Source organism: Dunckerocampus dactyliophorus, chromosome 18 (genome assembly GCF_027744805.1).
Source record: "Dunckerocampus dactyliophorus isolate RoL2022-P2 chromosome 18, RoL_Ddac_1.1, whole genome shotgun sequence".
Classification (NCBI taxonomy): domain Eukaryota; kingdom Metazoa; phylum Chordata; class Actinopteri; order Syngnathiformes; family Syngnathidae; genus Dunckerocampus; species Dunckerocampus dactyliophorus.
Genome location: NC_072836.1, coordinates 11,904,202 through 12,048,380, shown reverse-complemented (window position 1 = coordinate 12,048,380; position 144,179 = coordinate 11,904,202). Strand labels below are relative to the sequence as shown.

At 41.8% G+C, this 144,179-nt stretch overlaps 4 protein-coding genes across 16 annotated transcripts; 2 read left to right on the top strand and 2 right to left on the bottom strand.

Annotated features, from left to right (window-relative positions):
• The first annotated feature begins 23,066 nt into the window (after nucleotides 1–23,066).
• Nucleotides 23,067–53,599, top strand: LOC129171431 (medium-chain acyl-CoA ligase ACSF2, mitochondrial-like). The gene is made up of 18 exons (XM_054760074.1): nucleotides 23,067–23,196; nucleotides 23,364–23,495; nucleotides 29,604–29,649; nucleotides 29,724–29,919; nucleotides 29,992–30,120; nucleotides 40,188–40,241; nucleotides 40,301–40,419; nucleotides 40,602–40,764; nucleotides 40,845–40,940; nucleotides 41,578–41,729; nucleotides 43,865–43,956; nucleotides 44,033–44,109; nucleotides 44,213–44,320; nucleotides 44,392–44,543; nucleotides 48,223–48,364; nucleotides 48,459–48,569; nucleotides 53,283–53,351; nucleotides 53,411–53,599. Exons 1-18 carry the CDS (start codon nucleotides 23,067–23,069, stop codon nucleotides 53,465–53,467), a joined length of 2,025 nt encoding a protein of 674 aa, XP_054616049.1. The 3' UTR covers nucleotides 53,468–53,599.
• Nucleotides 53,580–86,951, bottom strand: ndel1b (nudE neurodevelopment protein 1-like 1b). 7 transcript variants are annotated; one of them, XM_054759601.1, is made up of 13 exons: nucleotides 86,404–86,951; nucleotides 83,703–85,707; nucleotides 82,679–82,873; nucleotides 81,648–81,680; nucleotides 81,395–81,536; nucleotides 81,102–81,208; nucleotides 69,102–69,198; nucleotides 66,291–66,444; nucleotides 55,738–55,886; nucleotides 55,373–55,509; nucleotides 54,970–55,298; nucleotides 54,783–54,898; nucleotides 53,580–54,678 (listed from the first exon to the last, which is right to left on the bottom strand). In XM_054759601.1, exons 6-13 carry the CDS (start codon nucleotides 81,115–81,117, stop codon nucleotides 54,591–54,593), a joined length of 1,086 nt encoding a protein of 361 aa, XP_054615576.1. In that variant the 5' UTR covers nucleotides 81,118–81,208; nucleotides 81,395–81,536; nucleotides 81,648–81,680; nucleotides 82,679–82,873; nucleotides 83,703–85,707; nucleotides 86,404–86,951; the 3' UTR covers nucleotides 53,580–54,590. The 7 variants fall into 7 exon arrangements, with proteins under 7 accessions (XP_054615576.1, XP_054615578.1, XP_054615577.1 ...); XM_054759603.1 differs by lacking the exons at nucleotides 81,102–81,208; nucleotides 81,395–81,536; nucleotides 81,648–81,680; ... (1 more) ...; nucleotides 83,703–85,707; nucleotides 86,404–86,951 and adding an exon at nucleotides 70,447–71,586 and having other exon boundaries at nucleotides 69,102–69,225; XM_054759602.1 differs by lacking the exons at nucleotides 81,102–81,208; nucleotides 81,395–81,536; nucleotides 81,648–81,680; ... (1 more) ...; nucleotides 83,703–85,707; nucleotides 86,404–86,951 and adding an exon at nucleotides 70,447–71,582.
• On the top strand, nucleotides 86,029–88,050 carry LOC129171185 (RING finger protein 222). The gene has a single exon (XM_054759607.1). It carries the CDS (start codon nucleotides 86,174–86,176, stop codon nucleotides 86,804–86,806), a length of 633 nt encoding a protein of 210 aa, XP_054615582.1. The 5' UTR covers nucleotides 86,029–86,173; the 3' UTR covers nucleotides 86,807–88,050.
• A 1,608-nt stretch (nucleotides 88,051–89,658) lies between these two features.
• On the bottom strand, nucleotides 89,659–131,639 carry arhgap44a (Rho GTPase activating protein 44a). Of its 7 annotated transcripts, none has more exons than XM_054759244.1 (23): nucleotides 131,284–131,639; nucleotides 114,225–114,264; nucleotides 114,019–114,138; nucleotides 113,851–113,927; nucleotides 111,933–112,044; nucleotides 111,212–111,288; nucleotides 110,329–110,443; nucleotides 108,775–108,843; nucleotides 108,559–108,640; nucleotides 106,641–106,768; nucleotides 105,875–105,986; nucleotides 105,566–105,647; nucleotides 105,296–105,376; nucleotides 105,105–105,218; nucleotides 104,929–105,020; nucleotides 103,568–103,757; nucleotides 102,100–102,117; nucleotides 101,819–102,007; nucleotides 100,577–101,089; nucleotides 98,226–98,371; nucleotides 97,740–98,147; nucleotides 96,287–96,338; nucleotides 93,029–93,648 (listed from the first exon to the last, which is right to left on the bottom strand). In XM_054759244.1, exons 1-22 carry the CDS (start codon nucleotides 131,334–131,336, stop codon nucleotides 96,331–96,333), a joined length of 2,826 nt encoding a protein of 941 aa, XP_054615219.1. In that variant the 5' UTR covers nucleotides 131,337–131,639; the 3' UTR covers nucleotides 93,029–93,648; nucleotides 96,287–96,330. The 7 variants fall into 7 exon arrangements, 6 of the variants coding, with proteins under 6 accessions (XP_054615216.1, XP_054615221.1, XP_054615222.1 ...); XM_054759245.1 differs by having other exon boundaries at nucleotides 93,033–93,180; XM_054759241.1 differs by lacking the exon at nucleotides 96,287–96,338 and having other exon boundaries at nucleotides 89,659–93,180.
• Between the last annotated feature and the right edge of the window lie 12,540 nt (nucleotides 131,640–144,179).

The window sequence follows — 144,179 nt, the reverse complement described above, 5'->3', positions numbered from 1 at the left end:
TATATGAGATTTAGGCCTATAGCACGTTCTGCTGACTTGCAGTCACTAAAACTAACAGTTATTGCTTAAAAACTTCTTTCAGACAGAATAGAGTGCATTTATGAACATAGGCCAGAACTGCCCAACAATGAACCACATATGCACCAAACCACCTAAAAAGTGCTTTAAACACCTGCTGAGGCCGAATGAATTACTTTTTTCATTTTGCCTGTAACTGCCCAGCAGTCCATTCCAGCAGCACCAAACCACATTGACCCTACAGGGGGTAAAAAGCTCCACCACATATATGAGATTTAGGCCTATAGAACCTTCTGCTGGCTTGCAGTCACTAAAACTAACAGTGATTGCTTAAAAACGCGTTTCAGACTCTATAGACTGCATTTATGAACATTGGCCCAAACTGCCCTACAATGAACCAAATATGCACCAAACCACCTAAAAAGTGCTATAAACAGCTGCTCAGGCCGAATGAGTTACTTTTTCTCATTTTGCCTGTAACTGCCCAGCAGTACATCCCAGCAGCACCAAATCACATTGACCATGCAGGGGGTAAGAAGCTACACCACATATATGAGATTTACACATGTAGCACCTTCTGCTGGCTTGCAGTCACTAAAACTAACAGTGATTACTTAAAAACATGTTTCAGACTGTATAGAGTGCATTTATGAACATTGGCCCAAACTGCCCTACAATGAACCAAATATGCACCAAACCACCTACAAAGTGCTATAAACAGCTGCTCAGGCCAAATGAGTTACTTTTTCTCATTTTGCTTGTAACTGCCCAGCAGTACATCCCAGCAGCACCAAATCACATTGACCATGCAGGGGGTAAGAAGCTACACCACATATATGAGATTTACACATGTAGCACCTTCTGCTGGCTTGCAGTCACTAAAACTAACAGTGATTGCTTAAAAACGCGTTACAGACTGTATAGAGTGCATTTATGAACATTGGCCCAAACTGCCCTACAATGAACCAAATATGCACCAAACCACCTAAAAAGTGCTATAAACAGCTGCTCAGGCCGAATGAGTTACTTTTTCTCATTTTGCCTGTAACTGCCCAGCAGTAGATCCCAGCAGCACCAAACCACATTGACCCTGAAGGGGGTAAGAAGCTACACATCATATATGACATTTAGGCCTATAGCACCTTCTGCTGGCTTGCAGTCACTAAAACTAACAGTGATTGCTTAAAAACAAGTTTCAGACTCTATAGACTGCATTTATGAACATTGGCCCAAACTGCCCTACAATGAACCAAATATGCACCAAACCACCTAAAAAGTGCTATAAACAGCTGCTCAGGCCGAATGAGTTACTTTTTCTCATTTTGCCTGTAACTGCCCAGCAGTACATCCCAGCAGCACCAAACCACATTGACCATGCAGGGGGTAAGAAGCTACACCACATATATGAGATTTAGGCCTATAGAAAGTTCTAATGGCTTGCAGTCACTAAAACTAACAGTGATTGCTTAAAAACGCGTTTCAGACTGTATAGAGTGCATTTATGAACATTGGCCCAAACTGCCCTATAATGAACCAAATATGCACCAAACCACCTAAAAAGTGCTATAAACACCTGCTCAGGCCGAATGAGTTACTTTTTCTCATTTTGCCTGTAACTGCCCAGCAGTACATCCCAGCAGCACCAAACCACATTGACCATGCAGGGGGTAAGAAACTACACCACATATATGAGATTTAGGCCTATAGCACGTTCTGCTGGCTTGCAGTCACTAAAACTAACAGTGATTACTTAAAAACATGTTTCAGACTGTATAGAGTGCATTTATGAACATTGGCCCAAACTGCCCTACAATGAACCAAATATGCACCAAACCACCTACAAAGTGCTATAAACAGCTGCTCAGGCCAAATGAGTTACTTTTTCTCATTTTGCTTGTAACTGCCCAGCAGTACATCCCAGCAGCACCAAATCACATTGACCATGCAGGGGGTAAGAAGCTACACCACATATATGAGATTTACACATGTAGCACCTTCTGCTGGCTTGCAGTCACTAAAACTAACAGTGATTGCTTAAAAACGCGTTACAGACTGTATAGAGTGCATTTATGAACATTGGCCCAAACTGCCCTATAATGAACCAAATATGCACCAAACCACCTAAAAAGTGCTATAAACACCTGCTCAGGCCGAATGAGTTACTTTTTCTCATTTTGCCTGTAACTGCCCAGCAGTACATCCCAGCAGCACCAAACCACATTGACCATGCAGGGGGTAAGAAACTACACCACATATATGACATTTAGGCCTATAGCACCTTCTGCTGGCTTGCAGTCACTAAACCTAACAGTGATTGCTTAAAAACACGTTTCAGACTCTATAGACTGCATTTATGAACATTGGCCCAAACTGCCCTACAATGAACCAAATATGCACCAAACCACCTAAAAAGTGCTATAAACAGCTGCTCAGGCCGAATGAGTTACTTTTTCTCATTTTGCCTGTAACTGCCCAGCAGTACATCCCAGCAGCACCAAACCACATTGACCATGCAGGGGGTAAGAAGCTACACCACATATATGAGATTTAGGCCTATAGAAAGTTCTAATGGCTTGCAGTCACTAAAACTAACAGTGATTGCTTAAAAACGCGTTTCAGACTGTATAGAGTGCATTTATGAACATTGGCCCAAACTGCCCTATAATGAACCAAATATGCACCAAACCACCTAAAAAGTGCTATAAACACCTGCTCAGGCCGAATGAGTTACTTTTTCTCATTTTGCCTGTAACTGCCCAGCAGTACATCCCAGCAGCACCAAACCACATTGACCATGCAGGGGGTAAGAAACTACACCACATATATGAGATTTTGGCCTATAGCACGTTCTGCTGGCTTGCAGTCACTAAAACTAACAGTGATTACTTAAAAACATGTTTCAGACTGTATAGAGTGCATTTATGAACATTGGCCCAAACTGCCCTACAATGAACCAAATATGCACCAAACCACCTACAGAGTGCTATAAACAGCTGCTCAGGCCAAATGAGTTACTTTTTCTCATTTTGCTTGTAACTGCCCAGCAGTACATCCCAGCAGCACCAAATCACATTGACCATGCAGGGGGTAAGAAGCTACACCACATATATGAGATTTACACATGTAGCACCTTCTGCTGGCTTGCAGTCACTAAAACTAACAGTGATTGCTTAAAAACGCGTTTCAGACTGTATAGAGTGCATTTATGAATATTGGCCAAAACTGCCCTACAATGAACCAAATATGCACCAAACCACCTACAAAGTGCTATAAACAGCTGCTCAGGCCAAATGAGTTACTTTTTCTCATTTTGCTTGTAACTGCCCAGCAGTACATCCCAGCAGCACCAAATCACATTGACCATGCAGGGGGTAAGAAGCTACACCACATATATGAGATTTAGGCCTATAGCACGTTCTGCTGACTTGCAGTCACTAAAACTAACAGTGATTGCTTAAAAACATGTTTCAGACTGTATAGAGTGCATTTATGAACATTGGCCCAAACTGCCCTACAATGAACCAAATATGCACCAAACCACCTACAAAGTGCTATAAACAGCTGCTCAGGCCAAATGAGTTACTTTTTCTCATTTTGCTTGTAACTGCCCAGCAGTACATCCCAGCAGCACCAAATCACATTGACCATGCAGGGGGTAAGAAGCTACACCACATATATGAGATTTAGGCCTACAGCACATTCTGCTGACTTGCAGTCACTAAAACTAACAGTGATTGCTTAAAAACATGTTTCAGACTGTATAGAGTGCATTTATGAACATTGACCCAAACTGCCCTACAATGAACCAAATATGCACCAAACCACCTACAAAGTGCTATAAACAGCTGCTCAGGCCAAATGAGTTACTTTTTCTCATTTTGCTTGTAACTGCCCAGCAGTACATCCCAGCAGCACCAAATCACATTGACCATGCAGGGGGTAAGAAGCTACACCACATATATGAGATTTACACATGTAGCACCTTCTGCTGGCTTGCAGTCACTAAAACTAACAGTGATTGCTTAAAAACAAGTTTCAGACTCTATAGACTGCATTTATGAACATTGGCCCAAACTGCCCTACAATGAACCAAATATGCACCAAACCACCTAAAAAGTGCTATAAACAGCTGCTCAGGCCGAATGAGTTACTTTTTCTCATTTTGCCTGTAACTGCCCAGCAGTACATCCCAACAGCACCAAACCACATTGACCATGCAGGGGGTAAGAAGCTCCACCACATATATGAGATTTAGGCCTATAGCACCCTCTGCTGGCTTGCAGTGACTAAATCTAACAGTTATTGCTTAAAAACTTCTTTCAGACAGAATAGAGTGCATTTATGAACATAGGCCAGAACTGCCCAACAATGAACCACATATGCACCAAACCACCTAAAAAGTGCTTTAAACACCTGCTGAGGCCGAATGAATTACTTTTTTCATTTTGCCTGTAACTGCCCAGCAGTCCATTCCAGCAGCACCAAACCACATTGACCCTACAGGGGGTAAAAAGCTCCACCACATATATGAGATTTAGGCCTATAGAACCTTCTGCTGGCTTGCAGTCACTAAAACTAACAGTGATTGCTTAAAAACGCGTTTCAGACTGTATAGAGTGCATTTATGAACATTGGCCCAAACTGCCCTACAATGAACCAAATATGCACCAAACCACATAAAAAGTGCTATAAACAGCTGCTCAGGCCGAATGAGTTACTTTTTCTCATTTTGCCTGTAACTGCCCAGCAGTACATCTCAGCAGCACCAAACCACATTGACCATGCAGGGGGTAAGAAGCTACACCACATATATGAGATTTAGGCCTATAGAAAGTTCTGCTGGCTTGCAGTCACTAAAACTAACAGTGATTGCTTAAAAACAAGTTTCAGACTCTATAGACTGCATTTATGAACATTGGCCCAAACTGCCCTACAATGAACCAAATATGCACCAAACCACCTAAAAAGTGCTATAAACAGCTGCTCAGGCCGAATGAGTTACTTTTTCTCATTTTGCCTGTAACTGCCCAGCAGTACATCCCAGCAGCACCAAACCACATTGACCATGCAGGGGGTAAGAAGCTACACCACATATATGAGATTTAGGCCTATAGCACCTTCTCCTGGCTTGCAGTCACTAAAACTAACAGTGATTGCTTAAAAACGCGTTTCAGATTGTATAGAGTGCATTTATGAACATTGGCCCAAACTGCCCTATAATGAACCAAATATGCACCAAACCACCTAAAAAGTGCTATAAACACTCAGGCCGAATGAGTTACTTTTTCTCATTTTGCCTGTAACTGCCCAGCAGTACATCCCAGCAGCACCAAACCACATTGACCCTGCAGGGGGTAAGAAGCTACACCACATATATGAGATTTAGGCTTATAGAAAGTTCTAATGGCTTGCAGTCACTAAAACTAACAGTGATTGCTTAAAAACGCGTTTCAGACTGTATAGAGTGCATTTATGAACATTGGCCCAAACTGCCCTATAATGAACCAAATATGCACCAAACCACCTAAAAAGTGCTATAAACACCTGCTCAGGCCGAATGAGTTACTTTTTCTCATTTTGCCTGTAACTGCCCAGCAGTCCATCTCAGCAGCACCAAACCACATTGACCATGCAGGGGGTAAGAAGCTACACCACATATATGAGATTTAGGCCTATAGCACGTTCTGCTGGCTTGCAGTCACTAAAACTAACAGTGATTGCTTAAAAACGCGTTTCAGACTGTATAGAGTGCATTTATGAACATTGGCCAAAACTGCCCTACAATGAACCAAATATGCACCAAACCACCTACAAAGTGCTATAAACAGCTGCTCAGGCCAAATGAGTTACTTTTTCTCATTTTGCTTGTAACTGCCCAGCAGTACATCCCAGCAGCACCAAATCACATTGACCATGCAGGGGGTAAGAAGCTACACCACATATATGAGATTTACACATGTAGCACCTTCTGCTGGCTTGCAGTCACTAAAACTAACAGTGATTGCTTAAAAACAAGTTTCAGACTCTATAGACTGCATTTATGAACATTGGCCCAAACTGCCCTACAATGAATCAAATATGCACCAAACCACCTAAAAAGTGCTATAAACAGCTGCTCAGGCCGAATGAGTTACTTTTTCTCATTTTGCCTGTAACTGCCCAGCAGTACATCCCAACAGCACCAAACCACATTGACCATGCAGGGGGTAAGAAGCTCCACCACATATATGAGATTTAGGCCTATAGCACCCTCTGCTGGCTTGCAGTGACTAAATCTAACAGTTATTGCTTAAAAACTTCTTTCAGACAGAATAGAGTGCATTTATGAACATAGGCCAGAACTGCCCAACAATGAACCACATATGCACCAAACCACCTAAAAAGTGCTTTAAACACCTGCTGAGGCCGAATGAATTACTTTTTTCATTTTGCCTGTAACTGCCCAGCAGTCCATTCCAGCAGCACCAAACCACATTGACCCTCCAGGGGGTAAAAAGCTCCACCACATATATGAGATTTAGGCCTATAGAACCTTCTGCTGGCTTGCAGTCACTAAAACTAACAGTGATTGCTTAAAAACGCGTTTCAGACTGTATAGAGTGCATTTATGAACATTGGCCCAAACTGCCCTACAATGAACCAAATATGCACCAAACCACCTAAAAAGTGCTATAAACAGCTGCTCAGGCCGAATGAGTTACTTTTTCTCATTTTGCAGCAGTACATCCCAGCAGCACCAAACCACATTGACCATGCAGGGGGTAAGAAGCTACACCACATATATGAGATTTAGGCCTATAGAAAGTTCTAATGGCTTGCAGTCACTAAAACTAACAGTGATTGCTTAAAAACGCGTTTCAGACTGTATAGAGTGCATTTATGAACATTGGCCCAAACTGCCCTACAATGAACCAAATATGCACCAAACCAACTAAAAAGTGCTATAAACACCTGCTCAGGCCGAATGAGTTACTTTTTCTCCTTTTGCATGCAACTGCACAGCAATTCACACGAAGTGGGGTCCTCTTTCACTTTGCTGGCCTTTATCGCCATCTTTTGGTCATTTTCTGTAACTACAGTTTTAAAGTAATGTGTTCTGCTCACTGCAAACTTTTCAATGCCTCCTTTTCAGTGCAGCGCCAGAGTACGAAAAGGGAGATGCACCTAACTTTGTAAAGAACTTAGTGTAAATCAATACTTAAATTATTGTAAGTATCGTATGATTAGGCATCTGTGACCTTTGTTGTCATAATTTTATGTTTTGTTAGCTTGCAGTGGCCAAATATAAATTGTATTGCTTTAAAATGATTTTCAGTCAAAGTGGGATTCATTTATGCATTTTGCCCACAAACTGCCCTACAATGAACCACAGATGCACCAAACCACATAAAACGTGCTTTAAACGGCTTTTCACACCGAGTCGGACACCTTTTCTCACTTTGCTGGGCTTTGTCCCCATTTTTTGGTCTTTCCATGTAACTATAGTTTTAAATGTAACTTATTCTGCTCCCTGCATCCTTCAGATTAGATGGACATCACTTTAAAAACCTCTGATTCCGTGTAAATCAATAGTAACTACTGAACACACCGTATGATCAGACATCTGTGACCTTTGGTGTCCTTTGTATGACTAATGGCATGACAATTTTCAATTCAAATTACAAAGAAAAGCAGATTTGCTCCAACATGATATTTCTATTAACATCAATCCTACCATTACATGTACATATTTATCAGTAAACACCTGACAATTTTGTTTCACAACGATCGACATCAAAGAATCAAAAAGCGATGATGCTCTCTGAATGCTTGGCCCCATGTACCCCAAGCAGCTGCCCTACCTTTAATGGTGTTTCGTTCTCAGCTGCCATGTCTTTGGGTTGGTTTTGGACCAATGCATGTTGTCAGCAACTACAAGGGGAAATAAAACAGATGTAACTACTAAAAAGCTGATTTTCATTCAAACATTTGTAGATTTTTGCCCTGTAACAAACCAGCTTCACCAAACCACATAATACATCCAACTACACCAAACACACTTTGAATCCATTGGCTTGCAGTGGCTGAATGTAACTTTTTGGGCCAAGTTCAGAACATCATATTGAAAACATCCATACATGCTAAATTTCCTGAAAATTCTGTCATCGCCAAATCACTTTTCAAACGCAACATTAAGAAAGATAAGATATCATTCAATCAATATCATGAATGGTTGCCCGTGAATGCAAAAAATGCTGGGCTTTGTTGCCATCTTGTGGTATTTCCGTGTAACTACAGTTTTAGTGCACTGTAACATTCAGTGTTTGAATACTGTGTAAAATTGACAAAAAAGCATATGAAAATGATTCAGCCCTTTATATTATAAATTATATTTAAACTTGTAGTAGTTGCAGAAATCCAACAAAACAAAACCTATTGCAATCGCACAACCCATTTAATTTCACAAACAGTCATTATTTTTATCACTGACTATCTATTGAACGTTTGTGCATTTGGAAAATACATATAATTTGCAATGGACCTGCATGATTTCAAGTGCAGCGGCATTTATTTATAGTTTTTACTGTTTTAGACATTCCTAATCTGCAATGTGCCACAAAAAATAATAATTTTCCATCCGACCACCTTAAATTATGGAGCCCTTCATGTTAGATTGTAACCCAAAACCTGATTCAGGTCATAGTCCTCCCTTAATCATATGAAAATACTGTATTTAGTACTTGCCTGGGGTTGTAGAATTAGCATAGAAATAAGAACAATCATTTAAAAACACATCAAATATGAAATATAATTAGCATTTTTACATGGCAATATATTGCAGCCTACTTTTTGTTGTACAAAATATTCTTATTAACTACTTGATTAAATACTTTGTACTTTACATAGTTTAATGTGCTGACAACAAGTCACACAAAATGTTATTTATTCATTATTCTATTTATTATTTTTTTTAATTTATGTATTGGTGCTGTCTGCTGTCCACCTGTTGTCTACATTCCATTTGCACAACAGCATGTGAACTTGTCAATCTATGATGCTTCCTAAGTAGCCAGTATATACAAGTAGATATATATACAGTATATATACACACTTTTCTCATCTGTCTATATTATTATGCTATATTATACAATATGATTTATCTCAGAAAAATTGGTAAACTGTTAAACACAGGAAGTGAATAATTACCACTAATAGCTGAGTAACAACAAGTTGACAGTTAAAACTGCTTATTAATGTTTCAAACAAATGTTTTTTTGTTTTTTTTCCGTCTACCTGCTTATAATTTGGCTGGTGATATAAAGTTGGAAAACTTTGCTTGCAGTACTGAACGCGCTGATTTTGAGAACGCTACAGTGAACAAGGCTGACAGATTATTTCCCTGTTTGCCATCAATGGAGGTTTTTGCATGAATCACCAACTTGACACAGATCATTAAAAAGTCATTAAATAATAGAGTCTAGATCACTTACACACATACACACATACTGTATAGCTGAATAAACAATAAATATAGCAACTTCTGATCAATCCATGTCAATTTCAGACTTAAATAATGTACTAAATAATGTACCGATTTTCAGCCCCGCCAGTTTCCGGTTAAACCACGCCCAGTACAGATACGGATACGGATCATTTAGATGGGTGCAGAGAGAGATACCGATAGTGGTGTACTTGCTCATCCCTAGTAATATGGTAATGGTAATATATTTTGAGCCAATTTAATCTAATATATATATATATTATATCATGATATAAAATATGCCCCAACAAATGAGTCATGTTCAACACAATGAAAAACAATAGATTGTAGCTTCCTGATCACGTGTGGAATGCCTGACCACTTTGTCAGCCCCCTGGTGGCCAATTAAAGGGATAGTTCGTTTTTTTTTACATGAAGTTTTATGACATCCCCATCAGCAGTGGACTAGTTCAACAGTGAAGCCGGGGGAGGTGGGGGCTTAAGTCACTGTTTAAATAGTCCACCGCTGATGGGGATGTCATACAACTTCATGTAAAAAAAACGAACTCTCCCTTTAAGTCCTCATTGCTCACTTTTTGAGGGCTTCTCCTATGGAAAATTACTTTCTTTAATGATGATAGAATATGTTTTATGTATCTCTCCTGTGCATGTGCTTTCCTTTCATTAAAATCACCCAGATTAAATTTTATACCACCGTGCCCCCCCCCCAACCCACAAAAAACTGCATAACTTTTATTTTGAATACATTCTAAATGACCCACAGTCATTTAGAATGAAATAACCGGTAATCTTACTTGTATTTAAGTAACATTTCATCAAAGGAGCAGTACTTTTATATATCATATATTAATATTAATTAATATAATAATTAATATAATATTTCAGTCCTCTTTCGACACTACTATGCTAAACCGTGTTTAATCATAATTCATCAGCATCATAATTTGGTGTGTGAAAAAACAATACCTTGGTAGGAAGGTAAAATCGGGAACCGTCTGACTTCACACGTCTCCTTGTCCTGCTCTATTAACACTGCGTAGTTAGTTTATCATGGCGTCTTATCAAGATGGCGCGTTCAAGTAGGCTGGTTACGTTGAGCTTTAATTATATCAAATCTTTATATTTACACTATTTATATTTATTTCTAGGATCGATATTATATACAACAGTGGATCCCAAACTTTTTACAGTCGCGTTCAAACATTTGACTTGAAGCCATGATGTGAATTTCTTATAGATGAATAAACTACCAAGTATATTCGTCCTACATTATTTCAGGACGATGTTGGGACCCTTCGACGGGTTGATTTTAAGATGAACTTTAGTCCACTTGCAATCGCTATTATTTAAATCTGCATATTAATTTGAAAGGGAAAGTTGATCAAACATGATAAAGCAGAGATAAAACCTCATTTTCAGGGGAATCTCCACTCTCATCCTGACACGCACATACATTTACAAGTTTTCACCGTACAGGAATTGGAACATCAATATAAATTAAACCTTCAAGATTAAACACTCTCAATACACAACATAATCATCAAACTTACCTACTTATTCATATAACTCACACAGAGCAATGAAGAACTTCATTCCATGTCTCCTTCCTTCTTTCTGCTACGACCGTGCGCTCCTGCTATGAGGCGTTCGGGTGCACTCGTAATTGTGAGTGTTAGGAGCTAATTGTTTTTCATTTTTATTCACTTACCCCGGATGACAATTACGCGTACCCCACTTTGGGAACCAAGGATATACAAGCCAAAAATATGAAACTAATAATAGTACAGCTTGTTAGCTGTATCACGGTTTTTATTTTATTTTTTCCCTTGTCCTGTTCAGCCAATGGGGCAAATAGTATTGTTGATCTAGATGCCCTTACATGCTTAACACATTTGCTCTTCCAGGGAAAAGTGTAAGATACTCTTCTCCTGATTTTATTTGACTTTATATGATGTGTATTGTTTATTGTTAAAATTTGGAGTGGCCGTACCAGAGTAGGAGGTACAGTGGCCAAGAAGTGCAAAACACTTTAACAAAAAGCAAAACAAATTACAATTACACCACTCGAAAAGGCAATATACCAAGTCCCAGAGTTATACAACGTGATAACTTTTGGACATATCAGCAGCTGACATATTCCTTTTCCAGCCAAGAAGTGCAAAACACAAAAAAAAACCCAAAACAAATTACAATTTCGCCACCTGGAAGGGGATTGGTATTGTAATTGTTGCCTGTTATACCCTCATTAAAATATTTGATGGACTCCTGTATTACATCTGTTCGTTACATCTGGTAAGTACCATTTAACAATTCCATTTAACATGCACAACATGTGCAACAAAATCACAGCTGCTATCTGTGCAGCTGTTACAGCTTCCTGTCTGATTTGTGTGGTACAGTCCTCTTCCAGGTGGTGTAATTGTAATTTGTTTTACTTTTTGTTATGTTTTGCACTTCTCGGCCACCGTAAGGAGGGGATAGAGAAGAAGAGAAAGGAGACAGAGGGGGGCGTGTGGGGACAAGAGAGGAGACAACAACAATTGCAACAACAAAGGCAACAATAATAACATCAGCAGGACTACATCAGCAAATGTCTATGACCGCCATAAAGTCCATAATACAAAAAATAAATAAAATGGTAAATAAGCAGAGTGAGAAAAAGTGCCCCATTCACGGTGAGCAGGCCTTTAAAGATTGTTTTTGGTGGTTTGGTGCAGCTGTGGGTCATTGCTGGGCGGTTGTGGGCAATTCCATTTGGTCTGAAACGCATTTTAAAGAAAAAAAAGTTATATTCAGCCACTGCAAGCCAAGGAAGGTGGTAGACGCTCCATTCAAAGTGCGTTTTGTGTAGGTTCTCACCTTCTGCATGGTGAATGTGGTTTGGTGCATTTGGTCATTTTATATTCATTTAGAGTTATAGGCTTAAAGGTGCTACACGCTCCATTCAAAGTATGTTTTGTGTAGGTTCACACCCACTGCGTGGTGAATGTGGTTTGGTGCATGGGCTGCATTGCTGGGCATTTATAGTCAAAGTGAGAAAAACTGTCCCATTCGGCGCAAGCTGGGCAGTTGTGGGAGACGTGCATAAATGCACTCATTCGGTCTGAAACAAATTTTAAAGATATAAAATGTTTATATTCAGCAACCGCAAGCCAACGGAAGGTGCCAGACGCTCCATTCAAAGTGTGTTTTGTGTAGGTTCGCACCCTCTGCATGGTGAATGTGGTTTGATGCAGCTGTGCTGCATTGCTGGGCAAAGTGAAGAGTCCCCCATTTGGTGTGAGCAGGTGTTTAAAGCATGTTTTAGGTGGTTTGGTGCAGCTGTGGTTCATTGCTGGGCAGTTGTGGGCAACGTGCATAAATGCTCTCCATTCGGTCCGACACGCATTTTTTAGCAATGAAAGTTGCATTCAGCCAATGCAAGCCAACGGAAGGTGTTAGACACTCCATTCAAAGTGAGTTTTTTATTGGTTCACAATCATCGAAAATGTTAGACATCTCTCTGTGGAGTTTTCATGCTGTCCACGTGTGTGCTTAGGTTTTCTCTCCGGTTTTATCTTACATTCCAAAAACATGCATTTTAGTTTAATTGGCGACTCTAAATTTTCCATACTTATGAATGTGAGTATGAATGGTTGTTTGTGCTCTGGGAATGACTGGCACCCAGTCCAGGTTGTACCCTGCCTCTCACCCAACATCAACTATTGAGGACAAGCGGCATAGAAAAATGAAGGACTGAATATTTGTATTTTTCTTAATTTACCCATTTTTATATTTTAAATGAGGCCGCACAGTGGTCTAGTGGTTAGCACGTTGGCCACACAGTCACAGTCTGGAGATCGGGAAGACTTGGGTTCGATTCTCCCCTGGGGCATCTCTGTGTGGAGTTTGCATGTTCTCCCCGTGCGTGCGTGGGTTTTCTCCATCATGCATGTTAGGTTAATTGGTGACTCTAAATTGTCCATAGGTATGAATGTGAGTGTGAATGGTTGTTTGTCTATATGTGCCCTGCGATTGGCTGGCGACCAGTGCAGGGTGTACCCCACCTCTCGCCCGAAGCCAGCATACCCCCGCAAACCTAATGAAGAGAAGCGGTATAGAAAATGGATGGATGGATATATTTTAAATGCTTTGTTTCATCAGAAAAAGATGTACAATTAAAGCATCTTTTTTTTTTTTTTTTTTTTTTTTACTAAAAACAGGCTGTATTCAACCATGAGCCACCATAATTTAGTTTTGGGAAAACTGTGAAATTGGAAGCGTAAAGTGGTGAAGTGTTTGTTTTGATGCTCTTAGCATCCCAGTGAGAATTGCCTTCACTCTTGTGGTTATTTGTTTTCCACCTTCCTTGGTGAGCTTCACAACACAAGCTAGCCAACTTTTGCCTTGGCGTGTTTTTCTTTGTCTTTTCACTCTAATTCACTTCACTTATATATAGTTTGAAAATGGTTTGACTTGATTAATTAAGAGAATGTTGAACCCTCCAGTTCAGATATAAATAAAGAATATCGGAAAAAGCATAACTTGTAGATATCCAAACAACAGCTAAATCTATCTTCAATGGCAATTTTAATAAATAAAGTAGTTAATAATATTATGGTTGAAAATAAAAGTTTTATTATGGTTAAAAATAAAAGTTTTTTCTCCGAATTTGAGATCAATCTGCCAACAGATGGCTGCTCTTCTTTTTCCAGAAACATCATTCCGAAATAAAGCTTCTTTGGCTTCATTATTTCATATTTTGTTCGGTCAGTCCACCTTTTTTTTTAAATTTGTGGACTTGACTGCACCGCAAGAAGCGAGCAGGAGTGTACACGTGACACAACCAGGAAGTGTTACAAAGGCTAGATCGTCCCATTTCTAGCCGAGCTGTAGGACTCTCATAAGTCCTTCGTCAACCGCATAGGCTGGCTCCTTGTAGGGTGCAGATCTCGAAATGGACACAGCTAATGTTTTATGACATTACTGCCACCTAGTGACCAGAATACTACATCTAACTTGTATTTCAGTTTCTGCATTGTTTTTTCAGCTCAATTTGGATGCGTATTGTTACTTTATCAGCAAATACAGGCATTGGTCAGCCAACCTCACCAAGCTACATGTGAGAGGTTTGGCACCTCTGGCACCTTTGGGGATGGTCTGACGAACACCAAAAAGAGTTGCAGCAGCTGGTGTATCATATGTGGCCCCTTTAAACTGGCTTAGTGTCCCTATCCTTATGGCCGTGTTTTCAGCTTGGGTGTGTATTGTCAAATTGGTTAACTTCTTTTTCCACTTCTATCACAGTTAGAAATGTTAAAAGTGCCATGGTTGCAAAACTTACATTTAAGAAGTAGAACACACACAAGTACAGAAATTAGAAATTTGCCATTTTACAAAAAGCTCCTCTGCCCCTGGCATGCCTCAGACTCAAGCACCCCTCAGTTTCCTTCGCTGGGCTGTTTCCCGCGTCTTTGCCTTTCCTCTATCTGGTGCGGGCCTGTTGGGGATGTCATTCTGGTGGGTGGGCAGTGCGCAGTTGGTTTTGGGGGTGGGGGTGTGGTCTGGCTCCCTGTGACTGGTGGGCCCGGCAGCTGGTCAGCTGCTGGTCTTGTCTTTCAGCTCTTGTACTCTGCTGGGGCTGGGTGCTCAGCCTCGCTGCAGCTTATGGGCGCGGGGCTACCTCTCCAAGGGTGGACTTTTTTCCTGTTGGTGGGGGCGGTGGCTCTCCGGTGGTGGGGGCCCGTGCTGTGTGAGGTACAGGGACTTGCTGGGTGGTAGAAAGCAGACCCTTACCTTTCATACATTTCAGTGACAATTACACGTAGATACATGCACACACATATATGCACCTAATATACACTGCTCAAAAAAATTAGAGGAACACTTCGAAAACACATCAGATTTAAACTGGGGGAAAAATGATCTTGAATATCTTTCCTGATAATAAGTGGGTGATAGTAAGTATAAGTGGGGTATTAGTAAAAAAATGATGCCACATAATTTGATAGAAATGAAAATGATCACCCTATAGAGGGGGGAAATCAAAGACATTTGAAAGTGAAAAAATGATGCCACACACTGGTCCATTTTGCTAAAATGTCATTGTAGCAACTCAAAATGATTCTCAGTAGTTTGTGTGGCCCCAACGTGGGGAATGCTCATCATGAGACTACGGATGGTGTCCTGGGGGATCTCCTCCCAGATCTGGACCAGGGCATCACTGCGGTACCTGGAAGCATGGAGGAGATTCCAGGAGACTGGTAGTTACTCCAGGAGAGCTGGACAGAACCGTAGAAGGTCCTTCAATCCTCAGCAGGATCGGTATCTGCTCCTTTGTGCAAGGAGGAACAGGATGAGCACTGCCAGAGCCCTACAAAATGACCTCCAGCAGGCCACTGGTGTGAATGTTTCTGACCAAACAATCAGAAACAGGCTCCATGAGGGCGGCCTGAGGGCCCGACGTCCTGTAGTGGGCCCTGTGGTCACTGCCCAGCACCGTAGAGCTCGATTGGCATTTGCCATAGACCACCAGAATTGGCAACTACACCACTGGCGCCCTGTGCTCTTCACTGATGAGAGCAAGTTCAACCTGAGCACATGCGACAGACGTGAAAGGGTCTGGAGATGCCGTGGAGAACGTTATGCTGCCTGCAACATCATTCAGCATGACCGGTTTGGTGGTGGGTCAGTGATGGTCTGGGGAGGCATATCCCGGGAAGGACGTACAGACCTCTACAGGTTAGATAATGGCACCCTGACTGCTATTAAGTATCGGGATGAAATCCTTGGACCCATTGTCAGAACCTACGCTGGTGCAGTGGGACCTGGGTTCCTCCTGGTCCACGACAATGCCCGACCTCATGTGGCTAGTTTATGCAGGTAGTTCCTGGAGGATGAAGGAATTGATACCATTGACTGGCCCCCACGTTCACCTGACCTAAACCCAATAGAACACCTCTGGGACATTATGTTTAGGTCCAGGTCAGGTCCGCCAGGTTGCTCCTCAGACTGTCCAGGAGCTCATTGATGCCCTGGTTCAGATCTGGGAGGAGATCCCCCAGGACACCATCCGTAGTCTCATTAGGAGCATGCCCCGACGTTGTCAGGCATGCGTACAAGCACGTGGGGGCCACACAAACTACTGAGAATCATTTTGAGTTGCTGCAAAGACATTTTAGCTAAATGGACCAGTCTGCTGCATCATTTTTTCACTTTCATTTTTGAGGTGTCTTTGATTTCCCCCCTCTATAGGGTGATCATTTTCATTTCTATCAAATTATGTGGCATCATTTTGTTACTAATACATCACCCACTTATTATCAGGAAAGATAATCAAGATCATTTTTCCCCCAGTTTAGATCTGATGTGTTTTCAAAGTGTTCCTCTAATTTTTTTGAGCAGTATACATACATACCTACAGAGATACCTGTACATACGTACTTCCCTACATAACTCACTGATTTATTCATGGTATTATGTTATTTTTATTACAGTGATGGTGATGTCGCCAAATTCAAATTCAAATAAAATTCCCAGAGTCTGGAAATTGGCCTTTGCGCTTCCGCTTCTGAATGGTGGTGATCCTTCAGAAGTGAATAACTACAGACCACTTTGTGTCCAGGCTAAATGTTTGAAAACATTGTTAGTGAACAATTAAAAGTATTTTTAGATGCTAATGGCATTTTAACAAATTTCCAATTTGGTTTTCGAAAGCAGAAATACTGTTACTGCTGCGTTAAAAGTTTTATAACATTTTATTCAGGTTTTAGATTGTAAAAAAATATCGTGTGGCACTATTTATTGATTTGTTTAAGGCATTTGATACGGTCAATCACAAACATTTAATCAATACACTGCTAAAGATTGGTATCTCAAGCCAGGCTTTCACTTGGTTTGCAGACTATCTAACAAACAGATCAGTGTGTCCAACTGGCTGGTTCCTCTTCATGTTTTCTGAACATCCCTAAAGGAGTACCTCAAAGTTCAATCTGGGGACTAATTTTATTTACTATTTATATCATTAACTTGTGTGATAACTTATCAAATGCCTTGTATCACCTTTATGCCGATGACACAGTCATTTTTTGCTGCTCTTCCCACCTGCCCAGACTTTAGAATTTTTACAGATAGCTTTTAATACAATTCAGATTCGTTTACAATTTTTGAAACTGGTTTTAAGTGCAGAGAAAACAAAAAATATGGTTTCCTCTCATAAACAAAGTTACAGAGCCTGTGAAGACCATTACCACTAGCAATGGCAAACAGATAGAGATGGTCACTTGGTCAAGCTTTTTGCTTGCCCAAGAACTCTCCTTCCAGTCCCACATTGCCAGTGTAATTTGTAAATTAAGGGTGAAACTTGGGTTTTATTACAGCAATAAATCCCGTTTTTCCCTCATATATTTCCCACATATCTTGTCTCTACAACGTTTCTGTCGTTGATTTAGGTGATGTTTTGTACATGAATGCATCGTTAAAATGTCTTCGGGCGCTGGACACAGTTTTATAATGATAAAACAGTGTCCAGCTCTCAAATGCATTATGTCATGGTTGCCTGACTCATCACTGTGAGTGCTATGCAAAATCACAGTGGATCTCCTTGAGCTCCCGGAGGTCTACACATTGGATGATGATTTATAAGTGTCTCCTTGGATTAGTCTACCTATGCTCTCTGCTTCAGAAATCTAGGATTCAAGATTCAAGAGTTTTATTGTCATATGCTCAATAAAACACAATAAAACAATAAAACTTCTGTTCATTCTCCCAAAAAAAGAAAGAAAACACAAGAAAATGAATAAGAACATAAGAAACATTAATACCAATAAGTTAAGTAACAGAAAAGAAGTGACATAAATACCAGTAAATACATAAATAAATAAAGTGTTATGAATGTGTGCGAGAAAAGAAAACAGGGGGGGTAAGAGGGGGACAAAAAAAAGAGACAGGAGTCAAGGACAACAGCAGCAACAACAACAATTGTGACAACAAGAACAGAACAACAGAAACATACAGAACTACATCAGCAAATAAATGTCAACTATAAATGACAACTATAAAGACGAACAAGGACATAAGGACAAAGGACAAAATAATATAAACAACCACAATGACAATACTGCATTGAGACAATCACACATAATAGTAGTCATGAAATGATGAACTATGATAGTGATCACAATGACAATACTGCATTGAAACAGTCACACATAATAGTAGGAATGAAATGATTATCTATGATAGTGAACAGAATAATTACTGTAATGTACATCATTGTAAAAAAAAAAAAGGGTGGCTGGACATGGGGAACACACAGAACTCACCTCTCATGGTGACATCAGCTGATGTGCGCAGGGTTCTGAACAAAACAAACCCACAAAAAGCAGCAGGCCCAGACAACATCTCAGGCCGTGCACTTCGGGTTTGCTCATCAGAGCGAGCTGATGTGCTTGCTGACATATTTAACCTGTCGCTTGCACAAGCATCTGTACCGACCTCCTTTAAGTCCACCACCATAGTGCCCGTACCCAAGAGGAGCAATGTGACCTGCTTAAATGACTATCACCCTATAGCACTCACTCCTATTGTAAAGAAGTGCTTTGAAAGAATAGTCATGACCCACATCAAAAAGAGCATCCCGGCCACTGTGGACCCTCTACAGTTTGTATACCGCCAGAACCGGTCCACTGATGGTCCAGTCAACACTGCCATCCACACAACCTTTCGCACCTACAGGGCCAGTACACATATGTCAGAATGCTATTTATAGACTATAGCTCTGCTTTTAATACAGTCAGCCGACACAAACTCACAAGTAAGCTCCTCGCACTTGGCCTCTCACCCACACTCTGTAAGTGGGTGTTTAACTTTATAACAGGCAGGCCCCAGTCAGTCAGAGTCCACAATCGCACATCCAGCTCAAGAATTGTGAGCACTGGGACCCCACAGGGGTGTGTGCTGAGTCCGCTCCTCTACACGCTCTTCACCTACGATTGCGTGGCCTCCCAGAACAACACCAGCATCATTAAATTTGCGGATGACACTACAGTCATCGGCCTGATCACTGGTGGTGTTGAAACATCATACAGAAGAGAGGTGGCGGACCTCATAGCTTGGTGTCATGATAACAATCTCCTCCTCAATACAGATAAGACTAAAGAGATGATCATCGACCCAAGAACAAGGGAAAAGGAGCTGCATAGACCTCTGTTTATTGATGAGACTGAGGTGGAGAGGGTGAAAACTTTCAAGTTCCTTGGCACACACATCAGCGAGGACCTCACCTGGTCTCACAACACCCAACAAATTATGAAGTCCCAAAGGAGACTGTACTTCCTGAGGAGACTGAGGAAATTTGGCATGCCCACCAAAATCCTTAGTTGCTTCTACAGATGCACTATCGAAAGTGTCCTTACAGCCTCCATCACTGTTTGGTACGGTAACTGTACAACACGTGATAGGAAGGCACTCCAGCCTTCCTATCAAGACCTCACAGAACATTGTTGGGGCAGCCCTCCCCTCACTGCAAGACATTTATAAATCTAGAGTCCTACGAAGAACAAACAACCTCATCAAGGACAGCATACATCCACAACACTCATTATTCAGACTCCTACCGTCAGGCAGACACTACAGGAGTTTGAAGTCCAGGACCACAAGGCTGGCAAACAGCTTTTACCCACAGGCCATCAGACTGCTCAACGAAGCACTCACACACGCCGCACGCAACACACACACACACTCATAGCACTTTATTTATTTATTTTTATTATTTATCTGTATTAATGTCTCTTCTGTTGTTGTTGCTTAATTTATTGGTACATATGTTTCTTATGTTCTTATTCTTTTTCTTGTGTTTTCTTTCTTTTCTTGGGAGAATGAACAGAATAAGAATTTCATTGCATAGTATAACTGCCTGTTTTACTGTGCATATGACAATAAAACTCTTGAATCTTGATACAAAGGTGCAAGAATGTGTGGGCGTGTAATTGTCACTGAGAATGCATGAAAGGAAAGGGGCCGCCCTCCACCTCCCAGAGAGCCCCGCCCCAAATAGCCAGGCCGAGCCCCCTGCGCCAGAAGGCCACCAGGCCCACAGGGGCAGGAAGCACAAAGATCAGCGCCCCAAGAGCCAGCCCAGAGAGCCCTCCCCCCGGGAAGACCAGCAAGGGGCCGCAGAGAGGTAATCCCAGCGAAAGACAGGGCGCCGGCGGGCCGGAGAACAGCCAACCCCTGAGACCAGCGAGAGATCACACCCCACAAAGGCAGACGAGTACCGGGGGCCACAAACCGGCAGGCCCAGAGACACCCCCCACAACCGGAAAGAAGCCCGCCCACCGCCACCGCCACCCCCACCCCCACCCCCAGGGAGCGGAGCCCGGCCGCCCCGGGCTAACCCCCGCCCGACCCCTGACACAGGACCGCCCCGCCCAGGGATGCAGGAGGCACACCCTCCAGAGATGTATCACCCAGCCCCCCTTTCCCCAAAATAAATAACAAAAATAAATAAATAAATAAAAGCACACACACACTCCTACGCACCCACGCGCGCACACACACACGCACACACGGACACACACATGCGCGTGGGCGCGCACACACACACGCCCACACACACGCACACGCGCACACACACAGTGGTCGACTGCCCGACACCCGGAAGCCTCGGACCGCCGGGGAGCAGGAAGACACCAGGCCACACCCTCCCAACGGAAGGACGCCGCCAGCAAGGCAGACAGAGGAGTCCGCGAGGAGGAAAGCGGGAAAATGAGCAAGCGGGTGGGCAAACGGGCGAGCAGCCAGGCGAACCACCACACAGCGCCAACCGACACCCAGCAAACCCCGGAGAGGAAGCGGGAGCACCACACCCCAAGCCGCAGGGAGGCCAAGGTGAGGACACAGACAGCGGCCCAGCAGTGCACAAAGAGCAGCGGCGACAAACGCCCAAGCGCCCGGCAGAGCACAACCCCCCCAGGGGGCCCGGCCCAAGGGCACACGTCCCCCACCCCACCCCGCCACCCAGGCCCACAGTACCCGCAAGCATGACCAATCCCCAACCCACTAGTCGGCCCGGCGCCCCAGCAGCCGCTGCAGCGCAGCAACCACAAGCCCCCGCGGCAGCACGCGGGCCCTTCCGCAGCACCGTCACCGCCCCCCAGAAACTGCCGAACCCGCCCCAAGAGCGCAGAGGCGCACGCGGCACGTGTCAGTCCAGGGGAAGCACCGCAAGCCGCCCCCCCGGCGCAAGCCCCGGCATCAACAGGCCCCAGAGGGCCAACCCAGGGAAAGGCAGGCGAACCAGACAAAGGCATCCCACAAGCCAGGCCACCCCGGTCGAGCCACCGCGACGGCCAGGTCCCCGGCCACACCCCCGACCCTGGCGGGCAGGCGCCGTGGAACAGGCACGAGGCACCCCAATCCAGCCCGCCCCACCCGTGTATGTGATAAGGTGTGATTGTGTCTATTATGCAATTATAAATTATAAATAAATTATAAATAAATAACATAAAATAAAAGAGGACACAGGTCTCTATGTCCTTCAGGGGTGTATCTGTGTACATGTATATGATAGGGGTGTATGTGGATGATAGCTAATGATGCAATTAAAATCGGGGGACAGCTGCCGCTCGGAGGGCCCCTCACCTGACCAGCCCCCCCAAACTCTAAGTGTCTACTGTGTGATTAAAATTGGGGGGCAACAGGTCAGTGGCACGACAGGGGCAAAGGAGCCCCGCAAGGCAGCTCCCCTCCCCAACCACGCCCGACCGTAAGCCACCCCCCAAAGTCCTATATGTATGTGAGGTGGTGCAGTGGAACAGGAAGGACGGGGGCCCCATACCCCAACACCACCCAAACCGAGCAGGGGGGACCAAGGACACATGACCGACCGGCCACCCACCACAGCCCAGGCTCGGGCGAGCCACAGGCCGCAGGACACACCACAGGCCCTACCCAGCCCGCCAGGATGCCCAGTCCGGCCCACCCAACCCCCCAGAGGCGATACCCCCAGTGCCCCCCAACACCAGAGCCCCACCGGAGGTAGCGTCCACAGGGCCACCCCCAAACCGCCAAACATCACGGACCAGCCACACGCCCCAAGGCAGATCCGGCGCCACCAGAACAGCGGGAACTGCGCCCACGCGGCCCCGCATACCACCACGGCCAGCAAGGGACCGACACTACGGCGACCACAAGAGAGAATTGGGGCTCTCTGTCGGAGACGACGTCACAAGGAATACCATGAATGCAGAAGACAGGTATCACCAGTAAGCGTGCCATTTCCAGGGACGACGGCAGTTTTGGTAGTGCAATAAAGTTGACCATTTTGGAGAACCGAACCACAATAATGAGGATCACTGTGTTGCCATTGGAAGAGGGCAATCCCGTAACAAAGTCTGGAGCGATTTAAGACGAGTAAAGGTTGCAGCAGGCCAGCAGGAGGACGGTGGGAGATCTTGTTTCTGGCGCAACAGCAGGCCGCGACAAACTCCTTTACATCTGCCCCCATGGAAGGCCACCAAAATCTCTGTGCTGCCAACAGTGTGTGTCTGATCCCTGGGTGACAGGCCACCTTGGAGGAGTGGCCCCAATGCAGTACTACCGACCTCAACTCCTCAACTTCTCCGGGGGACACCCCTCCAATAACTCCATCCAATCAGCTGCTTCCAAAACCCTCTTCTCCACCTCCCACTGGACGGCCCCCAACACCCAGGCTACAGGTATGATAGTCTCCGTTTCCTCCTCCGCGGGACCAAAGATCCTGGATAGGGCGTCAGGCTTGGTGTTGCGTGAACCGGGTCTATATGTGATTGAGAAATTGAATCTGGTGAGAAACAGTGACCAACATGCCTGGCAGACATTGAGTGTTTGTGCAGTTTTGATGTAGGGGAGGTTCTTGTGGTCCGTGACGACCACAAAGGAAAGGGCCACGCCCTCCAGCCAGTGCCGCCAGTCTCACAGCTCGACAACAATGGCCAGCAGCTCCCTATTACCCACATCATAGTTACCCTCTGCCTGTGTGAGGTGACGCGAGAAGAATACACACGGGTGAAGTCTCTGGTCGACAGGGACTGCTGGGACAGGACAGTTCCCACTCCTGTATCCGATGCATTGACCTATATAAAATTGCAACGCAGGGTCAGGATGAGTTAACACAGAAGCGGAAGTGAATAATGATGCTGCTAAAATTGCAAATAAATCGCCTGTAAAAATTAGCAAAGCCCAGGAACCTCTGCAGACGCTTCCTTGATTTCAGAGACGGCCATTCGACCAGCAGCCTGAATCTTAGCGGGATCGGCACGCAGTTGGCCCTTCTCCATAATGTACCCGAGGAATGATACGGAGGTCGAGTGGAAATCACACTTCTCGGCCTTGACACACATTCTGTTCTCTAATAGGCACTGGAGTACTAGACGGACGTGGTTGATATTCTTGCTGGTTCCTGGAAAAAATGAGAATGTCATCAAGATATAGACGAAACAGAACTTGTGAATCATATCTCTCAGCATGTCATTGATAAGGTTCTGGAATACCAATGGAGCATTAGTAAGCTCAAAGGGCATCACCAGATATTCAAAGTGCCCCAGAAGGGTATTAAAAGCTGTCTTCCACTCGTCTGCTTCCTTAATACGCATCAGGTGATACGTAATGCAGAGGTCGAGTTTAGTAAATACCCAGGCAGCGTGAAGAGCGGAAAAAGCAGACTCCATAACAGGTAAGGAGTAACGATTGCAGACAGTGATGTTATTAAGACCCCGGTAGTTGATGCAGGGTCACAGTGACTTGTCTTTCTTCTCCACAAAGAAAAATGTACACCAGGTGCCGATGAAGGAGGCCGAATAAGGATAGCGGCTAAGGGGGAGGAGTTATATTCCTTAAGACCTTGCTTCTCCGGACCGGAAACATTATAAAGCCTTGTGTTAGGTAACATAGCGTCAGGGAGCAACTTGATGGCGCAGTCATACGGCGATGCGGCGGTAAGGTCTGGGATCTATTCCTGCTGAATACCTGTCTAAGATCGTGATATTCAGCCGGAACGCCTGTCATATCAATCTCCTCCCGCCACAGCGGGGCTTTTAGGTACCGCCGACTGCAAGCAGTTAGCATGGCAGAAGTACTCCAGTTAACAATACACGCCTTCTCCCAGTCGATGGAAGGGTTGTGAAGCTTGAGCTTGAATCCAAAAAACAGTCATCGGACCCCGAATCAATGAGAGTGGACACTTGAATGCTTCTACCCCCCAAATAGTTCCAGTCACTGAAGCCGGTGATGGTAAATCCTGTCGGCTGTGTTCTTAGCATACTCACAGTTCACAGGAGTAGAACGATCCCCGTCAGAGGGTCAATTGGGTCTTGATACCAGTACCTGCCTTTCGGCTGAATCAGGTGTCGATTCCTGTCTACGGGCCGGTCTAGCCGGGCATCGTGCTCTCTCTGACAAGGTGAGGTGGCATCCTCCTGGCTGCATCGGCACCTCTGTTGAGACGGCAGCGGTGTCCATGGGTGACAGGTTCGTGTCTTGTCTGTCCGTCAATGGGGTCGATACCGGCCGGGGTGTCGATGTCCGCAGGTCCTCTCCTCCTCAGCATGCTCTCTGGCACGTTCACTTAGGCGGTTGTCCAATCTAATGGCCAGGTCAATAAATCCATCCAAGGTAAAGGTATCGTCTCTAACCGCAAGCTCGTCCTTTATGCGGGTGTTAAGCGCTTTGCGGAAGATTCCTCTAAGAGCGGTATCGTCATACCTGCTCTCGGCAGCTAGGACTCTATAGTCAATAGCCAAGTCCGCCACTGAACATCCCCTCTGCCTAATATCTAAGAGACGACTCACTGCCTCTCTACCACCAATGGGTTAGTGAAAAACTCTTAATTTCTGCCAAGAAGGTGGGCAGGGAGGTGCATGCCGCAGGTAAGGCCTTGCTCACTGCCATGGCCTAAGTGGCAGCTTTGCCAGTAGGTAAGCTCATGATAAATCTGACTGATCAGAGGAGTAAATGGCTCACTGCTGGTCAAAAACCAAAAAGAGCACTGGTAGAGGAATTACACGCACGAATCAGACTCACCCGAGAAACGAGGAGCGTGAGGAATACTTGGCTCATGATACGGAGTGGGAGTATGTGCTGGCACCGATGCAGGGCTGGTAGTCACTATGCCAGCCGGGGAGCCACGCCTTCCTGCAGCAGGTGCGAACAGGCCCTCTCAAGGCGTTGATCAAGGGACCCGATGTTAGCCGACAAGGCGGTGATGGCCTCCGTGATCTCATGAAGGGTCTTTTCATGATTGCCAACTAACTGGCCTTGATGAGACAGGGCCGTACAGAAGTGTTCCATTTCTGCAGGATCCATTCATGACCAGATTGTTCTGTCGGGTTTGGCACTAGCCAGCGCGAATGTGTGGATCTCATGTAGCGGAACAACAGTCCAATAAGTAACAAAAAATATGACATGTTTTGTCAAAAGGTGTCCATTAAGGGAGAAAAAATACAACACAAATATGAGTGTCCAAAAAGGTAAAAACAGAAAACGCTGACAGCAAAAGGCTGACAGGGAAAACAAACTAACACAACGGTAGAACAAAAAACTGCTGGAAAAAACCCAACAAGTAGGTTTTGATTCTTTCTCCCTTAATAATAAAAACTTTCATTTAAAAACTGCATTCTGTGTTGAGTTGAGTTGTTATTGAGTAATTAGCCTTAGCGTCTAAACAAAACGGCTAGAAGTACTGAACAGGATAATAACTCACAACACTAACAATAAAAGCCAGAAAGCAAGGAAAAGGTACAGGAGCAGGGCTGAGGGGTGAGCAGGTGAGTCACTGCCGTGCCGTGTCTCAATGCAGTATTAGAGGAGCATGTTATAAAATACCTCCACACCGCAGACATTGTCGTGCGACCAGCTTCAAGCTGCTTCCGTGTTCTGCTTCGCTTGACGGCATTCAACCAATAGTGTCACTGCAGCAAAGTGATGTCTTGCCGTACATGTTGCTGTTTCTGTGTGGTATGTATTTATAACAGAGTCCTGATTGGGAGATAACGTCGAAGTCCGATCAAGTCTGAAACCACGTAATCGAGCCCAATTTCCGATCACGTGATCGGATCAGGAGATCCCTAGTTCACTCCCCCTACATGTTTCATGTGGTTTGGTGCAGCTGTGGTTCATTGTTGGGCAGTTGTGGGCAAAGTGCGTAAATGCACTCCTCATTCCGGCTGAAAAGCATTTTAAAGAAATAAAGTTACATTTAGTCACTACAAGACTATGTAGGGTGCTTGATGGCCCATTCAAAGTGTGTTTTGTGTAGGTTCGCACTCACTGCATGGTGTATGTGGTTTGGTGAAGCTGGGGTGCATTTCTGTGCAGTTATAGGTAAAGTGAGAAAAACGTGCCCCGGGCAGGCGTTTCAAGCATGTTTTCTGTGGTTTGGTGCAACTGTGGTTCATTGCTGGGCAGATGTGGGTAAAGGGCTAAAAGGCATTTTAAAGCAATAAAAAGTTACATTTCGCCACTGCAACCCAACTGAAGGTGCTAGATGTTCCATTCAAAGTGTGTTAGGTGTAGGTTCGCAACCTCCGAATGTTTCATGTGCTTTGGTGCATCTGTGGTGCATTGCTGGGCAGCTATAGGCAAAGTAATTAAAAGTGTCATAATCGGTGTGAGCAGGCGTTTAAAGCATGTTTTATGTGGTTTGGTGGGCAATGCATTAGGCACTTTGCCAACAAGTAGGTTTTGATTCTTTCTCCCTTAATAATAAAAACTTTCATTTAAAAACTGCATTTTGTGTTGAGTTGAGTTGTTATTGAGTAATATTTAAATTTGTTTGATGATCTGTAACATTTAGGTGTAACAAGCATGCAAAAAAATAAGAAATCAGGAAGGGAACAAACACTTTTTCACACCACGTATGTACAGTATGTGTGTATCTATGTATGTATCTACATTATGAATGTATGTAAGTGTGTACATCTGTATCCATGCATTTAAGTCTAACCTAAAGCTATCAAAATGTATTGTATTGTTAGGTGATTAAAGGAGGGAATTATAAAAAAACAAACTTTTAAATAAATGTTAAATGTTTAATAAATGTTTTTTAATGTTTAACTATTTATAAATACTGTAAATACTGTATATACTACAATAAATAAATATATAAAAATATTAGGAGAAATATATGTATAAAATGTACTGTAAATGTATATATCAATAGTAATTAATAATACAAAATATGTAATATGAAAACATTTACCTTAAAGACTGAAGTACTAATTCTTTGATTTTTACTATTGTTGATTTCAGGCTCGAGTCTATGCTGTACTTTGGATCACTGGTGAGTGAGACAGGGGTCGCTTTGTAGCAGTTAAGCAGTTAACGATTACACTCCGTAGCAATTCAGTCAGCAACAAAGTAAAGACAAGCTGCAGTTCTCTTGCTGGGAGGCCAATCAGACCAGACATTTTGGGAGTGTTTTCACTTCATTGTTTGACTCTTTGTAATAATGTCAGCGCTCATTTCTTTCTCATGGCTGCGGCCTTGTCAAAGTCTCAGATGTGTGGATGGACTTAAACGGAGCACGGCGTGGGGGACATGCAGTACAAGCTGGCTTCAGCTGAGTCGGTAAGTTGGTCCACTCTCGTCTAAAATAAAGGTTTGTATGTTTCTCTTATTTCCTAACTAGTGAATTTGTTCCCCAGGAACCTTCGCAACCTTCAATATAGTTCTATGCTGGTTTTAACTTTTAAATGATTTTTTAAATTTGTTTTGCCCACAATCCCACTGTGAGACAAGAACACACACACCTTTCCTTTTTCTGTGTGTTCTAGATGGCTGTCTCGTGCTGACAGAGGTTGACTATGGCCTATTAGTAAAAAAAATGCATATTAAGCAAATTGTGCCCAAAATTCAGCATTTTCAAGCATAAAAATGCCAAAATGAACTAAAACACAAATACAGTAAGGGATTAACGGATGCTGTTGGTGGTATGCTTAGGATCATTTGAAAGACATGTTTGTGACCAAATTTCAACTTATGTCAGTATTTCCAGATAATGTTCTTTCTTCAGGATACCATCTATTTTGTGTGGTGCACCAGTTTCTCCTGCAGCAAAACACCCCCACTCATGATGCGGCCATCCCATGCTTCACAGTTGGGATGGTGTTAATCCAAGATTCTCCATTGTTCCTCCAAATGTAACGATGGTCATTATGACCAACTAGTTTCATTTTAGCTTCATCAAACCAGAGGACAAGTCTCCAAAATGTAATCTGTTTTTTTTTATTGTATGTTGCTTTTGGAGTAATTCTTCCCATCTGAGTGGTCTATAAACCCTTGTCGGTACAGGACTCATTTGACTGTGGATAATGACATCATGTTCACAAGGTCTTTAGCTTTGGTTGTGGGGTTGACTTGCATTTTTCAAACAAAAATTAGTTCATCTCTGAGATACACAACGTATATTGATGTATATTGGTTGGACATTCCCATGTTATTTATACTTGTGGATAATTGTTTGAACTGATGAGGGGGAACCTTCAAGCATCTGGAAATGCACCGATGAATGAACCGAACTTGTGGAGTTCCACAATTCTTTTCCTGATATCTTGGCTGTTTCTTTTGATTTTCCCATAATGTCAAACAAGGAAACAGTGTGTTTGAGGAGTGGCCTTACAATACATGCACAGGGCCTCCGATTAATTCAACTGTTAACTGTCAGTTAACCTATCAGAAGCTTTCCATGCCATCATCATTTGGACTTCGCAACATTATTTAAAGATATAGCTTTGTGCATGTAAACTTCAAATAAAGTAATTTTAAAAACTCTCTAAAATATTCCCTCTCTCTTAATTGCAGCATTTAGCAAATCCTAACTGACATAAAACAGGAAAACTTTAGTCTGATCTAAGATGGTGAGAAAAAACATGTAATTACAATGTGTATGTAAACTTTCGGTTTCAATTGTAGTTATATTATAATGTTTTTTTTCTATTAAAAGGTTTTATGGTTGGCTTATGAATGTGATTGGCCTTGTCAGGACATGTGTGTTTTCACCTTTCACCCTCGTTGTCGCACAATTATGCTTTGGCCACACCCTCTTTAGTTACACAAATACACATGACCTGTTCTGCTTCAATTCCATCAGCATTCCAGTTTAGAGAGCTTGGAGTTGGAAAATATGCAGAAATACAGTAAATACTCACTTCCACAGTAATTGTGCACACTTTTAGGTTCTATTTAATAGACCAATTTTACCCATCACCAGGCGGCTCCATGTGGACAGTCCTCCATGCCGACCCTCTCTGACCAGTAGCTACGTCCACGGCACCTCCACCATCTCCCTGCTCTACCAGACCGTGGGACAGAGCCTGGAGGGTGCCGCCCAACGCTGGCCTGACCGCGAGGCCCTGGTCTTCCCGCAGGATGGCGTCAGGAAAACATTTGCACAGTTTCAGCAGGATGTAGGAAAACTGGGAATGTGTATAATTCAAAGATGATGTCTTGTAGAGGTGCTTACCATGACATTTGTGCAGGTTAACAAGGTGGCTGCAGGTCTTCTGGCACTGGGCCTGCAAAGAGGGGACCGTCTAGGCATTTGGGGACCCAATACATATGAATGGATCCTCTTCCAGTTTGCTTCAGCCAAGGCGGGAATCATACAGGTCAGCTGACTTTAAATCCTAGTGAAACAGGGCAAGTGCATGGAACCTGTTGAATATTACTGTATGTAGATGTCAGCTAGTGGGACTTTAGACCTGTGAAGACACTCAGTATGCTAAGTGCACACAAATGTTTGACAGACTAGACAAAATAACTGGCAACATTTGACTTTTTTTTTTTTAAACATAAAATGATTATCAGTGGAAATATACAAAATGATGCGATGTGTGTGTACAATCCATCATAGAAATACTCTACACATGAATCTGCACATTTTTTAATGCTCACAAACAGGCCACGACATTAGGTACACTTGCTCCATCAAGAAGCCTCACTTTAAATTCTGCCGGAATTATGAAAAAAATTGTGTGTGTGTGTGTGTGTGTGTGTGTGTCTGTGTGTGCGTATATACAGTGGTGTGAAAAGTGTTTGCCCCCTTCCTGATTTCTTATTTTTGTCACTGTTAATTGTTTCAGATCATTAAATAAATTTAAATAGTCAATGACAACACAACTGAACACAAAATGCAGTTTTCAAATGAAACGGAGATTAGTAACTGAGCTCCACCTGTCTGGAAAAGGTTATAAATCAATTTCTAAAGCTTTGCGACTCCAGCAAACCAGAGTGAGAGCCATTATCCACAAATGGCGAAAACATGGAACAGTGGTGAACCTTCCCAGGAGTGGCCGGCCAAACAAAATTGCCCAAAGAGTGCAGCAACGACTCATGCAAGAGTGCACAAAAGACCCCACAACAACATCCAAAGAACTGAAGTCCTCACTTGCCTCAGAGTTCCAAGATGAAAACCACTGCTGAACAAAAAGAACATCAAAGGGTCACTGACATAATTTTGCAACTTTGCTTGAATATGTTCGATATTGTTTGTAATTGTGTTCTACCTTGTTAATTTTTTTAACGCAAACGTTAAATTAGTAAAAAATGTAATTTTTTTACGTGTCGGCCGCTCTTGGCTATTTGGCTTGACAGTACGGTATAAACGCATGTTGGATGCTATTCCTATGCTACACAGGACAAAAGGAGGAGAAAGGTGTCAAAGTTGCCACAGAACACAAGTCATGTCTTGTTTTGTCATATTGTATTGTAAACACGATGCCACCATTCAAAGTCAAGCATTCAAAACATTCTACATGTTATAAAACTTAGTTTCACAGTGATACATTAACAGGGAGGCGGCACCGAACACAATAAACAAGGCTCCAAAGAGCCCTTTACGCTCTTTAAGAAGGCGATTTAAAACAATAATTGAAAGATAAGCAACTCCAAGGTAATTTACACTTACCATTTTGTGTTTGAAGCCAACCAATCTTCATGTCTTTGTCATCAGACATATAATCCCATCGTTGGTGGTTCGAATAAATACATAGTAATTCAATGTTCTGAAAGTTCTCTGTTTAATCTTCAGATTTGTCTTCCTCCTCTAAAAACTAATGACAACGCTCAAATCTTCACTATAATCACTGTAGCATCTTCTATCTCGTCCATTCTCTCATGTTTGTTTACTCTGCCTAAGATGAGAGGTGCGCCTTAGCTGACGTCACTCTTGGGAAATGTCCCTTGTCTAAGAAACTAAGACCCAAAATGGTGGCCGCCACATACAAAAATGTAATTTTTTACTAATTTAACGTTCACTTAAAAAAAAACTAACAACGTAGAACATAAAAACAAACAATATGGAACATATTGAAGCAAAGTTGAAAAATCATGTCAATGACCCTTTCAGGCTTGTCTCAATTATGCCAGTAACATCCAACATCCTAACATCCTAGTGGCTTAAGAAACGCCTGGCACCACAAATTAAGCAGCTACTAACATCGGCGACCCACCTAGAATGGTTAACCCAAGGTCAGACGGTTGTCATCATGAAGGACTCCCAGAAGCGATAGCAACATCAAACTATGACCAATACATTTCCTCAGCACCACATGGAAGAAGCTATCAGGCATCATAGCGGCCAACGTATGCAGGCATAATAGGCATATGGATCAATAAATGAGCAGAGCACAGAAGACTATTGGCAGTAACACCAGGGGAGCCAAACAACAGGTGCTGGTTGACAGGGCAATCAGCCAAGACTGTAAGACAAGAAACACTGTGCAATGATTATAAGAAAACTTATGACTTATGACTCGATATGGATACTGGAGTGTCCGGAACCGCATAACATCAGAAGGACACCAAGAACCTTCATCAAGAACCCAATGAGGCATTGGAAGACAACTCTGGAGACCAACCCAAAGCCAGTTGCACAGATGAGCATCAAATGTGGCATATTCCAAGAAGATGATTTGTCCCCACTGCTGTTCTTCACATCATAACCAAGACTGGCTTTAGGTATCGGTTCCGAAGTGGAACAACGATCCTCACATGACCTCAAACTGTATGCCAAGAACGAGTGGATTTACAGCAATGACATTCAGACTAGATGAGCGTGGGCGTATGATCTGTAGACAAGAGATGATGATCACTACTGAAGGAGTTTTTGTTTGTTTGTTTGTTTTTGCTTGTCCTGTCCAGCCATTAGGGCAGATACCGTAAATCACGGTGTATAAACCGCACCCATGTATAAACCGCACCCCCATTTTCAGGCTCACGGCGGGGAAAACATTTTTTTTACTTCATAAATGCTTGCCAACTCTTTCATCTCAAATCAACATGCGTAAAGGTACTAAGCAATTTCAAAAAGACGAAGAAAGGAGAAATCTGCCGTCCATCAATTCATCTGCAATGGAATTCATGTAAGAAAAGTTTGCCGTCAACTTGCTGATGATGTCCTCTCTCCAACGCCGGATGACTGACTCGTCCACACCGTGCTGCCGTCCTGCTGCCCGGTTCCCAAAGTCTTCTGCATACCGGCAGACGGAGAGTTTGAATGCTGCTGTGAAAGATTGTCGTGGCATTTTAGCTTTACCTGCTTTAGCTTTAGCCTTGATTTAACGGTAGCTAACGTTGGTTTAGCGGTGACGCAAGCGGTGACGCGAGTGGCGTCAGTTATCCATGTATTCAAGATTCAAGAGATTCAAGATTCAAGAGAGTTTTATTGTCATGTGCATGGTAAAACAGCAGTTATACTATGCAATGAAAATCTTATTCTGTTCATTCTCCCAAGAAAAGAAAGAAAACACAAGAAAGAACAAGAACATAAGAAACATAAACATATATACCAATAAATTAAGCAACAACAACAGAAGAGACATTAATACAAATAAATAAATAAATAAATAAATAAAGTGCTATGAGTGTGTGCGTGTGTTGCGTGCGACGTGTGTGAGTGCTTCGTTGAGAAGTCTGATGGCCTGTGGGTAAAAGCTGTTTGCCAGCCTTGTGTTCCTGGACTTTAAACTCCTGTAGCGTCTGCCTGACGGTATGAGTGTGAATAATGAGTGTTGTGGATGTGTGCTGTCCTTGATGAGGTTGTGTGTTCTTCGTAGGACTCAAGATTTATAAATGTCTTGCAGTGAGGGGAGGGCTGCCCCAACAATGTTCTGTGAGGTCTTGATCACCCACTGGAGTGCCTTCCTATCACGTGTTGTAGAGTTACCGTACCAAACAGTGATGGAGGCGGTAAGGACACTTTCGATAGTGCATCTGTAGAAGCAACTCATGATTGTGGTAGACATGCCAAATTTCCTCAGTCTACTCAGGAAGTACAGTCTCCTTTGGGACTTCTTCATAATTTGTTGGGTGTTGTTGTTGTGAGACCAGGTGAGGTCCTCGCTGATGTGTGTGCCAAGGAACTTGAAGGTTTTCACCCTCTCCACCTCAGTCTCATCAATAAACAGGGGTTTATGCGGCTCCTTTTCCCTTGTTCTTGGGTCGATGATCATCTCTTTAGTCTTATCTGTATTGAGAAGGAGATTGTTATCATGACACCAAGCTATGAGGTCCGCCACCTCTCTTCTGTATGATGTTTCAACACCACCAGTGATCAGTCCGATGACTGTAGTGTCATCCGCAAATTTAATGATGCTGGTGTTGTTCTGGGAGGCCACACAATCGTAGGTGAAGAGCGTGTAGAGGAGCGGACTCAGCACACACCCCTGTGGGGTCCCAGTGCTCACAATTCTTGAGCTGGATGTGCAATTGTGGACTCTGACTGACTGGGGCCTGCCTGTTAGAAAGTTAAACACCCAGTTACAGAGGGAGGGAGACAGGCCAAGTGTGAAGAGCTTATTTGTGAGTTTGTGGGGGCTGACTGTATTAAAAGCACAGCTATAGTCTATAAATAGCATTCTGACATATGTGTCCTGGCCCTGTAGGTGAGAAAGGGCTGTGTGGATGGTAGTGTTGACTGCATCATCCGTGGACCTGTTCTGGCGATATGCAAACTGTAGAGGGTCCACAGTTGCTGGGATGCTCTTTTTGATGTGGGTCATGACTATTCTTTCAAAGCACTTCATAACAATAGGAGTGAGTGCTATAGGGCGATAGTCATTCAAGCAGGTCACGTTGCTCTTCTTGGGTACGGGTACTATGGTGGTGGACTTAAAGCAGGTCGGTACAGATGCTTGTGCAAGCGACAGGTTAAATATGTCAGCAAGCACATCAGCTAGCTCTGAAGAGCAAACCCGAAGTGCACGTCCTGAGATGTTGTCTGGGCCTGCTACTTTTCGTGGGTTTGTTTTGTGCAGAACCCTGCACACATCAGCTGATGTCACCATGAGAGGTGAGTCCTGTGTGCTCCCCAAGTCCAGCCACCTTCTCTGCTCATCAGGAGTTTGGGTGTCAAAGCGGGCATACAACTCATTCACAGCTCATCTGGAAGTGTGGTTTGGCTGGACGTGGCTACGCTACTCCGCTGTCGATAGTCTGTGATGTGCTGGAGCCCCGCCCACATGCGCCGGGGGTCTGAGGTGGAATAGTAGCCCTCCAGCTTCTGTCTGTACTGTCTTTTGGCCTCTCGTATGGACCTCCTCAGGTCATATCTGGCCTTTTTGTAGTCCTCAGCGGTGCCCATGACAAATGCAGTCAAACGAGCACGTAGCTTAGCCCTTACATCACAGTTCATCCACTGTTTTTGGTTAGGGTATTTTCATACTTGGTGGTGGTAACAGTCTCTATGCATGTGCTAATGTAGCCAGTAACAGCAGAAGCATATTCATCCAAATCAACAGTACAATCTTCCCTCCCCGCTGCAGTTTTAAACACATCCCAGTTTGTGCAGCCAAAGCAGTCCTGAAGTACTTGATCAGTTTCTTCATTCCACACTTTAACTGCTGTACTTACAGGGGGAGCTTTTTTGAGAAGTTGTCTGTATGTTGGATAAAGGAATATAGAGATGTGGTCGGCCTTTCCAAAGTGGGGTCTTGGAACAGCCTTTAAAGCACCTTTCATGTTGCTGTAGACTTGGTCCAGGATGTTATTTTCCCTCGTGGGAAAGCTCACATGCTGTTAATATTTGGGGAGGACAGTCCTGAGGTTACAGTGGTTGAAATCGCCAGATATAATGAATACAGCGTCTGGGTGTTTGGTCTCGTGTTTATCAATGATGTCATGCAGAAGGCCTAGTGCATTAGCAGTGTTAGCTCGTGGTGGGATGTAAACAGCAGTTAAATACACAGCGCTAAACTCACGAGGCAAATAAAAAGGTCTGCATTTCACCATCAGCAGCTCAATGTCCTGCGAGCAGTGCTTTTCCATCGTCTGTAAGTCTATGTACCACCGTTTGTTTACGTAAACACAGACGCCGCCACCTCTGTGTTTACCAGACGCTAAAGTCCGATCTCCCCGGTAAGCAGCAAATGTTTCTGGTATATCCTCCGTCAGACAGGTTTCTGTGAAGGTGAGGACACAGCATTCCCTGATCTCACGTTGAGCTGTAATCCTTACTCTTAGTTCGTCCATCTTGTTTTCGAGGGAGCGGACGTTGGCTAGCAGCAGGCTTGGTAGCGGTGGCCTAGTTGCTCTAGCTTTTAGCCTAGCATGCAGGCCAGCCCGCTTGCCTCATTTACGCCTTGGACGCTTTGCTCGCCGGGTATTCAGCTCACCAGGCCCGCAGGCTGCTGCGTTCTCCCGGCGCAGAAGAAAGGCAAAGTCTGAGAGGCTAAATGAAAGTTCATGGATTCTCATGTATTGTACATAACACTGCATTGCTTCAGTGTGAATTTGAATAAACTCCAACGTTGTATTGTATTTTAAACCATCTGCAATGTTTTAATGGAAGCTTAGGTTAGCTTCAGTGTATATAGAGATCGTTTCACTGTGTGAAAATACAGACACACAGCAGTCAGATAAGTGAAAAAGGAATTGCACTTTCAGCAACTGTACAGCAGAGGGCGCTAAAGTCAAAGCAACTGTCTGACCCACAGACTTCTATTCTAAAGTCTGCTTCTGATCAATTTCTGTCTGGTCACAGACTTGTCATCGTGTATAAACCGCACCCCGATTTTTGGCGTCTTACCGGTGGAAAAAAAGCGTTGTTTATACACCATGATTTACGGTAGTATTGTTGATCTAAATGCCCTTTTGTGCTCAAAACATTTGGTTTGGTTTGGTTTGGTTTAGTTTATTTGAACATGAAGGTTACAATGGAATACATCTCATGAATCATTCTTTGACAGTTTCACATGTCCAAAAGGAGTAGGAAGAAGCAAAACTTATTTAATCCTACCCCCCGTCTATTCCACATCTATTACAACACTTGTTATTCACTTCCTGCGTTCCATGTCATGTTTTCTGTGACAATCAGGATACTAATACATAAAGGATGACAGTAAGACCGAAAAAAAAAATATATAAGTTAAATATTAATAAAGAAAGAGTATTTTCCTTTTTTTTCTTTTTTCTTTTCCCTTCCCCCTTTTTTTCTCTTTTTTTTTCTCCTCCCCTTTCCGTAAAAAAACAAAAGCAAAAATAAAAAAATAAAAAATAAAATATATATATATATATATATATATATATATATATATATATATATATATGTGTGTGTGTGTGTGTGTGTGTGTGTGTAACGAACCTGACAGAACATCATTGTGATGATCAACACTCTTCTGCCTTGTATTTAACAAACATCAACTGCTTGTATTGTTTTTTGAATTTGCTAATCTCTGTACTTTGAGTTCCTTACTCAATCCGTTCCATAATTTAATTCCGAACACTGAAATGCTGTGGGTTTTCAGCATAGTTCTCGCGTATAAATGTTTTAAGTTCAACTTGCTCTGCCAGGTAAAAGTGTGAGATACACTTCCTCTGTAATACAGAATTTATTTGACTTTGATGTTTTTTTATGCAAATTTGGAGCGGCCGGACCGAAGCAGGAGGAGATAAAGAAGAGAAGAGAAAACAGGGGGGAGTGCGAGGACAAGAGGGGGACAATAAAGAGAGAGACAAGGACAACAGCAACAACAATAACATAACAACGGAAACAAACAGGACTACATCAGCAAATGTCTGTGACGGCTATAAAGACCATGACGGAAAGGACAAAACAATATCAACAACCACAATGACAATGCTGCATTGAAACAGTCACACACATTAGTAGTAATAGTAGTAATTAAATTCTTAACTATGATAGTGAATAGAATGACAATAACATAATGCGCACAATTGTAACAACTATAATCATATTGCCGACATCACCGTCGCTGTAATAAAACCAACAACATAATAACACCCTGGTTACTCAGTGACTAATGTGGGGAAGTACGTATGTACTTTGAGTGTGCATATGTACGTGTGTACTGGTATCTATGTGTGCGAATGTGTGAACGTGTAATAGTCACTGAGAATGCATGACAGGAGAGGGACTGCCTTCCACCACCCAGCAAGTTCTGCCCCACACATCCAGGCCGGGCCCCCACCACCAGAAAGCCACCGGGACTACAGGGGCGGGCAGAACCAAGACCAGCCCCCCAAGAACCAGCCCACAAGGCCCCCCCCCCTCGGGACGACAAGCAAGGGGCCGCAGAGAGGCAATCCCAACCAGAAACAGGACAGCCAACCACCGAGACTGGCGAGAGACCACACCCCACAAGGACAGACGGGCACCGGGGGCCACCCACCAGCAGGCCCAGAGACGCCCCCGCAACTGGAAAGGAGCCCGCCCACGGCCTTTATTTGTATCCGACGGGCCAATATCAAGAAATCAATTTAAAGATGCAGCCACGCCTCCCTCTCTCTCTCTCTCTCTCTCTCCTGCCGGCTGGGACTTCTGCCTCCAGCATTGCTCCACCCAGGGCGCCATCTGATTGGTTAAGCAAGCTCTCGAAATTGTAATAAAAATCCCAGTGCTCTACATCTCACAACTACTACTAACGTTACAGTGAGCAGCAGAATAACGTAAGAGCGGAGTAAACATGTATGTGAATTACTTGAAAGAAGGCTGCTGATAATGTCGATAGTTAAACAGTCCGTCATAGTAAAAGCAAGTGTGTGATTGAGAGAGCGCCCGTAAAATCTCAATTCACTTGTTTTATTGGAAGGACACACGCCAAGGTGGAGACTGGTTAGAATACCATAACATTAGTTTGCCAGTCTGGCTCTCAAGGCTCAGCAGAATATATATTAGCAATGGGGAGAATGTATGTGGAGCCGGTCTGTGCTCACACTGGCTAAAAATTGATTCTGCATTGTGTTCTTTGACGTTTGTGAGTGACGAGGAGACAGCTGCAGTTCTCTTGCCAGCCAGAGGGGGCGTTTTTCCTCTGTGCACAACATATAGAATGTACAGAAACCTGAATAAGCTTCATGCACACGTCTCCTCTCCTCAGCAGTCCAGAAGGCCCCTGAAGCATTTTAAACAAAATATACAAAAAGAGGGAGCCGACATACCAGTGCACAACATATAAAATGTACAGCAACCTGAATAAGCTTCATGCACACGTCTCCTAAAAAAAGAAAACTACATGAAAAACGAACTCCCCAAAAGTAGCTTAATTAACAGCACTAACGTTCGTGAGTTGTCTTCAAATGCTGTACATCATACAGAGAGCACACAATGACATGAAATGTCTCTTATATTCATATTAACACATTAAAACATTGTTGCCACCAGACTAACATACAGTACCTCTCCTCAGCAGTCCAGAAGGCGATTTAAGAGGAGCGCCAAAATGGCAGGAAATGACATCACAGCGATGTCAAAGTTCACACGACAAAAAGGAACGCAAATAAAATGAAGACTGCCCATAAAAAGGTCCATATAGCAACAAATGCATACAGTACGTGAGAAATGAAAAAAATAATTATTGGTGAAATTAAATTAACTGAATTAACACATCAGTTACATACTGTATGTACCTAATGTGGAGGATTGTGTGTTTTTGCGTTAAAGTCACATGAAAAACTCTACAGCTCACGTCTACTACAATAAAGTTACGTTAAGAGCGGAGTAAACACAAGCGCCAGCTTTGCTGCTCGTAGTACCTCCTGATATGTCTGTGAATCACTTGAAACAATGCTGTTGGTAAAATCAATGTGGAAACAGTCTATGATTGTAGAAGCCTGTGTGTGTGACTGTGAGAGAGAGCAAGGCATTCCTTTTAGTCTTGTTTTGTTGCAGGGAAGTACTCTGAGATGAAAGCTCAAAAACTTCAGGGAGGTATTATATAAGTTTTTATTTAACTTTACAAGAGTTGCTGCTGAACTTGTCATCTCCCTGTACATTTCGTTGTGTTTGAACTTAAAGATAAGTTATATATAAATGTTACTTTATTCACTGTGGAAACATTTCAAGGGGCTATTTATTTAAGTTTTTATTCAACTTCTTTGTCTAGGAACTCCATGCTCTTCTGGAGCTGTCTTTCTGTTTGTTTTGTTAAATAAATATGCTTCAGGCAGTTAAACGATGTTAAGTGTTTGTATTATTCAACATTTTTACCAATTTTTACACTTTTACTGCAAATGAATATCGGCTCCAAATGTCGGTTATCGGCCTCCTTAACTACTAATAATGATCAGTATCAGTCCTGAAAAACCCATATCAGTCGAGCTCTAGTTTACACCTCTTTGGTAGATAAACAAGTTTACCTAAAAATTAATATATCACAATTATAGGGATAATTATAGGGTGTTTTACACAAGTTATGATGATGTGACCTGCTTCTTACAGGTGTCGTTGAACCCGGCCTATGAACTAAATGAAGTGGAGTTCACGCTTAAAAAGGTTTGTTTTCAACATTCTTACGTATGAAACAGTATGAACTAACTTGATGCTTACTGCAGGTCCAATGTAAAGCGGTGGTGTGTCCCAGCCATTTTAAGACCCAAAAGTTCTGTGACATGTTGCGAGAGCTCTGCCCAGAAATTGACAAGTCACAAGTTCAGGCCATCAAGAACTCCAGGTACAACAGACATTTATTCCTAAAGTGCTCATGTCACAAAATCACAACCTCATTTCACTCATATTTTATATTGTTTACAAAAGTATGACAAAACCTTTTATTAAGTGAGTACTTTCATTTTGTTATTGTTTTTTCAAACAATTTTGGTGACATGCTATTATTTTTGTAATAATAATATAAAGGCTACCTGACCTGCGCATGGTGATTGTGACGGACAGCCGTCAGCCGGGCATGCTGCACGTGGACGACGTCTTCCAAGCAGCGGAGAGTCGTCATTACGGAGAGCTGATGGAGCTTCACGGCAAGATATCATGCGATGAAGCTATCAACATTCAGTTCACCTCTGTAACATGGCCTTGCTGATTCATGTCATGCTCCCTGTGTCACCCCAATTCGGCATGTACTCACTAGTTCCCTCCTTTCAGGGCACCACCGGCAATCCAAAGGGAGTCACGCTTTCGCATCACAACATCGTCAATAACGCCTACTTCCTAGGGCTTAGAACGGGTTACGACTGGAGAGTAAGGCTGCATTCACACTTGTAGTTTGGCACTTAAAAAATGTTTTTTAAAGATACTTTGCGTGCACATTGGTGCTGTTTGTTTAGCGTTCACACTGGTATTTTGGTCATGTGACCAAAAGCTGCACAGTGAGGACTTATGCATCAAGTCAGGACTTGTTTGGGCAGCTTTTGTGACATACTACATGACATAATTCAAATATTCTAAACCAAAATGCCGTCCGCTGTGTTGAATATGTAGCTTATTTAATATTTTGCTATATTTACCATCCTAGATTTCACAAAAAGTTTACTTTATGTACTTTAAAGAGCCCCACTGTCCATTTGCAGAGCAGAGAGATTTGCTTTTTTGCTGGTCCTTGTCTTGGATTCAAGTCGCATTCGCATTTGAATTCAAGTAAACCCAACCGCACCAGAGTTGCAAGCGGAATAAAACTCTGAACGGGTATCGGTCTACTTGTTTGGTGCAGACCAGGGTTCAAAGGATCGTTTTCACACTTGACCAAATTAAATGTGTGAGCAGAGCTTTTTAATTGAACCGAACATGACAAGTGTGAATGTAATCTGAGTGTAAATTTGGTTTACATGTTTCAATGCAAGTATTATATGTAAACCCTGTTGACATTATTTCCCATCAGCCTCGCGTGAAGGTGTGCATGCCGGTGCCATTGTACCACTGCTTCGGGTCTGTGTTGGGAGGAATGTGCATGGCCTTGCATGGAATCACGTTGGTCTTTCCCTCCACTGCCTATGACAACCAGGCCAACCTGGAGGCCATTCATAATGAAAAGTAGCTCCAACACACACACACACTTGTTCATTAATTAATTGTATAAACATACCATAATTTCATATATAGCACACCGGGGCCGCACGGTGGCATAGTGGTTAGCATGTTGGCCACACAGTCAGGAGATCACATTCCAAAAACATGCATGTTAGGTTAATTGGCGATTCTAAATTGTCCATAGGTATGAATGTGAGTGTGAATGGTTGTTTGTCTATATGTGCCCTGTGATTGACTGGCGACCAGTCCAGGGTGTACCCCGCCTCTCGCCAGAAGTCAGCTGGGATAGGCTCCAGCATACCCGCGACCCTAGTGAGGATAAGCGACATAGAAAATGCAGGGATAACCACACCGGACTATAAGCTGCACATGTCCACATCATAAAATAGCATATTGTCACGCGCATGAGCCCATGAGGACCAAGTAGCTCTTTGTTTGACTGGAGCCAATCATGAGCTATGAGAAAACTCACAACAAGCTTGTCAACCCATCGGAAATCACAGGAGGTCATTACTCAATATAACAGTCTGACTCATGGTGTCATCTTAGAAAGAATGCTAAAATCATCACACAGCAACTTAACACTAAAAAGATAGGGAAGAAATATACAATACAAGTACCAATGCGAGTTTAGAATGAAAAACATTAACTATTTTAACGGCTTCCTATCATGCATTTCTTCCCAGCAGAGCATTTGATTGGCCATGGCTGCTCGGCCGCTGCAATAATTCATTCAGCTTCCTCTGTCCACCTGTCTTACCTACATTTTGAGTGTTAAGTTGCTGTGTGATGATTTTAGCGTGTTTTCTAAGATGACGCCGTGAATAAGACAGTTATGTACATTGTGTAGTGACCTCCTGCAATTTCCGATGCGTTGACCAGCTCATTTTGAGTCCCCTTATAGCTTGTGATTGGCTCCTGCCAAAGAAAGAGCTACTGTTTCCTCACTTACTCACGAGCGGCAGAGTATTTCAACAATTAGTAGTAGTTTAGAAGTAAAGTTACGAGATTAGAACATGGCCATAAATTAGCTGCACCGCTGAGTTTAAGAAAAAAGTAGCAACTTATACACCAGAAATTACGGTGTGTATATATACATCTTTTAGCAGATTCTAGGCCTGGTGGTGCCATCAAATAAATGAAAAGCGGCCCTTAAAGTTGATATATAAATATCCACATCACAAAAAGCCAATTTGTATTTCATTCACTAATTATATTGTTTAAAAAATGTACATTGACTGCTGACATGAAACAGTTCATGTTAGGAGTATCTGAAAACATGGTTGGTGGGAGGGATTTCCACAATCTGGCTGTAGGAAGAAAGACGGCAGTGGGTGTTGGACTTGGAAATATTGACTACATACGAGGGACTACTTGGAGAAGATCGAGCCGTGCGTACATTTGTTGTTTCAGTAGGTAGGATTTGAGATATTTCAATGGCGAAGTGTCGGTAAAAAGTGCAAATATTTATATTAAATGCTTATTATTGTGTTGTAGCATTGCATCATACTGAGTCAACAAAACAGGCCTGTGAATAGTCTGCATTTCTTCGCACATCATTTTGTTTTTCCCTCGCAGAAGAGCCAAAACGTCCAGCAAAAACGGAACGAGTTGAAGAGCGTCTGAGCAAAAAAGTTTGCCAATATGAACATCTACATAATAGTGTAGCATCCTGATAGTCACACAAAGTTTGACGTTCTTTTTAGGTTTTATTGCCAACCTTAACACCCACCGTAGTCCAATAAAGCTCGCACACACATCTCTTCCTCTTGACACTCACTACAACCTGCTGGTAATGCTCACAGCGCGTTGTATTAACGGGCATCAGAATCGACATTAACGTTACAACACCAGCAGGTCGTTACGATACGTTTTATGTGGATGTCGCCAGTTGGTATTGTTTACTACACACCGGATGCCAGGTAGTCAAAGAGTGTGTGTTTATTTACTCTCGGGGAAACACTGCCTCTAGTGACACTGCCACTGCCTTTGGTGGAGAATTACACTAAATATTGTGTTTTGGGCCTACAGTTGCTACGGTGCAAGGAGAATACTGCCTTACTGGAGCAAGCACCTTGAAACATTTCAAAATGATTGTACATCAGCATATATACTGACTTAAAATGTATTTATTCAAGGTGCAATTTCATCTACGGCACGCCAACCATGTACACAGACATGATCAGCCGGCAAGATCTCGGAAAGTATGATCTTTCGTCAGTGGAAGCTGGTAAGAAAACGTGAAAAACTGCAACTAATATAAATATTAATGAAATCGATTGATTTATTATGTCGTTGTGCGTTAGGCATCCTGGCAGCTTCTCCATGTCCCCCAGAGCTTGTTGCAAAAGTAAGAGCAAAGATGAACATGAAAGAGCTCATGGTGGGTATACTGTCTGAACACTTGATGAGCACGATCTAATGACACCCAAAACAGCTTCTGTTGGATACCATGTAATTATGTGTGTGCATCATGTGTTGATCAGATAGGCTACGGCACCACTGAGAACAGCCCTGTCACATTCCTGGGTTTCCCACTCGACAACGACGAGCTGAAATTGCACACCGTTGGCTGCGTCATGCACCATGTCGAGGTATTTTTTTTTCTCTTATTTCCTATCTAAATAACTTCATGTCAATTTATGTGACGCTTGTGTCACAACAGGCCAAAGTGGTGGACATCGACACTGACGAGACAGTACCGCTGGGGAAAGCAGGGGAGCTGCTGATCCGAGGCAGCTGCGTGATGCACGGATACTGGGATGAGCATGAGAAGACCCAAGAGGTCATCTCCCAAGACCGCTGGTACAGGACTGGGTAAATTGCTTGCAATCTCTGTTCTAGTTCTTAGAATTGTATATGCCCAAGGCCAAATACAGGTGGTCCCTGGTTTCCAGTGTTCTGTGTTACAGCGTTTCGTTGTTACGTACACGCTCCTATAAATTGGTTCAAATAGCATTTTGGTCGGTAAACATGAGACTCACTTGAGAAATGCGCCGTAAAAGTGTCTTTCTAAAAACCCCAAATACAGTCAAACCTTTCTTAGCGGCCACCTTTATAGAACGGCCACCTGCCTATAGCGGCCACTGAAAGATCCCCCGCAGCAAATTTACGTTATAGACCCTGTGCATAGCAGTCACCTGTCCAACGCGGCCAGTGGCCACCCATTTTGTCTCCCTTGGTCAATATCTGACTGCATATAGCGGCCAAATTACCGACTCAAGTAGAAGCTTCATTCACGAAAAAGTTTCGTTTTTCAATCAATGAAGCCGTCGTGTGTAGACTTTAATTACTGAGTCCTAGCTCAGTCACAATCATTCACAAGATCCACACAAACTGTCAGTTGTTCCACATAAAAAAGCCGTCTTCTTTTGAGCTTGCTACAGTATTTCCTGGTCAAACATGTAACTTTAAGAGCATTTGCACCAAAACATTACCGCAAAGTACGCTGGGAACAGGACGTGCTCCCAGCGACGCTACAATAAAAAAAAAAAAAAAACATACGCTAGCATGCATGCGGCAGCGGGAGCAAAACTGAGTTCGGTTGTACTTAATTGAAGTATTTTAGAATGTACTCACGTTATTTTTCATCAATCCTCATCCACAAATCCATCAAAGTCCTCATCTTCTGTATTCGACACAAAAAAGCCATCTTCTTTTCCGTTCGCTACTAGTCTGTTAACTTGACAGTGTTATTCAGCTCCGAAGCAAAGAAGGAAACTTCTCCTGTTGCTTCTGCCAACTTTATTTATTGAACGCGGCCACCAGACAGCAGCTCAGAACACACACACATCTCTCAGCATCGTCTCTCCTTCCTGATTGCCCACAAGGCAAAGGTTAAACAAGCTGTCCAGGCAATGCCTGTAACAAGTGACACCGTTTATTTCCTGGTGTGAGACAATGTGCACTGGTCAATACTGTAATGCCGCTTGTTGTGGGGAAGGAGAGACTCACGTCGCCGATGCACTTTAATGGCTTTATTAACAGCGGAGAACGCTGCAGGACTTTACATCCACGCCAACATAAACACACTTCCCAACTCTCTCGAAACTCACAGCTAGCACTGAGCCTAGCTCTCCTGCTCAGGATGCCCACCGTCACTTCCCGTCACTTCCTGATGAACTAAAGCTATAAAAAGTAAAATATTAAAAACAAGCGTAAGACATTACTAGCACAGCTTTGTTCTGTGGGTCGTGGATAATAAACAAGCCTAGTAGTGCTGTACAACTTTTATCCGAAACATTATTTTTCCCCTTTTTTTTTCCTCTACTGGTCAACATTCAAACTGGACGCCAACCTGTCTATAGAGGCCACCTGTCTATAGCGGCCACTTTTGCAGACTCCCTCTAGTGGCCGCTATAGACAAGTTTGACTGTACTCATAAAAACGCACTTTGTGATTTGTGAAACCTTTATTGTCTTTTTTTTTCTATTTGTCTGTATATTAATCCAGCCCAGATTTGAGAAGTCTAGATCTAGTGGTTTTAAAAACGGACCAGGTCTCATATGGTCTCATGGGGTCTTCAGTTAAAATTCAGTAGGGCCTGTTTATGCAATTTTTTCCACAGCGAAGGTCTGAACCTTATTTTGCCTTAAATTGCATCAAACAAACCAGCTTACATAAATATCAAACATAATGAAACCCTGCACATCGCCCTATTGTTTCAGTACAACACAATTATCTTGGCACCGAAATTGCATTTAAAAGAACCAGCAACAAATTTCATATAAATAATAAACAATTAATGAAATGAGGCTTATTTTTAAGTTAAATAAAACAGTTTCTTACTTTCTCTTAAATAATATAAAATAATAATTTAATAAATGTCTCTTTATTTGAAAAGCTGCTACAGTGCACCCTCTTAAAAAGTCTTACATTTTCTTATTATTGTAGCTGACGTTGGGATTTGCCTGAATTTGTCACACAATTCCTTATTGTCTGCGATTGGCTGGCAACCAGTCCAGGGTGTACCCCGCCTCTCGCCCGAAGTCAGCTGGGATAGGCTCCAGCGTACCCACGACCCAAGTGAGGATAAGCGGCATAGAAGATGGATTTGGTTTGGTTTGGTTTAATTTTATTTGAACATGCATGAAGGTTACAATGGAATACTTTCATGAATCATTTCACAGTTCCACATGTCCAAAAGGAGTAGGAAGAAGCAAAGTTTATTTAATCCTACCCCCCATCCATTCCACATCTTGTGCAGTACATACAGTATCATCAGTGTAATAGTAAATAGTAAAAAAAAATAAAGACAAGCATGACAAAATAATAAGTATTATAGTCAAGACTCTCCTGCTTTATATTTAGCAAACATCAACTGCTTTTGATTTAATGTATTGTCTTTTGAATTCGCTCATCTGTGTACATTGTTTGAGTTCCTTGCTCAAGTCATTCCATAAATTAATTCCGCATACTGAAATGCTGTGGGTTTTTAGTGTTGTTCTCGCATATAAGATTTTTAAGTTGAATTTTGCTCCAAGATAATATTTCTCCTCTCTTAGAGAGAAATACTGTATGATGTTTTTTTGATTTACTAAATCAGCAAATTTTAAATTTCTGTGCTTTTAAAAATAAAGGGCTTGTATGTCCTCTATACGCCGCATTATGAATTATCCTCACTGATCTTTTTTGCAGGACGTTGAGTGAGTGAAGATTGCTTTTATAATCATTGCTCCATATCTCCACACAATAAGTATATATGGTAATTAACATATTATGTTATATTAACATATAATTAAATAACATATTGTGTGTAATTAACAACACAATTAGTAATATGGTAATTCCAAAGAACAGTAAAGAGTGTAGAGTGATTTTTGATCAACAACTAATTTTGCTTTATTCAGTATTGAAGTATTTCTCGCCACCTTTTGTTGTATATTTTTGATATGAGATTTCCAACTAATTTTTTCATCTATGATGATCCCTAGGAATTCATTTTCTTTCAGGCTTTCAATGTCCACTCCATCTATTTGTATTTGATCGTATGCATCCTTTCTGCTATTTCCAAATAGCATCATTTTAGTTTTACTTAGTTCAAGGATAATCTGTTTTTATCAAACCATGTCTTTAATATGACCATTTAATCATTGACCTTTTTAATTAGTTTTAATTAGTTTTGAATTAGTGGATGGAATTCCTTATTGTTTACATTTGAGTAAGGTCTCCTTCACATCTCTCCCATCAGTGAAAGATTTTTTGTTTACTTAGTGAACACTCATTTGCACGTTGCTGTCCTGTGAATGAATGTGTTATGACTCATGTAGATTTTTCATACTGGGCTCGAAGCTACATGATATTCCGCGCTCTCTTGGGTGGATACTCTACTCTCTTAAACACCAAAAACCGACCAGTACTTGGCTCATGTGACGAAGTGGATGTACTACACTGCTGATGGGGATGTCATACAACTTCTTGTTTTATGTCCTGTATTATATTGTCCTGTACCACCGGTATCATAACTGTATATGTGATAAGTTATACTTGTATGTAGTGACCTCGCCAGCCTGACTGCTCTGGGATACTGCCGCATTGAGGGACGCATAAAGGACATGATCATCCGAGGAGGAGAGAACATCTACCCTGCAGAGATAGAGAATTTTCTCCTCTCTCACCCCAAAGTGCAGGAGGTGCAGGTAGGACTTTTTACCACTGGAGGGCAACAGAGAAAGATTGTTTAGGTTCTGTTATAAATCAAAGACAGGATGCTATAGTGTTTCTTTCTTGAAGGTGGTTGGCGTGAAAGATGAAAGGCTTGGGGAGCAGGTGTGTGCATCCATCAGACTAAAGGAAGGGCAAACATCCACTGCAGAGGAGATAAGAGCATTCTGCAAAGGCCAAGTGAGTGCACTGGTGGATGATGTCTACAAAAGATCCCCGCATATTTGCAGCTGGTATTCACTCCCCCACATATTTGCACATTTCTTTCTCAAAAGAATAAATTTTTGTATTTTGTTTTTATTATTTTTTTTATCCATGGGAAAAACATGGGATCCATTCATGCATTTTCTTTCCAAAAATTTGCTTTTTTTCCCCCCACAGAAAACCCGAAGTTGGTAACAATTTATAACTAAAATAATAACAGCATAGCATAGCATGTACAGCATAATAGGGCCATTCTCCTGAAAGGGGTACCAGTCACTTTGAGGGGCATGGCACACATTACAGTGACTTGCAGCTATAACCGAACAAAAATATATTGCAAACACATTGAATAAAGAGGGGGAATCAATATTTTCTTCGGGTCTGTTGCGTATAGAAAGTCGAAAAACCTAACAGGCATCGTCCACACACACACACAATGTAACTAAAACTGAATCACGTAAGACTATATGCAAATGAGCTGACCTCTGCCTTGACACAGAGGGGGGGACTTAACATTGGGCAAACACAGGCAATTGCCTAGGGCCCCGAGATTTCCAGGGGCCCCCAAACGTCTCCTTTATCTTCTATTTAAAGTACATATTACTGTTTTAGTCTTAAATGATGTGCTTAAAACTACATCAAAATGAGTAATCTAGCATGATCGTTTCGACTGCTCTCCCCTCCCTTCTCATGCAATGGACCGCGGATGTCAGTCTGCATGTACAGATTGAGTCTGGAAGACGGTCGCAAAAACAAAGTTGTTGTGGTGTGGAGGAAGATGAAGCGGAGTTACCGAAGTAGAGCGGAGAAGGTGAGAGGAAAGTACACGGTTTTATTGAAACTACCAAATGTGTCACAACCTTTTTCATTGTCCCAACTACAAACATAGACAAGAGCCAGATGCTCTTGACAGCACTACTGTCAGTGTTAGCCGCAGCGGGGGTTCTCAAGATCAAGCTGAGCCTCCAAGTGATGCTTTTCATCACAAAGATGTCAGTATTAAAGTGGTCAACTACAGTAAATTAAACATTGCTTAACTCTTTCACTGCCAAAGACGTCTATTGACGAAAGACGTCTATTGATGTCTTTTGCTTTTTTCACGGGAGCGACAGATCAAAGTCTTATTCATCTTGTGTGTAAATTTCCGATTTGTAGGCAATGTATTTCTGTCCCAGTAGGGGGCAACAGTTCTCATTTCCTCCAACTGGCAGCGACAGATTGTCTACAAAGAAGACGGATTGTGGGTTGAGAGAGTAAAATGGCGAAACAAGCAGAAATCGAGTGGAGACAAAAAAAATACAGGCAGCTAACACTGTCACAGAGCTTGTCTGACGGTGGAGCTGCCTTTAGTAGTGACGCGATCGCGAAAGATAGGTGACGTGGGTGATGTTGGTGACGTAGACACAAATAGCTTGTTTTCTGTTTTTTTGGTCAAAATCAGGTGTTTTTGCTGAAACTACCCTATGTTCTACCACCAGTATCTAAAGACCCAAAAAGGCTAGAAAAAATTTTTTTTTCCTCATGCAAGAAGAGAATCTAAAGTTTCTTTAGATAGTTTCAATGTTGATGTAGTCCTTAAACTCAATATTCTGTGGGTCTTGGAAGATCAGCAAAAATGGCCCAAAACTCTGGCAGTATGGAGCTCTCTGCTCTGAACATGGCTGGCACTCAATGAGTTAATGTTCTTATCAGTTACAGTAAAAGCGTTGCAATTATTCACTTGTTAGGTAATAATAAACCCTCAAGAGGATTTAAGGACTTTAATCTTGCTCAGGAAATAGGATAACTTTTTTCACATTCACACTTGTTAGTAGCACTAACAAGTGTGAATATGAATTAAATCTTAAATATTACTGTTTATCATTTGCTTAGTAGGTAAACATAACATTTAAAATCGTTTTTGGGAGGGTATATAAACATGGCTATGAATCCAGCTGCTGCCCACACTGAAGACCTTGTGCTGAGTGAGAATGAAACTTTTGTCAGTGCAGTCCCAGGTTGCGGAGGGCCCCATTGAATGGGTTTGGGCCCCCAAATGACAAAATAAGCCACTGTTGACACACAATGTAAACTTATTACACAGTATTTGTGTGTTCTCGTTTTTTTTCAGCAAAATTCAGACAATAACGAAAGTGGCACGCATTCAAAATTAGAATTACACCTCTGATCATAATTTTAAGACCAGATAAAAAATTGCAAGAATTTGCATTAGATCTTAAGGAGGTTCTATCAAGAGCTTCAAAATGCAAAAAAAATTAAATTTGAGTCAGACAAAAAAAAAAAAAAAAAAAACCTGAGCAATTTTTGCAAACGACCATTAAAAATATATTAATCGACCTCTCATTTCTTTTCATAAATTACAGTAAAAATGGGAATATTTCACACAGTTGCAAATGGTGATTAATCATGATTAATTTGAACAGATTAATTTTATAAAAATTTTGACAACTTTCAATTTTGCGTGCTATGTAATGTTATGTCACTCATTTATTCATACAAAATGAAAAATACCAAAATTTTATATTTTCTTGCAAGTTTTTCCTTACAGGACAGGTGATATTATATTTGAATATGCAAATTGGTTAGAAAATAACTTTATTTTTGCTTGCTTTGTCACGCTGTTGGTACACACACACACAAAATATAAATGCAACACTTTTGTTTTTGCATTTTTTATGAGATAATCTGAAAAATCTAAAACTTTTCACATATACACAACATCTGTCAAATATTGTTCACACATCTGTGTAAATCTGAGATAATGAGCACTTTTCCTGTGCTAATGTGCAGTTTTATATCCAGTGTATGTATACACACACACACAATTAATTTCCCATTATTAGTATTACTCTTATAACAGGCATAAATTAAATTCAGGTTTGTGTAGTAGTAGTAGTATGTGTTTGTGTAGTACCATATTTGTTTCACACACTTAAAAGGCAAACCCCCACTTCGGCCCAGTAGTTGTCAGTAACGCACAAATTGTCACAGGTGGCGTAAAGCCGCTAGGCAGGATCCTGAAATGCAGAGAGACACACGTGTCCGTTTAACAACAATTGAATGAAAATATCAAAGTTTAACAGAAAGTGTCCACAAGCAAAACGTTAACAAAAACCTCCGGGCCTAGCCACGGGAAAAACTAAACTAAAAGTACAAAATAATACAAAGCGCTGCAAACACGGTAAAAGGAAAAATGTACAAAAATGCAAAAAACAAAAATCACTGCACAAGCACTACTCAGGAACAAAGTATCAAACAATAATCACTGTTGCAAAAAAACTAGAACAGGCTTAGCAAGAATACTCACCAAGGCAAGGCAGACCAGAATGCAAGGGTAACAGGGAACATGAGCAGGCATGGGAAGACAAACTGGCACTGGTGAGACATTCAGGCAGGCATTAAGTACACGTAGCTTGATTGAGTACAGGTGTGCATGAGCTCCTCCCCTAGGTCGGCATGGTGCTGCAACAACAAAACAGTAGAGGGCAGCAGAGCAGCACCAGAACCACTTGAATGTTTACTTTGCAAGTCAATTTTGGTGTGCGGCCCGAAATTGTGCTCCTCTTAAAAAAAGTAAAAACTGGAGACCTAGTAATAATAAGATCATTAAGATCATGAGGTAGATCATTTTGACATGCAACTTGTATATGTATATGTACAATGTACATATATACTCATATTTATAAATATACCACATGTATTATTCTATTCTATTGTATATTCTATGTTTTATAGTAGGATGTAGATCTTTGGCACTTGGTCATTTTAAAAGTACCTCACGGGCTGAAAAAGTGTGAGCACCCCTGGTTTAGAGTATCTAGAATAGGTATTTTCAGGCCTTTTTACAGGTGTGTCCATTCGCTGTATTATTTTCTATTCTCTTTGCTGTATTTCACATTTGCTGAAGGTCTTGTGCCGTCACTCCCGCAAATAGTGGTGAATAGTGGTACTGTACAGTGGAACCTTGGTTTAGCATTCGTTTCGGTTAGCGTGTTTTTCAGTTAATCTCAATAATGTATGCCAAAATCCAAAATCAGCTATGTCACCCATCTATGATGTCATCAGTTTACTCAAAAATGTTAACACAAAAGGATATTAATAATATAATAAAGGGATATATGGACATGTTACTTTTACCTTCTTTTAAGCCATGACTGCTCCGAAAGACACTATGTGGCAGCAAGATCAACACCATCTTCCCGTTTTGTCATGAATTATGTTTTTAATCAATATTGTTTCTCACCTACCTTGTCAAAATGGTGGCACTTGCAACTTTCTTTGGCTCCATTTTGGGTGAACTGAGGCGTGAAACACGACTGAACTCAAGAAATAACTCACGGCAAAACAGTAAAGTGTTTAAGAGGAAGGTTTTGCTCTCGCTGCCACGTCAAGAATCTCATCTTCACTGAAGGTAAAAGTAACCTTCAATATTATATAATTAATATGTATTTATATGCATTTCAAATTGTTTTCTGCATGTACGATTACAATTGTAACAAAACATGTTTTGTTTTAACATTCTTGGCTTTCTAGACTTATGAATTGGATTTACATTTCTTATTGAAAAAATTGATTCGATTTGCGTCTGTTTTGGTTACAGTTACAGGTTAAATTAATGACGCTAACCAAAGTTTGACTGTATTTTGGTTTTATAAGCAGACTAATGTTTAGGGGTTTCTATGCTTACAGATTTCCCACTTCAAAGTTCCTCACTACGTGGTGTTTGTGGACGGCTACCCCATGACTGCATCTAGGAAGGTAAGACCAGAGCCATCGAATCCAGACGCATACATGGCTGCTATTTTTTATCTTTCTAGGTCAAGAAGAACATATTAAAGGTGGACATGGAAAAGCAACTAGGCCTCGACGTTTGAGGTGATACCTTTGACATGTCCTCAAGGCAGCAGGATCATGGATGGAAGACGTCACCGTTTCATTCCTCACGTTATAAGCTCAAGTCATGGCTTACAGAAATTACACACCCCGTTCATCATCTCAATGTTTATTTAAAACGTCAAGATCATTCCACAATGGCTTTAACCACTGTGCAACACTGTTTAAACACATGCCATACATACTCTGGAATAAATAAAAAAAACCTTAATGTCCAAAAGGTGGTTAAACGACCATCCTTGCAAGCATTGTACAGTACACGCTGAGCCTAGGAACACACTTCAGGAACAGGCTTTGTGCTAAAGAACACTTTGTAGCATTAAAAACAATGTCATGGTAAAGATGGGAAATTGGGACCAAAGCAACAGTTTTGGGCAATAAAAAGGTTGCTGAAACCTGTTGAACATTTGGTTCAATGTGTTCTATAGCTGCTTGACGGAAATGTATATTAGGAAATATGTTGTCTTGCACGGTTTAAAGAGCCAGCTGCAACTTTAAAAATGAGGTAAATATGACTGTCACTATATTTAAAGGCATTAAAAAAAATGACGCACTTCATGCACAGTTAAGGGCAGCTTGACCCTTGGTGGGGTGACAGGACTGCACTTTTGCTATGAGGCTTTGAACGATCAACATTCACTTCAGTCAAGTGTGGACGTACAGTCAGGCCCCGTGCCCCTGGCACACATTCTGCATGCTCCGTGAGCACACATGCGACAGAATACTGCACTGTAAAGCAACTGGTGTGATTAGTTAGTACATATGAACACATCCCTTTAAAAAAACAAACAAAAAACAAATCATACATTCGAAACGGGAATAACTTGCCGAACTGTGCAAATAAAGTGAAGTAGTGAGGTCATACGGGACCTTTTGTCGTGGTGGGGTTGGGGAGGATTGTGTGCTGCCCCGAGGGGCAACACGTTGGCAACAACATTCATACAAGGTGCAGTAAAAAGAGCGGCGTTCTGCACATGCCGTTACGTGCGAGGAAAAGAGTGCACAAAAGTGTGAATCAAGCGTCTTGTTGAGCATCTCTTGTGCAAACACCCCCTCGCTCGCACACACTCAGTGACATGTGTCCTCTTATGTCCCATCATCACCTCACACACTCAGCAGGCCCGGTGGAGACACAGTTCTGGAAGCTGTCATGGAGGTCAAAGCGCTGGGGTCCAATCCATTAAGAGCGCTGCTGTAGAAAACATGGCAGTGACCACATGCACAAATGGTGATCCTTGTGCCTTTGGGTCTATGTGTGTGTCAGTGTAGTGAAAGTGTAAGAATGCAGAGACTCACTTTTTGTCAAAGTAGGTGCTGTGCTTGATGAGGGCAGGGTTGCCCATAGCGAGGTTTTGTCTTGTCGCCTGGTCCTTAGCAAAGCTCCTGCAGGCGGCCAGTTTGGATTCCAAAGCCTAACAACAACCTCATTTAGTCCTAGTTGTAACATTTGTGTCTGTTTTATCTACAACCAAGGAGGACCTACCCCAACTTTTCTGAGCAGATCACCAACAATGTTAAGAGCTGAGATTCTGCCTGAAGGTGTGAGGGATGAGTTGCCGCAGCCGTTGGTCAATGCTGAGAAAACACAGCAGCACACGTTCACATAAAAATGCACTTTTTGCATAACTAAATGGATCTGAAGCTGACCTTTTGGCCCAAAGGGATGTTCCACACTCTTTCCCACCGGCGTAGCTGGCAATGACAGTGACGCCTGCACGGCCGAGTCTGTCTTGTCGATGTCTAAGGTGGGCGAGCTGGGCGCCGACATCCTGTCTGTGGTCCTCTCTCGTACCGCCAGCTCCTGTCTAAGGTCTGTGGAGGATAACGCGATAAAGTCATGACACCTCCGCCAAGTTGCAGTGTAGTTTATCTGCTCGAGTCCGTACCCCGCGCTTCATCTTTGAGTCGCTGCACAGACACCAACAGGGACTCCTTCTCGTCCAGCTCGCTCTCTAAGAAGGCGTTTCTCTCGATGGCTTGGTTTAAACGGCTCTCAAAGTCCTCAAGTGACACAATTGTTGCCCTGCACAGAAACATGACAGTGTGGTGTCAGTTCTGCACCAGACCCAGCTGATGGCACTATTTTTCATTCTTTGTAACATGTATTTTATATTCAACAGCAGTTGATATTCATTTGTAATAATGAACTCATTCTAGTGGCAAGGAAAAATATCATCCAAACACTTGTATTGATTCATGTTGCTATGGCAGCTGAGTGATGTGCTACAAAGAGAAAGGACAAAGGTCTGACCTTTTGGCTCTCTCCAGGTCATCGTTGGCTTGCTCAAGCTCACGTACGTATTTGTGGAGCTGCTCCTTGAGGCTTCGTGTCTGGCCCAGGTCATCCTCCAACACAGAAATCTGCTTGTAGCTCTGAGCATACTGCTGCTCCAGTTTTTCCTGAATATAAGAAGAGAGAGGAGAATAAATCATTTAACAGTTGTCTATTATGCAAAGTGTCCCATACACTCACAAACTCAGAGGAAAAATAAAAAGCAGGCTTCGCTATACATGTTAAAGTAAAGCCTGCCAACGATCCGTCATCAGGTACAGATGCGGGAGCTGTAAGTTTCACCATTTTGTGTTTCTTTCGCAAATATGCTTATGTGTGACTGTAATGTAACACTGTAGCTCACATAGCTATGCTAGTATTGTGTTTGTGCCCTCCTGTTCTACACTTTAATATCACATTGTTGTCTGTGATACATGGCATCTGTTACGTTGGACGAGTGCAGAGTTACAGTGTACAGTAATCCCTCGCAACTTAGAATGCTTCGAATTTCACAGCTTCACTATCACATTTTCTTAAAAAATATAAGAAATCATTGCTGTTTTGTGGTTGAATACAGCCTGTTACTCAAAAAATATGCATAATGAATACATTTTTATATATTTTTGGGCTAAAAGTAAGAATTTTAAAGAATAAAAACAGCAAAATCAACTAAAATACAAATACAAGGCATTTAGAAGATACACTCAGACATCGCGATGTGTAGTATTCTATGCTGTCTGATCAGGGTGTTAGTAATGTTACATTGATGAGACAATAGCCAACGCAGGAAGTGCTGTATAAAAACCGGGAAGTAAAAAAAACAAACTATTATTAATTATTTACACATTTTTATTAGTAATTATCTATTTTTTGAGCCCCCTGGCAATCAAGGGACCTTGGAATTGTCCTGACTTTTCCCCTTTATATACGGCACCCCGGTCAATAGCACTCATCAATAATATATAGAAAAATGAATAATTAATCCATGTGATCGGTATCGGCTGATTTCAGTCCTGGATGATCGGTATTGGAATCGGCATCATCAAAGCCTGTCTGAGCATCTCTAACGACTATAAACACCTAAGGGTGTTATTTCATGTCTACAGGACTCGAATAATGTTAAAAATATTTAGAAGGTTGTAAACTGGTTTTCTATGCTCAAACTACTTAATGTTTATTTATAAATATTTATAAATAAGATTATAAATAAGGAATGCTACTTCACAGAAATTCGCTTATCACAGCTGGGTGTGAAACCAATTAACCACAAGGGACCACTGTATATGTAAAAAGTGGATACAGTGCATAATAGCGCTTCTGGGAGTCGCACACTGTCTGGTGTAGAAAAACACAGCTCATTAGCATTCAAGTGGCGTGTTCCCAGTAGTACTAAAAGCACTTTTTAAATGGTCTAAATTCAGGGTTTCAATGGATTTAAAGCTTGGGTCACACCGCTCGAATTTTGCTGTAGCGTCCCTGGAACAGCGAAAAAAATTAATCACCGCTCGTAACCGCGCACCACCGTTTAACAGAAGTTGGCCCCCATTAGGCAACGTCGTATACGCTCGGTCACTGCTGATGGTCCCCCCTACCGCTCCCAAAGTTTTGCGCTGCACAAAATATTGCCAGCGGTGAGGAGCGGGCAATTTCCCGCTACGGCAAAGTTCATCACCGCTCCAGCAACACCCAGTCAAAGTTTGGCGCCGCTAGACGGAAGTTCGTGGACACTTGGGTCCGCTACGTCAACTCAGAAATCTTGAACGCTGGACCACTGCTGCTTCGCCAGCTTTGTCCGGGCGGTGATTAAACGTTGCAAAAAATTAGTTGGAGCGGCTGTAAGCGCTTTACGAGCGGACACGGGATTGCTGGAACGGTGTCAGGCGTTGAAGCAGCGATCCATTGCGGTGATGAACTTTGGTTTGCCGTTGGTATGGAGGTGTCGGAGGCGGAGCAGAATTTCGCTATTAATACGGGGAGATATGGGCCAGGAGCCCATTTGGAATAGCCGTTGAGTGCAGACCTCAGTTATATCGAATTTGCTCAAAGTTACAGTAAAACTGTACTACCATGGATAATGACAAGCTGATGGTGGAGCTGTGGAATGAGCCTTCCAGCACTTCATGAGTGTAATGTTTGCAGACACATTATATTTATACTGCTACATGTTGACCAGTAGAGGGCACTGTGGGACTGCGAATGGGACCAACAGTTGTGAGTGTGGAGCTGTATGATGCATGGGAGCAGACCTGGCGATTAAAGTCATAAATAACTAGTAGGCTTGTTTATTCGACACCACCCACAGAACAATGAAGATGCCACCAGCCCGCATGAGCAATGCTCGCGTCACCGCTAAACCAACGTTCGCTACCGTTAAACCAACACTAAAGCAACGGCGGCTTCAGCGGTGCACCGCTAGGACAACGCCCGTGTTTTCTAATTTTTTTCCCATTTTGTGCGCGGTTACGAGGGGTGATGATTTTTTTCACCGCTCCAGCAAAGTTCGGGCGGTATGACCGGAGCTCAACATTTCAAAATTACAGACTTCTTCCAGACTCAGTAAACAGGTATCTATCATTAGAGCAGCAATAATTACTTGGTTATCCAATTAATCACCAACTATTTTCGTATGCGACTAATTGTTTTATTCATTTAAATACGTAAATATCTTCTGATTTCAGCCTCTGAAATCCTTCAAAACGAGATACGAACCCATGATCTCCTGACTGTGATGCCAAAATGCTAACCACTAGACCAGGGGTCACCAACGTTTTTTCTTGTGAGAGCTACTTTTAGAAAATGAAAATGGCCACGAGCTACTCATTTTTGTAGAAATGATTTTCATACCTGTTTTCAACCCAAACAAATCAAATATGCTTGTTTTACTAAAACATTCACAAAATACTGGTACCCACAACTCACATTTTATGTTTCAGAATACTTTTCTTTCTAGTGTTCTTTCATTATTAACTGAAAACCTGAATGAAAAGCAGGCTTGCAGGCACCTCATGTGGTCATGGGGGGCTACCTGGTGCCCCCGGGCACTGTGTTGGTGACCCCTGCACTAGACCAACGTGCGGCCTATTAACTGTTTGTTTGGTTCATATTGATTTGGTCCCGCTAGGGCAGGGGTGGGCAAAATATAGCCCATCGGACACATGCGGTTGGCCTTTCATCCTACCCGCCAAAAAGATTGATACAGAATTGTTGAAATCAAATATAATTGTGACAGCATTCATTTGACCTTTTCCTGTAATACCTGGTCGTTCCACCAGGTGGCGCATTATATACAGTGATACATTGACTTGATTTTGCCAAGCCTGGGCTCCTCTGTTATTACTCTGCTACTGGTCTGAACCAATCTATAGCAATGAGTGGGCCAAAGAAGAAAGTCGACAGTGAGTGCCGAGCATTTAATAAGGAATGGACAACTAAATACTTTTTCACTGAAGTCCGGTCACAAGGCTCATTTGTCAAGAAACCGTTGCGGTTTTAAAGGAATGCAACATCAGCCGTCACTTTTCCAGAAAGCATGTTAATGCTAGCTTGTTTGCAGGCTCAGCAAAACACCTTTATCCGACAAACTGCTGTCCAAGAATTAAGCACAAAGGCACAAAGTTATTTTCTGGCATTCAAATTAGCAAAGACCAGTAAGCCTTTCTCCAAAGGGAAGTTTCCCAACTAGTTCATGGTTGAAACAGCAGGTATTTTGTGTCATGAGATCAAGGACAAATTTTAAAAAATAAGCATGTCACACAGGACAGTTGACTCGCAGTGTTGAGCTAATTGATGAAGATTTAGCTAGCAAGCTAAAGAAATAACCGGAGTCATTTACATTACATTCTTTGGCACTGGACGAAAGTAATGACAAAAAGGACACTGCTGAGCTTTTAATTTTTATCAGAGGGATTAATGATCATTTTGAGATAACGGAGGAGTTTTGGGCCAAAAACGGGGAAAACGAGGGGAGAGGACTTGTATAACAGCGTGTTGGGGTCTTGGACAATCTACCTTGGACTATGCTCACCAACGCCAACCACAGACGGATCGTCAAATCTGACTGGAATAAATGTCGGGTTGCTCAAAAGAATCCAGCAGAGGGTGAAAGACGACAACCCTGACCAGGTTTTCCTACACTGCATAATCCACCAGGAAGTACTGATAAATCTGTATTGCAGCTTGAACACGTAGTGAAGCAAGTTGCAAAACTTGAGCGAGGTGACTGACGCTGATCACCAGGACTTGCTTTACCACTCCAATGTCCGGTGGTTAAGTTTGGGGAAAGTATGTTAACAAGTGTGGGATCTCAAACAGGAGATTATTTCATTTGTGGAGCTACTGACGATTTTCCTGAGCTGAGTGACATAGATTGGCTTTGTGATTAACTTTTGCTGTGGACATACTAACACATGAATGAGCTAAATGTGAAGCTACAAGGGAAAGACCAGTTTGTGCATGAAATGTACACAAACATCAAAACCTTCAAAACCAAGCTAGCCTTATTCTCAAAGCAAATGTCAAACAAGCAATTCGCTCATTTCCCCACACTATATGCTGAAAGAGGAAGTGAAGACGTGAAAAAATACAGAAAATCACTGGATGGCCTGCATGGAGAATTCTGCCGTTGGTTCTCTGATTTTGAAAAAGTCAATTCAGCTGGTATGTCCCTTCACACAAGCTCCTGAAACGGTGCCACAGGAGTTGCAGTTGTAACTGACTGATCTCCAATGTGAAACTGTCATAAAGAAGAAGTTCAACTCTCTTAAAGTGGATGAGTTTTATGCTTCATTAATTTCAGCCAATTTCCAAACATCCAGAAGATGGCACAGAGGATGCTGGTGTTGTTTGGCTGTACATATGTGCGTGAACATGTGATAAACACCAACAAAGCACCCCACAGATCGCAGCTGAGTGACGAACACCTTAGACCTGTACAAATAATTGCCACAACAAAACTAACACCAGACTTCCATGCACTGGCAAAAAAAAGGATGCTCAACAACACTGTTCCCACTAAAAGTTAATGTAGGTAACAACACTGTAATGCCTTTTGTAGCACACTTACTGCCACTGTACCGTTGGTAGTAAATCAATGGGAATGACGAGACACTAACTTCTCACACAAGTACTTTATAACCAGGTTGCTAATGATGGCTGTCTTTTCGTTCCTTCCTTCTCCTCTTACTTTTGATATTGATCCCCCTTGTTCTAGTACCTTCCTTCCCGATCCCTCCTCCTAGGCCCCACCCACTTCCTATCCACCAATTAGAGCGGGCAATCACAGAGTGATAACAAAGAGAACCAATGAAAGCCTCCGAGACCAGTTAATATCACTAACCTTACATATTGGAATACTTCTTTACAGCAAATAATTTCACAGAACCTTTTTCTAATATGTAATTTCATACCAAGCAAATGGTAATAAAATATATTTATATTACCCAATATGATACACACTTTCTTATTTTACAATGAAATTCACCCAAAACATAAAACATGGATGATTCACAACACATTTAAGTTGATTATGGGTCAACCACCAAATTACTCAAGTAACATCACGCCAATATTTCCACCGGGCTTCACCTTTTTATGTTTATGTTTGATATGTACGCATCTCATGCTTGCCCGGCCCATCTGTCAAATTTTAAAAGTCAATGTAGCCCCTGAGCCAAAAAGTTTACCCACTGCTGCTCTAGGGCCTAAACGATTACTCAATTAATCAAAACAAGCTTCACATTAACAGACTCAAAAAAATAATCCTTAGTTACAGCACGAGCATCATGTAAATAAAATATGGAATTAATCATTTGTTTTCATTATTCTGAATATGTATGCCATTATATCAGCATGTGATTTCCAGAATTATAGCTCGGTAATGTAGGTCATACAAAGGGTTGAAAGAGGACAAGAGCAGAGGGCTGGCCTTTAACTTGTCAATCCTCCCAAATGTTTTCCACGACGCGTCGTCCCGTGTGAAACATCTTAGCACAACATCATGGCAGGCTGCGCAGTTTCATCCCTGTCATTCACAATGGCCATGGAAGTCATCATCAGGGCCTCTAGATGGGTGGTGGGAGGTGAGGGAACTAAGAACGGAACCCGCCTCCCACCTATCCGACCATTCATGGATGACATGACCACGCTGACCACTACTGCAGCCTGCACCAGGCGGCTACTTGGAAAGCTGTAGGAAAACATCAGAAAATCAAGCCAAATAAGTCATGAAGCATCTCAATAGTCAAGGGAGAGCTTAAGAATGTGAGATTCTGCATTGGTGCGAGCACCTCAAGAAGAGCTGTCAGAATTGTTCAGCGGAAAAGCCATTTTTATTTTGTTTAAACTGCTATTTCGATACCGCAAATGAACTACAATCCAGCGAGCAAAACAAAGCCTAGGCTGCCAGTGGAACATCTAATCTATATTTTTGAAACTTTGACAACCTACACTGTCAGCTAGCATACTATAGCTAGCATAGCTTAAGCTAGCTGACAGCTACTCCTCAAAGCCTGCAGAAAACTACGAATCAACAAGACCACAAGGGATAGGTCCACATCGGCGTCCGTAAGTCCCGTTCCATTATCTTCCATACCTTTATCATAAAAACTCCTTCAGCGCAGCAGGCTCCTTTTCGGAACCCCCACGTACCCTAAACTCCTCCATGGCTCCACCCACCTCTCCGAACTTCTCCCATCTCGCCGCTAAGATCATCGAGCTGGAACAGAGAATATCTGCACTCCACGAGATCCGTGAAGCCGAAGTCCAAATGGACACTATCATCTTCAGCACAAGAAAGCCAACGTCCAGCTCCAAACCGACCTCTCGCACCCTGGCCGCTACAACTCCCTCTACACCGGAGATGGTGGCTCCCAAAGAGGCTAGCGCTTCCTTGAACGTTCACCTGGACGTCATCTGGGCTCAACAAGGTGCCAAGCCTAAATCTCTCATCACATCAACTCCATGAGTCCACTTGCTGGTCCTCGGTCACCCCCCGTGGCAGCGAGAACCAAAGCATCCAGCTCACAAACAGATACAACATATTCAACTTACGTGATTCCCCCCACCACTCACCCACTCCCTCCACCCATGGAAGGCCCCCATCATTGCCGCCTCCAGCAACTACATCCTTAAGAGATCCTCCACATATGCCCACAACCAGGATACTAAAGTCTCCATTCCACAATTCACACCTGCCCCAAGGCGCACTGGGCCAAAATCTCCAATGTACTCGTCAAGTTCCTCCTCTCTCTCATCCAATCCCTGAAGTAAAAGCCCACGCGTCACCGTCCCTGTTGATCTGTGACTCCATGCGCGCCCATCTCACAGTCGCTGTGAAAAGCCAAGTGCAGCAAGTGAAAAACCAAGTGCAGCAAATGAACTCTGAGCATGCTATCATTCCGGGAGGCTTGACGAAAGAACTCCAACCGCTGGACATCAGTGTAAACAGGGCGTTCAAAGTGAAGTTGCGAGCGGCATGGGAGCGATGGATGACAAATGGCAAAAACAGCATTACTAAGACTGTGAGGCAGCGCCGGTAGAGTTACGCCACAATTTGTGAATGGATTGTGGATGCTTGGGCTACCATGTCTGCTTGCACTGTTGTTCGAGCTTTCGCAAAAGCAGGCATCATTTCTGAGGAGCCGCACGGCAACGAGACTGACTCTGACAATGGAGAACTTGCCCAGCTGTTCATTTCGGATACAGAAGAGGACTTTGATGGATTTGTGGATGAGAATTGATACAAAAATAATGTGAGTACATTGTTAAATACTTCAATAAAGTACAAACGAACTCACCGTTTGCATTGTTAAATACGTCAATAAAGTACAACCGAACTCAGTTTTGCTCCCGCTGCCTTTTTAAAAACATGCAAGCATGCATGCTCGCGTATGTTTTAGAGTGCATGCATGCTACCGTATGTTTTAAACTAGTTTCTAGCGTATGTTTTACCATGCCTGCGCCCTATAATACGGTGCGCCGCCTTATGTATGTGTTAAATACAGAAATAGTACCCGTAACTGAGACTGCACGTTTTAATACGGTGCGCCTTATGGTCGCAAAAATACGGTAACTCTGTTAATAGGTTGCCATAAGAAATCTTTAAAAGACCCTTCAGTTAGTCCAAAATACTGCTGCACGAATCTGAACTGGAACCAGAAGAAGAGATCATATCTCATCCGTATTAGCCTGATTGCACTGGCTATCTGCAAATTTAGAATAGAGTTTAAAAGTCTCCTTCTTGCATATAAAGGATTACATGGCCAGGCACCAGTATATCTTAAAGAGCTCCTAGAACCCTATCAAACCAGGAGAGCACTTCGCTCCCATAATTTACATTTACTTGCCACTCCTACAATTTTTAGAAGTAGAATGGGAGGCAGAGCATTTAGTTTGCAGGCTCCTCTGCTGTGGAACCATCTCCCCCACTCAATCCCTCTCTCTATTTAAAAGTCAACTCAAAACCTACGTCTTTGCTAAAGCATAGAGTTAAAACTGACCCCTGACACGCTGATATTTATTAGAGACACCTCTATGTTTCTTGCATTAAGACTAAGACTTCTGGCTTGATCTACCATTTATCCCTCTACTCGATTTTTATATCTTCACCCAACGGTCGAGACAGACGGCCACCCAACATAGCCTGCGTTCTGTTCAAGGTTTCTTCCTCAGAAGAATTTTTTTTTCCTTGCCTCCATCGCCAAAGTGCTTAATAATGTGGGGATTCAGTTGGTTCTCCATTTTCATTTATGAATGACCTTCATGTGTAAAGTGCCATGCGATAACTGCAGTTGTGATTTAGCGCTATTTAAGTAAATTGAATTTAACTGAATTGACAGCCCAATACCGTTGGTGTCAGAGCAACCCGTCAAAAGCCTGGGCAGATGGTACAATGAGTAGGACACCATCAACAGTCTGGACACCATCAACAAGACACTGCTGCCAGGGAAGCTCAAACTCTGGTGACTGCAATTTGGACTTCTCCTTCGGGTAATGTGGCCACTCACGATCTACGAGGTCCCAATAACAACTGTGGAGAAGATGGAGCAAACCATAACTTTGTACGTGAAGAAGTGGCTTGGGGTTCCACGCCGTCTGACCAACATCAACATCTACGGCAAAGAGTCCTTGAATTGCCAATCACGAGCCTCACTGAAGAGTACAAGTGCTCGAAAGTGAGACTACAGATGACATTGAAGGACTCCAGAGACCGGATCATCAGCAATGCAGCACCGCCCCTTCTTGACAGGACGAAAATTGACACCATCCAAAGCAGTACAGCACGCTACGTCAGCCCTGAAGCACAACGACATTGTGGGACAGGTCCAGCTGGGAAGAGGAGGATTTGCCATTGCAGTGAATAAACCAACTTGGAGCAAAGGTTCAGCTTCATAAAGGAGGAAAATTGTGGTAGAGGAGGTGCACCGTCAGGAGGAGGCTGAAAGAAGCGCAAAGGCTGTCTTGCCAAGAAAGAGACAATTGATGAGGTGGGAAGGCGTGGAGAGGAGAAAGCTCACCTGGAGGCAGCTCTGGGAAATGAAAGCAAGTAACATCAGCTTCATCATAAGAACTACGTATGATGTGCTCCCATCCCCAAAAAACCTTCACCAGTGCTATGGTGAGTCCTCCAACCTGCGCACTCTGCCCAAACCCAGCGACGCTCAAACACATCATGACACAAGGCCGCTACACCCGGAGGCACAATCAGGTCCTCAAGAGTCTGGCAGCAGCCCTTGAGAGCAAAAGGAACACCATCAATTCCTTGCCCCTAAGAGCTATTGGCAAGCAACTAATGTTTACCCCAGAGATTGCAACCACCACCCTCAGGGCAGACATGGTGCTATGGTACCCTTCACTAAAGGCGGTCAACATTATAGAGCTCACGGTCTCATGGGAGGATTCCACCGAAGAGGCTTTGGAACGAAAGAAACTACGCTACACAGACATGGCAGCAGATGCACAACGAGGATGGAAGGTCAAGGTCTATCCAGCTGAAGTAGGATGCAGAGGTTCTGTGAGAGAAGACGGGCACACCTGGGATGCCAGGTGTTGCCGAGGTGTCGTGGGCCTAACAGTGGGCCTATCATCAAAAAAACCAATGAAGGAGGGCGCCTACTTGACGACCTCAATGACGTTTGAACCCCCACCCCCTCTCCCTCACTGCATAGTGTTGAACACCCACTGATTCAAAAGGTACACTACTGATGTGTCCCAAAAGTTATTTATAATTCTATCTTTTAGAAAACAGAACAGTGGCAAACATATTAGAAATGTGAATATTTTCCCATACTTTTCCAGACATGGAAATTTATAAAAATAAAATTCCATAAACTTTCATACTTGCATAAAAACCCTGTAAATTGTAGCATCAAGGCTAGATATAGGGTATTCTAATTTTCTAGTCTTTGTTTTTAAGTTTTACAAAAAACAATCATCTCTAGAGACTTAGATGACCCTTTAAGTAACCACAAGTAACTTTATTGATGCTGTAATCCAGAAAAAACAAAATAACTACATTCATGCGAGTCAGCAGTTACCTTGAGGTTGTCCACCTCATTCTTCAGCCTCTCATTCTCAGTCTGCAGGTCTCGCAACCGATGTTCAGCCTGGCCAAGTTGTGCCTCCAACTCGGCCTCTAGCTCTCGACTCCCCTCCTGGAACTCCTGAAGCTCCTCCTGGGCGTCATGGCAGCTGGATGGCACAAACACACACAGGGGTTACACAAATGGCCGTCGTCAATTCTTTGCAACCCTCGTAGCTGAATGTCCGCATGACAACAGCTCTGGAACAATATCTTTTGTCTCATGAGAGGCACTGGGCACAGTGTGTTCTAGCAGCTTCATCTGCACTGACCACAAATAAAATCCACATCAAGCACTACATGTGGACTAGAAAATTATAAGCGTAAAGAAACAGCTGAAGTAGTAGCTGAGGCAAACTGGGCTGTCCTCAGTGTGTGTCGAGGGAGGTCAGAGATGGTGGGGAAGCGAAAAAGAATATGGCAAAGAAACAGGATGCTTGTACACTGTGCTGACAGCTGAAGTTACGTTTGCGAATGTAAAGTCGTGTGTGTGGCTTGAATCCAAGCACACTAGAGCAGCACGATATGAGAAAAACCTGATGTTACATTTTTTCTTAACCCTGCAACATGAATTGAGATATGAAAAAACGACAGAAATTTTCACCAAATGACTTCTGCACTGCTGCCATCAATTAACCTGATTGTAGATCTTTTGTGTGAAACTGGCTTCTGTCTGTCGTTTAGAGAAATTTTTATTCATATCTTTAATTGCTCACTTATATTTTGCTGTGGAGGACAAGTGGCAAAGAAAATGGATGGATGGATGGATGGATGGATATTGTGCTGGGGCTTCAAGGTTTCCGCTACATGTAACTGATAGTGTGTGTGTGTGTGTGTGTATATATATATATATATATATATATATATATATATATATATATATATATATATATATATATTGTATGAATGGATATATATGCTATATAGATACATATATACAGTGGTGTGAGAAAGTGTTTACCCCCTTCCTGACCATTTTTATTTATTTAGTTAGTTAGTTAGTTAGTTAGTTAGTTAAATAGGGACGGTGCATATTCATGAACATTTCGTGTAAATAATGCCACAATTAGCCCAAAGGCTACTTTACATCTGTAGTCCTCGGCAGGTCAAAGAATAAGGCAAAGACAAAAACAAGTGTGACAAAGACAATACTGTACATGGATAATAAGATAAAACAATAAAAAACAATAACGACATACAATAAAATAAAAAAATCATGGTACATTTGATTTCCATTGATAATTTTTGTGTGATTTTGCTGTCAGCACATTCAACTATGTAAAGAACAATAGTTATTTCATTCATTCAGATCGAGGATGTGTTATTTTAGTGTTCCCTTTATTTTTTTAGCAGTGTATATTTATTTTAAAAACACAATACTATCTTATTTCAGCAGCTATTTTTCTATAAGATTTAAAACAACTTTTGTCTAAATTCACTTTGTGGAAAAATATTGGGATATATATCGTATATCTACATTCAACCTAAATATATTGGGATATGAGTTTTGGTCCATCTCCCAGCCTTACCTTGGGGCCTTGTTCACGAGTGAGGGAACGATGGAACGCGAGATCGATAGGCAGATTGGTGCGGCATCTGCAGTGATGTGGACTCGGTCCTTTATCGGTCCTTTGTGGTGAAGAGAGAGCTGAGCCGAAAGGCAAAGCTCTCAATTTACTTGTCGATCTATGTTCCTACACTCACCTATGGTTATGAGCTGTGGGTAGTGACCGAAAGGACAGGACAAGGAAAGGACAAGATTGCAGGTACAAGCAGCTGAAATGAGCTTTCTCCGTAGGGTGGCTGGGCTCTCCCTTAAGGATTCACTGTCATCCAGGTGAAACTCGGAGTAGAACTGCTTCTCCTTCGCATTGAGAGGAGCCAATTGATGTGGCTTCGGCATCTGGTCAGGATGCCTACCGGACGCCTCCCTGAGGAGGTGTTCAGGGCACGTCCTATTGGTAGAAGACCCCGGACACGTTGGAGAGACTATGCCTCTCAACTGGCCTGGGAACACCTCGTGATCTGCCGGGAGGAGCTGGACAAAGCGGCCAGGGAGAGGGAAGTCTAGGCGTCCCTGGTTAGGCTGCTGCCCCCATGACTCGACCCGGATAAGCGGCAGAAGATGGATGGATGGATGGCTATCATTGCATTTTGGGCTGCATGAAACAACAACCACCATGTGGGGTGAAAAAGTCAATACTAAATCATCAGGCTTTGAATCATTTTAATGCTCCAGATTAAAGTCCTGGTGGCAGATATGTAAAAATGTGTATTACACTGCTAAATGTGTTGTTGACAATATAAACACACACCCCATAGCACTTTTTTTTTTTTTTTAAACCATGGCCACATGAGTCACTTTTTCCTACTTTGAGGTTGTAAATAGATTTTTTTTTTTGCCTTTTCCCTTTAAGAAGTAAAAGACATAGCCATTTGCTTCACACAGTTTCGCAGCCACAGATTTCACAACCCTTGTCTGATTATCATTTTCCTCAAAATGGGTTGAAACTTTAAGATGGGGGATAACCGCAAATATTTCAAAAACATTCAGTCGAAACCACATAATCAGCAACTCAATGTCTAGCTTGTCTGGAGCAAACTTGCTGTCGTCAAGTGATTTAATATATTTCCTTTCCACTGTGTATATTAGTGGAGGGAATCTGCATTGTTTCAAAGTCCAAACACTGAGTCAACTACTACACTGTTATGTAAACCACTTTACCAAAAACTGTGTGGCAGTACATTTATGAGGCATAAATCCTACCTTTTCTTATATTTAAGGGCTTGGGACTTCCAGTAATCCACTTCTTCATCTTTTGAGGAAAATTTGGGAATCATCTCTGTATCCATGTTAGGACCACCTGAAGGTTTTGGAGACCAGTCATTAGCTTCCATGCAAGAAATGCAAAGGCAGAATGAGTTTCAAAGCGATGTGGAAAAAAAGAGCAAAGTCACATCACACGTAGTTAGTGAATCTCTGAATGCATCCACAACCTCTATAACTGATATGTTCTCAGTGGCCTGTAAAAATGGACAGACCTTTTGTCAGCTATTTCATTCCTAGAACTTCCATGGCTGCAGAAGCCTTTCCTGCTGAACATTCCTCAGAAATTGCATCATGTACATTCCCTCTCAACCACACTCACGTGTCTGTGTGCTACCCATGAAATCACTAGGGAAAATACAAACCAAAACAGAGTAGGATGGTTTGGGAGGAGAATAAAAAAAACTGCCTAAACCTCCAAGTCTGCTTTCAACATTAGCGCCTATGGGGAAAAATAAAAGGAGGGTTCTGTTGCTATGGTGATCAAAGATGTAGAGAGGCACCACTCATAGAAAACGAGACTATTTAAGCTAACATACTGAAAGGAGAACATATGCGAATAATCCTAATTACATATAAAGAGTGGCAAGAAGATGACCACATCCTTCAGTGACATCAGCTGGAGCTGCAACAATTAATCGATGTATCGATGACTGTCCGAATAATGGCAACTATTTTGGTATTCTATCCATCATTTTTCTATGTCACTTGTCCTCACGAGGGACGCGGGGGTAAGCTGGAGCCTATCCCAGCTGACTGAGTGAGAGGCAGGGTACACCCTGGAGGAAATCTACAAATTCACGTTAACACGTCTAGGTAGGAATATTAGTATGTCCAACTAAACTATAGTGTAGTATAGTAACTATAGTAGACATGAATTTATAAAGGGTCTGCTGATAGAAAAAACAAAACAAAACCTGAAGAACAAATGAGCTGTCAGTGACGACGCCGTGGGTGTACTCATCTAAATAAGAATACCGTAATAGGAAAACTACCTTTTATATTCATCTCAACAAAAGTATTGGGCGACCATCACATGACGTCCAAATTTAGCTCAAACACTTTCGGGCGTTACTGAGGTAGCACATTTCAAAGGCTTATGTCGGCGCTTTAGGGGAAAAATACAGTGTGTTTATTTGGAATGTTTAGTTTTGAAATTTACATTTTTGTTAAAACTAGCCAGCGAAGCCACACGAGACAGAAGGTTTGAGACATTCACCACAGAGGTCGAATTAACTGACTAAAGACATTCAAAACCGATTCATATCACACTAAATTTTAATACCTGTTCATGATCAATGGCTGTCAAATGGTTAGCTTGCTTCCCCGTCGCGATTATCCAAAAACAAATCCCCACACATTAGTCCCTCGGCCTCGCTAGCTGCTGACTTTCGCTCTTCTTGTGTTTAGGAAATTGCCAACGCGTCTCCCGGAAGCGACTGAACGCCCTGGCGGGGGCGTGCGTACTTACGTCACTTAGTAGCGTCACAAAAGCCGTGCGTGCGTCACAAAAGAAATATATGTGCTCGAGCGAGCCGCGCCCTTCAGACTGTTATATTTGTTGCAATCAGCATAGATTTCCCATCGATTCTACCCCTTAAAACTGAAGGCCACGAAGAAATGGCACGCCGCTTGATTCTCATTACATCGTCACCCTTCACCGCTTGCTGGCTGTGACATAGTCAGATGAGATAACTAAATTGTTCATATTAAATGTTTCCTACCATAAGTAAGGTGCACACATTTCTACATTATTTCGATTATAGTTATATAGCCTCCCTCAGAACAATTTTTTTTAAATGAAAAGGTACACGTTTACAAACTGACATTTATTGCCAAACAACAAACAATTCTATTTTTAAAAAAAAAGCTTACAACCAGCACTGTAACAGCATTTATAAATATAGGAAATGTATCAAATATACATATGAAATAGATTAATTTACATATATGTATATCAACCATTATTTCAAGGTTTAAAAACCCTGCTTTGGCCTCGCTCTACTCCTGTCGATGTTCTTCTTTTGTAAGAAAGTCCAGGTGGCATTTTTTACTTTTCCACACTGGGATTGGACCTTTTGAATGGTCCTGGAGTGCTGTGTCGTAGATTTTAAAATTCAATTTACAATTAAGAGGCTAATGTGGTTGCTATCTAATATTACTATATTTATTAAGATTGCTAATACTGGTTGCTATCTTAGGCCGCACAGTGGTCTAGTGGTTAGCACCTTGGCCAACACAGTAACAGCCTGGAGATCGGGTGGAGTGTGGAGTGTGTGGAGTTTGCATGTTCTTGCCGGTACTCCGGTTTCCTCCCACATTCAAAAACATGCATGTTAGGTTAATTGGTGACTCTAAATTGTCCATAGGTATGAATGTGAGTGGGAATGGTTGTTTGTCTATATGTGTCCTGCGATTGGTTGGCAACCAGTCCAGGGTGTCTCTCGCCCAAAGTCAGCTGGGATAGGCTCCAGCATGCCCCCGCGACCCTAAAAGAGGAGAAGCGGTATAGAAAATGGATGGATGGTTGCTATCTTTGTCTAATCATTTATGAAATGCAGTAGATTGCAGTGATAACTTGCTAGGGTTGGGCATAGGGCATCGATGGGAACCGGGACTAACATACCTGTTATGTTCATACATGGGTGTGTGGGCTGTTATGGGTTACTGTTCCTTTAAGGTTTGGCCCGTCAAGTGTAACGATTATCGTAAAGTGCGGGAGTGAAGTAAAAGGCGTTAAGCATTCTTCACGTTGTGGTTATTGTCTTGTGCGCAGACATAACATTTGGCGAACGAGGATGTCTTCTTTGGCTTTGCTGCTGCCACTGGTGTTTCTGCCCACCCCAGGCGAGCCTGCAGTGTCGTGGGACCAGTGGCTGCAGTCGTTTGATGACTTTTTGATCGCTTCGGGACACTCGGACTTGTCGGATGCTAGGAAGTGTGCGCTGCTGCGTCATTGTCTTGGTCAGGAGTGCCAGCGGATTCTCGCCATGCTCACAGTGTCAGGTGACGGGTATGATGCCATCACAGCGGCGCTGCAGGCACATTTTTGCACGGGGAAGAGTTGCCGAATGCGGCGTTTTGAGTTTAGGCAGCGCGCCCAAGGCGCGTGTGAGCCGTTGGCACACTTTGTCTCAGCGCTGCGCAAGCTGCCGAGGTGCTGTGATTTCGGGCAGCTGAAGGATGGTCTGATTGTCGACCAAATTATTGAAAAAACGTCCTGCAGCCAGAGAGAGACTGTTATTGAAGCCTGATTCATTGACGACCATGGATGCTCTCAACATAGATAAGACGGAGGCGCGCATATTCAACTGGGTGGTGCACGGGCCCGTGACGATATTGCCAGCTTCTGGCGAGGTGGATGCAAGTTTGGACGTCCAGAGAGGGTGGACAAGCAAGGGAGAAGGACACTGTGCTGCACAAATTGTAGCTCATCTGACCATGCTACGGGACATCAGATGTGCCCTGTCTGAGGAAAGCATTGCCGGAATTGAAATAAAATGAACCACTTCGCACAACTGTGCCGCTCTTCCCCTGCTGGCGCTGACACTGCTGTCCTTGTCAACACAGTAGAAAGTATACAAACATCATGGGGCTGCCGCTGTTCCATGCCCTAGGTTTTGCCATGACTGACGCATGTGGCCAGCGGGTCCCCCCAATGGACACCTCATGGTCTGACCGTTACCCACAACTCTTCCAGGGACTGAGGTGCATGTCGGGTTTCGTGCACCGGCTGACAGCTAGCCTGACGGTCCGCCCTGTTATCCAGCCACTACGGTGCATTCCCCTGGCGCTTCGCGATGCAGTTGAGACAGAACTCCACCGTCTGGAGGAAGTGGGCGTCATTGAGCTAGTTGACGCCTCCCCGTGGGTGTCCAACCTGGTCATTGCAAAAAAATGGCCTGTGTGGATCTGACTGACGTAAATAAAGCAATCATTCCTGACAAGTACCCCGTGGCCACAGCAGAGGAATTGGCGAGTCACTTTCATGGCTCTGCAGTCTTCAGTAAGATGGACTTACGGAATGGCTACTTGCAGATCCCGATGGCACCAGAGAACATTGAACCTCACTGCTTTTGTCACGCACGTGGGAGTTTTCAGATATACACGCATGGCTTTTGGTCTGTCTTCGGCCCCAATGCTTTCAGAAGATAATGTCCCTTGTTCTGGCGGGCATCCAAGGGGTCTCCATCTACCTAGAGAACATAGTCGTGCATGCGCCCTCTATCACGCTGCATGATGTTCGTCTGGAGCAGGTGTTCCAGCGTTACAGACAGCACCAGGTCACGCTTAATGCCGAGAAATGCATGGGGCAGAGGAGGTGGAGTTCCTGGGCATCGGACATCAGTCCGATCGTTTACGACGCTGAAGCCTTCCTGACACTGCCGAACCCGCAGTCTGCGTCCCATGTGTCGTCTTTGCTGGGGATGGCCACCTACTACCTGCGGTTCCTGCCACAGTTCTCCGCCATGACGGCACCTCTGCGGCGTTTGCTTAGGAAGGAGGCTGTGTGGGAGTGGACCCCAGCATGCAGTGAGGCGGTGCGCATCATTAAGCAGCAGCTCACATGCCCACCTACTTTGTCACACTTCAGTATGACCGTGCCAACCCTGGAACCTGCGATGCTTCTGGGGTGGCTTTGGGTGTGGTCCTTTCCCAGACCTTCAATGGGCCTTCGCCTCAAGAGCCCTCACTCCAGCAGAGCAGAAGTACTCAGTGGGTGAGAGGGAAGCCCTCTGCCTGCCTTATGGAGTGGAATTAGGGCCTTCCTGGAGGGGGGGGCAGACATTCAGCAGAGCTCTAAACCAAACCCTTTTGACCATCCGAGCACCCAAGCACACCACTTCAGGAGAGTCTCCGGAGTTGCTCATGATTGGCCGGGAACTGAGGCAACCGCTTGACTGTTTGAGGGCTGGGCCAGCTCCTGCACAAATGGGACCCGCACCACAGGCGGCCCGAGCCCAGGTCTGGGGCTCACAAATCAAGATGAAGGGCTGTTTTGATGCTTTGCATAGAGGTCGGCCTCCGTTCTTGTCGGCAGGGGACTGGTTGCGGGTAAAATACCCTAACTGCCAGAATAAACTGGGAACCTACTGGTCGGAGCCACGCCGGGTGGATCGACGACTGGGACCTTTCAACTGGCGGATGGGTCCCGTTGGTATGCAAATCGCCTAAAGCTGGTTCCAGCTCCAGTGGACCCTTCTTCCTCTACTACTCCAGCAGTAGTTTTGGAGTGGCGGACCGGGCCTGAATGTCACCGCGAGGGTGGTGGGGGGGCACCAGCTGTGGATGACCAGGGGCATGGTGACTGTGTCATGGATAAATGAGTGGGCGGGGCTTTTGTCAACTTCGAAACAAATATACTTCTCTAATCAAAAAAGCTAAATCTGACTTCTACTTGACTGAATCAACAAAAAATCTAAACGATCCAAAAAAAAAATTGTCAGGTCACAAAATCAACTAATCATGAAATGACTAGTGACCTGCCAACTTCTTCGATTTCTGATTCAGGGCTGTCCGATAAGACAGCCATTTTAAATTGTTTCAAAGATAATTTCATTTCTGCTGGCTCCTTGTTTGAGTCTTTACATCCCGAGCTGTCGAAAGCTGATCCAGCCTGTGTAAACTCTTCCTTGGTCCCAACATCAGCAAGTGGTGGTACGACCTGTCTTTTTGAGTTTACTGCTGTGACTGCCTCTAAGGTTCGGAGTGCTCTGAGGAGACTGGACACAAAAAAAGCTACTGGACCTGATAATGTTGATCCTTTCTTTTTAAATTTGGCTGCTGATTTTATTGCTGAGCCCCTAGCGCATATTTTTAACCTTAGCTTTATCAGCAATAAAATACCCAAAGTTTGGAAGTCTGCATTCGTTCTTCCCCGCTTAAAAGGAGGCGATCCTTCTAATGTAAATAATTACAGACCAATTTCTAAATTATGTATATTAGCGAAAGTATTTGAAAGGATCATCAGTGATCAATTAACAGATTTTTTTAGAGTCAAATAATATTTTATCATTGTTTCAATCTGGATAGTAAGAAACATTGTGTAGCTCTTTTTAATGATTTATCCAAAGCCTTTGACACTGTAGACCACAGAGTCTTGGTTGAAATTTTACGCAGCAGTGGTATTTCAAATTCTGCCACTGACTGGTTCTCTGACTACTTAACTAACAGAACTCAGTGTGTGCAGGTGGCTGGATCAGTTCTGGAACCCATTTATTTTCATTATATAGCAACAGTTTGTGTACTAATGCATCAAACGCATTTTATCATTTTTACGCCGATGATGCCATTATTTATTGCTGTTCACCCTCACTAACTCAGACTTTTGAGTTTTTACAAGCTGCTTTTAATGTTGTTCTGTCTCGTCAGAGGACCCTGAAATTGGTCTTAAATACAAAAAAAAACAGGCTCCTGGTCTTTTCAAATTCTAGTGTGTTATCAGTAAATATACCAACTGTTGTAATGCAACAGGGCAACCCAATAGAGCTGGTCCCTAATTACAAATACCTGGGGTTCCTTCTTGACCATGAGCTTTCCTTTAAAGCACACATAGCAAAGTTAGTTTCCAAACTCGGGTTGTATTATAGAAATAGAACTTGTTTAGAACTTGCTCAGAGCCAGGAAACTGCTTGTTTCAGTTACATTTCTCCCTCTGATTGATTACGAAGATGTGCTATATGGGTTTGCTTTAGTTTATTTGAACATGAAGGTTACAATGGAATACATCTCATGAATAATTTTTTCACAGTTCCACATGTCCAAAAGGAGTAGGAAGAAGCAAAGCTTATTTAATCCTAACCCCCATCTATTCTACATCTAGTACAGTACATGTTGTTCACTTCCTGCATTCCATGTCATGTTTTCTGTGATAGTCAGAATAATACATAATAGATAACGGTAAGACCCCCCCCCAAAATATAATAATAATAATAATAATAAATAAATAAATATTTAAAATAAATATGAATAAAAAACAAAACCTTTTTTTTTTAAACAAAACAAAAAACAACAAACCTGACATCATTGTGATAATCAAGACTGAATACTGGGTGTGTGTAGATAGGTGCTCCTCTCAAGAGTCTCCATTCTTTAAACCAGTGGTCACCAACACAGTGCCCGCGGGCACCAGGTAGCCACCCACGACCACATGAGGCGCCCACAGACCTGCTTTTCATTCAGGTTTTCAGTTAATAATGTGAGAACACTAGAAAGAAAAGTATTCTGAACCATAAAATGTGAGTTGTGGATACCAGCATTTTGTGACTGTTTTGGTAAAACAAGCATATTTGATTTGTTTGGGTTGAAAAAAGGTATGAAAATAATTTCTACAAAAATGAGTAGCTCGTGGCCATTTTTATTTTCTAAAAGTAGCTCTCGCAAGAAAAAAACGTTGGTGACCCCTGCTTTAAACACTGTTTATCACAGTGCCTTGAGTTTTTCACTGGTGATGGCCGCCTTACACATCATTGTGACTTACAGTATATGTGAAATCAGGACTGCCCTCTTTGAGTGCGCACAGGTAAACGCATTGGCTGATCCTGATTTATAAGGCTCTGCTTGGCTTAGTCCCAACATATTTAAGTACTTTACTTCAGAGAACTGAAAGTCTCTATGCCTTGCGGTCTTGTGACATCCTCCATCTCTCTGTTCCTCGTGTCAGAACTGAACTGGGGAAGACAGCGTTCAGCTTTGCACCCCCCACAGCGTGGAATTTTTTATAGGCTGAACTGAAGCTCTCAGAACTTATCCCTTTTGGAGCCTTTCGGTCCTTGCTGTTGGACAAAGAGCGTGAGACTACAGAACAGTGCCTTTGTTTTAAAATAGCTTTTATGTATTTCGCACAAAATACCTGCACTTTACAAAGTATGTGTATTCATATACATTGTGTATCGTCACCACTTAGATTTGTACATTTACCATGTGTGACGTGTGCTGCTGACCTCTTAGCCAGGTCACCCTTGTGAAAGAGATCCTAGGATGAGATCCTGCCCCAAGTGGAGGAGGTTAGGTACCTTGCGGTATTGTTCACGGCTGAGGGAAGAATGGAACGCGAGATTGACAAGCGAATTGGTGCGGCGTCTGCAGTGATGGAGGAGAGAGCTTTGGGTAGTGACCGAAAGGACAAGATCGCGGGTATCCGTAGGGTGGCTGGGCTCTCCCTTAGAGATAAGGTGACAAGCACTGTCATCCAGGAGAGACTCGGAGTAGAACCGCTACCCCTCTGCATGGAGGAGCCAGATGAGGTAGCTTGGGGATCTGGTCATGATGCCTCTCGGACGCCTCCCTGGGGAGGTGTTCAGGGCAAGTCCGGCTGGTAGAAGGCCTCGGGGAAGACCCAGGACACGTTGGAGAGACTATGTCTCCCAACTGGCCTGGGAACGCCTCGGGATCGAGCTGGACGAAGTGGCTGGGGAGAGGAAAATCTGGGCCTCCCTGCTTAGGCTGCTGCCCCCGCGACCCGATCTCGGATAAGCGGTAGAAGATTGATGGACGGATGGAGGTTAGTAGGAACTCAATAACATGGTTAAGTTTGTCTACTGTATTCTGCATCATAAGTCACTCTCCAACACATAAACTACAGGATATGTGTAATTGTTTTTTCATGAGGTTTTCAAAAATAAAAATCATTTGTACTCCTACGTCAAGACACTTCAAAACATTTATGTTCAAGTTCAATGGTTTGATATTTATATACTGTTTGAAAATAGCCCTGTGAGAAATTCATATCTGTCTTTTAGCTTTTCACAGAAAGCTGTTTTTCTGCCTTTTTTGTTGAGAACTGATATTTTCCAAAAACTTTCCTGAAACTTACCTACTGTTGATTACCAAAAAACGTAAAAATGTAGAAACTTTTTTTCTGATGAAAGACAAGAGTCTAATTTTTCTTTTGGTTGGTTCCATGTTTACATAGCCATAGAACACGATATTCTGTGTGCCTCGAAAAAGTCAAAATCGTCTAAAATGGTCGGTACTGGAGGGGATGTCTTTTGAAAAATGGCTGGGATTGAATGAGTTAATCACCATTAGCAACTATACCTGAAATATGTCAATTTTTACTGTATTTTTACAGCAAGACCTACAGCAACACCCCTGAGACGCTGTTGTCATCACCCTGTACACGAACAAAGGGGAAAAGTCTTATTGCTCTAACTACCAGTCTCCTCTCCATCACAGGCAAAATCCTAGCAAGACTTCTTCTCAACAGACTGGTACCTGCTGTGTCAGAGATCCACCTCCCAGAGAGCCAGTGCGGCTTCAGAGACAACAGGGGCACCACCGACATGGTCTTCGTGCTCAGGCAGCTCCAGGAAAAATGCAGTGAACAAAACAAGGGTCTATATGTCACCTGCGTAGACCTGACAAAGGCTTTTGATACTGTGCGCAGAAAAGATCAGCGTGGCCAGGTCAGAAACAGCAGTGACCTCTAAGAACCTTTCCCAATCATCCACGGGGTGAAGCACGGCTGTATCCTCGCACCAACTTTCTTCACTATCTTCTTCAGAATCATGCTTCAACGGGTCACGGAAGACCTCGGTGACGAAGATGGCATCTTCATTTGATACCGCCTCTTCAACTTACGACGCCTACAGGCCCACACCAAGACCCTAGATCAACTGATTCGGGAGTTACTCTTTGCTGACGATGCCGCCCTTGTAACCCACACAGAGACTGCTCTGCAACGTGTAACATCTTGCTTTGCAGAGGCATCCCAGCTCTTCGGTCTCAAAGTCAGCCTGAAGTCACCCATCGTCTTTGCAGCGATATTCGGAGTGTCCATGAATGCATTTCGTGTTCTTATTCTGCGAACGAGGAAGTGCCATTCCCAGGACGAACAGACTAGAGACGTGTGTGTGTTGGAGATACATACAGTATATGGTGTTGGAATTTACTGCTGTTGATGTGTTCAGGTCAGAATGAAGTTATAAAAGAGCGTCAGACTCTGTGACTGTGTGGGGAAGCTCCACTGTTATTCTGTCTGCCATCATTACAGAGAGGCATTGCTCTGGTGTGCATGCGTTAATTACACAAAAAAATGTAACGTATTTAATTAAATAAATGAGTTACCGCCGTTAACGTGTTATTTTTGACAGCCCTAATAATTATGCTTAATTACTTACATTTATCTGCTCTTTTCGGTCTCCGCTCTGCTGTTTGAACTGCAAAACCAGCAATACTTGAAACAAGCCCAAATTATCATAAAATGAGACAACTTTTCTTATTTCAAGCAAAAAAATCTGCCAATGGGGGAAGCAAAATTTTTAAAACTAGAATATTAATTAATATTTAAGAATATATGAGTAATATATATGAGTCCTAAAATAAGAAATCAGTTGTTTTTAATCACATCACTGGATTTAAGTAAAATGTTCTTATTACAAGTTAAGATTAAGCCATATATTCTAATTAGATTCATAAATTAAGATAAAAGTTATTTTTATGAGGCTAGATTTAAGCAAAATCTTATTACATGTTCTAGATTTCGGAAGATTGTTCTTTATTGACAAGAAACGTATGCTCTTAAAATTGCTAGTTGTTCTGTTATGCTTGTTTTAAGCAGAAATAGAAGGATTCCTAGATATGTAAAAAGGGACATACAGTAGACGCCCCTACAAGGTAAATAATCCGTTCCGAGAACCTTTATGTTATAGGGATTTTATGTTATACGAAAGGTAAAATACATGTAAATAGCCTAATCCGTTCCAAGATCTTCCCAAACTCACCCCTTTGGCACTTAAAAAAATATTCAAAGTCCACTAAATATGGTGGGAAAATATAAAAAAAACCTTAGCATAAACATAGTAGAGTAACATTCCAATATAAAATAAGGTAATAAATAAATGAATAAAAAATAAATAAATAAATGTAAATGAATAAAACTGAAAAACAAAAACAATCCTACCGTTCACAAGATGTCTTGATCAGGAGCGCAAGTGGAGGCAGGAAGGAGGAGGAGGACTAGCCTGAGTTGAAACGCACACGCACTACATGATAATGCTGTGTGCAAAATTTTAATTTCTAACTTAACTTAATTAAGTTAATTTCAAGGGGACTACAAAGAGGAAGGAGGTTGAATGGACAAGCCTGTCTCTCACACAAACTCACGTACGTGCTGTATAACTCAGCCAATGAGATGAGAGCGTAGGCGGTGCCCCAATAATCAGCCAATGAGATGAGAGCGGAGGCGGTGCCTCGAAAATCAGCCAATGAGAGCGTGATGCATCAGAAGGCGTCACCAAGTGTTAGTCTGAACTTTCACCGACTTGAGGCATTAATAAAGTTGATTGAAAAAAAAAAAGACTTGCACTGACTTGACGCTTTATGTTATATGGAATTTCTTCTGTAATACGAAGCAAAAACTTTACATAAATTCTTTATGTTCAGTGGAATTTATGTAAAAGGAGGTTTATGTTCTGCGAGGTACTACTGTATCTAAAAATAAGACAACTTTAAAAGAGGTTTTCCCATTTTACATACTTCATTTAAACAAAAACCAAAATATAACCATGTTGTGTCCGTGTGTTAAATAGTTAACTCTGAATGGAAATAAATACACAGTATCAAGATGCAGAGTTGACCCAGTGCAGGTAAAAAACATTTTTATCAGCCGTAGAGCAGAAACCAGAAAGTTTACAGCAGGAATGTGTAACAAAAGACAAAAAGCGACGCAAATAACAACCGTACGGCAAACAGAGACCAACCTCACAAATACAATGCTCCGACCAACTAACAAGAGTAAATTTCGGACATATGCGTGTTTGAAATAAATTAAACCAAACCAAACCAAACCAAACTAAATAACAAGAAACCAAATTAGCCACACGTGCGTCCCAGCCAGCTGTTGTTTTCCCCTCGGTTGCATGTCTCAATGTCTCTCAATGTTCTTCTAACGTTCCCTCAACAAGCCCCTAATGATGTCTGTATGTTGTTTTTGGGTACCTGTTGGTTGCCCCATGGTTGCAGTGTCTGGTTTTAGTTATGTTCTACGTTATTTGTTGGTTGCGCTTCTGCTGATTCAGATGTTCCACTGCCCTTTCCCAGCTGACCTAAAAATAATAAGAAAGAAAAGTTTGAAGACAAGAATAAATACATATTCACAAAAACATGACAAAATTGCATTTTTTCTCATTACCACAAGGGAATTGAAGTTAATTTCATATTTTGAAAATTCACCAACTGAGACAAATAGAAGAAGCATTTTAAATGTAATGAAAAACTGAAAGCCACTGTACCTTGAAGTGGGTCCAGAGACCAGTGTAGACCAGTGGGTCCAGTGTATACATTAGTATATAAGACCTCTCCAATGCCGGGTGACTGGCTGCTTGGCAAACTGCTGTTTGAAAAGATGTATCAGGGTGCATGGTGTTGACTCCTCTGAAAATAATGAATGTTGTTCAGTTCATTTATGGTCGACATGGTACCCATGGTATTTGCAAAAGATGAATCTATGGTGTTACATGAGGCAATAAAAAAAAAAATACTTACATAAAGGAGGTGGTGACATAGAAATCTGCTGAGCTGAAAAAGGCACACAAACACATCAATGTGATTCAATTAAATGTATTTATATAGTGCCAAATCACAACAGCAGTTATCTCATGGCACTTTACACATCAAGGTCACAAATTAAAACAGAGACCCAGCTGAAACCCAACATGAGCAAGCACTTGGCGACAGAGGCAAGGAAGCAGATCAGTCACATGACATACACCCAGTGATTCATAATGAATGTTAGCTCCAAGCTAGAAAATGTGAATTTATATATATAGTAGTACCCCGCATAACGTAAACCTCCTTTTACGTAAATTCCACTGAACGTAAAGAATTTATGTCAAGTTTTTGCATCGTATTACGAAAGGAATTCCATATAACATAAAGCGTCAAGTCGGTGCAAGCGACAGAGAGACTAACAGAGTACACTTGGTGACGCCTTCTGACGCTTCACGCTCTCATTGGCTCATTATCGGGGCACCGCCTACACTCTCATCTCATTGGCTGATGATCGGGGCACCGCCTATGCTCTCATCTCATTGGCTGACGTATCCAGCGCTTCCGTGTTTGTGTGTGATAGACAGGCTGCTCCCTTCAAGCTCCCTTTGTCTTCGTAGTCGCCCTTAAACTAACTTTAACAATTAAGTTAAGTTACAAATTAAAATTTTGCACACAGCATTATCGTGAATGTGCGTTTGTCTGTGAGACCAGCTGACTCTTAGACTCTTTGAGTCGCGTTTCTCCTCCTCCTCCTCTGCACTTGCGTTCTCCTGAACGGTAGGATTGTTTTTGTTTTTTCAGTTTTATTTGTTTACAGTAATCTTATTTATTACCTTATTTTATATTGGAATGTTACTCTACTATGTTATGCTCATGTTTTCTTATATTTTTCCACCATATTTGGTGGACTTTGAATTTATATATATATATATATATATATACACACACAATGTACAATGTGTAACAGTTAGGGAAAAGAATATTGAACTGTATAAATAATGTAGTTTGTACTGAGGGGGTCTTACCATCACCAAGTCTGATGCCAACCTCTTTCGGCATCTACGGTGCCTCAGCTTAGGGATGGTCACATCATCCTCCATCTTCTTCAGTCTCCTGTGCCAGTTGTAGATGTGGTTCTTCTAGCTGGTCCTGATGTGGAAGTAGTCGCACTCACAGCCTTTTGAACTTTTTCCACCCTCTTTCATCGCTTTGTGTAATCCCTGCAATGAAAATTAAAACAAAACCATACATGCCAGGATTTGCATCTCTCTGGATTGCATTGGAGCACCCAGTACAGCATGTTGTTTTGCTCAGATCCCTCAATTCAACGTGACAGACGCAGGATTGACGAGGATCGAACTATAGGTGAATTGTACTGGCTGTGCGGGCACAACCGTCACATGTTGTACAGGCACTCAGTCATATCAACAACCACTACAAGTCCATTCATGAATGGGGTGCAGCGGAGTGAAGTGAAACGGCCAGCTATGTTAACAAGTAACATACTTTATGCATGGAGCTCATACTATCTTTGTAGTTAGTCACTGTCAAATTGTAATAAACAGATAGAAGTCGTGTATTTCCAACGTAACAAACGATAGCAGATCATATTACAAATGGAGCTACAAAGCTGTTAGGTTTTATCTTTTCATTGTAGAAAAAGTTGCATTGACACTGAAACTAGTATTGGCATTGTAAAATGTTGAAATGAAAAATAAAATACTGACATTTTAAAAGCTATGTTTTTGTGTATATTTTTTGTGTTATGACGTGTGTTGTCCAAAATGGCGGCTATTGGAGACAAATTTAAAAACCTGAAAAACGATAAAGCTTTATCTTCGAGGGAAAAAGCTTGATATTAACTAGTATCACAACATCACAAAACTAAACAACCAACTTATTGGATGGTTAACTCGGAACAGAAAGCTGCAGGGAACGTCATTTAACACATAACTAAACTGAGATGTAGCAACGCTTTGCCTCGCAGGGTAAAAATAAAGCAAACCACTCAACACATATGTTACAAAACATAATAAAACTGCATTTTACCTTTTCGCAGTCCAAAGAAGAAGTAGTCGAGACGTTCTTTTTTTCCCGACAAAAACAGGCAGTGATTTTCCCTCTTACGACTTCCAGCCAATGAGGAGCGCTCGTGCTGCGTCACATACCTGGCATCAGGCGACCGACAGATCAGCATTTTAGGTGGTCAATTCAAACTAGACAAAGAAATGCCAGTTGCTCGATGTGACTTACTATACTGTAGTGTTGCCACCCTCATGCCCTAAAAACACTTAAAAAAAAAATGCATCGTAACTCTGCTCCGAATTCCAGCGCGGCACGCATTAAAAGAGACAACAAGGAAGTGCTTCTTTAGTCATGCATTTACTCTGTTATCAACAAGCGGTCACAAGAGTGCCGCCGCAGCGCAGCTCCACCATCCACAGTGTGCGTGCAGCGCTGTGGAAGCCTGCAGCCAGCCTGTGCATGTAGCGGGGGTCCATTATTGCCACGAAAACACAGTATGGACACACTCATTTGTTAACACTCCCACCTCCCTGTGAAATATATAAACCAGGGATGTCCAAAGTGCGGCGCGCGCCAACATTTTTTTTAATGAAAAAAACTAAACACAAAGAATTTACTTTAAATATATGTATTTTTAAAGCCTTGAAAAAACATGTAAACCAAGGCCAATTATGCAAAATGGATGATTCACAAACAAAGAACAAGAGACTAAAAACATAAAAGAGTCTCGATTAGTTTTGTTGGTAGCAGTTATTAAGGATTCCATGCTTTATTTTATGTCGCTTATAGATGTCACATAGGCTACAAGAAGATGTGGAATTCTCCTTTCTTTGTGTATATGATGATTTTGATGATGGTTATCTATCCAGTTTATAAAGCCAACATGGCACACATATTGAATAGCATCCCCAATGGCTGACATTGTCACTTAATCACGACACTTTGTACAGACTACAAGCAAATTAGCAGCCTAAGACAGATTTATTTATAGCACTTCACACATGCAATTCCATGTGCTTAAAGAGATAGTTGGGATTTTTTTTACATGTCGTTGTATGACATCCCCATCAGTGGTGTAGTACACCAAAAGCGACTTACTCCCCACTTGGTGCCCTAAGACCACTTCTGGTCAGATTTCGGTGATGAAGAACATAGTTCCAGGTAGTCGCTCGGGTTAGGAGTAAGGAGTTTGGCTTCTCAAAACAATATGTGTTCAAAAGAGTAATACAATACATTTGCACCGCAAAAATGCCTCGGAAAAAAAATCACATCTCACTGATAGCTCGCCGTTTTGTCTCCCGCCGTATCCCTGCACACTGTTGCCTCTCCATTCTTGTGATGAAGGTGCTCGCATCACAAAATAGTTTAGTATCGAGTCTTTATTTAAAACAGGGAAGAGTTGAGACATTTTTCCAATGATTTATAGCCTAAATATGAAATTTATTGTCAGCACTGTCATCCTTCTAGTAGCATCTAGTACATTACATTGTTTATTGTTATTGTTGTTTTCATGATTATTTTCCCTGAAAATAAATGTTAGCTACCTACAGTATATTTTCTATGTGTGAGTCCATTCTTAAATTTAGAAAGTTTAGAAACCAGTTTTATTCTCAATTTAAGAAAAATATTCTTCATCTGTTGTTGAAGAATAATCCAAATAAGGTTTTTAGCTTGTTATTAGAAAAAAGAACAAATTTTTGGCACAAAATATCTTCATAAGAATTGGTTAGCTATATTTTCTTAATATAAGATTATTTTTCTCAGGTGAAAATTTCAAGAGATATTTTTTTCTTTTTGGGAAAAAAATAAGGAATGGTTGCTTAAAATGAATTTTTTTTTTTACTTTCCTGAAATGTAGTTTTTGCATTGTGTATTGTTGTATCTGAGTAGGCTCCGCCTACCCCTACCTTTCAAGTCTGGTCCTCGACCGCACTTGGTTTCTAGGGCTGTACATCACTTAGCACTTACCCCTTACACCTTGATTTAAGGAGAATTGGGACACCACTTGATTCTCATGAACGTGCAAAACCTAGGGGTAAGGGATAAGATAAGGGGTTAGAGGTACAATTGGGATTCAGCCTAAATAGCTATACAGTATCTACGTAGCATGACCACGGAATAGAACACTGCTGGTTATTGCTTTTTAAAGCAATAACCAGCAGAGTGTTCTGTACAAAATAGTCTTTAAATAATGAAAAATGCATAAATAACTTTACATGAAATGATTTATTTATTAATTAAGACAAAATGGGGGGAAAAAATCAGTAAAGCAAGTTGTGTTGTGTAACGTGAAGGATATGCCAGGTACTGTATCACCCACAATCGTCCTCCCATTGTGAGCAAAGTGAGTCAGTGTGCAGTGAGTACACAGGTGGCAGGCCCAGTTCGGCAAGGCTTTATGCATGCTACAGCCTCGTCTCCACCCACTGACAACAAGTCAGGAACGCAGAGGTGGAAGACAGACAAGCTACTCATTTCTGTAACATTTTGCTTTCATGGCTTTTTACAAGGATGACGCCCAGGAGGACGTGAGCGAATGTCCAGTGTGCTATGAGAGTCTGTGCGGCACTGAAAGGACTCTAAGCTGTGGACATGTGTTCTGTCACGACTGCCTGGTCAAAACACTGGTGAGCGTCCACACTAGTGGAAACATCAGGGACACCATTGTGTGTCCCATCTGCAGACACCTCACCTTCATCAGGAAGCAAAAAGATGAGCTGCTCACCTTGACGGAGAGGAAAGGGGACCCTGAGGATGGAGGAGGAGGACAGACCCTGGAAGTCCCCATGATGACGCTGCAGCCACCACTGGTCCAGTTTCAGGAGACACCAGCGTCACCCACAGGAGTCAGGTGGATTAGGAACTGTTTTCATGGGGTTTCAGAACGCTTCCGTCGGCAGAGACTTATCAGGCCGTGTCACAGCGCCTCCCAGATCTTCATCATAAGCGCCCAAGGGAGACCCATGACTGAGGAGGACGCCTTCAGCATGGTGATGACTGTGGTGCATCCACATCGCAGGCGTAGGTACAGAGTGTGCACCACTGCTCGGTGTCTGCTGGTGCTGCTGTCCACGTTTACAATGCTCGCACTGGTGGCTGCAATATTACCATGGATCCTGTTGGCTTGAGAATGTAGAACAATATGTGAATATCTTCTTGGGTGGGACAACATTCCAAAAAGCACCTGCTGTTTTTTTAAACCTTGCATTCATTGCATGTCCTATCTATCCTGTACGTGATTAAATGCAACCTTGAAAACACTTGCAATGCAGGAAAAGTGGTGCCGACTGGTGTAAAAGCAGTTCTATTGTTGTTGGATACATGTTTCCAAGCAACAGCCCATCACAAACGTCCCATTTTAACTTTCCATGCAGCTCAAGTGTTTAAATAATCAATGATGCACCTTCACCTGAAGGAGATGCTGTAAGGCGATACACCCCCCCCCCATAGTGGAGCATTGAATTACCCCCGGCAGATAACTTGATCTTTGCTGAGATACTTAGAACTTTACTGTGGCTCTTTAAAGCTGGGACTTGCATTACTCAACACTGAGATTCAGAGACAAACGTTTCCTTGTGTCTAAGCGGCATGCATCCCGTTTGGCCAGTCTTACTTGTTACCAACTGAACCCAACATACCTGCTTTCTCTACATGGAGTGAGTCGAGGGGAAGGTTAAAAAACAGATTTTCTCTGTTCACATGCTGTAATTGAGCTTACAGTTTACAATCTTGTTGCAATTAATTCATTGTATAGTTAAAAAGTGAATTCTGTGTCTCACAAGTGTAAAAGAACTGTGGAATAAAACTAAAATAAAGGGAAACTACTTTGCGGAGCGATACAACTGTCACTTAGTGGCCTTTTATTGGTATTGCTGGAATTGATACAGTAAGTGTTGTGAATGTTAGCAAATGCTGACAAATGATATTTAGTTAATACCACTTTAGACTTCTTTTAGATCAGGGTCCCGTGTGCCCCGGAGGTCCTTTTCGGCCCACAGCTTGTTTTTTATTGGCATATTCCTAAATTGATATTAGTTAATAATAAGATATACCATTAGATATTATACAAATATATTATTATATTACACAAATAACAATTTGCTTATATTGATTGAGATTTCATTGGTTTTAGCATTTTTAATGCACAAAATGTGAAAAATATCAGTGGTCCCTGCATCCTTCCAATATTTTTGTATACGGCCCTTGGTTGAAAATGTTTGGGGAATTGATGACCTCACGCATGACAGCTGAAATTCCACGTTTTGAACTCCGAGTTGTTCCGTGTGGAAATAGCATGATGGAATTTTCAGTCATTTTTTTGCTAGAATGTAGAATATGTATTCATCCACAGTAATGATATTTTTAATTCATAAAAAAGTCAAATAAATACAATAAAAAAAGACAAATTTAAAAACATTTGTGATGTAGTCTATGAAATTACAGCCTATTTATGGTTTAATAGTATTTTTTATTATTCATTATTAAATAATTAACTTTTTAATTAATTTAATTTGGAAACTAATTAAAACAAATGAAATTACATTTAAAAAGACAGATATTTGTGAATTAATATTAACCCCAGTATACAGTATATATATATATTAAATAATGTTCATTATTAAAAATGTATGACAATGAATGTGTATACATCCACTGCATTGATATGGGGGAAGTTAATATAAAAATACAATAATTAAAAAAAAAAAAGGAAAATGTAATTAAACTGTATTTTAATACAAAAACTACAAACATTTTATCAATATGAACCCCAACATAAAAAAAAACACGTGCAATTATTAAAAATGTAGACTTTAATATATAGAGATCTATTTATGTCTGACATTCTGATAAGGATTGCAGAAAGGCTTCACAGTACACACTGTGTTCCACTTGATATGCTAAGCACAGGAGAGGGGGGTCAGGCTGGGGGTATCCCTGTGGTTTGTGTTTGTCTACACAAGCAGAGGGAGGCAGGACATCCACGGGCAACAACATCTGCTCTGCCCACTCCTTACCTCATATTGCTCCCACACAACATTTCATTTATTTATTCTTTTTTGTGTGTGTGATCCACATTCTCCACCCCTCCTAGTCCCTAAAAAGACAGTGATGGACATCAAGACTATCTATAGGTGCATGTTTTTTTTTTTTTTTTTTTAGAATTTCCATTAGTTTTATTAACTAATTTTAACACTGCGCTGAAATAAAATCATAGCCTGGTGGTGCTGAGGTGGCCTAAAAAATGTTCTAACCCTTCTGTTACAAAAAGCAGATCCTCTGAACGTCCCACGTCGGGAAAAAGCTCTTGACCTGCCTTCTTGTGTTGTTGTTGTGTAAGAGCAGCCTGTTCCATATGAATGCATGCATTTTGGCAGATGTGCTGCAACCTCCATTCCTCTGCTCTTGGTAACACATGCACCCTCATTACAAAATCAGGCTGCCTATATTTATAATAATTCAGTTTGAAATGTATCACATTCAATCAGCCTCTTTGTAAAAATGTACAGATCCAAGCACGGAAAATAAAAATCTTTAGTCCACATTGATTATGCCTATAGTTCCAAAAACATCAACGGTGTACATATATGAGGGCACTTGCAATGTTGGCATATAGTCACCACAAATACCTATATCATGACCACCAAAATCTTCATAAACATACACACGGTGCACACACGATGCATACCATACACCACTTCTGGAGAGTTTTCTTCTCTCGCAAGAAACAAACAAAAATAAAACAGACTTGTAAGAGACTAAATGGCTTTCTCTCAACTTTTTGGGGGAATGTGGGCAGAGATGGATGCGTAAAAACTGTAAATGCACGTAAGCCATTTTGACTAAAATAACAAAAAGGAGTGCGTGAGACGTCGATTAAAAATTAAATATCCTCTCTGTCCAATAAAAGGCATGTATCTCCTCATTTGCGGAGTTACATGTTACATTTTTGTTCCAATTTAAGTAGAGCATACTGATGAAGATGCATTTAAAAAAAAAAAAAAAGACCTTTACAGGTGATGCAAGTGTGCAAATTTTTAGTAACTAAACTATAGAACTACAATTAAAACACCTGATAATTGTGCAATTGTACACCAGCGTTTCCCAAACTTAAGTAGAATGCTGTATGTCAGACTGTGCTACGAGTACCACTGGTACCACATTACCGTGTTGGTAAGCAGAGGTAGCAGACGTGGTGGTACCAGTTAAGGTAAGTATTTTCAAGGTGGTTCTTAGTGTAAAAACTTTGAGAACCACGTCTGTAAGCTATCAACACAGTTTTTTTTTCCAAATCATGTTTGTAGTAGTAAAACCATGTCTTCTGTATTCATTCACAGTACATGATGCCTGACATATTAGAGTCAATTTGGGTCTTCAGATTAGAAAGTTTGGGAAATCCTGCATCTTCATCCGCAATATTACAGCAATATTACTATATATATATATATATACACACACATACAGTATATACCGTACATATACAGTATGTATACACGGTATATACTGTATATATGTATAAATAATATATATGAATTATATACATTTAGTTATGTACAGTACAGTCTTTGTATTTACACAAAAAGGTAATTGAGCCTGTAGTACTTCAGTGAGGTTGATAAGAGAATAACGTCAACAAAAAAAGCAAGGCAGTGTAGAGTTATCCATTCACCAATACCAATCTTTACAGAAATACAGTAAACGCATCACCAACGGCCATTCTGAGGTCTTCAATAGGAAACAATTTGTTTATACTGGCTTGGACATTCTTCTAATAATGTGCTGGTACAAATGTCTTTATATTAGGAGACAGGCTTATAATTACCATATTCCCTCAAATAGACACTGTACCCTGATTCATCAAATAAACGCCACACCTCAAATAAATGCCTCCCTTTCCCCCCTCCCGAGGAAAAAAATAGCAAAAACTGAAACCTAAGCAAGGCTAAATATCTAAAATCAAGACATACAGACATACAGTACCTCTCTTTAACTAACAAGTTACCGTAAATTCCGATGTATAAGCCACTACTTTTTCTTAAACTTTGAACCCTGCGGCTACGACAGCAGTGCGGCAAATTAATGGCTATGTTCTAATCTCGTGACATCTCCTTTACTTCAGAACTACTACTAATCATTTAAATACTGTGCCACTCACAAGTCAGTGAGGAAACGATAGCTATTTCTTTGGCAGGAGCCAATCACAAGCTATCAGTGAACTCACAACGAGCCTGCAGGTGCTGCAATGATATCAGCCTCCCTCTGGGCTCCTCTGGCTCCATCTGGTGGAGGCAGCATTGCAGCGAAATCCATCTATTCAGCCATCCATTTTCTATGCTGCTTGTCCTCCAATGAAATGCTTTGCTCAGACGAAATGTATTATGGGAAAACGTTGTTTAGTAGTTGTTTTTTTTCTTTTCAAACTCGTATTGGTACTTGTATTGGATATTAACTTTCGAGGATAGTACCCTTTGAGTGTTGAGTGTTAAGTTGCTGTGTGATGAGTTTAGTGTTTAGTTTGTAAGATGACACCGTGAGCCAGACTGCGGTATTGAGTAATGACCTCCTGCAATTTCCAATGGACTGACAAGCTTGTTGTGATTTTTTCATAGCTCATGATTGGCTCCTGTCAAATAAAGAGCTGCTGGTCCTCACGGACTTGTGCGTGCTACAATATGCCATTTTATGATGTGGACATGTGTGGCTTATAGTCCGGTGCAGCTTAAAGTGAGTCATTTCACTTGTTCCAAGCACATCAGCAAAACAATTTTTCTTATTCTGTTAGTAGATTCTTTCGCTTATTTTGAGTAATATTGGACATTGATTGTAAAACTATGGTCCAAGTACCACTGGTACTGGTGGTACGCGGGCTCCATCTAGTGTTACTCAGGAACACCAGAGATTGTTTTAGAAATACTGTGTCCATACGAATGTATGGAATTACTGTAATACAAATTTATTAACCAACAATGCCCACTTGGTGAACTTGGTGTAAAATGTTTGAGAACTACTAACTTCCATTCATCCATTTTTATATACCGTTTGTCCTCATTAGGCTCACGGCTGAGCTAGAGCCTATCCCAGCTGACTTCGGGCGAAAGGCGGGGCACACCCTGGACTGCTCGCCAGTCAATGACAGGACATGTAGACAAACAACCATTCACACTCACATTCACACCTGTGGACAATTTAGAATTTCCACTTAACCTAACGTGCATGTTTTTGGGATGTGGAAGGAAGCCGGATAACCCGAAAAACAAAAAAACGCACGGGGAGAATGCGCAAACTCCACGCAGACATTCCCCAAAAGAGATTCAAACCCTTGGCCCCCTGACTGCGAGGCCAACTTGCTACCCACTTGGTGACAATGTGGCACAATTTCTAAATAAGCAAATTGGTGTCACATAGAAAAAAAATATTGTTTGTCAAAAATGATTTTCTGTATTTTTTTAAATAAATATTTTTTATAATTTCAGATATTTCATCTCACCAGTTTTTGCAGCATAGTAATGACCTTTTCCAGCACCTGCAGAGAGGACGTGACATTTGGAAAGCTGAAGTTTCAAGGTGAAAGTTAAGAGAAAGCAAAAAAAAAACTTGACAGAAGAAAAGATGCAATCGAGTGTGTCAGCAAAAAGGTAAAAATGTGATATCTACCCTTTAGTGACCAAAGATGGCCATCATACAATAATAATAATATACATTTAATATGACATATTGTAATGGAATACATGTTCTTATTTATGCTGTGGAAAAATTCTAAAAACTATGAATATGATAAAAATCCCCTACCCTCCTGTAAACCCCTGATACTCTCTGCAGTTGTGTATAAAAGCTATATGAGGAAATACGGTATAATCGGCTTAGTAAATTTCACCCTGCATGCAAATCCTATCACTCAGGATAGACCTTGTGTGCACAAAGCTTGAAGATACCCTGTAAGCAAACACATCAACGTCAGGCTCAGTGTCTCCCCCAAAATGAAAGCTGCACATCATAACACAAATGAATTACATCTTCTATTTAAGGCGAACTAAAGAAAAACTCACAACGGCAACACCAATGAATAAAGCAAAAGCAGGATAAAAAATAGATAAATTAATCTTAAATATTATTCCAGTCTTTTGTCCAAAAGGCATCAGTTCCTCCTCTTAATGTGGCATTTTGGTGGGGTTTTCTTCAGTTCTAGTCAACGATGGGAAGAGAGAAGTGTTTTTGCATCTTGGAGCACATATGAGAATGGAGTTTGTAGTTTTTTTTTGAGGGGGGGGGGGATTATTGATGAGGCCAACTCTGTTTCCCTTCAGGCCTTGGTGGTGAAAGCTAACTGATGAGCTTTAAGGGGTCATAGGTCATAGGGTGGTAGTCTGGGGCTCCTCCTCGGGCACAGCCTCCACTGCCGGAGAGTCCGTCACCGGTAGGGACCTTCTGCAAGGGCCACCGCTGAACTCATCGATGAGGCTGTCCAGATTGACATTGATACTGGGGATTTCGTAATTGAAGATATCTAATAGTGAGTATGGCGGGTGCGTGGAATGGTGACGGTGAGGAGGAGGAGGAAGAAAAGGGAGAACATGGAAGATGAGGTGTAAAAAAAGTGAAAGAGAGCAGAAGTATTATTTTTTTTAAGGGGAGGTATATGAAGTCATACTACATAGGATTGATTAGTTTGCAGCTAGTCCCACCTGAGGCAGCATTTTACGTCCATTTTCATATCCTCTCAACTTAAAATGATCACACAATGACACTACACTACACTTTGGACGACAAAGGCCAGGTGAACCAACACAGAGGCAACAAGATGTGTGTGTGTGTGTGTGTGTGTGGCACCAAGATACCAAGGTGGGCTTAGATGGACACTCATGAGGACCATGTGGCACTCTAAACACAACTAAGTCTCAAAGTGTTGCTCAGCTTTTGTGTGCTGGAATGTTTTCGGGGTCCAAGCAGAGACTGCAGAGACTGATGGCTAGTCCTGTATAGGAATGACATGGAGCGTGGAAAGTGTCGTTAAAGAAAGGGAGCAGAGGTTATTTTAAAAAAGAAGAAGAAAGCAATGAACCTGCCAAAGTGGGGGTTACTTTGGGTCACCGCCCACCCGTTACATTTATTGGCGCCAGTTTATTTGGCGATGTCTGCTAGCATAAGGCTAAGAATGTGTACATACAGTGGAACCTCTAAAGTGCAATGGCCCGACGTCATCGGCCAATAGTCCTCAGTTCAGGTAAGACTGGGTGTTTTAATGTTTTTATGTTTTATCATAACAGTGGTTACGTTCTCTTTATACTTGTCAGCAACTTGGAAAAATGAAATGGTATACAAATCTTAGCAGTGGATATTAGCAGCTTCTTTTTACACTTACAAAAGTTAGGCATCCGAGGCCAATTGGTTTCAATTGGTCAACAACGGTAAAACTAAGTATTGTAGTGGTGTTTTTTTTTATGTTTAATATTAGTCACGAGTAAACCTTAACAACATAAAGGTTAACAACACGCATTGTGTGTTGGGTGGAAGTCGACAGCGCGCGCCTGGGAAACCTGATCAAATCAAATCTGGTTCTTGGGACATGGAAAGTCACCTTCTCATGGGGAGAAGCCTGAGCTTGTGTGAGAGGTTGACAACGTCTGACTAGAAAATAGTCAACCCACAGTTACGGCTCTGAAATCAAACTCCTCGAGAGGGGCTGGTCCGGGAATTGCTGCAGGGGAGAGCGGCTAGCTGGATGCTGCAGAGCATCCCAGCGGTTGGACTTTAATGCCCATGTTGGCAATGACAGTTTTACCTGGAGGGAGTGAGGGGGAGAACCAGCCTCCCCAGTCTAAACCTGTGTGGTGTTATGTTTTTGGTAGGGCTGTCAAAAATAGCGCGTTAACGGCAGTAAAATATTTATTTCATTAATTACGTTAAATTTTTTGCGTAATTAACGCCTGCGCATCTTGTCAAGCCATACGTCTTTGTTATGACGGCAGCATAGTGTAGTGCCCCCACACAGTCACACTAAGTCTGAAGCTCTTTTATGACTTTATTCTGACCTGAACACATCAACAGCAGTGCAATTCCAACACCATACTATACATGTATCTCCAAGACACTTCCTCATTGTCACGAGACGGCCGTGGGGTGCGTTCATGGAGACTTCGAAAATCACAATAATGTCTTAGATATAAACGCATGTGTGGTCTAAAAAAACAGAACGACAAAGAAAAACAATAAGTGAAAATTCTTATCACTCACTAACGTAACTCTTACTAGGAAAGTACAATTTGATGCATTTAGGTATGCCCGGAAATCCCAGAAAATACGTCTACACTCAAAACGGGAATTCAGCTTAAATTACTTGTGTCTTTGAATGCAATTCTTCATGGCTCATAACAACACAATTAAAGTGTGATTAAAATTTTGTGCTTCTATTAAAGCGACTTGTGTTAGGAAAACAGATTTTCAGGCATTTGTGCTATCTTTTAGTTTGACTTGAATTTTATGTTCATTTGGAGATGCTAATACATAAAAATGTAGACGTAATTGTGTCCTGTCATTTATCTTTTTGATCATTTACCTTTTTGTTCATAAAATACAGTAAAAATGGGCATATTTCACACATAGTTGCAAATGGTGAGTAATCATGATTAATTAAGTGCAAAACTGTGATTAATTTGATTAAAGATTTAATCACTTGACAGCCCTAGTTTTTGGACTTCTGTGCAAACGACGGTTTGTCCAAAACAAACACCATGATCGAACATAAGAATGTCCATAAGTGCACTTGTCTCCAGGACACCTTCGTGTCATATAGTCAGACCTGCATCCTCTGTTTTGGACACACGGGTGACGAGATGGGCTGAGCTGTCAACTGATCACCACATGGCAATGAGTTGGATTAAATGGCGAGGGAAGAAGTCGGACAGACCTGGCAGGCCCAAGTGTATCGTGAGGTTTTGATGGAAATGTTTGTCTCCCGTTCGCAGTCTTCAACTCTCACCTCCAGCAAAGCTTTGCATCCCGGGACAGGAAGAGGACACTGAATTCGAATAGGCTATATTCAGTGCCTGAGGTGGCCGATCTGTGCTATTTTCATAAGGTGGTGGGTATCAGTTGTGGTGTCAAACCCCAAACCGATGGTGACACCAGAGGTTAGGAGGGCTGTCATGCTGAAGAAGAAGTTTTATCGAGCTTAAAAGGTTTGTCCTTATCTTTAAAGTGTCATGGTTTTCATTTCTCTCTTTGTAGTGTAACTTACTTCTGCACTGATATGACTATTAAAGTTGTTATGATGGCCCTGGAACTGATTATTGGCCTGCCAGAATAGATTGTGTCGGTCCTTAGAGGTTCCACTGTAAAGAAAAGGGCTATCAAATGAACCTTTGTAAGCATCTGCAATGTGAGCGTGCTGTGGTGCACTCTGGGAAGTCCTTGAGCCATGCGCTGTCATGCAAAGAGACATGAGATGGTGTCCACGCACTAAGAAGGAATTACAAGGGGATCGGCTATGACCTGATTGATTGGGGAGCTGGCATGTTTTGAGGCAGGCTGCAGGAGAGCCCAGAGGCAGCCACAACCACACCAGGCCAGGCAGTGAAGATGGGAGCACATGGGGCGTGGGCGGTCTGGCTTACCCTAAATGTCCCCCTCACACTTAGCCCACACTGAAGCCCTGGCCTCACACAGCTGCAAGGTACAAAATAGTAGCAAGGGGGGAACAAGAGAACGATAAATATATACAAAATATAGAAAACAAGATGAGCGGTATATTTTGACAGAACACCTCATCATCAGAACATCACACTGTATCTTGAGGTTTGCCTTGACTGGACAAGCTCTGCTGGGTAACACAGATATATACAGAGAGAGCACATGATGATTCTAATGGCAACTTCGTACAAGCAGGACGAGCTATGCTTTGTCGGATGTTTCCACGCGGTAAACAGGAAACATCGTGACATAACACAAGCGATGAATACAAAGGCCGAGAACCCTCATTGCCAGCTTTGTGAAGCAAATGCTAATACACACAATGGACAAAAGTACTTGATATGGAGTTTCTGCAAGTCTACAGGGATTTCATTCTGAGTCATGGTTTGCGTGTCAACATAATCTCTGAAATGCATGGTTGTAGACGACTGCAATGTAGCCAACCAGAAATTTACTGGATTTTTCCAGCGTGCATAAATTCCATACTTTTTCCAGACTCAGTAAATAGATGTGTATGATTTATGTTGATTTGGGCCATCTAGACCCTAACTGATGCATTAACTCCATTAATCAAGCAGCCCTAGTATCATGTAAATAAATTATGGAATTACAGTAACTGTTTGTTTTCATTATTCTGCATATGTATGCTATTATGCCAGCATATAATTTCCAGGAGATTATAGCTAGGTAGTGTATGTAGCTCATACAAAGGGATGGAGGATGATAAGAGCGGCGGGCTGGCCATTCCACTTGTCAATCTTCCCAAATGTTTTCTAGGATGTGTCGCCTACTGTGTGCTCTCACACAAACATCTTAGCTGCCCTTGCAAGCGCCTTAGAAAAACAGATCGATCCATTTATTTTTTTTAGTGATTGACTTGACTTTTAAAAAACAGAATAGTGGAAAAAGTGTTGGAAACATGAATATTCTTCCATACTTGAGTTTCCATTTTCCATACTTTTCCAGACTTGGAAATGTAAAAAAATCTAATTTCACTTGCCCTGCTAGATGGTGGATTAGCGAAACATAATAAATAATAACAACAAAGTAGCTAACAAAGATAGAAGATAACAAAGATTTATCATTTGAGGCCATGTTGAGATCTCAAGTATGCAGTGGAGCAACAACAATAAATCCAATGTATAAATACTTTTGTCCATATTGTGTACCCACACACTTGTCTTTATCGAGCCTTTGTGTCTAGAAAGGCTGTTATTCAGTCAGAGTTGGGGAAGGTGAAATAAAATAATGTCTGTGCCTAAAGTGCTACAGAGTCCTATACTCATTGACTGCCTCCACTGGACAGAGCCACAGCGAGTGTGAGCGAGGGCTGCTGCAGCTCCATCTGTGGCGGTTGCTGTTGATGTTGATGTTTACCTGTCGACATGCTCTCTCCAGGAGACAGTCCATCCATGAGGCCCTTCTCCAGAGGCTGGGACACCGGAACCGGGATCGGGGCTGGTGGGGCAAACCCGGCGGGGACCGTAGGCGGCTGCGGAGGGGGAAGGCTGGGTCTCTGCCTTGGCTTAGGTGCGGGTCGTGACTTGGTGAGCGTACCCGTTAAGGAGGGTGGGGATGAAAGGGAGTGAGGCGCCCCCAATGGGGTCTGCCCAGGGGACAATGAGGGTACTTGCCCTGGACTGCACATTAGTCCGTAAGGGGAAGGGGTGCTAGGAGGGGTGGGGGACAGGCTGACCGGTGAGGGCTGGCCTGTCGACTGTTCAGACATCACACCAGATTGGCAGTAGGGGACCTTGGGAGGCACGGGGGCCAACTTTTTGGAACCTGGGTACACATATCACATCATGTTACTTCCTGTTAATTGGAAATTGGAGTCACACAATAAAGGCAAGTAAAGCTGACCTTTGCGTAGGGTGTGTGGGCTGTGCTCTGTGGAATGGGGACACTGACTGCTGCTTTGGGGACTGCAGTTGGGGGGAATTGTTGGACTTGCCACCTGGATGGCTTTGTGTCCAATGACAGGGGAGAGCTCTTTACTCTTCAACGAACTAGGAAAGGCAGACACACATTAATATCAGTCTATGCTCTATGCTAATGGTGAACACCTGCATTGTGTTGCCACCATCACCATCACATACTCTACAATGATGTTACTGTAAAAGCTCCAATTAACGTCATTATCCAATATAGTCGTCAGCAACTGGTCTACAAATTAGCGATGGGACAAAAAACATGTCCATGAACAGCTGTGGCTGTAGGTAACCTCCGTATATACTGTAGTTTTAATTAACTCCACAAGATGACAGTAGCTGCATTTAAAGTAATGGTTAGCATCCAGCAGCTTCATATAGCTCTACACACACTTTAAAATGTCAGTTGTGCTTCTCAGCTGTTGGGTTGGTGGAAATTCATGTGTGTTACACTTGCTTACACACTGTTGTCTACAATGAACTACAATGAACTATTACAACTGTTACAAATACCAATGAATATGGAACCCGAACCTTTGAATAAGCATCACTTTAAAGATGAGATCACAATGAAGCGAATCACGCTTATTTAAACATCATCAAAGATAGTTACAATGGCATGGATGAACAGTTCTACTGAGATAATGGAAATTAAAACAACATCTGTAAAACAGTAAATGGATTTAATACATACGTTTGAGAACACCAGCAAGTTAGAACACTACGTCACACAATATTAGGTACACATGCACTATCTAATCTATCTAATAAGATACTGTAGATCTAATAAGGTCCAATACAACAGTTCTATAAAAAAAATCTTGCCATGCAAATACTTTGATGAAAACTGAGGATTATTATTTTTGTAAAGGCAGAATGTTTGATATAATCTTATTAGATTGTGCAGGTGTACCCAATAAGGTGCAAGCACACAGGACATGTGTGAAGGACGCACGTTCTCAGTAACAGCGTGAACACGACCAAACATGTAGACAATCCTGCCCAGCAACAAACCAGAAAGTGACATCATCAATTGACATACCCGTTAAATTAAATACTGTACATTCAGTATTTACAGTAGAGAAAACAGAGCAGACAGGAAGTAGAAGCAAAAAGTATGAATGCATCTGTGCAAGGGTGCCATTAGATAAACATTATCTAGCGTAGTTTGCATAGCTGCATGTATGTTAGTCACATCGTGGCACGCGACTTCAAATTAACTGTGACATCATTTGAGTTCTATGTCTCCAAACAAAGAACACACGCACACCCAAATAATAACTCCCACTGTCACACAAGACACACACTCCTGATCAAAATCCCAAAAGCAGTTGAAAAATTGCTAGAATTTCTACCAGAGTGTATGAAAAATTGTGCCTTTACAATGATAACACTGTCCAATTTTCATTGAGACTGTCAGAGAGGCATTCATTGAACAATCTGTTCATGGTGCAGAATTACATTCAGAAGTCTTCTTATAATATTTTCACAACTCCTCAGCTCTAAGGATGATGTAGTGCAGGTCTACACCACTGTTGAAAGCTCTGGTATTTTTATTTCATGACATTTTATGTTTCTCACATTAATGTAAACAGGCTGGTGCCTTCCATCCATCTATTTTCTAAGCCGCTTATCCTCATTAGGGTGGCGGTGGTATGCTGGAGCCTATCCCAGCTGACTTCGGTCGAGAGGCGGGGTACACTGGTCGCCAGCCAATCGCAGGGTACATATCGACAAACGATCATTCACGCTCACATTCATACCTATGGACCATTTAGAGTCGCCAATTAACTTAACATGCATGTTTTGGAATGTGGGAGAAAACCGGAGTCCCCTTAGAAAACCCACGCACACGCACGGGGAGAACATAAACTCCACACAGAGATTCCTAAGCGTAGATTCTTCCCGATCTTCTGACTGTGTGGCCAACATGCTAACCACTCAGCCACCGTGCGGCCCAGGCCTTACCAGCCTTCCTAAAACATTTTATTTTACACTGAACTCCTTGTGGGTTTGTAAAAGCTTGCTGCATACTGTGGAATAAATACATCCATATGCTATTTAAGAGTTATATGTACTGTACATGTATGTATTGTTTGTCAACATGAATTCAACATTCTTGGTTGCTAAGCGACCCAAGTGAAAGGCAATCCTGCGAATGTTACGCAGTCAGAGGTGCGTCATTTAAAGGGGCAAGGAAAAAAAAGAAAGAAGGAAAAGGAAATGCAGCGAGCAAGAGGACTGACAAAGGGCGGCGCTCGCTATTGGGTGTGTCATATTTACCTAGTCAGCCTGGGGAGTCCTCTCTCTCTGGCACATGGACAGGCAGCCCACGGCGGGGGCGGGGGCGCAGAGGAAGGGAGGCTAGGGGGGTTGCTTAGGGACTGCTCGTGGCGGGTTAGCACCAGGGGGGTTTTGATGTAGAGCGGTGATGCATTAATGTCGGGTGGGGGGGCATGCGACATGTCACCGGGTGGGCTGTGCTTGGGGAAGTGCAGACAGCTGGGCTTGGGGTTGGAATTGATGTCGAGCGAGGAGGAGGAGGAGGAAGAGGAGGAGGATGGCATAGGAGCAGGAGGGGTGAAACCGGACCAACGCTGAGGGGGCGGAGGCGAGGCTGGGGGCTGCGACTCCGGACCCGGGGCCACGGGGCGAGCGCAGGGAGGTGGCTTGGGGTAGAAGTGGTGGTGGGCAGTGTGGCAGGAAGAAGAGGAGGGGTAGGGAGGGGGCGGCCGGTCCTCCCCTGGGGGTGGGTGGGCATGAAAGGTGTCCGGCCGATTGGGCGACACGTCTGAGCTGTAGATATTAAGAGAATAGACAGCACAAAAGACACAGCTCTAATGATTGAACAGGGAGATGCACTGGAGCGAAAAGAGGAGAAGCTGCTTGGATGATCGGAGGGGTTAGTCGGTCCAAAATAAGAAGAAAAAAGAGAAAAGAAATAGCCTTTTAGGTGGGTGGTGGGCACCAAGCTTGGCAACACAGTCATCTTAATGCAAATACATAGACAAGCGCAAAGAAACTGCAAAGAAAGAAAGAAAGCAGCACTGCTGTCAAAGTGTGAACCTGTATTGTCTTGTGTCTGCACACTGCTTGGAGCTGTGAGTATCTGTCTGCAGTCAAAGTGTAACACTATCGAGATTGATACGATTTGTGCCCTAATCCAAAAGGTCCTAAACAGTCCACTGGCAGAGTGCAACAGACACAACACCCTTTCACTGGCTGAAAGGGCCACAAGAAGCCATATTTGTTATCTTGGTGGGAGCTATTGATATGGTGACAGAAAAAGGGGGATGTGAAGTAGCTCAAAGAGCTACGTTGATGGGTTGCTGTACATGTCAGCATGCATGAAACCAAGTGTAATGATGTGCTTACACCTTTGTAACAATATATTTTTTGACACCCCATAAACCAAAAGTGAAAGTGATGGGCTTCAAATAAAGGGACCTCAAGAGGTCGCACAAAGCTTAATGGTGATGACAGATAACAGTGAGGGAGGAGAGCAAATAGTGGCGGCAGCATTACCTGATTCTTTCTCCAGGGGGAGGTGTGGCAGCTGGAGAGATGATGAACTCTCCGACCTGCTCGGGGATGAGCGAGTCCGCGGGGGAGCCGGGGCCTTGCACGCCTGGAGGAGTGGAGCAGGTCTTGCGTGCCAGTGTGGATGAGCCCTTACGTGACACCCAGGAAGTGTCCATGACCCGGACACCCATGCTGGAGACACACAGACGTCATTAGTGATGATGTTGAAAACTGTAGGGATGAGGATGCAGGAGAGATGTGGAGAAGAGGCCATCATACTGTACCTTTGGATTTTCCTAATGCTGCGTTAATAAGGCAAATAGAGGGAAAAAAAGAGCATAAGACGTCAGGCGTGAAAGACAATTGGCTCATTTACACACCGAAACATTCAAGAACTTTGGATGCATACTCACAACATACAAAAATTTGTATCGTCTTTATTTACTGGACAAATTTATCAGAACTGATTTATCTACTACAGTAATGACATTTGTGGCGCCCGTTATGGGTTGTGGTCAATGACTGAAGGCCAGTTAGTTGCAAAGTCCCGCATGTGTCCCACTAAAGATATTTGGATTGACGGCGGCCATGTTTTTCAACCAATCTTGCTTAAATTTTACACACGTGCTTGTCCATCCCCTAAAGATGTGCACCGAATTTCATGTTGATTTGGCTAAACACCATAAAGTTACAGTTGGTCAATCTGACTTCTGGGGGCAAAATTTTAGAGTTAATAAAAACGCCACCATGTGACGCATTTCAGAAAATTAATATCATAAGCAACACAGTAGGAGAGCATCTTTTGACAAATTTCAGGAGTTTCAGGAGTAGAACAGCTCGGTTACACAAACAGTAGCATATATTTTTTCAACACAAATCCCACAATACCTGCAATCTTTATTATTCCTTTTTGCGTGCTTAAAACTCCAAATGCACACTCACTTGTGTGAAAGAGGGATACTAATGCAGGCTATTTAGCATCACCTGGGGCACCTGATGTCCCCTCCAAATACACCACAAATGATTGCTCAGCTTGCACATTCTGCCTAGTAAATACCACGAATGAGCTTGCATTCATTCAATTCAACCTCTGATGCTGACTCAACATGTTCAATCTGCTGCAGAAGCCACTGCAACAAGTGCAAGACACACCACAGAAGACAATAAACCTGACAATAAACAATAACCTTAGTCACTTGTGTTTTTTTAGTAAACATGTCAGAAACACTAAGAAAACCACAGCCTCTCTTTAGCTGCCTATTAGTTAAAATCCAGTTCCTTGTAATGGTCTGTGCAGATTTAGATAAATGCCTCAGATAGCAGCAGATTATTAGCACGAGGACATTGGTTTCTAATTTTGCCAGTGATTTTCCACCAGCTGCATGAATGACTCTGGCCCTGCTAAGTGGCATATACAGCCAGACTGTAAAGGCGGAGCTGTGGGAGGATGGGGAGAAATATTTAATGAGCAAAAGCGGCAACAAGCAGCCACCTCAACAGGCTCTGTCACCATGGAGACAGTGTCATTCAAGCATTCGTGCCTCATGTATTCCATGTACTGTAGCTGTTGGAAAGATGGGTCCTGGTAAAAAGGGGTGGGGATTTTTGTGTGACAGGTGACCTCAAAGTGATGCTTTTTAATGTACGAGTGTTACATAATTCCAGCAGCAGATGTGAGAGGAGACGTGGGAGGCGGGAAAATGGCAAGAGAGTGAGAAGTAGGCAGCGTAAGGATGCGCTCAGTGTCATTACCCATCCTTCTTGTAAAACTCCAGCATCATGTTGTCCGTGGCAACGCTGAGTGGGCGCCGGCTCTGGTCGTGGTGGTGTTGCTGCTTGCGGTCAGAATGCTCCATGTCGGGGGAGGGCATGGAGCTGTAGTTGGAGTTGTGGTTGGTGTGGATGGGGCTGCCGTAGCTGCCAGTCAGGTTGAATTCAATCTCTGTAGCGTGTGGAGCAGACGTGACATCAATGGAGATTTTAAGAAATTAATGTAAGAATTGTAAAAGTAGAGGACCAATACAGTGCACTGGAGCCAAGTACTACTTTACATGCGCCCACCAGAGCTCCAATACTAAAAAAGAGCTAAACCCCCCCACAAAAAAAACTGCGTTTTTTTTTTTTAAACAAAAGTTGTTGTATTTTTTTAAATTTTAAATATATGTATGTTTTATATTTAATATATTTTATATGTATTTATTATTTTTTAAATAATATTACGATATTCTTATTTTATTATTTTATTTATATCTTTGAACAATATTTTTTAAGTAGTTGTGCACAAGTGCACGTGGCACCAGGAGACCCTAGGCTGCACGTCTATGATCGACTTTGTAGTCCACAGTGTTCAAAGCCTTAAAAAACAAACAATAAAATCTTAAAATCAATTCTAAAACGAACAGGCAGCCAGTGCAAGGCGGCGAGAATTGGGGTTCCTGTCTGCAGAGTTCTGGACTAACTGCAAGCGAGTGAGTGCATTGTGGCTCATTCCAGAGTAGAGTGCATTACAGTAGCCCAGACGTGACGAAATAAAAGCGTACATGACTTGTTCAAAATGGTGTGAAGATTAAAATGATTTGATTTTAGATAAAAGCCCAAGATGATAAAAGCAAGACTTTACAACGGCGTTGATTTGTTTATTAAGCTTAAGATTACTGTCTATCATGACGCCGAGGCTGGTGGCTGTAGGACGTACCTGGTTCTTGAGGGGGCCCAAGTCCAAAAAAGGAACGCTGTGACTAAACAAGATAACCTCAGTCTTCCCCTCATTGAGCTTTAAGAAATTTGGAGCCAACCAGACCTTGTCGTCGCTTAAGCACTCAAGAAGGGGAGTCAGGGGGGCATGGCCATTTTTTGTGAGTGGTAAATAAAAAAAATGTATTTTTTAAATTATAATAAGAAGACTACACTGATTTTGGCCAAGTATAACAATAAAGTAAATAAATAAACAGAAAAAACATTACTACTACTAAAAATGACCTGTTTTTGCACGCACAAAAAAAAATTGACTTTTTACTGTTATATGCTCAAAGTCCAGCCTGTACAATGTACACTTGCAAAGCCACACTGGCTGGCATCCGTTACACGTACATGCATATAATTTGATTCCTCACCTCCAGGAAAGAACCAGTCAGCATGTTGAATGATGGGCTCGACGATGCCAACGATCTGCAGAGACAGTGTGGTCATCATCTCTGTCATGTCCCTGCAAACAAGAACCAAACCTGACCAGTTATGTGAAAAATTATGCATTCATTTGCCACAAAGAAAAGCCGGGAAGGATACATACGGCTCTGTATGCGTCCAGAGTAAATTTGGGCCAAGGACGATGGCCATGTTACCGGGTGTCATCTTGTTGGCATCCTGATAGTCGCTCAGCTTGGCTAAGAATTTGATGAGATATCTGTTGCATTAAAAGAGAAATGGGCATTTAAAAGATGTTACAGCAGGACAAACATCATATATGAGATGGTGAATGACCTGAAGTTGTTCAAGTTATCCGTTGGCAGTTTCTCACAGGCTGCCATTAATGCTTGGAGTCTCTTGTCCATATCTTGAATGCTGTGGGAAAAAGAAGGGAATTATACTTCTTAAATACGAATGTCAACATTTCAGTATGATAAAAATGGAACATTGCTATCTGTGTAAATGTAGTTTTTTTAAACAGTTTTTGTCTCATTAGGTGGAGCAAGTGTACCTAATTAAGTGTTCTAAGAGTTTCTTTTTAAGTTACAGGAATCAGTGACTCACTTGGAGGCCTGAATCCATTCATCATAAAGTTCAGTAGTCATCAATGGCTCGGGGAGCTCACGGAGGTAAGATTTGAGAGCCCCTGTGGGTGAGAGAAGTCGTAAAAGCTCTTGTGCAACTGGTGCAGCAGCCACATTTTCCCCATTTCCTCCAACACACATTTGGTTCTCGTTCATGCGTGACATGAACAAATGACATCACATCATCGTTTGTGTAAAACGCAATACTAAATTAAAGACAGGAGTGTAGGTGGTGATGGCGTTGTTGCTACAGTGATCATCTTTGAACATCGGTGTGGGTGTAGCTCACCTGCGATGGCATGCGGGTCGGAGGAATACTCCTGCACATCTAGAACTCCACAGTCCAAGGAGGCTTTTAGCTTCTTCAGCTTGGAGGCTGATGGAGCCACTCGGAAGAGGCCCTGTCATAAACAAACACATCATTACATAAAAAGCCTAAACTTCCCTGATAACATAATGTACTATTTTAAATAATGCTACATTCACTTTAAATGCTGTTGTAACGGTTGTAACAGTCCCTAGAGCCTCTTCTTGAGCACTAAATGTGAGAAAAATCTATCATCTCCTTTCTTCATTCTTCATTGAATAGGTGAATGATGTTGCTGTTAAAATGTAACTTTAATTTTAGCACTGTAGCTCACACAGCTGTGAAAGTATTGCGATCGTTTGTATCCTCCCGTCCCACTCCTTAATGTTACGTTTTTGTTTGTGATATATGACATCTATTATGTAGGACAAGTGATAAGATGAAAAACTAGCGCTACATGGGGCCATACACTCTGTTGGAGACAGGCATGGACAAACACAGCTCATTAGCATGAAGGCTACAGACGTATAAAAGACATGTTCCCACTGTTTACATTCCAGCACCAAGGCTAGATTTTGGCCAACACATTTCTAACACACTTTTGTGGGACTTCCGAGACTTATTTAAAAATGTTGAAAAATACTATGTGCTGTGGGAGCTTTACTGCAGTTAACCCAAACTCATCTAACAACTTCGCAGAAACGCACAAATGCTACGTGACAAAAACTTCAATCCTGTTATCATCTACCTCCTCTTGCATGCCGCACTCCAGCAGCATGGTGACACATGCTTCGATGGGGAAGGCGATCTCCCTCCCACTAATGTTCAGGTGCTCCTCCAGAGACTTGCCGAATGATGGCTTCTCCACCCATGCCTCTGCAATGCAGAACCGCACCCACAGTCACACATAGAAGCAGAACAATGCACCTCAGTCTGTTACATTATTATTTAGACAGCAGGACAAGATGGTATTTTTTTCCTAGCAAAAAGTCTGAAAAGGATGGGTTGTTTTATATTTGGGGTCGAAAGTTTTAGAACACCACAATTTTTCCAGTTATTTATTGAAATTCAAGTTGTTCAAGTCCAATCAATAGCTTGAAATGGTACAGGTAAGGTAAGTGGTGAAGTGTCAGAGGTTAAAAAAAAGGTAAGGTTACCCAAAATTGAAAATTATGTGTATTTCAAAATTACAGAAAAAGGCCTGTTTCAGGGACCACAAAATGGGTCAACAATTTAAAGCTGTTCTGCAGAAATGGAGGTTGATCAAGCCTCGGCAGTTGGTGTAAGTAATTCCTCCAGGTGTTACAAGTTCTGGAGTACTTACTACCTCCTCTGGCTCCATAAAAACAGTGTTGGGAACACACTGTGGTACTATACCCCGTAAACATCAGTTGAACAGCATTGTACTGGAGAAAGTCATTTGTTTCTACAAAAATGGCAAGAAAAAATGAATTAACAATGGAAGAAAGACAGACCATCTTAACACTTAAGCGGGCCTTCCTAACCTACGTGTTACCACACGCTCCACTATATTTGGAAATTTGTTGGCCGTGGCCAGCACGTAGAAGAAGTAGGGTATCAGAGGGTTTGCAAGTGTGGCGGGCTTATGGAGCAAGTGATTCGTGATACCCACGTGCTTTCCCTCCGTTGGTAGCTTTTAGATCAGGAGTGCGGCGTGCGACTCGTGCGTGCTAGGTGCGCTTCATGTAAGGCTGTCGTACGTTTCACTCACTGGGGACATACGTGTTTGGGCATCGTACGAGGCTCATGCAGCCCACTCACTTCAATTGCAAGATGGGCGTAATGGCTTCCTACGTGCACGCAGAAAATAATTTAAATCCCAATTTTCTTCCTACGGGCTTTGCGTGCTGTTTGTGGGTTTGAAAATCCGTGTGTCAAGTGTGTGTCTCTTGTGATTTTCAAGCATTTTTGCACTTAGCCAGCACGTAGGAGCACGTACGTTAGGAGGTAAAGCCTGCTTTAAAAATGTAGGTTTTTCCTCCAGAGAAATTAGAGTGTTCTAAAACTTTTGACCGGTAGTGTACAGTATGTCTAACAGATGGCGCCAAATGACTTCAGCCCAAGCAAGTCAGAGGGTTTTTTTCTTGTCACGCCAGTCACCTGGAGAGATGCCGTCGCAACACAAGACCCGCTGGACCCACTGAGCTTCTCATTGGTTGGTCAAGTTAGCAAACAACAGAGAGGCAGTTATGATGCTAATTTGAAAATATTGCTGAAGTCATTAAAGTCACCAACACAAGAGCTATCAAACAGCTAAGAAATTTGATACAATAATAATAATAATAATATAAAAATGAATTTTGTCTTAAAACTGATATTCAGGGTCAATATTGGGTCAGTATTTACGAACTGCATAGTTCAATTGCTGTACAAGGATTGTACATATAACATGTTACACAATACAACATGACATTGCATAATAAGCATACGAAGTACTTTTAATTTGGATATTTAAACCAGCGCCTGATTGTTCTTTACGCAACCAATTAAGCTGTGGGAAGCAAATTTCATCTTAATGAGAGCGTTGTACAGCAAAACCGGGGCTGGTAATTCTATTACTTTGTCATTCAGATGCTCCTGCCGGTACATGATCAGGGCACACATACTGTAGCACACACACACATACTGTACAGTGTATGCCTGACCTTGGTGCGCTTTAATTTGGGGCAGAATGCTGTGAAGAATCTCTAGTGACTTTCTGTGGTATTCCGCCTGTGTCTCTATTAGCTGTGGATGGGAGGAGAGGGAGAGACTATGAACAATTGTCGACATGTAGAGAGAACATGCACTTAAAGTATGCAGAGTTATTTTCCCACTGGGACCACAGCTGTGAATATACAATACACTAGTGCAGTACTTACTGTCTGGAAATAATTTGCATAGTCTATTTCTTTGGCCACAAAGCTGTACATATCTGCAGACAACTGATCCTGAAACAAAAGCCTCAAGCTTATTGAAATGTTCAACTTGAAACAGTAATATAAAGTGATGTGAAAAAGTGTTTGCCCCCTTCCTGATTTCTTATTTTTTTTTGCATGTTTGTCACACTTAAATGATTAGATCATTAAACAAATGTAAGTGTTAGTCAGTGACAACACAACTGAAGACAAAATGTAGTTTTTAAATGAAACTCTTCACTATTAAGGGAGAAAAAAAATCCAAACCTGCATGGCCCTGTGTGAAAAGTGATTGCCTCCAAACTTAATAACTGGTTGGCCACCCTTAGCAGCAACAACTGCAATCAAGCATTTATGATAACTTGCAATGAGTCTCTTACAGCGCTGTGGAGGACTTTTGGCCCACTCATCTTTGCAGAATTGTTGTAATTCAGCCACATTGGAGGGCTTTCCAGCATGAAGCGCCTTTTTAAGGTCATGCCACAGCATCTCAATAAGATTCAGGTCAGGACATTGACGAGGCCAATCCAATCTTCATTTTGTTTTTCTTCAGCCATTCAGAGCTGGACTTGCTGATGTGTTTTGGATCATTGCCCTGCTGTAGAACCCAAGTTCAGCTTGAGGTCACAAACAGATGGCCGGACATTCTCCTTCAGGATTTGTTGGTAGACAGCAGAATTCATGCTTCCTTTTATCACAGCAAGTCTTCCAGGTCCTGAAGCAGCAAAACAGCCCCAGACTATTACACTACCACCACCATATTTTACTGTTGGTATGATGTTCTTTTTCTGAAATGCAGCATTACTTTTCCGACAGATGTAATGGGACAAACACCTTCCAAAAAGTTCAACTTTTGTCTTGTCAGACCCAAGAGTATTTTCCAAAAGTTCTAATGGATCATCAAGATGTTTTCTGGCAAAATTGAGACAAGCCTTAATGTTCTTTTTGTTCAGCAGTGGTTTCTGTCTTGGAACTCTCCCATGCAGGCCGTTTTTGCCCAGTGTCTTTCTTATGGTGGACACTGACCTTAACTGGCAAGGGAAGCCTGCATTCTTTGGATGTTTTTGTGGGGTCTTTTGTGACCTCTTGGATGAGTTTTCTCTGCGCTATTGGCATAATTTTGGTTGGCCAACCACTTCCTGGCAAGGTTCACCACTGTTCCATGTTTTCGCCATGTGTGGGAAATGGCTCTCACTGTGGTTTGCTGGAGTCCCAAAGCTTTCAAAATGGCTTAATAACCATTTCCAGACTGATAGATCTCAATTCATCTCAGTTAAGATGGGGAGGGGGAATCACATTTTCACACAGGCCCATGTAAGTTTGGATTTTTCTTCTCCCTTAAAAATAAAAAAGTTTAATTTAAAAACTGAATTTTGTGTTCAGTTCTGTTGTCATTGACTAATATTTTAAATTTGTTTGATGATCTGAAATATTTAAGTGTGACAAGCATGCAATAGCAAAGAAATCAGGAAGGGGCAAACACTTTTTCACACGACTGTATTTCATTCCGAGTCTGACCCTGCAAATCTCCATCCGAGTGGCTGCCTCCTCCATCTCCTCTCTAAGTGACTCGGACTTGGTACCGGGCTGCAGAGTGCTTGGGTGGCCGGACGACTTGGATGACTGCTGATATCTGGAAGCAGGAAGTCAGCAAACATAAATTCTGTTGGGTTTAAATGGATTCAGTGAGATTTTCCACTCATGTACTGTAAAATAGTACAAAACTCACATTCTTGGTTACACTACGTATTTCAAAGTTGAACCTTAAACCTGCTCTTATCGCTTTGAAATTCTGAAATCAATTATGGCAAAGACTGAAATGTGGTTCAGTACCAATTTGCACCCCTCCAAGTGGATTTGTTTCAATTCTGCTCCTGAACAACTACAAAAGAGTGACATTTTTTCAAAACGTGCACCCCTATTGTTTTGCCTGTGCAATAGTTTTCTGACAATTACACCACATTGTGGTGCTGTTATTAACACAATTAATACACTACACTATCTACAAATCTCACACTATAACTTTAGGGTGCTTAGCTGAATCACCACAAAATTTTGTACGCACTTTTATGGGACTGACAAGCACATGTCTATAAAATTTGAGCAAGATCGGTTGAAAAGCATGGCCTCCCAGCAAACTGTCTCTGCAGAAATTCGGGGGGATTTAGCAACTTATTGGACATAAGTCTAATGATCATAAAACGTATTACACGCTGCTGGCATGATTTCCAAAGCATTTTGACCACAACCCACAGGGGGCACCACAACTGTCATTTACAGTCGTGAATTTGTAAACTATCCCACAAAATTCACATGACAACACAATCATTTAGGGAAGCAGTTTTCAAAGTGTGTGGTGTTAACAATACTAGCAGTAGTAGAAGTAGAAGATGTCCTTCACCTTGCCCGTGCTGAGTCCATGTCCAAGACAAGCTTAGCTAAGTGCTTTCTTTGTTTCTGTATGTTGGGAATGTCCACCTAAGACACAAAAATTAGATGATGCTATGCATAACTGTTCTGGCTCTGGATAAAAAGTGTTATGTGTTATTGTTATTAAAGGGTTAGTTCAGATTTTTTGACATGAATTTGGATGACATCTCCATCAGCAGTGTAGTACATCAACAGTGATTACCCCCTCACTTGGTCCAGCGGGTCCAGTTCTGGTCGGCTTTCCGTGACGAGGAACGTTATTTCCTGGGGCCATTTAAGTAAAGACCTTGGCTTCTCAAAACAATATGTGTTCAAAAGAGTAATACATTTGCATCATGCAAATGCCTCCTCGAAAAAATCAGACACAGTCACAAATCTCTCTGCGTTATATTCGTCTCCCGCCTTATCACTGTGCACTGTCGCCTCTCCATTCTTGTGTATGTGATGAAGACGCTCGCATCTTCTTCTGCTGTGGAACACACACGTAAACAAGATGGCCGCGGCGCTCCGTTTTGAGTAGCCAAACTCTTTACTTAAGTCACGGAAATCTGAGCAGAACTGGACTCACGGGACCAAGTGGGGGGTGATGTACTACTACAGTATTGATGTACTACACTGCTGATGGGGATGTCATACAACTTCATGTCAAAAATCTGAACTATCCCTTTAAGCATAAAGCAGAGTCTACTGACCTCAGCGAGAACGTAGAGCGGCTCAACCACATCTCTCTCTATCTGGAATTCGAAGTCGATGAGCTCCTGGGCCAACTTCTCTTCCGTCTCTCCACATAGCTTCAGCATCGTCCTGTTTGGAGTAATCCATAAAGTTAAACTGTGAATGGCTGAATCAGCAGTTTAACATAACCCAGTGCAGGGGAGATTTGACATAAGGGGGGCAAGTGGAATAGTGCCCCACCAAATCAAGCAGATGGCATTACATCTTGTGGAAAAAGCGTGTTAGTATTTTCTTCCCGGACTAATGCATTTTTGTAACATTTATTTTCATAGTTTATTTCAACACAAAGTAAACAAAATCGGCTTGTTTCGATTAATATAAAAATATAAAAATATTGGTATCCAAAACTCACATTTAGCATGAAAACAACAACAAAAAATATTGTTCATCTGCATCTTATATTCCAGAATGCATTTCTCTCGAGTACAGACGTCTCCAACTTTCATCATTATAAGAGCTATTTCTGCAAATCCATAGAGTTATTTGTGTTTTATTTTTATGACTGCCAACATTCAAATTGTACTTGATTCACACAGCGGATGTCCACTCAGACAGTATGGTCATTATCTATGCTATTTTGTGGTAATTTATTGTTAAATAGAGGCATCATGTCCGAACTGAACACTTACACAAATACTCAGCCTTGAAGCAAATATTCTTTGACCCTTTGGTGAGCTCTGGTGAGCTACTGGTAGCGCCTGAGTTACTCATTGGAAACCCCTGAAGTAACGGATGCATGTTGACAATACTTCAGCATTGTCAACACTCCCGAGAAATATGGTGGCCTTTGAAGTGCTTATGTCACCAAAACACAATCTTATTAATATTCGCCGTGAAAAATAACATTGAAAGGCACATTTCCTATGTTAGACGTGTGCTTCAATGTTGAAATATTACCATTTTTTACACTTTTTTCACTGAAACCAGTCTTCGGAAAAAGAAAGAGGAAATGCCAGTTTGTGTAGAGACCTTTTCACCCGGAAATGCCCATGTAATATATTGCTTATTGTTGTGGTTGGATTTATGTTGTTTCTTATATATTCAGTATATTTTGGATATCATGCCCTCTTATTGTTTTTGGATGGATTTTGCTTGAACACTCGAGGAGCTGGAGTAAACCTGTTCACATTTCCAAAATGTTGGCACATTTCGAGGACAGTCGTTTTGATTGCGCCTCAAATACAGGACTGTTTGGGACTGAATGTGTATTAGTGGAAAATATTTGTTAAGTAAGTAAGTAAATCAACATTTTTTCTCTTATAAATCTATTCTATGAATCTTATAATAGTGTGGGTTTTAATGCCAAATTTCAGGGCTAAATAAACAGCAATCACAACTCACAGTCCTGTTATCGTGCAGTCGATCTGTCAGTGTCAATCACTGCCAGTCAGACAACATACCTGTTGTGGCAGATTTTTTATTGTGTTATTGCCCACTCATCAGAACACAATATCAGTGAATGTTATTGTTGAATTGTTGTGTTATTGTTGTGAATACAGTCGTCCCTCGCCACATCGCGGCTTCACTCTATTACGTTTTTCCAAACATATTAATTCATTAATTTAAATTTCTTTACTTTGCTGTGCATGCCACAGCCTTTCCTCTCTTTGACAAGTTGAGTCTGGTCCTCGATGTGACGTCACAGCCAAGAGAGTGGCGGTTCAGAAAACCCGCTGGAGGCCGTTTGAAAATCACAACTTCATTCCACTCATTGACAGCAGTATAACAAAAACGTTTTATTAAGTGAGTACTTTCGTTGTGATTGTTTTTTTCAAACTTTTTTTGGTGACATGAGCACTTTAAGAGTCAAAAGCTTCAATACTGGACTGGGAGTGATGCAGATACCAATAATGTGAGAAGCGTTGCGTGGCGTACCCCAGCAGGGAGTCATCCCCCAAAACTGCAGCTCCCTCCACCAAACATTGTGCCAGGAGAGTAAGTGGTAGTTTCTTCTGCCAAAACAGAGACAAACAGATTGTGGTCATCAGTTTCCATGTGCATCCTGGCATCAGAGACAAGCTGACTGATGCATGCTAGACTCACAGAGGGTGACTTGACAGATTTCTTCTCCACGTCAGCCCCCTGCTGACCCTGCAGGCAAGCCGTCAGCTTCTTGTGAGTGCTGTGTGTCACTTGTTTGACGAGGTCCAGGCGCTTCTCCACCTGCAACATATACACATATAGAGTGTTTAAATATGGCTAATTGCTGACTAGCTAAAGCAGCACAACAGCACACATATACAGCTCACCTGTAGGAGGTCCTCGCTTAACACCTCTGTTTTTTCGGCCCTAAAACAGAAAAGTGTATCTTCAGTATTGGAATGACAACTTGGTCTCTTAAAAGGAGTCAAAAGGTGACTTTCAGAACCACCAAAGCAATCATCCAGTGCAGCAAATACTTCCACTGTACTTGCCCTTCCTGTGTGTGCAACCACTTCCTACAATTGTGCCTGGACCACCATGCCAATGGGCCTTTGTCAATAGCAGCCCTCTTGAATTATGCATTTAAAAGCTGGCTTTTGTTTGGTGAGAGAATAGAAGACTGTTGTTTACTGTCAATCAAAAACAATACAGCCGCAACAGCTAAGTGGAGTGTTGCTTCAATTTTTAAAAACCACATCACCAAATCTATATTTCAGCAAAATAATTTTGTATGAAATGGTCAAAACAATAAACAGACCACTGAGAGGCACTTAGGCCACTGGCCTAGTACAAAAAAAAAAAACAGGAAATGTGTGAAAAATACCACAGATTGTCGATTATGTGACAAAAGGAGGGGACAAAAATAACCCAGATAAATTTGGCACAGTTCTCGTGGGGAATGTTGCAATCGCCACCGTTTTTTGACATTTTCGCATGGTTCGCACTGACTGAGCCAAATTAGGGTATTGTGTGCCATTCTAGTTTCAACATACCTTTACTACTGTGCACAACTGTAATGCATTATACTAACAACTGTTACATAATATTTGGGTAACCTTGCAGTGCTGTACCAAAAGACTGTAAACTGCAGTACTAAAACATACTTTTAAATGAATACCTTTCTGACATCATTATCTTTGTTAGATTAGACATTGGTAGAAGTTGATCTAAACAACATGTACCATAAAGTGCTTTTTTGTCTTTTTTACTCATTTTTTTGGATAGTTTTCCCTACAGCAGAAAGGTCTACAGATAAAAGTCAACACGGTGTCACGTTCTGTTTCTTTTGACTACTTTTGCTGACCTCTGCTGTTTTCCTCTGTTACAGACACCTCAGTTCCTGGTCCTGGGTGGAGCCACGAGACACACCTGCAGTCACTTTAGTTCATCACCACAGCTCTTAGGTTCAACTACTGTTTGCAGTTGCCTTTTTGTTCCTCAGTTTGAGTCATGTCTCACCTTCCCGACATCTGTCTGCATGCAACACTCCCATTTTTTAGACTCTAATAAGTTTTTTTGGTCTAAACTTGCCTTTTGCTAAGCTCTCCTTGTGTTTTTTCCGTTCGTCTCCTGACTTTGCTCAGCACCATTGCAGCCCTCTGAGTTTCCTTTCCCCCCCTGATTTGCCAGTAGGTCCTTTCTGTGGGTCTGATAAACATTATAAAGTACTACACTGGCTCTTGTCTGCATACGGGACCCAACCTTCAAACAAGCCATGATACACGGCCCACTTTAAAACATTACACAAAAAACAAACAAAAATCTCCCCAAAATGGCACCTGCCAACGAACCCTGTGCAGCTTATGGTGTAGGCTCTTAATTTTTCATGCATCATGTCATTATGCGTATGTGTACCAGATTTCCTGTCAACCGGACACTGCAGTGGCAGGGATTTCTCACTCTCTGGACAGGTGTTACTGTGTGCATTTGTGGGGCGTCCGAGGCCTCTAAAATATGTACATTTTTGCTACAAGACATTCTTGCAGGATTTGGTAAGATTTCAAGTGGGTTAATGCCCTCCAAAAGGTTATTTAGTTGGTGAAGTGATAATAATAATACTGGTAAAGAATAATAATACGAAGATACTGTACATAACAATTTCAACTTTTTCATGTATCATTGACCATATTGTGAACAAGACGGATGGCATTCAACAACAACCCCTGCCTCCTCTTAGGACAGTCACAGCTACAGCAAGCATACACGCATACGACTACATGACTGTCTGTCTACATTGGGGCGCTGAGGAGCAATGACTCTTCTCTACATAGAGAATGTGTCCTGGGAGCAAAGTAAACATGTGGGAGACGTGGCAGCCACGGGGGTACACCGCTCATTAATGCCAACCATCTGCCACATCGCCGGCATTCCTCTACCTGAGGCTGATGATGACTCAACAGAGGTACACTCATGCACACACAAACACAGAAGTTAAAACACTGGAATTAATCACTTGTTCCGGGCGACACACACAGTACAGTGGATGTCCCTGATGTTGTACAATTTGCATTTGTTGCACAAAACTGTAAGATTACAACTGCCATTATTTCAGCAGGTGTCAAACCCTGTTATTATAGTGCACTATACACTATATGTACACCTACACTATACCTACATGCACTATATATATGTACGTATATATATATATATATATATATATATACATATATATATACATATATATACTGTATGATGTCGAAGTACCCTTGGGCAAGATACTGAACCCCCAGTTACTCCTGATGCTGCATCATCAGTAGGTAAATGTGCTAACAGTGTCAAAGCGCTTTGAGTGCCTTGGAGGTGAAAAAGCGCTCCATACAAGTGAAAGACCATTCACCACTGTTCCATGTCCCTCTATAAATTAGTTGCTGTAATTCCAGACAGCTATTTTAAAAATATTTAACTTAATGATGACATTAGCACCATCAAAATATTAGGTATATTATAATTATTTTATAAAGAACTAATGTTGTCCGTTAGTTCAACGCACAACAAAAGAAAACCCCATCATTTGTGGAAAAGGAAAGAGTAAGTTTACGCACACGGCCCTGACACTATCCACAAAAATAAAGACCGCGGTAAATAAATTGATGACAAACTTGACATATGCATTGAAAAACTTATTTTTTAAAATAAATTGACCAAAGAAAAGCGACAAACGGCGCACTTAAGACATATTAGCTCTGTGTCTTGTAGACTTACACCCTATAGAATTATATAATTGCCACCTTGATGTTTGTTATAATTAATATTAGTCGAACACATAATATCATGATTATAAAATTAAATGCTGAAATAAGCGCGGTGTTGTGTTTTTCATATATATTTTAGTCCAGATACTATACATTCATGGGTAATGGTGTTTATGATAAATGACAAATGGCGTCCATCATCCATCCATCCATTTTCTATGCCGTTTCTCCTCATTAGGGTCACGGGGGCATGCTGAGGCGGCAGGCAGGGTACACCCTGGACTGGTCGCCAGCCAATCGCCGGGCAAATATAGACAAACAACCATTCACACTCACATTCATACCTATGGACAATTTAGAGTCGCCAATTAACCTAACATGCATGTTTTTGGAATGTGGGAGGAAACCGGAGTACCCGGAGAAAACCCAGGTACGCATCCATTAGTGTCATGTAAAATAATAAAACTTTCCACAAATGTTTTTAAGTCAATAACGGCATGATGTTTTCATGCAATGATGGATAAATCGTTGTTGGCTTTCATTGCAACATTTTATTCACCACTTAAAACATGCGTCGCCATTTTGCCATGTCTCCAAAAAGTGCGTCGTACCGCACCACATTCTCACGTCAGGTTGTGTTTTTATAGATCACATACTTTGCGTGGAAAACGACGTACGCAACTTTTCAGCCCCATTTTGTGCGTATGCAAGCTTTATAGATGAGACCCCAGAACAGTACACGGCTAATTAAACAGTGCCGAATAGTGCATGTAACATAGCTAATAGTATCAGAAGCCATTTGTCGCCATCCTCCTCTTGGGAACTAAAACCACTTAAGTCTTCCACTTCTGTGTCAGAATTGAACAGCGTTATAATTCCTGCGTCACACACATTTCGTCGGTCTCTGTCTCTTTCATTGCCGCTCTCCTCTTCATCAGGCAGTAGTCCAACTTTTTGAAGTCCATTGATGATAGTGTATTTTTTTACAATGCTCCACGCTGTATGGACCCACCAACAGACTTAAAGTTGCTTTTTGCATGTGGCCAGTTTGCGTGAAGGATTTCTCACCGGTAGTCATCCAAGTCTCATACTCAAGTCGGGAGTTCGGGAGAACCACAATACAGTGGGGCCAGGGATACTGTACCATGGTTCACATTTGAGTCATCATAGTGTGTGGAGCCCCCGGCGGATACAGGTACTGTATTTGTCAACAAGATCACTGCACAAATTCCAATATGTGTTGCAGATGTTTCCCCTCTTTTATATTTTACTTTTCCTTTTTGTTTTCATTCAACATAACAGGCTTTGTAATCTTGGTGGCTTATTTATTGTGTTTATTGAATAATTCCAAATCCACCAATGTTGTACATTCGATTTTAGTATAAATTGTGCTTGTTGCTCACTGTAAACTGTAACGTATGCATACCCGGCGCCACTCAACGAGAGCAACAAGAAAGGTGCCTTCTCAGCATTTTTTGGCTGTTTCCTGAACTTTGTTTCCACGATATGATGGACTACCTTAGTAATAGCGTTTTCTGAAATACGTACATATTTAAACGATTAGGTGTATTTCTGAAGTATGCGAGACTGTCACAAAATTAGAACATGGGCATAATTTAGCAAATTCTCCAAAATGACACTGACACTGTGGGTTCTCTTAGCAGCTCCTTCAGCAGCAGACTGTTACACCCACGGGTGTAAGAAGGAGAGGTTCTGCAGGTCCTTCATATCGACCGCTGTCAGGCTCTACAACACCTGCACCTCCTGAACCATGTTGTAGTCACTATGCATTCTTTACACTGTACTCTTTACTTGCGTATCTTGCTTGCTGCTGTAACAAGTGAATTTCCCCGCTGTGGGATAAATAAAGTACAAATACAATACAATACAATACAATACAAAATGTCTTGCCAAGATTCAGGGGTCAAGCCAAACGCATGATTGATTAATTAATTGATTAAGACGTGCGTGCCAAGACTTTTTGTCTATATTAGTATATTGAAATCTTGCTTCCAGTGTGGCGTAACAAGTCTTAGCAGCTTAAATGTGGATCAATGTAGAGACGATCAAATTAGTTACAACAATAGGGAGCTCAAGCTGGCCTCCACTGGCTACAGCATTGATACGAAAGTTGTGATAAAGAAGCAGAGGCGCCTCAAACTGGAGATACACATATTTTCCCAGACATTCTCAGTCACTGCAATATTCCATGGAGCATGCGGCAAAAAATGTGTCCAGCTGACCATCTGACCTGCACACGCTGTTACAAACATGTCTTATATAAGGAATGTCTCTCTATAAATTACTGTTGGTCAGCTGCTTGCATGCTCAGCCCCTGCAGGCCGCGTTGTTCACCGCTTTATGAAAGCATAAATAATACGTTCCTCGCACGTCCCGATGTGCAAAACAACAATCGTAGCCCTTTTAACCACATGGATCTGCTGGCTAGGTAGCCAAATGGTCTACAAGAACATGAGACGCTCATGAGTCTGAACAGGTTTTTGTTAGTTCCTGTGAAGGGGAGTGGAGAGGTAGTGGAGCAGAATGATGGCCGTGGGCCTCAGCAGGGGTCTGCATGGCCTGGAGCACTGACATAACATCCACACAAACAAAGCCACACAAGCAGTACTCATACTCTTTCTCCATTCACTTTTGCAGAGAACAACTCACATTCCTCCCCAAATAGGAGATGGGGGGGAGCTCTAAAACAGAAAAACCCACTTTACTTAATTTGTTCAGCAAACTAGGTCACAGTTGTGTTAACTATGCAAGCAGAATGGCAGGAGGGCTAATCAGGAACTTTCACAGAGGGAGGGAAAGATTTGTTGACTGGACTACACGTTATCTATAGTAATGACTTTAATGCCACAGATGCTTGAGGTGCAATGGTACATATTTGTAAGCTGATTTTTCAGTATGGAATATTCGGTAAGGTACAGATACATGCTAAGTTCCCATACATTAAGGAAGGGACAGAAAGATTAACTGCATCACAATACAGTCACGCAACTACTCCATAAACAAATACAGTCCAGCCCAGCCTTTGGCCAGAGCAGTGGTCAGCAATCTGCGGCTCCGGAGCCTCCTTGTTGTGGTTCTTTTCACAGAGCTCGGCGGCTTATTTAACACCGGAGTATGATGTTTGAAATATCAGACTGTCTTTAAGGCTGTGAATGCATCCTGGCTGAGGTCTGACCGGTGATGAGATCAACAAGGGAAAGGGAGGGGAAGCCGGTGTGTGTGTTACGTACCTGCATGTGGGGAGCCACTAGAGCTCACTTTTACCACGGTAAGATAATCATGAATGGCAAAAAAGAAACACCCCAGAAGGAAATAGAAATTCTGCATGGCCAGATTAATTTGTCTTCTTTGCCAACAATGCTGGCTTAATCGTGTATGCATGATAGGTGGCAAGAAATGAGCAAACGACAAAAAAACGTTGAAAGACATTTTCAAAACAAGCACTCAGCACTTTCTGAAATGTAGTCATTTATTTCAAAGTAAGGCTTACTTTGAAATTCACTTTTCACGCTCTGTGATTGGCCAGTCACACACAGCAACCGCCCCTCCCTAGACAGACTCGCTCCACACAGAGAGAGGAGCCATACCTTGTGTTGTTAAATACGCGGTGCATTCGACAAGACGGACCTGTAAATGCCTTGTGTTGCGTCGGTAACGGCGAGTGGGTTTTTTTTTCCCCCGTCTGCTTGCTTCTAATTTGGCTGGTGAGTAGGAAAACTTTTACTTGCAGTACTGAACGCGGTGCTCTTGAGAACACTACAGTGAACAAGGCAGACAGATTATTTCCTGTTTGCCATCACTGGATGTTTGCATGAATCACCAACTTCACACAGATCATTAAAAAAATAATGAAAAAATAAATGCTAAAGTCTTACATATCACTTACACACATACACTGTACACATATAGCTGAATAATAAACAATAAATATGACGACTTCTGATCAATCCATGTCAATTTCAGACTTAAAATAATGTACCGATTTAAGCCTCACCCATTTACAATTAAACCACACCCATTTCAGGTTTATGTCTCTCAACTGGCCTGGGAATGCCTTGGGATCGGCTGGGAGGAGTTGGACAAAGTAACCAGGGAGAGGGAAGTCTGAGCTTCCCTGCTTAGGCTGCTGCCCCCGAGATCCGACCTCGGTTAAGCAGAAGAAGATGGATGGATGGATGGATAGTTGGCATCCGTCACACGTGCACACTGCACTTCTGTTTGTTGTATTCTGTTGTTGTAACAGGTAAAATAGAAAAAGGATTAAAGATTTTAGAAGTTTATAAGCTATGTTATGTTTTGTGGCTCCAAACTATTTTGCTTTAGTGGAAGAGGGGGCAAAATGGCTCTTTTTAGAGTAAGCACTGTCGACCCCAGGCTAGAGGGAGTCATGGCTAGAGGAGAAGCCAAGGAGAAGCCAAAGCTAGAAAACCCTCTTCCGTTTTTAAAGTTTCCTGTTGTGGATAGATAAGCGCATAAGATAAGGCAAAAAGGAACTTTAATTTAATGTTTAAACTTTTGCACATTGTACATTATCATATATTTGTATAATAGATTATTTTCTTTAATAGCAGTCCAGGGTGTACCCTGCCTCTCGCCCAAAGTCAAATGGAGCAGGCTCACGAACTACGACCCCAGTTAGGATAATAAGTGGCATAGAAAGTGGATTTAAGAATGTTATTTATTGGAGAATTACCTGCTCAGAGTTTTTATGTTTTATTTTTTAAATCATTAAAGCTGTTTATGTCACGATACGTTGAAGCTGTCGGCAGGTTGACCCCCAGGGTGCAGAGAGAAGGCGGCGAAGTGCAAAAATAAAAGTAATTTTATTGCACAGGACAGGAACAAACTAAAAGTGACAGAGGAAAAACTCTGTGGGAAAAATAATACAAACTATAAACAGGTAGGTGACAGCACGGAAAAATCAACGATGGAAATGACAACAACAATGAACCAGCGCGGCGCATACGACGGCGCTGGTCTTTTAACTGTCAGTGATTAGAATTGACCGCAGCTGTGCGGCCACCAGGCGTGGAGTGGCAGTTCCTTCCACCACCCCGGAAGCATCGCTTGCCAGAATAATGGCGCAGGACAGGAAGTACACGCTTCTGTCCTGCGAAGCGTGACAGTTTACACAAAAGCTAAGCAGTTGTATGTTTTGCATTTTGTCCGTTATTGTACCGAAAATGAACCGCGATCTTAAAACCGATATGGTGTTTCGTTCTACCCCTACAAGATGCAAACTTAAGTGTATGTTTTTATACTTCAACACCTGCCTACATCTATTCTGAGTACTCAAGCAAAGGAGACGATGCAGCGAGAAGGCAAAGGAAACACACATCACCACCTGCTGCAATCATTTCCTTGTTGTCCGCTATGTTTTCTAAAACAGTCAGCTGAAGGAGTCAAACAAACGGGATAAAATGGCAGAATGACAGTTTCTAGGCAACAAAAAAGTGTGAAGCCTCTTGTGTAAAAAGAGGGATGTAAAATCTCATCTGTGAAAATGAGTAAATTATGAGTAGTAGATAAGAGTTTCCTGTTTTGGGGCATTTCTGAAGGCACTACAGATGTTTACAACCCAAAAACAGACTGCGTCATCAACTAGTCAACCTCTAGTTCAGGGGTGTTCAAAGTTTTTCCACTGAGGGTCGCACACTGAAAAATGAAAGGATGCGGTGGCCACTTCAATATTTTTATATATTTTTTAAATGCAAAAAGGCTAAAAAACATATGAACAAAGTTTTGGGTTATTATTAGTTATTAGTGTCAACATTTCAGCCTTTTCTCTTTACATTGTGTCTTGCTGTTCTATTTTTCCCATTTTTTCCCCGTTTTTTGTGGTTGAATTTTATTTCAGCAGTTTGGACACTCCTGCTCTAGTTGGACATACAGTATTTCTTGAGCATTTAAGTTACACTGACAGTAAGCACTACTTTCAATGCCCATGCATAAGTTCACTGCACATTGCACATACTTTCTGTGTAATATTCAATCAAAACATATGTACTTCATTAAATACTGTTCACATAATGAACTAAGATATTGTAAATTTATGCATCTGCTTCCCTGCTAACAAATACAGTACAGTCGTCCCTCATTTATAGTGGTTTATTACTTCCAGATAAGTGAATTGCGCGATATAGGATTCAATGTTAATAAATGGAATAGTTTCATGAGCATAAAAAAAACCTGTTTATGACTTTCTAAATACGTTTTTTAACGTTATTAGAGCCCTGTTGACATGAAGTAACACCCCTATAGTCAACTTTACACTCCTATTTTTTATTGTTTACACCACATCGTGCAACTCTTATGCTGCAGGGACTCAAGACGGCCGCTAGCTAGCAAGCTAGGCAGTTAGCTTCAAATTTATTTCTTCTAAAATTAAGTCAGAAACTTACCACTTCCACATGGAATGGGAGGAGAACTTTTTTTCACTCTATCATGTCGAACATGCCATGGCTGACTTCACGCAGTGTTGAGGTAATGTAATGTAAGGCAGTTGTCCCCAACCTCCGACCCCTGGGTCATTTGGTACCGGCCCGCACAGAAAGAAAAAATAATTTCCATTATTTCATTTTTTTTAATGTTTTATTTTGAAAAGTGGCCGGATTCTCGTGTTACATCCGTCTCACTTGACGCATGTCCATTGTGTGTGTGCTAACTTTATCTCATGCCGCACAGATGGACTACTACTGTATTTTTACCATTTTTCTTTCACCTCATATTTGGTCTCAAATGCTGATACTATGTGGGAATGCATAAAGGTAAGTTTTGATGACTTATTGAGTGCTAATGTGCACATTTGTCTCAAGTTAATTCATGCTAGCACACTGCATTTTACCACACACGTCAAACAGCGATGTAATAATCTCTCTGGAAAAACTTGGCTGGAACTTGAACTGGTGGATGGTGGGTTGGCATTCATTTTGTGCTTTTATTTTGATGTTATTCATGTCTTAGTTTTACACAATACATAATAAATAAGATAAATTAGATCGCTATAACGTACGAACCCCATATGAACTAATGCTGGACACTCGCCCACTTGTGCATGGCAGTCGGAGGTCTAAGGCGGATAGCCCAAAAAGTGGATTCGTTGGACTGGATGGCCGGCTTTCGTCAGCTGTGTGCTCTCGAATCCAAAGTCTCCTTAAAAAGGCGTCTCATCCTCTGTACGTCCAGTGACATACAGTATGTTCCCTTGAAAAGCAAATCAAATATGTTTTTGTCTAAATTAAGGTGATTTTATGGTTAATTTTTTTCATATCATATCGCAAATAGTAAATAAAAAATGTTACACTTAGTCTATGTGATCGGTATCGGCCGATTTCTGTCATGGATGATCGTATCGGAATTGGCAGCATAAAATCCTGATCGGAGCATGCCTACTACATATCACTTGTATTTCAATATGTTTTGACTAATAATAGACCATGGTCTACCACAAAACTTTCATTTATTAATTTCAGAAAAACGGCCATATAGCGAGGGAGCGCTAATTGAAACGCGATATTGCGAGGGACAACAAATATAACATTTATATATTTAGTTCATGCTTGCTTTAAACCACTTAAGTTTTTTTTTTCTGCCTTATGAATATTTTCTCAGTAAAAAGTGTCCACATTTGATGTATATTTATATTAGGGGTGTAACGGTCCTGTAAAATGTAATTTCGGTTTGGTTCAGTTTCTTGAAGTGCTCAGTTCGGTTAATTTTTGGTACAAAAAAGGCACAAAAAGATGCTTTTACTTTAAAAAAAGCAAACAGAACTTTTTAAAATAAATAAAAGCGACCTATTTGGGTGATATTTCAAATAAATTAGACTCTGAGTTTTTTAAAATAGAAAAATAATAAACTGTTTTATTTAAACAATTTTTAAACATTGTGGCAAAATGTAATGGACAGTTACAGTTAAATAGCTCTCTGTTGTGCGTGAAGTCCAACCATCTGTCGTAAGTGAAATAGCGAACATGTGGTAGCTCGTTGCGACATCAATTTAGCTTTTTCATTAAGTGCTGGCGTAACTTTCTGGTTAAAGTGAGGATGTGATGATATTTCGTAGCGAGGTTCAAGAACTTTAATCTAATACAGTCATGGAAAAAATGATTAGACCACCCTTGTGTCTTCAGTTTATTGATCTGTTTTAATGCCTGGTACAACTAAAGGTTACTGTTACTCTTTTTAACAGGAAAGCCAAAGTGTTCCCAAACAGGAGACCGTAGCAAGATGGGAGGGTCTTCCAGATCAGGCTTTTCGCTTGCATTTGCCATGATGCCATTTGTCACGCCTGCAAGCTACTAGCATTCTTCCCCCTCAGTCAGTAGTGTCCAAAACTCAGAGGCGGCCGTGCGGAAACTCATCCAGGACTTTAGTTCCGAGTGAAGCGCTTAGATAACTCTAGTAATAAATTTAATGAGAAAAGTAGCATAAAATATAACCCAAACGGTACGCAAGTGGACCAAACCGAACATGCAGAACTGAAATGGTTCAATACATCCATGTGAACCTTTACATCCCTAATTTATATATATATTGCCATAAATGAAGATATAGCACCATAGAGTATAGTGTCTGATCAAAAATGGACCAGTCAGGAGTGTCATGTTGTACTATTTTGTTAGTATTTAGCACGTACACAGCCAGGTTTTGCCAAATTTTCACCCTTGTGTGGTGTGGTTCAGGGGTAGAAGAGTTAGTACCACCCCACCACCCCATTACCAACGTGTGTGTGGAGTATATGATATCCTTTTTTCCCACTTCCTGTTAACAATCCTCTTAACAATCTATTCTGTCTGGCAGCGAGGCCATTTCCTGTTGAGTTGATCTCACGGCCAACAGGTCAAGCATGACACCTGCAACACGCATCAAACTCACTTTCCTTTGTGCCAAATTTGAGGCCGCTTTCGACAAGATCAGAGCGCGAACGAGAGGCTGCGATGGAGATGCCATCTGTCCGGTTATTTGTGCACCCTGCTGTTCCTCCCACATCGCCTGTTCTTCTTTGCTGGTAGCTTTTAAAGTAGTCAAGAACACAGACTCTTTAAGAGATTCGGAAGTGTGGAAAGGGAGGCGTCCAATATTACACCATGTCTCTTGATGGCGCCCTAACAAAGGGTCTTTATCGCTAATGCGTCACTGTAACATGCTGTCTCAGAGAGGCACTGACAGGGTTACAAAACAAGCAATAACAGCTTCATTTCTCACTGACGATAGACTCAAAACTGAAGAAAACTCTAGAATCGTGCACGTGTCTTGTTTTGCTACCTCAGCAAGGAAAACTACGTTGATGCCTGCTGTCAGCTACCATATGCTCCTTGAGAGTGTGACACACTTGTATAGCAAGAGGTTGGAAGGCAGGCAAGGACAGTTTACTTGACAGCATCTTGTGTATGTATGCAAATAAAATAGCCAAGGGTGCACACATGCATGGTTTCATCAAAATGGACCAAACACTACTCGCTTCTGCATTTATGCACGCAAAGCCATCACTGGAGAGAAAAGCATCTACGACGCTGCAGCTAGCCATCAAATGGCTGCCATTTTCTGATAACTGCATTGTTGAGTGGTGGTGAGCTTAATCCTAAAAGCAAGAGGAAGGTGGGGAAGCTTTTTCTACACACAGTTGTCACACAGTGAGTGCATGAAGACGTGGCGCTGGAGAAAAAAAAATGGGGTTCATTCTCAGGGCATTCAATCGATCACATCTTGACTGTTCAGGTTGTCTTAGAAGACGTTTTGCCTCTCATCCGATCAGGCTTCATCAGTTCATGCTCAAAGAATAGGTGGGGCCCACACCAGTCAGACTAGATAGGACAGCTCTAGTCTGAAACGTTTTCTAAAACAACCTGAATTAGACAGAGCTGTCCTATCTACTGCAGCTATAGTCCTATCTAGTACAGCTCTAGACTAGAGCTAAGCTAGGCGAAACATCTTCAAAGACAACCTGAAGAGTCCAGTTGCGATTGATTGAATTCCCTGAGAATACAATGACCTGGATAAATGAGAATATTCACAGGCAGATGGGGTTCATGTGTGAAAACACACTTGTTGGAAGACTCACACTTAGACACACACTTAGAGACCTAAATAGGCCAGTGAGTTGGGGACTGGAGAAACAGGTTAAATGAAATTGTGCTGTCTCTTCCTGTCTTGAATGAGAGCAAAAATACATCTAAAATCATTCAAAAAGACACGAAAAAAAATGTAATACAATACAAGATCTGAGTGAAAAGGCTGCCTTTAGTGCACAGCTCAACCACTGCAAGGCAAAACGACAACTCGTATGGCACTTCGTAGCAGACCATCACCTACTTGGGATCAGGCCCTGAGTTCAGGATTTAGAACCCAATCAAAAGTTAATCAGTTTGGCTGAGGCCCATACCAAAGACACACCACATGTCAAATCAGGCAAAATCAGGCACAAACTGCTAAACAGATTTCCATAAAGTGTTTGAAAATGTAAAGAAAGAACCCATCAAATTTGTGTGGAATTGGTGTTTCAATTTGTCCCCTAATTCATTCAGTGAATAATATTGTTTATGACAAAAATCTGGCATATCACAAGAGGTGGGGATCCATAAATGCACCATTTTTGTTAATCAACCTTTGCCTCTCTGCACCATCCACATCCATCAACGTAGTCTAACAAGCAATTTAGCACCACTCATCTGTCTACTATGTGTTTAAAATTGCCGTACCATTGGGTGAATCGAGTCAGTCTTGTTGGGGTCACATAGAGTTGTGTTCAGGACCGGACACTTATTGCCATACCCATTTTGAAGGAGATCTGATCACCTGCTGTGAAGTTATGACAGTTTGATGGTTAATGGTCTTCTGTAATCTATGATACAACTCCTTTCCTGGATCTCATTAAATTGTGCAACGGTACCTAATAGTACCCACTGAGTGCCCACTGAGTGTACATCATTAATATTTGTAAAATCCTCGAGCTAAACTGGGAGTATTCAAAAAGTTACAGTTGGGTAGAGAACACAAAAGCAGGCCAGAAATCGTTTGCCCGCTGCCTCTCCCACTGTACCCTCACGCATCTTCTTTACGCTGTAGTGCATGCATGGCTGCACATCCTCCGGCATCCAGCATTGCTCCACAGAGGCCATTGGTCAAATGGGTGATCACATGACATGGATGTCACCCTGGGAGGCAGCAGCAGCAGCAGCCTTGGATAGCTGGTGAGATGCTGACACAGCACACCTCATGCCCTCCCTACACATACAACCCGATACCGAAAGACCTTCAAGCTCCAAATAAATAGCAGTGACTCAACGCTACATGCCAGAGAGAAGCAGGCAGGTTTAAAACGCCATCATTCCATGAAAAAAACACTCAGGCACACATCTGTCTAATTTAACTGCTGCAACAGTGTTGGATAGATTATGTTTACTTGTGAGCAGAGGTCAGCACCACTGATGGCCCCATCAAGAAGGTTAAAAGCGCTCCCTCTCTAAATGTTGGTTTTAAGCTTGCGTCAACACAAGCGTAATTCTCAGTAATTACAAAATGGAGCAATATAATAAATTCTTGTGAAATCACCACAGAGTCATTTCAGCACAGGAAAGATCAAGTTCATAAAAAAGTGGTGTCCATGCGTCACTTAGGCACTGATATTTTCATACAAGTGACACAAGACTGTCAGATAGGAGTACACAAGAGGTCCTTAAAGGTACCCAGAGGGCTAATAACAGAGAAGCAGTTATACTATTGTTACTGTAAGTCCCACAGGATGCACAACAGTGCATAAGAAGTATGGTCTCCGAAATGTAGCCACGATGTAGGAATTTACACAGTTTAAAACTGCTTTTAGTAAGTACACCATTTGCGTCTGCAGCTTTAATGCTAATGAGCTGTGTTTGCCCATGCCGTCCCAACAATGTGTGTGCTAAATGAAGTGCTATTGTACAATTACATACACTGTAACTGCACTTGGCCAATGTAATAGATGCCGTACGACATACGACAATGTAACATTAAGCAGTGGGTCAAGAGGACGCAAATGTTAGCAACACTAGCATAGCTATGTGAGCTTCAGTGCTAACATTCAGTGCGAACATTACAAATCACATGTTAAAAGCAACATCATGCTAGGTTAGCCTATTTGTCGAAGAAAAACAAAATGATCAAATTTGCAACTCCCACGTCGGTAGCTGACTGACAGAAGCTGGCAGAGCTACAGGTTTTATTTTAAGCTGTGTAGCAAAGCCTGTTATTTTACAAAGCTCTCTACTGTGAAATGGTACGTAGACGGCGCAGGCAAGACGTGGGTCAGAGGCAGTATCATATTCAAGACTACAAAACCAAAACCTTTGAAGTTATCAAGACGTACTTGCAATTGAAAATGATGTACTCTTTTTGTGCATTCTAACACATCAAAATGCTGAGTAAGAGAGTGTGGCCAACACTGAAAGACATTTACATCCAATATTTACATCCAATTGGGTTTGCTTTAAACGTGTCAATGCTTTTTGTTTTATTTTACAGGATAGCACGATTATTAGCACAAAATAAGCTGAGTCTGAAGCACAAGACTGGGATATAACGGTTTCACACTATCGCCATGGAACATCATCCTACCCTAACAAATGGAAAAAGGTGCTTAAATGATGCGTGAGATGAAATGAAAGAGGGAATTATTTTGTTACATCAAATCTTAGACAATGAAGAATGTGCATCCAAACTCATGGTTACAGTCTTAAAAAGGAAATAGTTATATATTTATGAATACGTTTGGATACTTGACACTTTAATTTCACAGCTTTTGAATCGACCAAGAACTATTTTAACACCGAAAATGTACAAAAATGCACCTTAGAGTCCAATAATTAGCCCGAAAGGGTCGTTAGTGAGTGGAGATTGTACTGCTGCTATACTGCTGTATCCATTAACACTTCCCTAAGAATAGAATATTCATTCTCTTCCTTATCAAGACCAAGTAGGACATTTGGACGTCATCATGTGACTGTCAAACCTCAGTTCCAATAAATGCAAAATCTTGCAAATTTTTGGGTGGTCCTTTCTGCTTTATGACACACATAGGGAGGGGGCGGAGCTCAAGGTCAACAGCGGTGAAGACGTATCATTAGGTACACCTGCACAATCCAGAAAGATTTAATGTATGCCAAATATGTCTAATGAAAATACAGTGCTATTATATGAATGTCTATTATTGTGACGTGCACTGCATCATAGAGAGTGGTGCTTCCATGGAATTTTGCAAGTGTACCTGTACTTCATGTTTATGCACTACTTAAAGGTGCACTAATGGACCCCATAGGGGTAATTATTGGTCTAACTGGTCAAAAAGCTACAAAAGACTATGACCAGTGAACATGCACTTTTATTCTGTAGTGTATTGGCATGCTATGAAATGAAATGAATCTGGAGGTTGCAGGCAGCACACACCTCCATCCAAGACCCACCCTTTTTCCTCTTTCTCATCCCCACACATCAGAATCACACCTACACACATGCATGACTCATATCAAAAACAGCCTAAAAGGCCTGCTCGGTGTTTATTTAGCAAGTCATGCTTCACACTGTCATCAATTTTGACCTGCACCTTCTGGTCCTAATGAGCACAGAACATCTGAGACAAAAGTGATTGATGCGTGAAAAAGGCCAAAATGTGCAAAAAGGCAAGGTTGTTAAGCTAATTGAGGTATCAAGTAAAATACTGCTTGATGCAGTAGACGACCTTTAGGAATCCTGACAAGGCTGCACGCATGGTGGTAGTGGGGGGTGGTTCCCCTCCAAACAGCTGACATAACTGCGTAATGAAAACATTGCGCCTTTTCCCCTGCACTTGCCCTCATGTCGCAGCCCACTCTACATTGGTGCTCTCTAAATGACACCTCCTCTCACAAGCATACATTTTATTTGCATGTAAGAGCAATCTTATGTTCTCCTGCTCTTCTTGTGCATTTAGGACGCAATTCCGTGGGTAGGCAGGGAGGCTGGGAGCCTGCGTGGGGGCAATGCGCTTCCCACACGCTGCCAATGCGGTAACATTAATGGACCCCACGCACACGCGGTTATTTAATCCTCGCGTACATTTAATAACAACACCATCGTGTTAATTACCACAGCAAGAGATGGTTAAATAGCCAATGAAGTGCAAGGGGAGCTCTACTGGGGGGCAAGATGAGCCCCTTCTTACCTTCCCACCGTTTGGTTGGCCAGCTGCCTCATCCGATTGAACTGCTTCTTCATCTTCTCGAATGATGCAAATTAATGCCTATAAGGATTCCGCATTATCTCGCTAAAAATGAAAAGCAATAAATGCTCTAAAGGAGAGCCCCAAACTCCAGATATGCCGTCATTTCCTGTCCTCATCGCCTCATCGTGCCCACGCCCAAAACGTTTTATTTCCACGGTTACATCTTTCCAAAAAGGACCCAGTGTATCTATGTGACACACACACGCATACACACTGCCTGCTAAAGGATGGTCGAGCTGCTCAACGCCGCCAATCACACACACACTCACATCTCACACACAGAGAAAGACACGAGAAGAGGCTGTGCGGCAGTGCATTGTGGGAAACGAAGTGTGGGGCTGAAGATGGAATACAGTTTTTTTCTCCTCTATGTTCTCTCACTATTCCGGTAGAAATGATGTATGGATTAATTAAGAATGTCTACTGTATTTATACATTTTTTTATTTAATTTTATTAGTAGATGTGACATATTGTCAGCATGATGTTGAGATGTCTGTGGCATAATGAAGAGGACTGTGCGAATCAAAGACACTCCATAATCCATTTCCGTCGTATGTCGTGCGCGGGCTTGGTCGCCAAGGTAAGCAGAACCCAGAAACAATACACTGCTCAGCGATTAATTCCTCAAATAGACAGTCCGAAATACCAGATTTGTCATTTTTTAAGTTTCCCAAAAATAAAGACAGGTTTGTGTCATAAAAACTTTGTGGACTTAGAACACCGGTTGTTGTAAATAAACAGGACATGGCCAAGACTCAAAGTGTAGTCCCATACGATCTACATCTTCAAGCTGCTTAGTTTCTCTGGGTGGATTCATGACAAATCAGTGATGATGATGATGATTAACAGTGCCATTCTAGAAATACATGTTACACTGTGTAAATACTACGAGTTAATTATCCATATAAGCACTTTTAATTCAAATTTCTGTTCTTCCTTATGGTGATGAAAAAATGACTTTGATGATGATTTTTTAAATGAACTTACTGGAATGGTAATTAATGGATTACTGGAATGGTAATGAATAGGGGTGTCATGAGACACTTGAGACGATACACAAGATTGTGTGTACGAGAACGAGACAAGACGAGATTTAAACGTTACTTTTAATAAAAGTACAATTAAAAAAAAAATATATATATATATATATATACAGTATATGACAATATATTGCAATCTACTAATTTAATTTATACTACATTACACTTTTCTGCACTCTGTGTGTATGCTAGCGACCCCGCCTCCACCCACCGAGACAAAGAGACTATGTGACTGACAAAAGGGCTCACTCCGTTCATGCTATTGTTCTATGGAACAAACGCCCCCAGGTGCTGAAACCAATGCACAGAGTGAATCCTTTTCGAGGAGGAGAAAGACAAGGAAATGCACATATATATTAAGGCCGGCAAAATTATCGAGTTTGTTTCCATTTTTTTTGTGTGATTAATTAATTGATTATCGCCCCAGGCCTAGTCCCAATGCGACTTTTTTTTCTGAACGAGAAAAATCTTGTCCGGTTTTAATCTCACAAGCTCTTGTAACACCCCGAGTAATGAATGATGCCATGTGTGGTCCTAGCCACACTCACAGGTCAGTAGAGTAATGCTTCATGATTATTTCCCTGAACATCTTTATCTGTCTGTTGTCTGTGTATGAAATTTTGTTACTGCGACTATCCAGGAGCACGAAAACCATCATAGTCGCTCAGCTGATGGTGCCCTGGGAAGAGAGACTAGCCACGTCCCACCAACTGAAAAAGCCAAATACCAAGACCTGATTGATGAAGCGGTTTTAAAAGGGTGGCACGCAACCATCTTCGCCATTGAAGTCAGCTGCCGCGGGTTCCTGGCAGAATCGGTGCGTTATTTCCTCCAGAGGGTTGGGCTGGAACCCAAACAGCTGAAGATAGCCACCAGGGACACAGCCGCAGCAGCCGAGTCTAGCTCAAGATGGCTGAAGAGAGCCCACAGTTGGAACCCCTCAAATAAGCTGTGCTGTGAATTGTGGAACTGTAAATTTAAGATGTACTCCAATGTAACCTTGTATGCATGTTTGAAATAAACCAAACTAAACCTAAAACCTAAAACTAAAAATAAAATAAAACTACACAACAGTAATATAAATATGGTAATAATGAATAGCAAGGATAAAAACAACTTTGTTAACAACAACAATAATCCAATGTTATTTTGATTTATATTATTTTACATGCATTGGCCTTTGTTGTTGTTATTATTAGCTGCTTAATATTTTGATTTAGAATAATTAGAAGAATTATGTGATCTAATACTTTTAAAGAAACGGCACAAATTATAATACAATAATGTACTTAAAACACTGTCGCCACCTAGTGTATAGATTGTGTCATAATAAATCCAAACAGTGACAGGCTATTGCAGGGCTCCAGACTAGCTTTTTTTTACTAGGACGGTGGCCCCATAACTTATTATTTTAGGAGTGCAAGCAGAAAATGTAAGGGCGAGCCTTTGCCTTTAATGTGTGAAACAAATGTTGTGCTATTTGACACAAACCTGAATTTAAATTGATGCCTGTTTTAAAGTAATACTAATACATGGGAAACTAATTAAATAATATATATTGCTTTGTTAAAAATAACACAATTAACAGAATAAAATAACAATTGTAATATGTTTCTTATAAAAACCTGTCCTGCTTAAACAGGACAGTATGAAAGAGTATACAATGAGTGTGCAGGTTTATGATAGCGCAGGTGTATCCAACTTCCAGCACTATTAAAGCTACTTTGACAAAAAGAAAGGAGAGGTGAGCTATTTGTGTTTTATGTGACTGCCAACATTTACATTGTACTTTATTTACAAAGCACATCTCATCTCAACTCAAACAGTGTGCTCATTGTCTTTTCGTCATCAAATACAGGCATCATGTCTGAATTGAAGAGTTATAAAAATGCTAAGAATTGAAGCAAATATTCTTTGGTGAGCTACTAAAAATCAGAGCGGAGAGCAAGGGCAGAGAGCAAGGTTGTTAAGTGACATTTTAAAAAAGTAAGTTAGCACCTTACCCCATGAACGTGACAGCCACTTATAGCTTCCATGTGGGACAAAAACGAGCTCCAAACGAACCGCATTGCTTGTTTGTTTTAAAGACAAAATATCACTGTGGTTAAAAAAAAACAGTCGTGTGGACCAGAGACTAGGCAGTTAACTATAACTAGCTAGCTTGCTGCCGGAAGAGCGACAGAAAAAATGAGAGCCAGGCAAAATGTGTAAACAAAGATGGTAAAAGTCGATCGAATGCGATTGAAACATGAGTGATCAGACATGGATAGGCTTAGGCTGTGACGAGCTGTCATCAATTGACTACACATTTGACTAAACATTAAGTATTTTTCATTCTCACGGTAATAAGGGACAAAGAGCGTCTCTTGTCAACGGACGTACTTTTATCTGGTTGCACATGTAGGAATTAAAGAAAAATTTACACATGATGCCTCATATTTTAGTCGCAAAATGCGACCAAGTAGTTGCTGTCTAGAGCCCTGTGTTGAATTATCACAATAAAACAATAAAAATAGTTGAAATGTCTGACCACACTTACACGGGATGTTGCTGATGATCACGTCCAATCATATGGCATAAAAATGATAGAAAGGTGTTGCATTGAACAAAAGTGTCCAAAAGAGGGCAGTCTTGCCTTTAGTGACACATTATTAGTTAATACTATATACAGTATATTGGCCTTGAGAAGCAACATCACCAGCCAACATTATGGAAGTGATTTTGGAATGATTGTGAACTGTCACATTTAATGACAGGCAGTAGTGTAGAAAAATACTCTAGGAGTCACATGAATGTGTTTGCATGCAAAGGCTCTGCAGCTCAGCTTCTTAACCCATTGACTGCCAGTCATGTTCAGAGCAGAGAGCTCCATGAGTTTTTGCTGAACTCTCAAGACCCACAGAATATTGAGTCTTAGGACTACATAAACATCTAAAGAATCTTTAGACTCTCTTCTTTCATCAGAAAAAAGAGTTTGTTTCTAGTCTTTTTGGGTTTTTAGATATTGGCGGTAGAAGATAGGGTAGTTTCAGCAAAAACACCTGATTTTGACCAAAAAACAGAAAAAAACTAGCTTTTTCTACAGAGAAGCAAATTCAAGCAGAGTGTCTGCTGGATGTGGGGATGAATCCCTGATGCTGACCGATCCAGACGACAGCTACAGTCAGAAGAATCAGGGTCGAGTTCTGAGTCACCTGACTCTGAACTGCTTGCGGGGTCAGGCTCCGATGTCGCACAACATGGCTCAGCGACACTAAACACTCGCTTGTTGCTTCGGCTGCCATTGTCAACTGCATTGTGTCTACGTCACCTACATCACCCATGTCACCTCTATCTTTCGCGATCGCATCACTACTAAAGGCAGATCCACCATCAGTGTTAGCTGCCTGTATTTTTTGTCTGAGCTCAATTTCTGCATGTGTTTCGCCATTTTCCTCTCTCAACCCACAATCCTTCTTCATAGACAATCTGACGCTGCTGGTTGAAGGAAATGACAACTGTTGCCCCCTACTGGGACAGAAATACATTGCCTACAAGTCAGAAATTCGCACACAAGATGAATAAGACTTTGAGCTGTAGCTCCTGCAAAAAGGGCAATAGACGTCTTTGGCAGTCAACATTACTTTTTGAAAAGGCGTCAATAGACATCTTTGGCATTGAAAGAGTTAATGGGCCAACAGGTGGGCTACGCACCACTGCCATGGGTGGGAGAGGAGGCCTCAGGGAGTTAGTGGTACAGCAAAATGGCTTTTTTCTCTGCTACCATTAATCTCCTCGAGAGAGGATCCCTCAGCCTTGAGCTCCACCTTTTGACCCTGTCAGATCATTTGTTTTCATTAGCTGGTCAGACACAAAACCTGCCCCCTTAAGCACCACGAGAGGTCTGCCGTAACCTACATCCTACACTCCTAAATGGTCAATGGACACTGCTAAATCAGCGCCGCACGTTTGTTCACATCTTCTCAGCCAACAAAATAGCCGGATTCATCCCTGTTCCCCTCCTCAAAGGTCATAACCTCTCCACCTGATGCCCCATTGTTGCCACTGATGGCAGGTGAGACACTTTGCATTGTTGTTGTTGGGCCTTGATGCAAACAAAAGGATGCAGCGTCCCTCTGCCATAAAACAAACAAGGGCAGGGCGTTGAGGCCTTAATGACACCTTCTGAGCTCAGGTTAAAAGCCACCTGCTAAACAGAGGGAGATCATCGCGTGTTATGCTGGCATTTTCTCTCAAAACTTGCAGCATCGTATTACCTACATCAGTCAGAGGGGGCGTGAGCAAGGGCTGGGTTGTGACAAGCCTTTGGTCTATCATTAAAGCAAAAGTGTGACATGTTCATCAAAGAGGTGTGAGTGCAGGTAAACACAATGCGCCCCCTCCCCAGAGACTAAACTGCTTTTTTGCAAACGCAATATCAAGTAGCGTTACACAAACAAAATGTACATGTATACTGTAAATTGCAAGCAGAAGTCAGGACTGGTACGTAATGTAACTTGAAGGACCGTCTGTCATCACCATGGTTACCGCTCCAACCGCAGCAAAAACTCAGCATTTAAAATGTAGAAATGCCTGGTTAAATGTAGCTTCTGTGTAGGCTATCACATTATTTGATCAGTAAAATACCTTCACTACTGACAAGATAGTTGATGTGGAAAACAGCGACGTTATCATCACTCAACCGAGAAATGTAGTTAACTAGTAAAGCCGCTACGCAACACTGATAATCATGCCTTATATTTGTATTTCAGTTAATTTAGTCGAGTTAGTTTTTTACTTCATTTATGTGTGAAAATGCTTAATTCAGGCAAAAACCACATATTTGCTTAAATATGCATATTTTTTGAGTAACATTAGGCCGTACTCAATCACGAAAGAGCACGATTTATTAATTAATCTATTTTTGAAAAACCATGATAGAGTGAAGCCACAAAATTCAAAGTGCTTAGTGGCGAGGGAAGACTGTATATATGTATCTTAAAGTCGAAAGTGAATGGAATACAAATACTATGGGATTTTCCAGTTAGCGTACAATACGTCGTGTGACTTGTCATGTTATTAATATATTGCATGAGTTCAACTGTGCTCTTAATGTATTTTTATCACAAAACGTCCTACGCTACTAACAAAGAAGCTTGCTAAATTACAAAATGGCCACCAGAACCGGAGGTTAGCTACGTCGCTCGTCTATGATGTCATCAGCAGTTGACTCTCAAAAATGTTAACTCAAAACACGTTTTAATAGTTTTACATGCAAAAAATTCAAAATACATACTAATTATGAAATAAAGGGATAAATTAACATTTAAACTTACTTTTACATTCACTGGAGATGTGATTGTTGATGTGACTATTCCCAAAGACACAATGTGGCAGCAAGACACCTCATTAAATAGTTATTCTCATCTTCTTTATCACAATACTGGCACTTGCAACTTTCCTTGGCTCCATTTTGGGTTGTTGGGGTGAAAACCACCATTGAATTAGAAAAATAACTGGCAAAACAGAAAGGTGGTGTCCGTGTGGTGTCTTTCTGCCAAATTGTGTCTTTGGGAATGGTGACGTCTTCATTAACGGTAAAAGTAACCTTAAATATTCATTTATTCCTCTCATTCATCATTTATATGTATTTATATGAATTTTGAATTGTTTTCTGCATGTATAGCTATACACTAGGTCCCCAACTTACGAACACAATTGGTTCCAGACGACCGTTCTTATGTCGAATTATTCTAAAGTAGGGGAAAAGGTAATATTACCAATGATATAGGTACTACATGTATGTGTATACATATACAGTATATGTGTATGTATGTAAATATGAGTTTGAATGCAGTAGTAATATTAAATGAGGATAATTAATGAAAAAAACAATAATAAAAATGATATAATAATACGTAATGATAAATGTTATTTACCTTTGAAAAGGAGTGGCCGAGCATACGTCGTTGTGGTGGAGTTGGAGGAGGAGTTATTGAAAAAAAGGACAAATCGTCGTTGTCGTTAGACTCTTCTAAAAGAGGTAGTGTTCTGTGGGTGGTGTAGAATTAAGCAGGCCTATTAACTCTTCATAAACTTTAATCACACGCTCTGTCCGGGTTGTATAATTTATCTTTCCATTTAGCTTTACACTGTATCTCCCCAGCGTCTAACTCTTCCTCTGTTGGTCCCATTAGCTCTAACGCTGCCTCTGTTGGTCCCATTAGCAGTGTCACAGTGCCCTCTACTGGTCAAGCATGTACAGTAGCAGTATAAATACTGATGGAGCGACTACAAGGCAAAATAAAATAAAATATAGACCAGTCGGCTTGTGTTCGTATCCGCGAGTGTTCGCTAGTCGGGTGTTCGTAAGTTGGGGATCTAGTATAATTGTAAAACAATAAAAGCATGTTTTATGTGAACATTTTTAGCTTTCTGGAATGGATTAACTGGATTTACATTATTTCTTACGCAAAAATGTATTCAGTTAGTGTTCATTGTCTACTAAACAAGCTACCTTTGTTTTGGGGCAGACTATGTACAGTAGTGCGTCTTTAAAAGTGTATCAGTGGACATAACGAAACCTATGGGATATACGGCGAAAGTGGCTCAACAAACCCAGGCATTGTGCTCAATTCACATTCCAACATGTCCAAAAGTAGTAGGAAGAAGCAAAGCTTATTTAATCCTACCCACCATCTTGTGCAGTACATTTATTCACTTCCTGTATTCCATATGTGATTTTTAAATACATAGAATAAGGTAATGTAACAATATAATGATGTAATTATTTTTAAAAAATTCACAATAAATATAATAATCCGTATAATAATAAATTAATAATAAATAGAGACATAACAAAACAATTTCAAGACTCTTCTTCCTTGTACCTGTATTTGCAAACATCAACTGCTTGTATTGTTTTTTTAATTCGCTCATCTTGGTGCATTGTTCCATAACTGAAACTAATAAACTAATACTGAAATGCTGTGGGTTTTTAGCGTTGTTCTCACATATAAGTTTCAAGTTTAGTTTTTCCCTAAGATCATATTTCTCCTCTCTTGTAGAAAAGTATTGTATGACATTTTTGGGTAGCAGGCTATTGTTAGCTTTATGCATAATTTTAGCTGTTTGAAAATTTACTAAATCAGCGAATTTTAATATTTGTGATTTTAAAAAAGGGGTTTGTATGTTCTCTATATGCGGCATTATGAATTATCCTCACTGATCTTTTTTGCAGTACATTTAGCAAGTGAAGATTGCTTTTATAGTTATTACCCCATAGCTCCATACAGTTCAAGATTCAAGATTCAAGAGTTTTATTGTCATATGCACAGTAAAACTGGTTCTGCTATGCAATGAAATTATTTTTCTGTTCATTCTCCCAAAAAAGAAAAAAACACAAGAAAATGAATAAGAACAGAAGAAACATAAATACCAATAAATTAAGCAACAACAACATAAGAGACATTAATACAAATAAAAAAATAAATAATAAAGTGCTAGTGTGTGCGTGTGTTGCGTGCGGCGTGTGTGAGTGCTTCGTTGAGTAGCCTGATGGCCTGTGGGTAAAAGCTGTTTGACAGCCTTGTGGTCCTGGACTTCAAACAAACTCCTGTAGTGTCTGCCTGACGGTAGGAGTGTGAATAATGAGTGTTGTGGATGTGTGCTGTCCTTGATGAGGTTGTTTGTTCTTCGTAGGACTCTAGATTTATAAATGTCTTGCAATGAGGGGAGGGCTGCCTCAACAATGTTCTGAGAGGTCTTGATCACCCGCTGGAGTGCCTTCCTATCACGTGTTGTACAGTTACCGTACCAAACAGTGATGGAGGCTGTAAGGACACTTTCGATAGTGCATCTGTAGAAGCAACTAAGGATTTTGGTGGGCATGCCAAATTTCCTCAGTCTCCTCAGGAAGTACAGTCTCCTTTGGGACTTCATAATTTGTTGGGTGTTGTGAGACCAGGTGAGGTCCTCGCTGATGTGTGTGCCAAGGAACTTGAAGGTTTTCACCCTCTCCACCTCAGTCTCATCAATAAACAGGGGTCTATGCGGCTCCTTTTCCCTTGTTCTTGGGTCAATGATCATCTCTTTGGTCTTATCTGTATTGAGAAGGAGATTGTTAACACGACACCAAGCTATGAGGTCCGCCACCTCTCTTCTGTATGATGTTTCAACGCCACCAGTGAACAGTCTGATGACTGTAGTGTCATCCGCAAATTTAATGATGCTGGTGTTGTTCTGGGAGGCCACGCAATCGTAGGTGAAGAGCGTGTAGAGGAGCGGACTCAGCACACACCCCTGTGGGGTCCCAGTGCTCATAATTCTTGAGCTGGATGTGTGATTATGGACTCTGACTGACTGGGGCCTGCCTGTTAGAAAGTTAACACCCAGTTACAGAGGGAGGGTGACAGGCCTAGTGTGAGGAGCTTATCTGTGAGTTTGTGGGGGCAATACATTAGATATGGTAATACCAGAGAACAGTAAAGAGTGTGGAGTGATTTTTGATCAAGAACAAATTTTGCTTCATTCAGTTTTGAAGTATATCTCACCACCTTATGCTGTATATTTTTGTTGTGAGATTTCCAGCAAATTTTTTCATCTATTATGTTCCTCAGAAATTTATTTTCATTCACCCTTTCAATGTCCACTCCGTCTATTTGTATTTGGTCGTACGTGTCCTTTCTGCTATTACCAAATATCATTATTTTAGTTTTACTTAAGTTCTAGGATAATCTGTTTTTATAAAACCATCTTTTCAATATGGCCATTTCATCCGTGACTTTTTTAATTAGCTCTTTTGTGCTTTCCCCAGAACAAAAGGCAGTGGTATCATCTGCAAATGATACCAACTTTAAATCTTTTGTCACTTTAGAGATGTCATTGATATATAAATTGAACAGTTTTGGTCCCAATATTGACCCTTGGGGTACTCCACACGTAATATTTAAACTTGGAGATGTGTATTTTCCTAACTTTACAAATTGCTTCCTGTTTGCTAGATAACTTTTAACCCAATTCAAAAAGACTCCTCTGATTCCGTACCTTTCTAATTTTGTTGTTAAAATATTGTGAATAATTGTATCGAAGGCTTTTGTCAGATCCATAAATACTGCAACAGCACACTTTCTGTGGTCTATACGGTTTGTAATTTCCTCTGTGATTTCAATCAGTGCCATGGAGGTTGAAATGTTAGCTCTGTATCCATATTGACTATCTGCGAGCAATTCATTCTTATTAATAAATTTGTCCAAACTGTTATTGCATAGCGTCTCGATAATTTTAGAAAATTGGGGTAATAAGGAAACTGTTCGGTAATTTGTAAATTGATGTTTGTCTCCATTTTTAAAATTGGAACTACTTTAGCTATTTTCATTTTGTTAAGAAATTTGCCAATAATGTTCCGTCTTACACACTCTCAAGATTGTTGTCAACTTATTTTTATATGTCTTATATTTTTTTCTGCTTCTTTAGTTTGTTATATGATAAATTTCCTGTATCATGTACTCTTTACATTTAAATTTTTTAGTCCTTTTGTCATCCTGGCTGATTATTTTTCTTTTGCTTCTTGGACTTTACTCGCCAGGGACAGTTCTTATCATAGAGCTCCATATAAGTGTTTAGAAAGTGATCATATGCTTCAGCCACATCTTTTGCGCTGTAGACACTCTCCCATCTTTGCTCTACTAGAGCTTCCTTGAAAGCGCTGACGCTATCCTCGGTGCATAGTTTTTGAAAGGTCTTTTTGGCCTCCACCTGTCTTTTATTATAATGTTCGTTGTAAATTGTAAACAGTGGAAGATGGTCGCTGTCATTGGTTAGCGAGCCACTAGTTGTGTTATTATCAAAGTCATTGGTGAATGTTTTATCGATAAGGGTGGCACAGTGGTCTGTTATTCTGATTGATTGTGATTTTAGGATATAGACTCCAACTATACATTGTATCTATGAAGTCATTTTTTTCCTTGTACTTATGTGGATTCAGAGGATCAATATTGAAGGCTCCACATACAAAAAATGTTTTTTGACTAATGTCTGTAAAGGTTGTTTTTATCCAATCCTCAAACATTCCAATGCTTGACTTTGGAGTTCTATATAAACAACTTATTGACACAGTTTTGCTTTTTTCTTTACGGATTTCAATTGTTATACATTCTAAGATGTTATCAATAGCAAATGACATATTCTTTACCATTTTGTAGTTCAGATGTTTGTCCACGTACACAGCCACTCCTCCTCCACTTGAATTATTCTGGTTTATACAGGTCATTTCATAACCTTCCAGCTCAAACTCCATACCTTTGTTAGCAATACGTTTCTGAGGTTGCAATTACTTTGAAGGGTTCCTTGAATTTATTCAAATATTGTTTGATGCTGTTATAGTTCGCATACATGCTTCTGCTGTTTATGTGGATAATTGACAACTTACTGCCGATATTAAGATTATTGTTGTATTGCTCATCCGTATAATAACATTTGTGATTATGAGATTTGTAATATGAGAAAAAAATGTGTGTCCGGATCTATGTCTTTTTCCAATTTTTTTCAATTCTAGTTGTTTGTGACCTGTGAAACATCCCTCCATCCATCCATCCAGGCGGGGTACATCCTGGACTGGTCGTCAGCCAATCGCTGGGCACATATAAACAACCATTCACACTCACATTCATACCTATGGACAATTTAGAGTCACCAATTAACCTAACCTGCATGTTTTTGGAATGTGGGAGGAAACCGGAGTACCCGGAGAAAACCCACACACACACGGGGAGAACATGCAAACGGCACACAGAAATGCCCAAGGGAGTATCGAACCCAGGTCTTCTCGATCTCCAGACTGTTGCTGTGTTGGCCAACATGCTAACCACTAAACCACCGTGCAGACCACCTGTGAAACAAAAGGTGTCCAATTGTAGATCTTCTTGTGACATTAATGAGCTGTTTTCCTTTTCCATGTTGGTATGGTCCTCAGTATTTATCCAGATCCTTGATGTCTTTGACAACAAGAACTCTGGCCTCTGGTCCTCCATTTAACTTGATGAAGATTTTGCAATTAACTCTCCAAGTACCTTGGATCCTTCCTTGCTTCCTCTGATCACATGCTTTCTTGCCGATTTCAGCATTGCGCTTTGTCAGATGGTCATTCATATGTAATGTAGGGTGTAGTGCTGTTCCTGCCATACAGTGGGATGCAAGTGTCGATGGTATGGATGTCTATGTCCACCTCCTTTGGTTGCAAAAAAGTGACAACTTGTTGCTCCATCCATTTCATTTGGTTCGTCCTTATTCCCAACTGCCTTGGCATAAAACCTGGTTTTGATCCAAAGCCCCGATCACATCACGATCACATCATTCATTCGTGACTTCAGATTCTTGTCATCTACTGTGATTTTCAGTTGCTCAATGATTTTGCCTTTTTCTTCAATCTAATTTTTGAGAGTGGCTCTCAGTGCTGCATTACTTGTAATGCTGTAATTCTTTGTTCTCCACTCTTAGACTTTGAACTTCATCTGTCAAGTCCTGGACCTTCTGCATTATGGAGCCATGTTTTGTTCCGTGTAATCCAGCATCTGTACCTTCTTATCTGTATGATCCAGCCTCTCTAGTTTCAGTAGTATTTGTTCTATGGTATCTTCTTGCTTTTTCACCGTCTTTGCAACTGCTTCAACACTCTCTCTTGTTGTAATTCAGCATGCTTAGTCAGTTGGCGCTTCAAATAGGTTACATGCTCATCGGCAGGTCTCGGCGGCGGGGGCGCGGGTACAAAACCCGTACCTTCTTTCACCATAGGCGACTCCATGTCTATAATCGAATCT

Coding starts and splice junctions, on each gene's coding strand:
- ndel1b (XM_054759601.1), bottom strand. Junction 66,445..69,101: donor GCCCTTAAATATAAGAAAAG/GTAGGATTTATG, acceptor TGTGCCATCCAG/CTGCCATGACGCCCAGGAGG. Junction 55,299..55,372: donor ACTCAAAGATGAAGCGCGGG/GTACGGACTCGA, acceptor TATCCTCCACAG/ACCTTAGACAGGAGCTGGCG.
- LOC129171431 (XM_054760074.1), top strand. CDS start 23,067: ATGCAGTACTACCGACCTCAACTCCTCAACTTCTCCGGGGGACACCCC. Junction 30,121..40,187: donor CCAAGGCGGGAATCATACAG/GTCAGCTGACTT, acceptor TGCTTCTTACAG/GTGTCGTTGAACCCGGCCTA. Junction 40,420..40,601: donor CAGGCCATCAAGAACTCCAG/GTACAACAGACA, acceptor AATAATATAAAG/GCTACCTGACCTGCGCATGG.
- arhgap44a (XM_054759241.1), bottom strand. CDS start 131,336: ATGAAGAAGCAGTTCAATCGGATGAGGCAGCTGGCCAACCAAACGGTG. Junction 114,265..131,283: donor GCCAACCAAACGGTGGGAAG/GTAAGAAGGGGC, acceptor TTTCTGTTTTAG/GGCCGAAAAAACAGAGGTGT. Junction 101,090..101,818: donor CCCCCTGGAGAAAGAATCAG/GTAATGCTGCCG, acceptor TAATATCTACAG/CTCAGACGTGTCGCCCAATC.
- LOC129171185 (XM_054759607.1), top strand. CDS start 86,174: ATGGCTTTTTACAAGGATGACGCCCAGGAGGACGTGAGCGAATGTCCA.